A 121,896-nucleotide genomic window follows, 5' to 3' on the forward strand; every position below is an offset into this window, starting at 1 on the left:
TATTCTATATGTGCATAAAAAAAATTAATTCTATAACAGATTTTAAAAATTAAAAAAAAACTTATTTAAATGGTTTTGAAAGGCAGTTCGATTAATGATTACGGTTTGCTAAAAAAATTCATATAATAACATATCATACATACATACATATATATATATATATATATGTGGAACCAAACCTTTTTAGAAAATATAAGCTAACTTATACTTTACTAGATACTTTAGATTATAATTTTTTTTATGAAACTTTAGATTATAATTTTATTCTATATGTGCATAAAAAAAATTTAATTCTATAACAGATTTAAAAAAAAAAAAACTTATTTAAATGGTTTTGAAAGGCAGTTCGATTAATGATTACGGTTTGCTAAAAAAATTCATATAATAACATATCATATTTTAAAAAGTTTAATTTTGCCTATATAATTCATAAAAAAATAAATAAAATTGTCTATATAATAATCACAAATAAATTATTATTACAAATGACAACCGGAGATGAAGTACATGGGGAAACTTGGAACCGGAGGAGGGGGCAAAATCCTAGGCTAGGAATGTGCTGCACATCAATTTTTTCTTTATTTATTTATATTTAGAATATTGTAGTTTTTGTTATGCTTATGCTCATGATTTGATACGCAAAGTGTTAGATATCACATGATTAATTGTACTCGCATGATTATGGTTGTCCTCACACCCACTCTTACACGAGGATTCCACGCTCCGAAACTTCGTGTGTGGGGTTTTTGGCGTGTAAAGCCAAAGGTTAGCAGGTGCATTCGGGTTTCGCTTTCGCCACGCCCCTTTTGTTTCTACTTCTACTTTTCTAGCTTGTAAAAATTGTGATGTTCCTGGAGAAACAGCACAGCTTAGGAAAGAGGGATTTGATTTGAGACTGAGACACTGAGGCCCCGTTTGGTTGGGTGGAAAACAGGAAAGATGAAAAAGAAGGAGAAGAAAATAGAGTAAAAAATGAAATTTTCTCTTGTTTGGTTTAGGAGAAAAATCAAGAGAGAAAGAAAATAGTGTAGAAAATAATCTTTCCAGGCCCACATAATTTTGTCCTACTAATTGGGAGAAAAACTAAAGAGAAAGATGATGTATGTAATAAATTATACAACTATCCTCACATTTATTACACTCACCTACTTTTCACTTTTCCATCTCTTCACATAATAGTCAATTCAAATAAACTACATTTTTCATCCTTTCACTTTTCTCTCCAACCAAACAAAAGAGTTTTTCACTCTCTAACTTTTCCACTATTCCAACTAAACACACATGAAGAAAAACCAAAACTTTTCTATCTTCTCAATTTTTCATTTTCTCAATTTTTCATTTTCTCACTTTTTTACTTTTCTACTTGTCCAACCAAACAATGCTTGAGAGAGAGAGAGCTCAATCAAGCAACTGTCCCCATCTCATCTGGGTGGTGTCTAGTCATCTATACCTACCGGCTGATCAAACTTTAACCTCTTCTGTCCTTTACATTGACAATATTGGTCTAAATAAATGTTGGATATGTTGTTTAAGATTAAGATATAAAAAAAAGATTTAGAATATTTGAACTAACATGCTTTTATTTCTCTCTATGCCAAAGGCTACATTGTTTAACTAGTTAGTACCTCCTAGTATTTTCAAGATATCAAAAGTTTAAATCCATTATCTCTGTTGTAAACTATCAAATTATCAATTATATTTTTCTTAAAAATATTAAATAAAAATTAAAGGAAATGAAGGAGGCCATATGATAGGAAATACATATTTTAATTATCTTCGTTTATAAAAAATAAAAATAAAAATAAAAATCATATTTTACTTATCTTCTCTTATCTTGACCTCTCTCAATTTGAAGTCAATTTAACACAAATATTGATTTTTGATAAAAGTGAAAATTGATTTAATCTTCCAACTTTTAATCATTGTATGGAATTTTCTATTAAGAAAATATGGACAAAATTTCATGGGAAGGAAAAAAGATAAATAAAGAATACTTTTGATAACAGTGCAACACACACATTATCAAAATTGGACATATTCACCACCGCACACCCTTGATGCGATAGTCATTTCATAAGTATAAGTACTTGTGGGGTGTGAGATGTGAGGGGCAAGGGCCGGGGTTCAAATCTCTTGAAGGGAGTTTCGTATACATATTCATTTATATTAGACTAGAATAGAATTTTTACCTTGTGTCAAAAAAAAATTGGACATATTCATCTTTTAACCATCATAAATTGAAAAGATTCATTAATTTCATTTTTAATCTGAATAAGCATTGTTTTTTTTTTTAATTTAGTATTTGAAATAGGAGATTTGAACCTAGATGAGTAGATTCCCTTTAGGGAATTTTATTTTTATTTTTAATTTTAGAATACTAAGTATTTTTAACACACACAGGGAAATGGGAGAAACTAACAATGGTATATATCCAAAATGGTCTAACTCTTGGATGCACAATACAAGCTTTAAACTTCTTTAACTCACACTCATTTTCCAATCTAGGATTAACCCACTATTTTTTCTTTTAAGAAGGGAGAAGGGAGAAGGCTTTTAGGGAAAAGTTAACTGATGCAATTAAGGGTATTTTTTAGTGAACCATTTTAGGAAAAAATTTATGAGAAAAGAAAGAAAGTAATTAATATTTTGAAATTTTTTTCTATTTTTCATAAAAGTTGAATTAAAATTTTACGATCAATTACCCAAAGGACACCCATTAACATGACTCCCCTCATTACAAAAAGAGTATGCAATACAACTAAATTACTTATGGTACGTTTGGTACATTGAATGAGGATTACAACAAAAATTGTAATATTTATTACTAGGAATAAAATGTGTTGTAATATAATAACTAAACTTATTCATCAGTTTGGTTGTGAGTTATAACATTAGAATGAAACTTAACATTTATTTTAGGAAATTTCTTACTCATACAATTATATCTCGTTAAAAATTGTTATTTTTAAATTTAAGAAGGATATGTGTTATTTTTTATGATTTTTTATTTTTATAATTGTTTTTTATTTTTTTTATTTTTTTGATACAAGATAGAATTTCTACTCTAGCCTAATCTAATTGTATATGTGTGTGAAGCTCTCTCTTGGAGACTTGAATCCCGGCCCTTGCCTCCCACACCCCACAAACACTTATACTTGTGGAGTGACCAGCGCACCAAGGGTGTGTGGTGGTTATTTTTATAATTATTAGATGTATATGGAAAGTTTGTTTATTTGGAAATATATTAAGTTTTGAAATTATTGCATTTACTAAGGAATAACTAATATAACCTTTTAAAGAGGAATAATTATTCATAAGGAATGATTATTCATTGTAATAAAAATATAATCAAACTAAAGAATAACTAAACCATAGGAATAACTATTACATTACAACGTCTATTACAGTCTACTAAACATGCCCTTAGTATTATTTTGAGAATACTAAGGTTTGGTAATAATTTTTGTTTTCTATTTTCAAAAACTTGTTTTTGAGAATATAAAGAAAAAACAGTTTTCTTGTATTTTTGAAATCAAAAACATGTTTGGTTAGTTGAAATTAAAAAAATATTTTTTTGAAGAAAAAAATAGAAAATACTAAAATATGTTGTTATTATGATTTGAACATTAATGCTAACTCATTAAATGAAACATATTCATTAAATTAAATTCGTATTTTAATTAACTTTTAAAAATTAGAAACTGAAAATAGCATTTTACATATTTTCAATTTCCTTCACAAATTAAGTTTTGAGAACAGTTTTTATTTTCTATCAATTTTAGGTTGCCAAACAAGTTTTTAGTTTCAAAAATAGAAATTTTTTTTTAAAAACAGAAAATAAGGGGAAAAAACAGTTACCAAACATATCCTAAGTATTTTTAACACACACAGAGGAAGAAGGGAGAAGGCTTTTAGGAAAAAGTTAACTGATGCAATTAAGGACATTTTGTAGTGAACTATTTTAAAAAAAATTTTATGAGAAAAGAAAAAAGTAATTAATGTTTTGAAAGTTTTTTCTATTTTTCATAAAAGTTGTATTAAAATTTTATAATTAATTACCTAAAGGGCACCCGTTAACATGACTATTCTCATTACAAAAAGAGTATGTAATACTATCAAATTAGAAGACTCTTAACATTCTAAATAATCATTGGTATGCAATTGTTTTTGTATTTACCTTTCTCGTGCATAAGTGGGCACTATATAATGGTTTCGTATTTTAAAGTTTTTAACATGTTTTAACGTATATTTAGGAAAACACTAAAAACTAAAAACTTGCAACTATACGTGGGAGTAGAGACATGGTGGAGACTTGAATTACCCGAGCGAGGAAATCAAGGAAATTAAAAATAATTATAATTATAAAGTTTTATAAAAACTGAGTTGACAAGTTTATTTATTTATAACAAAAAATGAGAGAAGAGGACCAAAGAGTCACAAAACTCTTAATGACTTTTCATAAAAAAAAAAAAAAAAAAAATCTTAATGACTTGGCACATTATATTTGATAAGTGTGATAAAAACTAGAAAGAAAAAAGTTTTCCTTTGGTAAATCACTTGTAATATTGCATCAATGACAACTTGATGTGTTTTCCTATTTAGAAAATTCTTAGATATTTTTAGATTGTGAAAGAAAAAGTTATTATCTATGTTGTCCTAAATACTAATAATTAGTAATTACAAATTCAAATTAAATTTTAGCCTATTATAAATCTCTTCTTTGATAATAATAATAATTGATACTTGATAGGTTCAAATCCCCTATTGCATCTTTTCAAGAAAAAAAAAGTCTCTTCTATTTTTTTTTTTTTTTTGCTTGAGAATCTTATCTCTTTTTATCAAACAATTGGGTTTTTTTTTTTTTTAGGCGAAGATCAAACTCCAGATATTTTATTTGATGATAAAAGACTTTACTAGTTGAACTAACTGGAACCTACACAAATAGTAGATTAGTAGAGTATTTGGTACCACAACAAATTGTAGATTAGTAGATTAGTAAACATGAAAAAAATTTGGTACCACAACAAATTATATAACTTCTTTGTTACAACTGTGATGTGATAGAGTGTGATTAGTGGGAAAAAAAATTGTGGGTTAATATGTTAGTAATAGGCAACCACGCGCAAAATTGTTATTAAAAATTGTGAAATAATTTATGATCCTAGAAGGCTAGAAGGCTAGAAGCCTAGAACCACTCATTAAACATTACTGTTTTTATATTCACCCTATAATTGAATAAACTCATTATTGCTCACCCTTAGTGCAGTGGTCACTCTACAAGTATAAATGTTTGTGGGGGTGTGAAGGCAATAGCCGGAATTCAAGTCTTAAGGAGGGAGCTTCACACGTATATACAATTAGATTAGGTTAGAGTAAACATTTTATCTTGTATATAAAAAAATAAAAAAATAATAAAAAAAAACTCAATTTGTTTTTTCTTAACCTAGGGTTCGGTTTAATTTTAATTTAATTTATAAGAGTTGTAAGTTGTAACAATGTAGCCCACTTTTGGGCTAAAATTGGCTCTTGAAACAAATTTTGATACGGCCTTCGGTTTTTCCACCGGTAGTCAACGTGTTGGGCCTGTTGGCAGCCACCTGTTGACCGTTGAAGCTATAAACACACTGTTCTGTAAACGTGTTTGGTACTATAAGAAAAAGTGATTAATTAAAAAAAAAAAATTCTAAATTTTTTATACAAAAATATTAAGGGTAAATTACAAAGTTAGTTTCTATCATTTACATTAGATATTAATTTAGTCCTTAATATTTCTATTGTGTCAATTTAGTTCATAATTTTTGTTAATCTCGTGTCAATTTAGTTATGTAGTTATTCCTGGATCGAAAATACGAAGTCTTTAATAGAATAGTAAAAAATTATTTTTCTTGCCACAATGCCACAATATCTGCCAACTGTACTTTTTTTTTTTTTTTTTGAAAGCCCTGCCAACTGTACATTCATGTCAGATTAAAAATATATATAAATATTAAAAGGAGACTAAATTCACATTCATGTCATAATTTACCCAAATATTAATTATATGGACGCAGGAGCCGGTGAGTATTGAATAAATGTACGGCTGACATGACGTTTGATGCATCTCAGGCATAGCATGAGTGCATAAACCGCCCGTTAAGTTCGCTCACTGGTCTCTTTTATCTAACTGAAGGCTTATTTTAGCTACCAGTCTTACTCTTTACAACAACCAAACCATTTTTTTTTTTATTATCTTTTTGGGTGGAAAGTTGGAAACCCAATCTTGATCATCATGCAATATCAATATCAATGTCTAGCCAAAAAGAGTTCTAGATGATATATCAATATCATGATATAAGATTTCCAGTTCCAGTTGTTTACAATATGAGCACACTTTTTTCTTTTTCTTTTTTTTGGGGTTTTTTGAACAGATATAAAGTTAGCCCCAAAAAAGAATAGTTAATTTAGCATCTAATTCAACTAATAATTGTGTTATACCAAGAGTGATTTGTAAGTCCAAGGCATATCTTCCTGCTCAAAGATAAGAATCATGACATATAGTTTATGGTAGGACATATACTTTTCCAAATATAAAATAAGGTCCCATGATCAAATGTTTTACTCATGAGATAGATCATTCATCGAAGTTTAAATGCCAAGACTCCAAAAGCAAATCGTGGATTTGTTGTGATTTAAAATGTGTACAAAAAGAAGTAAATCATCATTTAAATATGTCACATATACTCATACTGTTCTCTAAGCAAAAGGGGCTTGTTGATCACAATAAGTTACAGTTGATCTCTTCCTCAAGAAGGGAGGCTTCTGTTTAGGACTTAAAAAAAAAAAAAAAAAAAAAAAATCTAAAAGCACATCAAAAGAGAAGAAAAAGTGTATGTCAAATACTCATAGAAGCAACTGACTCCAAATCATAGAGCCAACTTTTCCTATAATGACCCTTAATCATAGAAGCAACTTGCACTTACATTCAGTAAGAAGCCAGTGACTGTGAAGGACAACTTTGCCTAATTGTTCATTGCTGTCACATTGATTGGGGCTGAGAATCACACTATTCTAGGTAGGGGAACTTTGTTCGGATTTGATCATAGGAAACATTTATTAAAGTTGCCAGGATTATTGAAAGTTGAGTGCAAAGAATTTCCCCCCCCCCCCCCCCCCTCCTTTGCATGCATAAACCATGCCTTCCTCTTTTGATATTCTATTTATATTAGCAGATAAGTTCATAATTCATACAATACATTGGTGTTTTTCTATTCTATTTATGTTTAAATATCAAATCATATATGACCAAGACTTTTGTAGTTCAATAAGTTAGCCTTGTGTTTTCAATAAAGATATCAAGAATTTAAACTTCAATGGGCAGGCAATAGACTCACTTCATTGTTACCAAAAAAAAAAAAGAGAAAAAAAAATCATCATTAAGAAAAAAGGAATGAATTTATTTATTTATTTTCGAGGAATAATAAATTTTTGCATAATAGGAGTTGTGGGGGTGATAGGTCTAGGAGTATATATTGGGCCAAAGGCCCAATCCAAGAACATTAAGTGCTTTGAGGACGAACAAATATCTTCCTAAGAATCCGTGTTGGTAAGTTAAGAAATAGTTTGATCATGATTGTCCAAGAAGGTAGTTTGAGGAGGAATACTTCCTCGGCTGAGCAAAACCGTTATCAGAAGGTACGGCCTGCCACCCAGAAGTAACGTTCTAGGAGATCTTGCAGGTGAGGATATACATCGTAAGAGCACAGAACAAAGAAAGACTATGAAATATCTAGGATAAAGCTGCCACCACTGCATTGAATGCTCTGCAGCTAACTCTCTGACCGCATTAATGAGTAGGTGATGCCTGTGCATCAGCGTGCAGCCTTACAGCTACTCCCAAAAGTTTCAGGGAGGTGTTGATGGGACAAGAATCTATGCTAACGATCTGATCCATACGTGAAGAGTAGAGAGAGAATGAAGGATGGTATAAAAGGCAAAAGAAACCCCCAGAATAGAGGATCAGAGAAAAAAGGAAAGGAAACACTGTACAGTCAAGAACAATCTGTAATTTGTCCTTAAGGGTGTGTTTGGTTGAGGTGAAAACAGGGGAGATAAAAAATAAGGAGAGGAAAATATGGTGGAAAATAACATTTTTCACTGTTTGGTTGAAAGGAGGAGGGGGAGAGAAAAGTGGTGGGGTCCACAAGTTTTCTCTCCTCCCCCTTCAAAATACAATCTCTCCAAATTGAAGTGAAAAGTAAGAAACTTTTTTTGACAAAATTGCACCCACTTTTTGGTTTTTTTTTTTAAAAATTTTTTTAACGTGTGAAAAATATTTTAACTTTTCCATGGTTGGTTTTTTTTTTTTTTTTTTCACGTGGTTTTTTTGCTTTTTTTTTTCTCTCTCTTTTGACTTTTTCACTGTAACGTTGGTTTTTTTGTTTTTTTTTTTTTTTTCTTTTGTTTGGTTAGGTGGTGGATTCTTCTTTTCTTTCTTTTTTTCTCTTAATTTTTATTTTTATTATTTTTTTAAAAAACACTTTTGGATGATTTCTTATGTTATTTTTTTGAAATGTCCACTTTCATCTATACACAATTTTTTTTTTAAAGTATAATGTATTACTTTCTCTTTTATTTAAGAAGGACATGATGATAAATTTATACAAATCTTATTTTCAACCAAACCAAAAAGTTTTCCATCCCTCTACTTTTCCACTCTCTCAACCAAACACAACTGAGGAAAACCAAAAACTTTTTTATCCTCCCACTTTTCCATCCTCCTTCTATTTTCTATCTTCTCATTTTTCTATCCTCCCAACCAAACGGACCCTAAGAGAAAGAAATAGAAGAATCAACCTCCTCGGCTTGAGTCCGAGGACAATTTTCACTATACAAACTATTTCATCTTCAGCATACTGTGACCTTGACCCACTGTAATTATTATCTAAATTCATTAAAACCTAGATTTCTAACTCACTCTCTACAAATTTATTGTATTGAGCTCTTTGAGTCTGTTCCCTTCTTATTTTGGGCTTAGGTGCAAAACGGATCCCTACAGGTGTAAAAGGACAGTTAAAAATAGATCATACTGACGGTTAAAAATAGGGGTAAAAGGACTACAACTTTTGGAGGTTAATTAAAACAAATGCCTATGGTGATAATAATTAATAAGATCATGAGATGAGACATAAAAAGTTTGAACTTCTTAGGAAGTAATATAAAAGGCATGGGACACGCATTTTCTGACGCTGGAACCAGCTAAAAGTCATAGATATAATAGGTCTTTTTCAGATTTACTTTCACAGGGCCATCTCCATCTGTCTCTGCCAAAAAGTTAACGACCAAAGCATCTTGCAGACTTGCACTCTTGCCCACCTCAATTTAACGGATCCATGTTTGATGATTTAGCTAAGCAATGGCATCACATTTTGGATTAGTTGTTTTCCTACTTTTCTCAAGTACTTCAATCATGGTTGTCCAGATCCATGTAAAGAGAAAAAGTACCGAACCTCCTCATGCCCACTTTTCTTAAGTGGTAAGAGTGAAGACTTTCTTTGCTTGTTTATCTCTTCTCCAAAAAGGAATTTAAGAAATATATAAAAAGATGCCTGAAGGTCACTCAAAGACTGTGACATAGTATATAAGTGGTACAGAACCGTTTATCATCTCACGCTAAAAAGAATATTTAAGATAACTTAAGAGTAGGACAAGGGATACAACATATTTCACATTGTGCAATATGGATTTCTTATAGATTAATTATTTATGGATCAAATTCAAAACCTCCCACTCTGATACTATATTAAATTACTAATTGTCTCAAAAACTTAAATTTCTGAGATATAGTAAACTTAATCTTATTTAACCACATACTTCTAACAATGAACAACTTTGTATCCCTAAACTTAGAACGAGGATTTGTAAAATATAGGTAAGATCAAATGAGAGTTTACCAGAACACAAGATTGAAATATTGTGTATCACGTTAGGGAAACATATTGAGATACAGTACAAGTGACTAAGTACTGTTGACAAGAGCACGTCCAAAGGAACCAATGCATTTTTTTTTTTGTGGAGAAATGTCATGATTTTTGTAGGCCTATTTGTTTTTTCCTTCTTTCGGCCTATTTGTTTTTTTATATGGGCTTTCATTTATATTATGGGTTTCAATCATGAGGGCCTGAACAATATTAGTCCAGTAAAACCCAAAAGCGGAGCGATTGAATATGACTCCAGGCTCGTTTTAATTATGTTCAACATTGTCTCACTGACTGGACTGGCAGACTGGCCCTGGACCATTATCCGTCTCACTTCATTTTCCCAAAAGATAAACCAAGCCCGTGATCCCAAGTTAGGGTTTGAGGAGCCTGATTTTGTGGTCCATTCAGTTTGGACCCTATCCAATTTGAGAGCATTATGTTTTTAAATGAGTTTTTTTTAGAGCATTCCCGTTGGAACTGCCAGATAGGATTTAGCATTAAAACCCAAAAACCACCCAACATTGGAACTTACAAAATCTTATAATTGTAAAAAATTTTGCAATTGTAGCACTTAAGTAAAAATTATAATATATTTTAATTGATAAAGTGGAAGAGAGATGGGAGATAAGAAAGAGAGAGAGTTGTACTGGAATATATTATATTATTATAGTGGGTAATATATATTATTTTAATGAATAGAATAGGAAAATAAAAGTTGAGATGTTGGATATATTGTAAAATGGTATGATATAATTGATAAAGTAGCTTCTTGGAATGGTAAAATAGGATAAGATGACATTTTCCATTGTGAATATTCTAATAGAGCACTAGGCGGGCTATGCCAAATACTATTTTATCACACTAAAACTTACTTTTTAAATTTTAGCACAACATTTTATAATAAGCTATATATCACACCTTCTATTTTAATATTACGCCACATTAAAATGATAATAAAAGCACTCAACTATATTAAAAAATTAATAAAAACAAAAACCAAACCAATACAAGCACCACCATCCATCACCCCCACCCCCCCCCCCCGCCCCCCACAACCCTCCACCACTACCATTGGAACCCACCACCTAAGACACCAAAACCACCACAAAACCCATCCCAAAACCAAAACACAAACACCATAAGGCAAACAAGAATAGAAAAAGGAAAAAAAAAAGAGAAGAGAAATAGATAAAAGAGGGAGAGGTCGGTGGCCATTGGTGGTGGCTTCGTCAGTGTGCAGGAGAGGGAAATCGTTGCAAAAAGCCATCAATCTCAGCTCCACCACCGCTAGAAACACTGGTCTCAATAAAAACAAAAAAAAGGCTTTTCTACAAGTGTGAGAGAAGAGAGAAGGAAAATATAAGAGGGAGAAGAGAATTCCAATCTCAACCCAGAAGAGAGAGGAGAGAAGAAAAAAAAGAAAAAAATAGATGGCCTAGTGAATCTGTCCATGTGAGAGAAGAGAGAGAAAAAAAAGGGAGGAGAGAGAAGAGAATAAAAAATTATTATTTGATTTTACAACATGCTATAGTACCATTCTACTAATAGAATGGTACTGCAACATGTTGTAAAAAAAATTGGATTTTGACACATCTGATGAGGAGTGTTTTTTTGATGTTTGGTGTACTAAATGCCAAAGTTTTAGCATTTGGCACAAATGATGCCAAAGCTTTAAGCTGCCTCTATATTATTCTTTTTGATGTAATAAAAATTGTTGCAACTCTGTAAAAAAAGCACTAATCATATTTCCGATGGAGCAACATTTTTTAGATGGAGCAATATCTCTTTCATATAGATTAATTACTTACATCACTTTTATTATACACTACACATAACAAACCTCACAAGAAAAAAGTTGTGACCAATTTTTGTGTTGTGTGATTATTCTTTGCGTGTTCTTCTCTATTTTTGCTTCTTTGAGAATTAGAGTCAACTACCTTCACCAACTTGGTTTGAATCTAAACATCCACTTAAGAAATGATGATAGAAAGATGGAATAATAAGTTGTAACGGTTAAATATGAAATCTAGACAAACTAGATGTATTCATTGAAAACATCGTGATGTGTTATTTGAGTTACAAAACTTTTGATAAATTGCAACTTACCGACAAGGCATTGGAGAATGTTCATTCATTGATAGAAGAAAAAACACCTAAAATAGGTGCATTCAATTATATATCAATTAGATAGGGTTTGTTTTATCAAAAAAAGGTAACAGAAAAATGGCTGTTAATCACATCATTTACATTCTAAAAGTCTTAGCATATTCAAAATCAATTTGAAGAATTAACTGTAATCATAGTTTGTTGTCATCAACTTAAGCATAATTACCAAAAAATCATCAATTCAACTTGATTTTCACATGATTGTTTCATTCGTATCTTTCAAATTATGACTCTTATACCATCTTGAGTAAAATGTTGAAGCCGGGAATTCAAATGCAAGAATTATTTATCACCAAAATTCAAAATTGATCTCAAGCACCAATCAATATGTAAATTTCTGTGACTCCGTTGCTCTCTAACTTCAAAGCTTTTGTTTTATCCCCCCAAAAAAATATCATAATATATAGCTTTAAAGTTTAAACTATTTAATATGTAAATTATTTTTTTGTTACTAAGCACAAATATGGAGATTCGATCCTAGAGTTAAACATAAACAGAATAAGAGGAAGGCAAAGGGATTTAAACCAGTAGTGGATTTATAACATGTGAATTCTTTTAATTGTCTTCTATTCCTGTTTGATCCAGCGTACATATTGGGCTCCCAATTTGGGCTTGGAGATGAGATTACAGGAGGTACATGTGGAACTTCATCACGGTGATTTTGTGAATTCAGTATCGTACCGAGGCTTCTCTTTTTCGAAGTTTGTGAATTCAGATCATGTAAATTTGTTAATTTAGAATTAGCTCATTTCATGCTTGTAGTGTCTTTTATTATTATTAACTGTTTGGATGTCTCTCCACCAGTTCTCACCCAGTTTATAATCCCAACTCCCAAGTATATACGGTTTTGAAGCAATAATATCTATATCATACTGACTTATATTTGGGTCTATTATTGATATAGCTTTCTAACTTTTGATAAATTAACAACCCTGTTAGATCGACAATTGTAGAACATTTTGTGAATCTTATCTAGTTAAGTGGGAAAAAAAAAGTTTTTAAAAAGTTAAAACGGGCAATAATTCGCAATTATTTTTATTTTTATTTTATCGTTTCTTGTGTTGATTACCTTTAGACTAATTCGCATGCCTACCCTTGCATGGCGTCAAAATCCAATTCCCAACCTTTCTTAAAAAGAAAAAAGAAAAAAAAATCAATCAAATCAAATCCTCAACCTCTAAACCTAACGGTCCTAACTCCTAGCTCAAAAAACTAAAAAAATAAAAAACCATTTATATCACATCTTAAAATAAGATTTAGTATGAGTATTTTTTTTTCTTTTTTAGTTTGTCCTCGTCTACAACACGTCACTTGATGATAATACTAACATATATCATGAGCGACTTGATTTTTTTGCTAAAAATCATGAGAGATTTGATAAAATTATTGTTATAAATACAATATATTTGTTGAAGTGCCACGCGGTAATCCACTCAACTCCTATCAAGTATAATATGAAATAATACGAAAACTCCAACCGCTAAAGCATTTTAGTTGATGTTGCCGACACATTACATCAAGCCTAAACCTAAAAGTGGGCTCAAATTAGGTAGTGGTAGTGATAGAACCTCACCTGGTAACCTATAAAGTCTATATTTCTTCAAAACTCAAATTCAAAAATCAAATCCAACCCAATACAATGACCTCACTTGTTAAAATTCCCTTGGGACTTGGCCACCTAAAATTTTACAAGTCGACATCCAAAAATTTGGCCATATGTATGTGTCCAAATTTTGTTTTGTTTCGTTTTTATTTTAAAATTAAAAGAAAGCCCCCCTTTTATTGATTTAATTTTTGAATATATTATGTCGGCAAACACGGTCTGGACACAATTAAAAAGCTGGAAAAAAGTGGACCCAAAAGGAAAAATTAAAAAAAAAAAGAAAAGAAAAAGAATAAAGGAAAGGTTCACAGCGTTTTTTCCGCCCAACAAATCTAGAAAGATCAATAACAAGAAGGACGTTGAGAAATCCAAAATCGGCGTTAATATCTGTATCTCATCTCATCTCATCCTCAGTCAGACTCATCGAACTCCTACTACTACTGCTTCTTCATTTCAAACCCAAAATTCAAACAAACAGAAAGCAAAAAGATGGGTTTCTTTACGGGGCTGATACTAGGAATAGTAGTGGGGCTGGCGATGATCGTGGGACTAGTGAAGTCCGAGAATGCCCGGTCTAAGCGACGGTCGGAGCTTGCTACTATCATAGCTGCTTTTTCTAAGATGACAGTCGAAGATTCTAGAAAGATTTTCACTCCTGATTACTACCCTTCTTGGCTTGTCTTCTCTCAGCGCCAGAAGTTGAGTCTATTTTCATTTTTCACTCTCTCTAACAATGGTCGTATAGATTATATAATAAAAGAGACTGATATACTTTTTTTTTTTGTTACAGTTGAATTGGCTTAATGTTCATCTTACAAAGATCTGGCCCTATGTTAATGAGGTATTTTTGCTTAATTTTCTTCATTTTGAGTTAGTGAATGGTGATGAGAGTGAGTTAATTGGTGTCGTAGGCAGCGTCTGAGCTGATTAAGGCATCGGTGGAGCCAGTGCTGGAACAATATAGACCCATGATATTGTCTTCCCTCAAATTTTCCAAGTTCACTCTTGGTACTGTTGCACCTCAATTTACAGGTGATTTTGTTATCTGGGTTCGTTTCTTTCGGTCAATGTGAGTTACTAATAGTGATTTTAGGATAATGTTCTCCTTTCAACTAATTGCATGGCGGTTTATCTGGCTATTTATGTGTGTGTTTTTTATCATGCCATCATTATGTCATCATCTAAATTGGTTGTGTGATTATTAAATGCAAAATTTGGCTACAATTCTTATTGATATTGTTTTATTGGATGTGAATTTTTACAAATTCACCATTGGATTACATTTTCTTTTTATATCATCATGCTTGCAAAATTTTCATCAACCAAATGATTAAATTTCAAATTTTTGTAATCTTAAATTATGCATAAAAAATATTCGAATGGTAAATAACATCTCATTGGCACAAAATTTGACATATATATTAAGAACATAAAGAGCATGCAATTCAATGATTAGATTTTCAAAATATGTAATAATGTTAATTTTTTTAGGGGGAGTTCTAGCCATTGGCTACAAACTTGGTTGTAGCGTAAGGTTACAACTAATTATACGAAGATGACATGTGCTCCTTTTATGTGCACACTTAAGTGATTGTATACAAAATATACAATCATCTTAAGTGAGTCATGCTCAATGCACATGATAGGAACGCATGTTGTCTTCCTGTTGGTTGTCCACTTTGGCTACAACAAGTTTGTAGCCAAACTTTGTCCTAAGTTTAATATGGGCAAATTCGCCACATCTTTACTTGCTGTTTTGCCCTCTTCTTCTTATTTTTTGGGAGAGGGGGGGGGGGGTTCAATTAAAATATTTGACGGCCCATTTGAGGTTTAAATATATATATACACACACACACATTCATGCCTATTGCCTTTAATTTTGCTTAGGTAATATTGTGATTGAAAGTTATGTATTACTGATTGAAAGTTATCTTGAGGTTCTTACTGATTGATGTTATTCTTTAGGAGTTTCTATTATTGAAAATGGAGAAAATGGTATCACCATGGAGTTGGAAATGAACTGGGATGGGAATCCCAGTATGGTACTTGATATTAAGACTAGAGTTGGTTTAGCACTTCCAGTGCAGGTAATGTAAACGTTACTGCCTACTTGCTTTTTCTCACTTGTAACCGACTGATTGACTTTGAGTAGTCCAATGAATGTCTCATATTGTCTATGATTGTATTCCTGAATCCGAATGTTACTGATTGTTAAGCTTAAAGATCATTCTGGGATTTGATCTTCATATCACTACTATCAGATCTCTGCCTTTCCTATCCAACTGAAGGACTGTTATACCTATAGTTTAGCCCATTGTACGAGAATTTTGTCATACTCATGCTTACCTGGCCAATCACATCTTTATCATGTGAATGGTGACCAAGCAAAGCTTTTCAAGACCATTTGAGTTGTTCCTGCCCACAATTTAATTATTTGCCTAAATTTGTTTTTGGGTTCTTTTTATATATTCTTGTTGTTTTGAAGATAACTCAATTGAACTGATATAACTTAAACCATAATATTCAGATGCAGAATGATTTCAATATCTACTGTATCCTGTAAGGGTTTTTTTTTTTTTTTTTTTGTCTGTCAAATGTTTTGCTAAATTCTTGTTGCGTTGAAATCTGCATCTTTTCATTTGGTTACTCATGTAAGCAACAAATAATCTCTTTACAGGTCTGTGTTTTTTTTTGGGAGGTTTTTTTTTTTTTTTTTTTTGTGGGGGGGGGGGGGTGGGTGGTGGGGGGGAAGCTGTTGGGGATGAGCTTCAGCATGTATTTTACAACCTTTTTGTTTTTAATGTAGGTTGAGATATCTCCAATTTGAACATGGTGAGAAAGTGCAAAATATTGTTGCTCTATTTCGTGCAGCTTCCACCACATTTGTTTTTGCAAAGTTCATTAGAAACTTTTATCTTTTCTGGGAAGCATGACTTTCTCTGAAAAATTCCCATTTGACCCAATGGGTAACCATAAGAATGATTTTTTGCCCTCTTTCATGTGTGAATCTCAAAGAGATTAAGTGGGATTCTTGTCAATAAATGCTCTTTGTAATGTTTTGGACGGTTTACTTATTGGAGTACACCAATAATGTTTATATTGAGCTTCCTTCCTCTTTGAATGCTTTAATTTGATTTTTAATAATTTTTCCTCTGCTTAGGTCAAAGATATTGGATTTACTGGGGTTTTCAGGTTGATTTTTAAGCCACTGGTTGATGAGTTTCCATGCTTTGGAGCTGTTTGTTGTTCTCTAAGACAAAAGGTACTGTATCTTCTTTTAAATCCATCCTTGATATTGGAAATAGGGAATTTATATAATCACATCTATCACATCAAAAGAGATTTTGATGGAAATGCAGATGTACACTAGTGTAACTGTGTATGCACATGCGTGCCTCTAGCCTACACAAACACACACACACATGTAAGATCTTTAATGATGGAAGTGAGCAGGTATCCTGTCAGTGGGTTATATATTTAACTGATTGCAATTCAACTATTATATCCACTCTCTATAATTCGCTAAATCAACTCAACAGTTTATCATTTGGATTTTTTTTTTCTCATTTTTTGGGGGGGAGGGGCTTGGGGGATAGTCTTTGGCAGTGTTTTAATTAGCTATTACAGGCTCAAGGAAATATTCATCTTTCTCTTCTTCCCCAAACTCACAGAAGTGTATGCACATACACCCACAAGCAACACATATGATTTGTGAACATTTAATTTTTCTTGTGCAGAAAAATATGGACTTTACACTTAAACTTATTGGGGGCGACATATCAACAATTCCTGGGCTTTATGGTGCAATAGAGGTTTGAGCAAATTCCATCACATGTCACTGTTCTTTAAATTTTTCTTGATTTTAATTTTGTTATTGGACACTAAAGATCTTATCTGAATGGTATGAGTTTTGAACCTTAGTTTTAGGCCTGTCATCTTTATGTCTGGCTGGTCCAATTAGACACCAAAATTTGTAAGCAAATTTTTTTAAAGAGAAAAAAAAAAGCTGTTATGGTGACTTAAAAATTGAGGTGCCTTGATCTCAAAATTAGGTTTTTGAAATTTTGATAATGTTAATTTGTACATGACATGCCTGGGTCGCACTATGAAACTTTGAGAGAAGGTGATTGGATATAGGTTTAGATATGAACCAACAATATTGGATAATCAATTTAGTTTTATGCCAGATAGGTCTACCATGGATGCAATTTTCTTACTTATATGTCTAATGGGAAAATATAGAGAAGCCTGTAAAGATTTGTGCATGGTTTCTGTTGATTTAGAATAACATATGATAGAATACATAGATAGGTTATGTGATGGGTTTTAGAAAAGAAAGGAGTTTAGTAAGGATACGTGCGATAGAGTTGTAACTAATATGAGAACAAGTGGAGGCATCATAAGTGAGTTTTCTACTACAATAGGTTTGCATTAAGGATCAATTTTTAAGTCCATATCTCTTTGCATTGGTTATGGATGAACTCACTAGATTAATTCAAGATTAAGTCACTTTGTGTATGCTTTTGCTACGTGGATAGTTTTAGTGTATGAATCTAGACTGAAAGCCAAGATAGAAATCTAAAGGGATGCTTTAGATTAAGTAGGTCTGAAACAGAATATATATAGTTTTAGTTTAGTATAAAGAGAAATAAAGATGAAGGGTTTTAAAACTTGATTTTCATAAGAAAATGCTTTTTTCTTTTTTTGATAAGTACCAACGAGTGTATGCTTTTGATATCTTGGATCAATAATTAATAAGGATGGAGAGATTGAAGAGGATGTGAATTATAGTAAAAGAGTGGGGTGGATAAAGTGGAGAAGTGCATTAGGAGTATTTTGCAATCACTTTGTGATTGTAGAATACATAAGTTAAAGGAAAAGTTTTACAAGAATTTTGTAAGACCATCTGAAGATGTAGGAGTTGCTTAAGATGGTTTGGCCATGTGCAACGAAAGGTAATTAACGCACCAATGAGAAGAGTGATTTGATTCAAGTTGAGAGAATGCAAATAAGCAGAGGAAGACCTAAAATAACATTAGTAGAAGTAATAAAAATGACATTTTAGTTAACGAGATAACAAAAAGTATGGTTTTGGATAGGATAAAATGGTGGATAAGATTCCATGTTGTAGACATTGATTGATTTGTTGAGGATCCATAGCTAGCCCTAAAGTTTTGGGACAGTTTTGTTCTTCTTGTTGTTACACAAAACACACCTTATGAGTTTTGAACCCACAACCTCACTCTCCACCAATTCTTGTGTTCTGACATGTGAATATTAGGCTTTGTTCAATACATACTTGCAAGTAGAGTCCTGCAATAAGAAAATGTGTATGGTCTCAAATTGGTGATTCATAAAAATGATAGTATATTTCATACTCTACTTGACTATATGTACTCAAGCTTAATGTGGTTTGGGATTTATTCAGTTGGTCGCAGAAAATTCAGAAAGATATTTAGGCGGGCTCTCCTAGCGTTATGTTTTAAAAGTCTGGGCTGAGTTTCATATGTCAGATGACATGTGAGCAAAAGCTCAGCTCTTGTTTATTGGGTTAATATTGAAGTGTCAAATTTACGAATATTTGAACTTTTTTGTTCCATGGGAGGAATTAGTTGATGAAATGATTATCATATTTTATTTGTTTAGTATATGTATGCATTTAAATGTTTTCTGGTGCCAATTAATGTTTCTCGGCATTGCTTGGTCTCCTTTATAATGAGAACCAAGGTTCAAATCCCCCCTCCCCCACTTGTTGTAACAGATGAATTATAAAAGAAAAAGAAATCATGGTTGGCATGGTACATTCTTTTTGCAAAATTAATACAACATGCTCAGTTTTAGTCTTTCTGCACAATGAGTAGGTGTATCCTATTTTTAATGTTGTCACGATTTGCATTATTATAAATCCCCTGTATAACTCTGAGGTATAAATGTCTATACAGGGTACAATACGAGATGCTATAGAAGATTCTATTATGTGGCCTGCACGGAAAGTTGTACCTATTTTGCCTGGGGATTATAGGTACACCTGCATATAGAGAACGATATGAACTAAACTTTAGAAAATTGCTATTATTTTTTTAACTCGATCCAAAAAAAAAAAAAATGCTATTATTCTAGTTGTTACCATCGGCATCATTGTGCATACCAAATGCATGAAAAGGCACGCTGATTGCTGATGCCTTCCAATGGCTTAATCTTTACACACACATGGGATGCTGTTGGTGGCCTTTGCTCATTGATGATCATTATCATAATTAATCAGCAGCATTTCATACTTGCCATGAGTGACTAGATGAAGCTGTTGAGAGAGAGAGAGATGTAGTGTTCTTTGCTAATTAATTTGTATTGTGATTTCATTTGGTTTAATTGTTGGTGTTTATTGTTGTTTAGTGACCTGGAATTAAAGCCTGTCGGGATGTTAGAGGTGAAGCTTGTGCAAGCAAAGGAACTAACAAATAAAGATATCATTGGAAAGTCAGATCCCTTTGCTGTGTTATATGTTCGGCCTTTACCTGACAGAATGAAAACCAGCAAAACAATTGTAAGTTCTTCTTTTGCCTTATTTCTGGGTTTCTTTTTTCACTTGGGTTTGAAAGAAATCCTATATTGTTTCTTCAGAACAATGATCTAAATCCAATCTGGAATGAACACTTCGAATTTATTGTTGAAGATGCATCCACTCAACATTTGGTGGTAAAAGTTTATGATAATGAGGGACTTCAGGAATCTGAACTCATTGGGTGTGCTCATGTGCTGCTGCATGATCTTCAGCCTGGTAAAGTTAAGGATGTGTGGTTGAAGCTTGTTAAAGATTTGGAAGTCCAGAGAGATAATAAATATAGGGGGCAGGTGAGAGTGCAAAGTCCTTCCTTTGGATTATTTATTATTGTGATTGATTATGGGTAATTCTACCCTTTTTTTTTTTTCAGTTGGAAAATCTTAACTATACTTATTTTTGAGAGTTTGCAACCTGTACCAAAGTGAAATGTGCTATAATACCTAACCTCTACAATCCTAACTTTACTTATTCTAGTACTAGCTGTACCTGCTTGAAGAACCCATGACTTGTAAATGTTGAAACACAGCTGAAAGGACACCTTCTTGGTTGCCTTGAAAGTGGATCCATTCATAAGAGAGTGACTAACACTCTTTTATCGGGCTTGGGACCGACTGTGAACAAAATATATGACACTAGGCATAGATATAGGTGGAGTTGTGGAATTGCCTTGAGGGTGTGAATTCTAAAATGAACTTGTTGGGATCTCTTCTATCGCTCAAGTCCTTTTTATATTATGCTCTTATACAATTGGAATGTCATGTCTTTTGATTGAATCTTATGTTGATTTCTTTGCCTCTATTAAGAACTGGGGTACTCTATGAATTGACAATGACTGACTTAATATCTAGAAAATATTTGGAGCTGCTTTATAGTTTCAAGACGTTTTTTAATGGTGCTTGTGGAATTGGATCCACAACTTGGATGACCGTGGTACCCCAATGCTACCAGGGCTACTGGTTTATATGAGTTGGCACTGATGAGATTTATAAGACCTAATATTGACTTATCTATATTAATGGCTACATTGTCAAAACAGCCATTTTCTCCCCAACCCTTTCTCTACCTCTTTTATCTGGTAGTGAACAATCTGCTGATAATAATTTAAAGATTTATTTTTTGCCTTCAAAATGTTTTGGTGAATCATTTATTTAAAGCTTAAGATATAATGTTTCGTATCAATTAGACTTGCAAAGAAGTATTTATTTAAACTTAAATCTATATTCAATTGAGAGGTATTATTTCTGGAAAAAATTTAGTTTGAAAGAAAAGAAGCCAATTATAGATTGACCAACAAGCCACACCGGTGAAATTTTAAAGAACAGGCTTCTTATCTCAAGAGGATATTTGTATACTCTCTCTGTCTCTCCTTTAAAGAGAGCCCCAGTTAGAAATTATAGAAACTGACCTTCACAACCCCATACATTTGACTATTATGCGGACAACTTTTGGTCTGTAGTTGAGTGAGTTGGGCAATTTTGCTGGAGAGTAATTAATTAAGAATATACAGAGCTCATAATGCTTAAATAATTTTTTGAGAATGATTTTTATGGGATATGAATCTAGAACAGTAGATCTCAAACTAGATTGAAACTAGCACTATTTTGTAAGTTTACCCATTGTTAACTTGGCATTCTTTTTTTTCTTCTTCTGCAATATGGATATTAAGCATATTAACTTTATTTCTTCTTTGTACTTTAGGTGCAATTGGAGCTTTTGTACTGTCCTTTAGGCATGGAGAATGGATTTACCAACCCTTTTACCCAGGATTTTTCAATGACCTCCTTGGAGAAGGTTATCAAAAGTGGGGTGAATGGATTAGAATCTCTTGAAAATGAGAAAGCTGCCATACAGAAGAAAAGGGAGGTTATTATTAGAGGAGTACTTTCTGTTACTGTGATCTCTGCTGAAGACTTGCCTGCTGTGGATCTCATGGGGAAGTCTGATCCCTATGTTGTACTCACCATGAAGAAATCAGATATTAGAAACAAAACTAGGGTAACATCTTGGTTGCTTAAATTTATCTCACAGATTGGAAATCCTTAGGAAGCCCTGTTTGTAGATCAAACTGCATGCCTTCTTTCTTCTTTCTCCCTTCATTTGTTGTCTTTTGTGTGTGGGGGTTGGGGAGATACCTTGCCCCTTGCATGTCCAGTAGTTACTCTTAGATTCTTGTGGGTGGAGTGCAGTCATCTCTAACTAGACAGTTTATAAATTCACTTGATCCTTAAATGATTTTTTTTTCTTTTGTCACGCAGGTTGTGAATGAGTCCTTAAATCCTGTTTGGAATCAAACTTTCGACTTTGTTGTTGAGGATGGATTACATGATATGTTAATCCTTGAAGTCTGGGACCATGACACATTTGGAAAGGTATAAAGTGTTTTGCAATTTATTTCTTCAATAATTTTTGTATGTTTCATATAGATGTTCTTCTGATTACTTTAAGTGCAACGCATGCTTATTGACTCTGGCTCTTGTATGGGGCCTGTGGATTGGAAATTCTAACTAAACACGTGGGCAGCTTTTGAAGGGGCTATCTTTCTGATGTTGAACATTCCCTCAGAGTGAGATTTGGGTTTAAACGATATATTGAAGTGACTGTCTATACTTGTTTATTTAGGATCATGTGATTTGATCTTTTTTAAACGTTGGCAGCATCTAAACTGGATCAGAAGACCTAATTATGCTGATTGATGAGTTTTGTGTCAAGCACTTTAGTTTAATGGTACCTATTTGAATATTATGAAGAATAGAAATCATTTGACAACTGTACATATGCATGCATATGTTTCAGTATCCTACCCAAAAAAAAAAAAAAAAAGTAGAAGAAAGTTTATATGTATGCATGTCTGTGTATTTATATGATTGGAATTGCTTGGATATATTTCTAGGCTATATAAACCATTAAAACGGTTGTTTAAAATTAGAACTTCCCATTGATTTCTGGTTTTGAAGTTGTGAAAACATGAATGCATTCAAACATAGCTAGTGTGAAAATTTGCAGCTTGCAATGTTTAATCCAGGATGCGTTTATAATTTAAGTGTATTAACACCTATTTTTAAATCATGCAGGATTATATGGGGAGATGCATCTTGACTCTAACAAGGGTTATTTTGGAAGGGGAATACAAAGAATGCTTCCAGCTAGACGAAGCAAAATCAGGAAAATTGAATTTGCACCTCAAATGGATGCCACAGCCAATTTACCGTGATACTTGAGTGTTTTTTGTTCTGCTGCTGACAGTAACTCTTTAAACCAAGAACATTGCGACCTGCGAAATTTATACAAGAACATTGCCGACACTGACACAAATTAATTAATTAATAAACCTTGCACCATGTATTTTCAAGTAAAAAGTAGAAAAATGTACATAATTGTTTCATAACTTAAGGCTAAATGTAAGTAGTGAAGTTTTGAAGAAAATACACCTTTGTGTGGGTTGAAAGAAAGGAGCTAAAATTGTTGCATGAGATTTTTACATGCTGAACATTCAGTCTGCCTAGCACTAGCGGTATTTGATTTGCGACCTTTTGTTTCACTCACACCTGATATTTGCTGATTGGTTCTTTGACGTTGGTGGTTGGTACCTGAAATTTTCATCCTATTAAGGCTGTACCTCAGTTGGATGTGGATTGGTTTAGAAGCTACAAAAAAATGCTGTACATCTTTCTTTGAAATCCCTTTACAATATCGTGACAGGCCTCGAGGGGACTGGCTTAGCCATCTGATTTTATGAATAATTTCCCAGTAGTATCATTATGTTTCTAGTTCAATAGGAATGACCTATTTAGCTGAAATACTATTTTGGATGCATTGTTTGATGACTTGATCTACTGTTGTACTCCATTTTGTGTTGATATTTGAATTTATATATTCCAGAGATTTTTCCTTAAAATCTTCTAAAGCCATGAGGTATTTCTCAACAGTTTACAAGGTATTCGAGCACCAGTCACAGTTTCCACTCATATTACTCTTCTCCAGTAAATATAAAGTTCCTTGGATTTCTTAATGGCAATATGGGATCCAATATTAGATAACAGACAGTTCTTTGTGAAATGGTGGGAAAATCTCAACAACACAGATTTATTGACCAAGTTTAAAAAGAATTTCCACGCCAAGGACCTCGGTCACAAGGCCACTCGCACAGTCATCTTCCACCACTCTATCAGATGAAGGAAAGACACCTACTGAACTCAAAAGACATGGCAAGACAATTATTTTCCCGGGCTTCCCAAATGGGACAGCTAGAACGTGCTTCACCCACATCATTTGAAGCATCTACTTCCAGTCAAAGGACGAATCCCTACGCCAGTTCTCTTTTCCAAGATTCCCAAGATTCCCAAGATTCCTTAGCAGATCTTGCAGAGCATTAGAGGGAACAACCCCAATCAAAACTCACCAATGCCCATTTAAAAATTGGGAAACAGTAATCCTAAACTGTATTTGCTGACATAACACGACAATAATAGAACATCATTTCAGCGATAATGCATCTTGCAAAATAGTATATCCCACTATGCACATTCCATCATCCAACGTGGTGTATCATACAGCTATGCAATATTCCATCGCTTCACACATTCCACCAAACAAAAGAAGACAAGACATCACTCCATCCTATCAGGCAAAAAGAAATCCCATAACATTCCATTATCAAGGACACTCCTGTATTAGACAAAAGGACATCCATTATTCAAAAAGAAGAGTCTCCAGTCTCACCGGATCCAAGAACATCTCTAGCATTATAAATAGAAGGTGAAGCCTTTAAGAAAGTCAATCCAATTGCAGCGCAAATTTTTAGACATGAAATACCCAGAGCTTTCTTCCATAAACTTGTATCTTTTCCAACTTACATTTTTGAAATCCATCTCATCCAAGAATACGTATTTTAGTTATAAGTTTTCATTTATAGTGATTTCATTACAAGTATTTCAAGTGTAACTAGTCTAACTACATTTGCAAATACTTTTAGTTTCTTCAATAAAATCTTTCAGTTCAGTAAAGATATATATATATTTTAAATACAATTGAAGATAATTGATCTTTGTAGCCCTGGTCCTGCTTTCCACAAATTATACATTACTTAGGGGTGCAAGAATGCTGGATTTCCAGGTGGAATGTAAACTGCGTAGCAAATAGAAATTGGGCCCCAATGAGCCCCTTTTCACCACTTAATTTATTCTTGCCACCTAGAAAAGAAAGGGTTACATATTTCCAGATGAGAACCATATGATGCAAACCCTATCATATAACAGTTCTAAATAGGCTTGCGGGTTCAATTTAAATAATGCATGTATAAATCGTGAATTTTCACCTGGATACATGTAAATTTGTCTATATATATATATATGTATGTATGTATGTATGTATGTATATGTATGTATGTATAACCTGCACAATTTCGTTCTATCAAGCTGTTGAAACACTGATCATATGGAATAATGGTATCTTATTCAACAATTAGAATTGGAAGTTCCACAATGAAGATGCACAATATTCCCTTTCAGGAGGGATGCAATCATTAGCTAAGAAATGCCAGATTATCTTTCTTTTTCTTTTCTTTTTTTTTTGTTGACAAGAAAATGCCAGATTATCTTTCTACAGAAAGCAAATAATACATCCTCAGTCAAATAAATCTTTCTCAGCAAATTCATTTCCCTCTGAAACTATATAAAGGCAGCTTATTTGAGGTGGTTGGACTCTTATCAATAATAGGTAATCGGGTCAACAAAACTCCTTAGGTAATGCTTCTTCAGTTTTCTCCTTCTCATTTTGCTTCCCCTGTATTACCAGACATCAAGCATGTTTTAAATAAACAAAAACAAAAACAACAGGAAAAAAAAGAAAAAAAGAAGAAGAAGTTGAGTTTAACAGTAGGTGAAAGTTGTAGCACATTAGTGCAGGCTATTATTGTCGAGACCAACAAAAAGTTAGATACCCCCACACTTGTTTAGTACATGCATCACTATGCTCTGCCTAATAGGAACTAAAATGCTAGCTACTTCTCTTCATGATACAAAGCAAACAAAGCTGAGAGCAATTAATCCTCTTCATCTTGACTATTTTTACCATTAAATAGTTATGATGTCCTTACAACCCATAACTCTGGTTCACCAAATCAAGTATGACAACTTTTTGGTTTGTGCTTTTTTCAACTATGTCTCATTTAAAGCAGAGCATGAATGTTTGATCTCAGAACCATTCATAGCTCTCACCAACCGAAGAGAAGCAATGGACAACTAAGTTATTGGACCTTTGTGGTTCAACAAGGCAGACAGGTCATGTATTGGGAAGCTGGCATTTCTTGCTACATAGTTGATTAAAACCATTCAATATGGGTGCATAGGAAGTTATGGTTGATTCCTATACTTACCGGGTGTGTGAACTTAACATGCATCTTTTGCTCACGTCCTAATAGCTAAAGCTTGAAGTGATGTTTTTTAACATGGTATCAGAATCTGTGAGGTCCTTGGTTTAAGTCTTGGTGGTCCCAAAGTAGGAGTTATGGTTTTCACTTTTCAGTAGCAGATGAAAGCAAGGAATGCTTTACTCACCAGTATTGATTGTGTAATATGAATGAGTCAGTTGCCACTTTTTTCCCATCATCATTACGGTTCCAATGGTAGAATGCATGTGTCCTATTTTTAATCTCCAATGTAGAATGTCCGTAACTGGCTTCCCGGAATGCAGAATAATTTGGTTGTGGATCTATAAACCTGCATGACCAACAATTGTTATGCACAACAGGAAAAGATTTGAAATTTCTCATACAAGTGGAACTTGACTCTTTTATTGGTCGTGATTAATTTAAGAAATTAATTAAGGAAAATAAGTTTATTAAATCATGCAGCTCAACTCACCTTCCCGCAAGACCTTCCTGATTTCCTCCATCTCCAACTGTAATGTAAACAGGCGCTGATTTGTCTGGTACAGGGTACCGCTCACCACTTGTTACATTGTAGTGTATATTTGAGATTCGATACTGAAAATAAAAAAGAAATATCCTGCGTCAATATCCTTCCAATACTGCAACTCCTTTGAAGCAGAAACTAAAATTAACTACTGCATATTTAAGTCAAAATTCAACGTAAAATTTTGGGCAATGCATAACGATCTCAACCCAGAGTCTAAAGCCTTAATATGTATTTGAATGCACCAATATTACAAGTTCTTATATACTTGCACCAAAAGTCTTGGATGTTTAAAGTATCATAGACTCAATGAAATCTAGATACAGCAATGATAATAATATGCATTTAAAGAGATGGACAGACCCCAAAAAACAACTAAAATCTGAAAACCATAAAATTAAATAAACCACATCACTTCATATAGTGCAACACAACATGAAAATATAGAGGTGAAGAACCATACAGATCTTTCATAAGCATGGACATGGCCAGCGAAGACTACATCGACTTTGTAATGGACAAACCAACTCTCAAATTCTGCTCGCATACTTTCACCCTCCATGTAGTGCGCTTCATTGCTATTGTAGATGGGAGCGTGCATAAGAACAATGAGCCAAGGGGTCTCCTCCCTGTCAACCTTTTTAAATTCTTGATAGAGCCACACCCATTGAGGTGTGTACTTCACTGTGTAAAAAATATCCATCAATCTTGATGTAAAGTATACAGTATACAGACACACAAGAAAGGTAGTCTCTGCCTTCTAAAGACAAAATAAAGATAACATATACTCTTTAAATGATAACCAAAAGTTTGAAGTAATCACAGACAACTGTATGGGTCCCAGAAGGCATTCTTTGTTCAGCTATTTTGGACATCATGCTGCAGAACCCATCTGAGAATTCATCTCTCTTTTGTGAAGATATTTTTCCTCATGGGTCCAGATCATTTTAATGCAATAACTAGAGTCGATAGAACTTATAATTGCTTCAGTTATTTAACATTCCATTTCAGTAATAATCGATATTCTGTGTGAAATCTAGCATTCCAGCAAAATGCATTTAGTACAAGCCAATGCCTGATAACCAGTATGTGAAGCTTTCACTATAAATGGAGACAAAAATATTTACAATTAGGGAAATATAATACATTGATACTGTGTTGCAAGACAACCAGATTACTCATAATTTCGTTTTCAAGTGGGATTAATAATCTAAACCAATAGCAGGTCTATCTCTCTTTTTCTGCATTACAGAGTGGTCCTTTAATGCTCTGTGACGTAAAAAACCAGATGATTCAAGCAGGAAAGAGTGTAAAACTTAATGCTAAGAAGACTTTGAGCTGGTTATCTTTTTCTCCTACATTAATGGTGTCAGCATGTGCATATAGGGTTGGCAATTCGTGTTTGCGGGGTCGGGTTCATGTCGTGTCGAGCCATGAGTATTCAGTTATATGGGTTGACTCAAACCCGACTCATTCCATGATAACTTTTAAGGGAGGGTGAGACAGACTATACTACACAGAACACACTTTTAAGGAAATGCTTATTCTGGCCATAAAATAAGAATAGGTACGGTACTCAAGTGGAAGTGGAGCGAAATTCTTACTCTTGAAAGAAGCACAAGTGAAACAATACCTAGATCTGTCTGGGAAACTACAATGTTGCTTAAAGATTTCCCTAGTAATTCTAGGGTCACTGGCCTGAAAATACAGCATGGCTTTTATACTTGAACTCTAGGCAAAAGTTTGTTATAATTTCATAAAGTTATAATCCACTATATCATGACTCTCACTTATCTTACCAGTGCCTAAATTTTTCTTTTTCCATTTTCTTTTAAGGCAAGGTCTTTAATCACACTGGTTGGCTTTATATGATATCAGTATTATTGGAACTATAACATTAAGAATGTAGAATATTAAATTGAAACGAAAGCAGAGGAACAAGTAAATTCATGTTCTACACTCAAATTACTTCATATTAAAGAAAAAAAAATCTCATGAAGTCGTTAATAGTCTAGAGAAGATTTTCCTTCATTGGATTTATTATTACAGAAGTGATTGACTAATATCAATTTATAAAATTAACAATAGACAAGGAAATGAAAGATTACCAAATGATGAATAGCTGGATAGCACGATTATATGAGCAGATGCACGTCTGATGGCATACCAAAGAGGATTGCTGCTGTTAGAGGCCAAATAAGGTGTAGTATATCGATGGAGATAGGATTTGAAAGGAAGAACTTCTCCCTAAGCATAAGTATTTAATAAAGAAAAGAAAAGAAAAGGTCAAATATCATACAAAATTTTTTTGTAGGTTATGCTGCTAAGAATATGAAAATTTTCAGCATAGATGACCATGTATAACTCAATTATATAGTAGAAAGAAAATGAATTTAAAAAGAAAAAAGAATCATAGGTTAAAATGTTGGAGCAATTTCAAAACCATACATATGATCAGAACTATACATACATACATACATACATACATACGTACATATATATGTGTGTGTGTGTGTGTGTGTGTGTGTGTGTGTGTGTGTGTGTGTGTGTGTGTGTGTGTGTGTGTGTGTGTGTGTGTGTGTGTGTGTGTGTGTGTGTGTGTGTGTGTGTGTGTGTGTGTGTGTGTGTGTGTGTGTGTGTGTGTTACATGCATCTAGTCGATCTTGAACTCACAACTTCAACATCTACCTTTCTCTTACAAGGAGGGGAGGTACCATTTGAACCAGGCACGCCAAGCAATTGTAAAGCTATGGACATCACTACAAGTCTCTATATGTGCCTGGTAATCTAGATATACATATATATTAAAAAAATTATTGCAGAGCTCACTTGGGCAAATGTGCTCATAAAGAACGAGCAGTGACCTGCCATGAACTGAGATCTAGCCATGTCAAGGGGCTGCTGTTAAAACGAGAGTGAATTCCATTTGCTTTAAAGACCACTGGCTATGAGGGCTCATCAAATGGAAATGAATTCTATATAACTGACCAATGGATGTCTATTTGTTGAGTCTGATAATTGGCTAAAACATTCCCATAGGTAGGAACATCACATCAGGATGATACCCGCCTGCCTTGCAATTTAGCCAGACTATGCTTTTGCCTGACTTTAATTCAATGAGTCAACAAATAAAAGTTGTTCAAGATGAAAAACTAAAAGAGGAGACAGGGCACTATCCAATGCAACACAATGGTTTCTTAATGTTCCTGAGGTTATTCACTATTTCATTCTGTAGATGATTTTATGCAATGGACTAACAACATGCATCATTGAGAGAGGTTCAGGGTATCAAAGTAACTCAACAATGACTGTATGTGTTTCACTTTACCATATAAGGCATGTACTCTATTTCGTGATTTCCAGCAGACCAAATCCATGGCTGATATGCTGTGCTTCTTTCAACAAATCGACCCCATGTGTCCCACCGTAAACCAACATCATTGTACTCATATCTATCAGCATAAGAAAGATCTCCAACAAATAAGACAGTCTGTCCTCCACTCTGCATGTAATGCTCAAGAGTAGAAAGAGAATTGTATGTTTGTCCCAAATCGCCTGCAACATAAAAAATAAAGGTGCATTAATAAAATCATAGAATTGAGAATGCTGGATAAACATGCCAGTGAGAACTCTCACAAACAACTGTATCCAGCAAAAGCAGAATGAAAGAAAATGAATTTATAGAAGCTAGAGGTGGCAACAATTGAGGATAAATTTAAGTAAAGATGGTTGATCATGTGCAACAAAGACCAAGGAATTCATCATTATGAAGGATTTTCACGAAACCAAAATTCTGCTAGGATACCCTGGATAGAAAGAAAACAACTCACCAATGATCCCAAATTTGTAAGAAGCATCTGGATGAATCTTTGGAGGTGTCTGAAACCAAAATTCACGAGAAGAATCACCTTGCCCTATCTTGTAATAGTACTTGGTGTCATACTGAAAACAAGAAACCATTAAACCAGTAAAGGAAATAGGTAACAAAACAAAAAGTGAGAAAAGTCTAAATACGCAGCTAGAAAGCACACAAGTGGTTTAATTTTTTGGGATACCCAGCAGTGTGTTTCAGGCATTACACACAATTATTAATTCCTTTAAGTTAAGCATGATTGGACCCAAAACTATACAATTTTCTGTTAGGAACCCGGTAATTCCTAATGGGGATGAATAGGAATTATAGGGAAATTGATGGGAATTGTAGGGAAATTGACTTAATTCGAGGTAATCACCCTTCATAGAGAAAGAGAGAGATTAAGAGAGAGAGAGAGATGCCCTAATGCACTAAGAAATTGGTTTATTCTTCCATTCATATCTAATGTTGAATTACAATCATGCATTTATAGGAGACTAGCTCTAATCTCATTGGTCCACATGGCTCAAGATAATTGGTTAGTTAATTCAACATGTGCTCTATGAATTAAGCAATGTGTTAAATGAGCTACAAGCGCTCAAATCTTGACTAACTCATCCTAATCCTAATCTCAACCAACTAGCTAACTACCTAACTACAAGGATTAGACCAACTATATCATATTCCTAACATTTTCATTACTTTCAAGAAGTCCAGTATATTACATAACACAAATGTACATTTGTGTAATATGTGATCATGCAGTAAATGCAACCATATAGTAATTTTTTATCTGGGACCTGCAGAAACTGATGAAATTCATCCTAGAGAAAAATTACGCCATGGCAATAATACCAATTCCACAATAATAGTATTTACCTGGAGTCCATCAATGAGACAATGATGGATGTAGCCTGACTTATATTTGTAAAAGGTGTAGTTTGTTGTCGACCCCTTGGCAGTTAAATCATATTTATTTTCTGATGTACCATATTGTACTTTACTGGGCCCTGGTTCATCAGTTGTCACCCATGAGATGATTACAGCCTTTCCATCATAGTCACCTTGGGTGATACGCACCTAAAATTGAATAATAGAAGTAGAAACAGACATTATGAACCATTTAAAAAAAATAAAAGAGGATACAGAGAGAAATGGATTATGGAGTTATTTGAACAAAAGGGAACACAATATAATCATAGAAAGATTGTAAGTCATCTCATTACAAGTACTTCAACCATCTTAAAATAAAAGGCATTCTTTGCCATTGAGTCTACTTCAAATGGCATTTCCTCCTATAATAATGTGATGGATGGTGGGGTCATTAGTTTAAGACCTACTGGGTTTGGCTATTAATCCTCAACACACTAATTGAAGTTGACCACATATAATCTTCTTCGCTATTCAATCCCATCCAAAATCGTACTCTTTGTTACCTCATTAATTAACATGCCTTTGTTTACTACTTCAATAAGTGTTATTTTAGGTTTTCCTCAACCTCTCTTTGTTCCACAACTTTTGAATCAAACTACTGTTTTTCACTGGTGCATCCACATGATCAAAACATCTCAAGCAACTCTTCCTCATTTTCTCATTGATAGAAGTCACTCCTATCTTTAAACAAATTTCTTCATTTTAGTTTGGTAATAAATGGTTGTACAAAGTGCACAAAAGTCTGAACTTTTGCGGGGTTTGGAAGAGGTGATTGGTAGGTAGTCTGAGCCCTCTTTTAAGAGGCTGATTCCCAACCTCAAACCCGTGACATGTCCCTTTTGGTGGAAGGCGATTCCCCTTGCACCAAGGCCCGATCTCTAAGGGAACTGTAATATCTCATGGGATTAATACATCAATCAGTAGAATACAAGCCTTATGTTCAAAATGCTACAAATTTTGTTAGTTCAAAAATTGTTTCCCACATGATTTTTATTATTATTATTTTTTTTATAGTAACAAGTTACAATAATGGGAGGGGGATTTGAACCCACTTGATTAATGGCACCTCCAATTTGCCCTGGGAAAGGAATCCTGATAGTGGCATATACTCAATTGCAACAGAAGTCCTTGCCCAGTGGGAGAGCATTCTATATCCATGGGTGCAGTGTAACTCATGAGTTAGAGAATGAGATGAAAAACATGAAGAATCAAATACACAGTTCTCTCTTTTTATTATTTTTCGTTTTCTAGCAGAAGCATATGGTTCTCCCATATGTCATTAAATGGCCACTGTGGATTCACAAAAGAAATGCAAAATGCAAGTTTCGATCTTTCCTATTTCCAGGAATTAACAGAGCTTTCTATTGCAATAATTAAAAAGTATGAATGCTTACCTGTTGTGGTGCATTATAACCCTTTGGAACTACAAATGCTTCATTGTCTAGAGGAATGTCAACAGATGGCCATTCTGAACGAATGAAAGTGCTAGTGATCCCTGCATTCCCAGTATTCACAAAGCTCAAAAAGACAAAGAAAGTTAAAGCGAGTTGGAGTAACAAGGACTGGGGCCTAGAAAACTCTGGCATGATTGTTGATCAATCACCCCTACAAAAGTATAATCAACTGCATCATGAGCAAATTTACCCATTTAAGCGATAAGTAAATGACCAAAAAATTAATATCATTTCATATTTTTGATACATATGTTTTGGTTCAAACTCCAAATCTTGCCCAACAAATAGTGTCTCTCTCTGATAAAATTTTTAAGTACTAAATAGTAAATATAAAAAGAATTTAAAAAAAAAAAAAAGATCAACGCACAAGTACAAATAATAATTAATCTAAAAAGATAGAGGATTCCTCATTGGCATTAAGGGGAGATTAACAAGCAAGTTCAGATTATTAATTTGCATCAACTCTCATTAAGATTTGTACTTTCCCTTTCCGAGACTTCAACCCAGATGTCCCACCATAACTGCGCTTCCTATGACCCAGATTTTACAATAATAGCTAAACCCATTTCCATCTCAAACCCTCTCAAACTCAAAGCTCAGTCCCAGAACTGCATAGTCCAATCAGAACGAAACCACATAAACATGACCAACACCCATTTATTCATATAACACCAAAAAAAAAAAAAAAAAAATCCAGATAATTCTAGTAAAACCCATCATTATTTTAATGAAACAGCACGTGAAAAAACATTCATCTTGTTCCCAAGCACAGTTCTTAAGCTTCAAATTCAATCAAAATAAAATCTTTGATCATGTGATACCAACAAATATGAAATAACTAACACTCCTCTTAAAAACTATTTCAGACTTCTACACATGTTAAACCAAATCATGGGACTGAATTCATAGTTTCACCAATACAAGCTATCTAATTAACATCAAAACAACATGTCCGAATGAAAAAAGAAAAAGAAAAAAAAAAGATTAAAAGTATTTAAGAAATCAATTGCAACAGAAGTAGAAGCAGAAAACTTGAGCACAAACCATCATAGGAAAAATGAAATCAGTATTATGAAGAAAGACAGAGAGAAAGAGAAAACCTTTATAGCATTTGAAGTGGAGATACAGAGCTACGAAGATGGTAGAGCTTAAAAATAAGAATAATGGAGGGGGGAGGCGCACGTTAGCACCTGTGATAGAAAGGTGGCGTGGCATGGTGTAAAATAGACAAATGCATACAGTTTTGTCGCGTGGCTCATTTTTGGCTTTATAAAAGAATAACCCATTTTTAAATGGAAATAAATTAGTCAGATTTTGCATACCAAATTTGTTTTGCTTACCAAGTGGATAGATCTGCTCTCTCAACAAATAAAAATACATATTATTTGTGGATATGTCAAAATTCACTGCTAATAAAAAGATATTGAGTAAGGTTATAGTTTTAGATTACGACCAATTTTGTAATTAAATTTTATCTAAAAATTAATTTATACAAAAAATTGAAACATATTATTATTAAGTGAAACACAAAAAATATAATTTAAATTTTTATAATATTGATTCACAAAAAATAAAAAAAACATTAAAAACATTTATTAACAGGTTTGTTTATGCATCAATTAAAAAAGAATGAGTATATGTAGGATTATAAATTATTCTACAACTTTTTTACAATAATTTTTATGTAACATATTGTAAGTGGTTAGTTATCACTTACACATAAATCCACTGTTTTTTCTTCACTCATCACACTTAATCTTCTCACAATTTGACAAAAAATTATAAGAAAACAATATGTGATCCTATAATTTTTTTTAAATGAATTTAATAAACTCGACATTTTTTTTAACTTTAACTCGACTATTCAACAAAAATAAATAAACAAATTCTTATAAATCTCTTCATCCAGTTTTTATTTCTCATTAGTTTATTGATATTTCATATGCGTTGGCTATATGTTATTGGTGTATTTTTATGTCAGGGGGCCCACAAAATGGTCCATGTCAGATCAGACAAAACAATCACGTGAGATTCAAAAATTATTGTCTACTCTCAGAGTACTATAAATGCGTATTTTCTCCTCTCATGTGTACAGTGAATTCCAATAATTAAATATTTAGTGAGTTTTAGACAAGAGAGAGTTTATAGTTCTCCTGATTAATAATATTTATTCCATCTCAAAGAGAACCATGCTGGCTACTGCTGACAATTACTCTTCCCAAGGGCCAAGCATATTTGTCACTGGATAGTCTGGATTGACAAGCTTTCACCGATGGAGGACCAGAATTAAAGGTACCTGTTACTAATTGATATTTTTTGCTCACTATTTTTTAAGATGGATCTACTATTTTATTACTTCAATTTATTGTGAAATTAGGAGTGTGTATTCTTTAATATTAATATACTAGTCGTTAACTCGTACGATGCACGGATTAGTTGAACAAAAATTTTAAATTTTAAATTAGTTTAAAGTTAGGAAAAATTACACTTTATCCAAAAACACTTTACTTACTTGTGGTTTAAAAATTGACACTTTACCCACCTAAGGTAAGCTCTGTTTCTCTCCCGTTGCCCACCTCTGTTAAAAACAGGAGTAAATTTGTATTTTTGCTATCTTTTATGTCTCTCTCTTCTCAAAACATAAAAAACTAAAAAAAAAAAAAAAAAAAATCTAAAAGCTAGGTTTTTGTAAAAATTAAAACCTAAATTTTAATTTAGATCAGAAAAGATGGCCCATAATTACAAGAATATTGAAGCTGATGAAGACCTTGTTGTGGGGAGCAGCACTAAATCGTTGCCTAGATGTCTTGAATATTCAAGACTTGTAGATGCAAATGTAAAGGATTCTTCAATAATAAATTCAGTTCAGTTCCATCGAAATGCACTTTTTGTCGGTTTCAGAAATATCTTGCAGGTTATAGAGAATCTAGAGATGTTTATGCTAAAGTCCATTGGATTTCGCAACGAGAAAATGGTCGTGATATGGAGCTTGCTTTCCAATTGAGAGTGAAAATGTTCGCGGTGGTTCCGTTGGTATTGGAGGTGATGGTAACAGACATGACATTTGTGTTTGTTTGATGAAGGTCTATAGTTGAGGTGGTGGAAAATAGCAAACGCTATTGGCACCTCAGTTCCAATTTTCCTCAAAAAAAAAAAAGGGGGGGGGGGGGGGGGGGAATTCCAATTAAAGTCTTTTTATGAGAGAGACTGAACAGTACGTAGCAAGCCACAAGTCCTTCAAAGTGAAATTGCTAATTACTATGAAGTTACCATAACCTGGGATTGTGAATGTTTACAACAGACAGGAGTTCTTAGGGGGCAAGAGAAAGCCTATCAAGACTGTAGAAAATCTAACCACCAAAGTGGATTTTCTGAAATTTAACAATGATGCTCAAATATTAGCTATTTCATCTAGCATGAAGAAGAACAGTTTAAAGTTAATACATGAAAAGAAGGTTTAAAAGTTAGGTTTTAATTTTTACAAAACTTAGCTTTTAGATCTTCTTATTCATTGATTTTTTTGGTTTTTTATGTTTTTAGAGAAGAGAGACATAAAAAGGTAGCAAAAATACAAATTTACCTCTGTTTTTAATAGAGGTGGGTAACGGGAGAGAAACAGAGCTTATCTCAAGTGGGTAAAGTGCCAATTTTTAAACCACAGGTAGGCAAAATGTTTTTTAGGCAAATCACAGGTGGGTAAAGTGTAATTTCCCCTTAAAGTTATAATCACTTGAAAATACTAGATTTTTTCTTGCCATATAAAATGCAACCAAAAAACCCAAAAATAAGAAAATAAAAACTATAGAAGTTTTTATATAGAAAACAGTAATTATTTACGCTTAGAAATGACACTAACACTCAAAAAGAGTCATTAGAGCAATAGGTTTTGGAAAAGATTTTTTTTTTTTTTTTTTGAGAATTGGAAAAGCTAATTTAGTGTTATAGGCAATAGTTATAATATTTTAAAATGTAAAAGAACAACATCAAAAAGGAGTATCAGATGAATAAATTGACTTTATTAGAGAATGAAGACAAATAAATGCATTGGTAAGAATAGATTTCAGAATATATGAATGTAAAAAGAAGAAGAAGGATGTACCAGTTGAAAGACTATAGAGTTTTAATCGAGATAGAAGATGACCAATCTAAGAAGCACTTGGAATGCTCCTAATATTAGAAAAAATAAAAGAGAAAAATAGGTTACCTCAAAAGAACAATGCATGACTATAGCAATTGAAATTTGTCAAGACAATTAATATATTGCAAAACATGAACCCAAAATTTAGATGTTAAAACTTCTAAAAAGCCAAAAGAAAGAGTAAAGAATCAGTGCAAAAATACCATCTTGATTTCTTTTGCCACACCATACAAAAAAGTAAAAGCTAAGAAAAACACCATAAGAAAGTGCAAAAATAAAGTAACCTTATATTCAAGCGTGGTAGATATGAACTTTATTGATTATTCCATACCATCTTGACAAATCCGTAGAACGTTTTGTTTCATATTACAATGCATTGATAGCTATTTTCATGTTGTTTGTGCAATGCCTCGAAAAGCTGCAAATAAAAACAAAAGTAAAAAGTAAAAAAATATGACTACATAATAGAAAAAATTGACAATTCTTATTAACAAAAACACTTCTTAGCAATCATAAATTCATAGTTCTAAATATCTAATCGATTACTGATTGTAGATTAAAGTTTGAACTTCATAAAGTCAATTGATTTTTGTTTTGACAATTTTACTCACAACATCAATTGTCCATTAGATTTAACAAAACAAACAATTTTTTTTAAAATAAAATTTTGTATCAACACAGAATCATCACTCTAACAATCACGTCATGTGGAAATCAAACGAAAGAGTAAAGGCTTATCGGCGCACCACTATGAAATCAAGCAGAAAAGAAACACCGAAACAAATCTAGCCCACAATACTCAAAAGGATTGATAGCATGCATATCCAATCACATATGATATGAATATTTAGAACAAACTCATATAAAAAAAATAGCAGTGCCTCCAGATTAGGATTGTTCTAAAACATAAATTAACACCAAAGTAAAAATAGAGGAGAACACGGCAGCAGATCATATATCTCATATATTACGACACACATATTCATGTCAGCATGATACCACTGATGTGATCTAGTGACTGTGGTTTGGTTTGGCGACTGACAAGTTGAGGAGTGAGCGTGAGTCTATAGTGTGGACTGTTTGGTAGTATTCAATTTAATTCTTAATAAACCCTAATAGTGATGTAGTGACCAAAGAATTAGAGAAGGAGATAAGGAAGAGTCCAAAACAAAATAGAAAACTATATGAGAGAGGAGGTGTTTGCCTTTGAATACATCTTAAAAGTCTTAAATTAAATTAAAAAATATAAATAAAAAATGCTGATGTGGAAAATTGTGGGAGCTTCAGAGGCTTCGGTTTTATATATATAGATTATTAGGGGGGAAAATTATTAGGTACTCTTGGAGTACCATAAATGAGTAATCCTCCCTCTCACATAAATGGTGGGTTCCACCATGAATTTAATTAGTGGGACCCACCATTCATGTGAGAGGAAGGAGTACACATTTATGGTACTCCAAGAGTACACAATAATTTCTCTATTAGGAGAAGGACTCGTGAGTAACATTTCTATAATTGGTGGAGGCGTTTCTCGAGATCAATTAGTTCAAGGTTTATTGTTAATTATTTACACCCATGGAAACCAGATTGTTTAATTAAATTCAAACCAAGTTGTTACTTAGTTCAATTAATCAAATTTAGGTTAAATAGTTAACAATCATATCACTAAAAGTGGAAAAGTAAAGAACAAGAGATATGATGACCTAGGAAAATCAATGAAACTGTCCAGTTTTAAGGTAAAAAATTTGGGGTGGATTTGACCTAAGCAATTCACAAGGAACAAATTCACTAAATAGAATGAAAGTATTCACAATAGATTTAACCCTAAATCTAATGTTACCTCTTATAGTACTTACTCACGTGGCCACACACAACTCCAAATCCACAGACTCTTCTATTATGAATTTGTTGCACACAAACGCTCATGTTTGTGACTTTGAGATTCTACTCAAATGTTTAAATTATCAACAGTAGTTGATCTTGTTGCAACAACTTATCTCCACTAGTACTTGTGTTTGAATTAATCTTCTTTCCGGTAAATGCTTGTTGAGTTAGAAGGTTACAGAACCTTGCAAATCTCATATGAGTAACTCACAATACTTGAAAAACATGTATTAGGGTTTTGCTTTTATACCTAGCAGTGTTGGACTCAAACCTTAAACATTTTGCGAGCTTTCGGGCCTGATTTATAATTTGCAGAAATCGTAGTTCGATTGGTCGAGCCAGGCAGATTCACAATTCTTCTTTCTGTAGCTTGAATGTTATTGAATCTTGACTTATATCAACTTGAGTAATGTCTAACACTATTATAAGACATAAATATCTTATACTAGAGATGTTATTGTACTCGGTTTGCCAACATAAGTTTCTAAATATTTAGAACCTAACAGTTATGTTAACATGTGTCTATATAAGATAATCGTTAATAAACAGTTTTAAGAAAGTTTTGACATTATTTTTATGAAAATGTAAAAAAAAAAAATTGTCAAAAAATTAATTACTTCTTTTCCCATAAAAAGTATTTAAAAATATTTACTGAATTGATGCTCTAGCTTAGAATATCTGTTAATTTTATTTCTTGGTTTAATCAAGTGGTATTGCTTAATTATAGGCTTTGAATGAACTTACCCTTACTATGGTGTGTGGTGCTGCAAATTTGCATATTGAGATGGATGCTAAGATTGTAGTAAACTTGCAGCATAGAGACATTAGCAACTTTGTTGATGGAAACCTATCTTTCTTATTACAAGAACATTGTTTGCAAGGTGGATAATGTGTATTGTGGGGCAAATCAATGTGTAGATACCTCACTAAGATGGGTGCAAAATAATGTTAGGGCACCCGAACTTCTGTTTTGATTTTGGATTATAGGAAGCTATTCGGCCAAAAATAGACTATCCTTCCATGCCATGTCTTTTGTGAAGCAAATGATGTGATAGGTGAACTAGCAAAGAGGAGACAGGAGCACCAATGCAGTGTCAAAGGATACAATGAATGTCCAAATTTTGTTTATGTAAAATATGTGTGATATTTTGCAACTAGGCACTCCTGTGAATGTCCAATGAACAATACTTATAACAGTGCTCCTTAGTTAATAAATAAATACTTATAACAGTGCCTTTATCATTTTCTATTCACCTTCTCATTCATAAGTCTGCACCTGTTGCACCTGAATAGAATCACCACTTTATTTATTAAGAAATTTCCATCATCAATTGCAACCATCCATTCCCCTTAATTTTTCTAGTCTCATTCCATTTTTGATTGATGTCACCTTAATATGCATTCCAAATCCCTTTATCAGGGCATCCCATGCATCCCACTGATATTCATTTTTACCATCTGGAATATTTGTTTGGCTCAAAATAAGTTTATTTCCTAGCAAAATGACATGCGTATAGCCATACAAATTGTAAACTCTTCTATTCAGCATGCTTTTGAATTCTTTTGTTATGTATATTGTAATAATTTATGTCCAGTTAAAACCCTATGATGGATCTCATGAATTCCATGTTGGAAAATATGGCTAAATAAACAAGTTTTGATTCAAGAATACAAACCCTAAAAATTTAGCAATGGCAAAAATAAATAGATAGAGTTAGAAAGATCTTACAAACTATAGAATCACGCAATATGCGTTGTCTTTAAAGGTTGATTCATGCCACCCGGAGTAGAACTCGGTGTGAATGGCTCTCTTGGCCGAACAACCCCCCAAGATTAGACTATAGTAATTTTTTCAAGCTGATCATACACTCAATCAAGAAGAACTAGGAACAACCTTACTGGCCTCATTCCTTTTCTTTCCTTTTGCCTTAGCCCAATTTGATTCTGCCCGTTGGGCATTAAATTTGCAGCCCTTTGGGGCATTTAATGTGCAGCCCGTTGGCATGCACAGTAGCCATTGGTGCATAGCCTAACAACCCTCACATCATTAGCTTAAAACCCTAAAAATCATACTATTCAACACTCATATTTTCTCTCTTCTTCTCTAGCCGTATCCCTCTGTTTTTTTTTCTTTGCTGCACAAAAATTTCAGCACAGAAATTTCAGCTTCTTATTTTTTTTAAGAAAAGGAAAGGCAAGTAAGGTTGTTCCTAGTTCTTCTTGATTGAGTGTGTGATCAACTTGAAGAAATTACTATAGTCTAATCTTGGGGGGTTGTTCAGCCAAGAGAGCCATTCACACCAAGTTCTACTTCGGGTGGCACGAATCAACCTTTAAAGACAACGCATTTTGCGTAATTCTATAGTTTGTGAGATCTTTCTAACTCTATCTATTTATTTTTGCCATTGCTAAATTTTTAGGGTTTGTATTGTTGAATCAAAACTTGTTTATTTAGCCATATTTTCCAACATTCCATCCTTGCTGGGTTGTACTAATATAAAACCCTAGCCTTAATACTGGCATTAGGGCTGTCCACGGGTCGGGCTGGGTCGGTTTTCGACCCAGCCCGGACCCGACCCGCCTGCGTCGGTTGGAAGGCGGAGGGACCCGAAACCGACCGCCGGCGTCAATCGGTTGAGTCGGTTTCGGGTTCGGGTAGTTTTCGGTCGGTTCGGTTGGTTCAGAGGATTGCCGGATTCTGCAAACGTCGCCGGAATCTTCAAAACACTCGCCGGAATTTGCAAAAACTCAGTTCATTTGCACCGAAAATCGCCGAAATAAGCTTGGATCGCCTCGAATCTCGCCGGATCTCACCAAATATGGTCGAGATCTCACCGAAATCAGCTTGGATCTCCTCGAATCTCGCCGTAAATCAACTTGGATCTCCTCGAATCTCGTCAGAAAGCTAGAGAATTCGCAGAACGTTCATGCTCTTTGGGCGGGTCGGGTTTCGCGGGTTTTGAAGAAGAGGACTCGAAACTGACCCGCCGGCGTCGGTTTTTGGAGAACGGGACCCGTGTCCAACCACCGGAGTAGTCGAATCGGGTGGAAGCGGGTCGGGTACGGGCGGTTTGGGCGGATTGGGCGGGTGGCCGGGTGGGTTGGACAGCCCTAACTGGCATCAAGGTTCAAAGGATAAGAGGTATCTCTAGAGAGTAGAGACCATTATTTAAGCAACTGGTTAGTTTGCTATTCTATGAAAATTGTTTACACATCCAGTTGCATGGCAGAGTTATGGATTGTCAGAGGGCCTACAACTTGCTTGATATTTGGGATATTCATCTATTATTATAGAAGTTGATTCTGTTGTTTTCATATTTCTAATCACACATTGTAGACATTAACTCTATTCTGTACCAAGCTATACCATTTATGTCCTTGACCCTAATGAAATAATGGTAACCTATTTTTTGGAATGGAAAAATCATTCTTGGTGAAACTAGAATAACCATGACTCATGAGAACTAAATTTAAAAATTAGAAAATAAAAAATAATAAAAAAGAAGGTGGTAACTATGTATGCATGACCGATGGTGAATATATACGCAACTAGTGGTGAAAACCCTAAAAGCCATTTTTCAAAATAAAAATTGCAAGGCCACAATCATGGTTTGGACACAGCTTGTACATGGTTTTTAGGGGTGCGTTGCAGTGGCAGTTCTAGAAAATTTTTTTAGAGTGGTCACTAAAAAATTTAAATTATACAAAATTTAATAAAAAAAATTGAATATATTGACATTACAAAATATGCATGCAAATACATAAAATTTTATAATTTCATTCTACGAATTTTTACATTTGGAATTCGTTACGTAATGGTTTCATTACCAATACTATAAGTTATATCTCATTAATATGCATAACTAAGCAATTATTCATCTAATGTTGTGCTTGTAGAATTACTCAATTAAAATGAAAATTCAACTCAACTTTAATTTTTGTTGTTGCATTATTTTTGTTGTATGCATATCATTACAAAATCTTTCTTAATACTTTAATTTTGTTTGTGTAACTAGTGTTACTCTATTAACAATTTAATGTGTAAAAGCTGTAAATACATTGCCTCACCCCAATGATTAATTGTAGTATAAAATAAATATGGAGTAATTTGATATGAGTTATTTTGAAAAATGTTTGTATAAAATAAAAATGATACATTCTTATGTTAAAATAGACAAAAAAAATTGCACATTAATGTGAATATCACAATAATTCAATAAGTAATATGACTTATAATTTAAATTTTAAGCTTTAAAGCCTTCTACACGAAACCCAAGGTCCCATAGAAAGAGTGAAGTTAGTAACTAGTTTTGTCACTTTATTCTCTAATATATAGTAGTCTACTATCTAGTAGTCTACCATCTATTGAAATTTCAAACTCTAATAACTTCATTCACGTGGGGGTAAAGGGCCAGACAATAGCAAGAGAGACAAAAAAAAAAAAAAAGGGAAAAAAAGGAATTGAAGAATACAAAGCGCTAGAACTGAGCAAGAAGATTCTGACGAAGAATTGAAGAAGAAGCCGACCAAATTTTGTCTAAAGGTTTCTTTTTTCTTTTTTTCTTTTATTCCCCAGGGTGGTCACTCTTTTTCTTTAAGGTATACAAATCATAAAATTTTAAATATATTATATATAATTTTTTTTAAAAGAAAATTCAGGCCAGGGTGGTCTTATGACCACCCTGCCTTCAACGTGGCGTTACCACTGGTGTGTTGGGGAAATGACACCCTTTTGAGAGTGAAAATACTCTTTTTTTTCTTTTTTACTTCTCTCTTATTTATTTTTAAATCCATTTCTTTAATATAAAGCTTTCAAAAGAATCCATAAATAATATGTTATTAGAGAAGAAAAGTAATACCGAGTTCAATCCGTCTTCACTCTATTTCTCATTTAAAATACTAAAAATCTCATGTCTGTTTTTACAATACCCCTCTAAACCTCTGATGCTTTCTTGGCTTTATCTCCCTTAAGCCAGCCACTTGTTCTCCCATATTTTACATTTTTAATGAATCTGTTAATAATATAAAGTGAGAGAAAAGGACTGAATAGTCTGTATATAGATGTGTGTATAACAATGTATAATAGAGAGCCTTATATAGGCTAGGTATGTGTGCAGTACAAGTAATATGAGTGAACTACAAGTACAGTATACTGGGCTAAGCCCAATGGGCTAAACTAGTCTAAGCTATACACTAACATCCCCCCTCAAACTCGAGGTGGCAAGGAAGAAGTCAACTGGAGTTTGGATATAAGATCTCGAAGATGACTTGGAGGGTGAGTCTTGGTAAAGATACCAGCTGGCTGGTCAGCAGAGGAGATGGAGAACAACTTGAGATTTCCTTTCTTGAGATGCTGGTGAGTGATGTGGCAGTCGATCTCAATGTGCTTGGTGTGTTCATGGAAGACATCATTATGAGCAATGTAGATAGCACTACGATTGTCACAATAAAGAGGAGTGACAGTGGGCTGTGGTGCATCCATGTCAACCAAGAGCCATCGAAGCCAGACAAGCTCGCAGGTGGTGTCAGCAAGGGCACGGTACTCAGCCTCAGTACTGGAATGGGAAACCACATCTTGCTTCTTGCTACGCCATGAGACAAGAGAAGTACCCAACAAGAAACAGAAACCTGTGATAAAGCATTGATCAGTCAGATCACTTGCCCAGTCTGCATCTGAATAAGCATGAAGCTCGAGAGAAGACTGAGAGGAGTAGTGAAGGCCATGATAAAGTGTGCCCTTGACATATCAGAGAACCTGAAGAACTGCAGCATAGTGGACAGAACGAGGGGTATCCATGAACTTACTAACCATACCAATGGCATGTGAGATATTTGGACGAGTGACAGTGAGATAGATCAGACTACCAACCAACTGACGATAGCGAGTAGCATCAGATATAGGTTCACCATCCAAGGGTGTGAGCTTTGCATTGTATTCCAAGGGAGTGGAAACAGTCTTGTTGTCAGTGATACCGACTTTGGAGAGCAGATCAGAAGCATATTTAGCTTGTAAAAGATAGTATCCATTAGAGGAGGAGGTAACCTCAAACCCAAGAAAATAACTGAGAGTGCCCAGGTCTTTCATCTTAAAATGTTGACTAAGGAAGTGCTGCAGAGAGCGGATACCTGCAGAATCATCTCTAGTAATAATCATATCATCAACATAAAGAAGAATAAGAGTGATATCAGTAGAGGATTTTCGGACAAAGAGAGCAGTGTCATGAGGACTCGAAGTGAAACCTTGTTGAGCAACAACTGAGCTAAACTTTTCAAACCAAGCTCGAGGAGCTTGCTTGAGGCCATAAAGAGCGCAGCGAAGGTGACAAACTTGACTGTCTAAGTGTGGATAGCAAGGGGTGGTTGCACGTACACTTCTTCTTGAAGGTCTCCATTGAGGAAAGCATTCTTCATATCCATTTGCTAAAGAGGCCAATGACGAATAGCAACCATAGCAATGAGACATCTGACAGATGTAAGGCAAGCAACAGAAGCAAAGGTTTCCTTATAGTCAATACTATACTCCTGAGTAAAGCCCTTGGCAATGAGGCGAGCCTTGTATCGTTCAACAAATCCATCAGCCTTAGTCTTGATCTTGTAAACCCACCTATGACCTACTACAAATTAACCATGAGGCAAATCAACCATATCTCAAGTATGATTCTTATGAAGGGCATCTAGTTCTTCGTTCATAGTTTGCTGCTAAAGAGGGTCAGTATGTGCCTCACGATAGGTGTGCGGTTCATAGAGGGTGGCAAGAGCAAAAGAGCAGTGATAATCAGTGAGATAAGGAGGGGGAATGCTTACTCAAGTGGAACGACGAAGTTCAGGACCAACAGGAGACTCAGGAGAGGGTGGTGCCAAAGGATCCAAGACAGGCGAGTCATATGCCGGGGACGGAACCGGAGCTGAGTCATCTGGAAAGGCAGCCAATGTCGAAGAATCCTCCACAAGTTCAGGATAGAGAGGGAGGAAAAGATCAGTAAAAATGGGAGACTCTGAGGAAGAGGATGCTAAAACTGCTGAAGACTCGTGAAATGACGATGTTCCCAAAACTCAACATGACAGGAGACATGAAGGCGATGAGAAATAGGATCATAGTAGCAAAACCCCTTTTGAGATACACCATAACCAAGGAAACAACAGAGACGAGCACGAGGCTGGAGCTTTGTTCGTTCATGAAGAGGAAGAGAGACAAAGCAAGCACAACCAAAAACTCGAAGAGAGGAGTAGTCAGGAGTTTGACCATAGAGAAGCTCGAATGGTGATTTGTTGTGTGTAGTTGGTGAAGGAATACGATTAATGGTGTACACAACAGTGAGTGCGGCCTCACCCTAAAAGCGCTCAGGAAGAGAGGTAGAAATGAGAAGGGTGCAGACAATTTCAGGAATGTGACGATGTTTTCGTTCTGCACGACCATTTTGTTGAAAGGTGTAAGGAAAAGATGGGTGAGGAAGGGTATCTTGACTGTCTAAAAAGGATAGGAAAGATTTAGCATGATATTCTTGAGCATTATCTGATCGAAAGACTTTGACGGTGCAATTGAACTGTGTTTCAATCATTTTATGAAATGTTTGGTAAATAGACACAAGTTCAGACCTATGGTGAAGCAAATAAATCCAAGTATATCGAGAAAAATCATCCACAAATATGACAAAATATTTTGATCCCCCCTCAGTGGGAATAGGTGCAGGACCCCAAATATTAGAATGGATAAGATCAAAAAGTGCAGAAGAAAATGAGTCACTATTATTAAATGGAAATTTTGTTTGTTTGCCAAAATGACAAGAAGTATAATCAAATTTTTGAAACTGAACTGAACCTAAACGACCTTGAGAAGCTAACAACTGAAGACGAGATAAGGATAGATGACCAAGACGAGATAAGGATAGATGACCAAGATGAGCATGCCATAGATCAAGTGAGGGGGTGGCAGTGGTAGCAGCTGCAGAAACAACTTGTGAAGGAATCTTCAAGTCATGAACCTCAAACATGCGACCAACCTTACGGCCTGTCTCAAGCACTTGACCCGTCCGGGGATCCCGCACACCCACACCATGATTAGTAAATAGAAGATCTACGGCTAATTCACAAAGTTGACCAACAGAAAGTAAATTGAGGGATAACTTTGGGATATGAAAAGTGTCATTAAGGGATAAATAGGGAGAAGAGATTGTTCATTTATGACTAACATGCATAGGAGTTCCATCAGCAGTGTAAATGGTGATTGGATGTGCTAAAGGTGTCTTATCAAAAAATTGGGATTCATCAGGAGTCATATGGTTACAACATGCAGTATCAAAAAACCAATGTTGTTTACCTGAGGTGATAGAAAGAGCAGTGGAAGTGCGGGATAAAACTTGTTGAACAACTGCCTCAATATCAGCCGTAGTAAGTGAGGAAGCTAAAGATGGACCTGTAGGAACTGATGGATCTGAAGGACATACAACAGCTGCCCAAGAAAGAGAAGCCTTATTCTGCCTTTGCACAAATTTCTGCAATTTGCGACAAACTGAGATGTCATAGCCTTTGGCACGGCAAAACTCGTAGCGAGTACCTTTGGAAGACTGAGAGGTGGGACGCCCAGAGTTTATTCGTGGAGGAGCAGTGAATGCAGCAATGGGAGGCTGTGGAGATGGTGTAGCCAATACATGATCAGATGATGACATGTGATGAGTAGGCCGACGGTTCTCCTCAGAAATGAGCTCCTTGACTGCAGCATCAAGAGAAAGAGTAGGAGACTGGCTAAGCAGAGAAGCCCTAGTAGGCTCAAAATCCTCACGTAATCCCATCGTGAAGTGCATAAATTTACGGCGATCCCGATATTTGACAAAGAGATCAATGTCCTTAGAACACACTAGTGGAGGATCTGCAGCAGAAAGTTGTTCCCACATAGTAGAAGTCTGAGAATAATAATCAGAAATAGACTGACCTGTCTCTTGGCGCATTTGATAAAGCTTTGATTCAATGTGGAACTCCAAGCTTGAATCATTAGTACAATTATAGCGATCGGCCAAAAATTTCAAGCACCTCAGCAATCTCAAGACGAGGAAGAAGATTATGAATGGAGGGAATAGAGGTATTGATAAACCAAGACAAGATCTTACTCTGAATACTCTCCCATTCCTCTAGGCGTTCTTCATAATCATCCGTTGCAACAGCAGCCTTGGAGGCATCTTTAGCAGCTATGGCTTTGGACTTAGGGTTTGGTATTGGCTTAGGAATTGAACTAGTCACATATCTCCACAGTTTACGACCCTTGAGGAAGATAGTCATATTCTGAGACCATGCATGATAGCTAGTGGGACCATCCAACATAACGGTGATAGGACGTATGATATCTCGATCATTTTATTGAGCCATAATGAGGAAAATGACCAAAAAATGGGATTTAGAGACCTCAAATACAAAAACGGAGCCCAAAATCGGAATCTGCGCAAAAAACTGAGCAAGACAGGTCCGGTTGAAAATTTTTAACTTTGGTCAAAGTCAACAGTCAACGGTCTGGTCAAAGTCAACAGATGTGTGCTGACGTGGCAGTGTGACGTCACCCTAGTGCTGACGTGGTAGTTTGTGAAACGGAGTAGGCGCGTGGGGTGTGTGGAGGCACGTGACGGCACCGTCCTAGCGCGTGAGGAACGTGAGAGAGGCTGACAGAGCGTGGCGGCAAGTGGTGGCGCGTGGAGCGCGTGCTCGTGAGGTAGAAATTTGCCGGCGCGTGTGGGCGCGTGGAAGGTGGTTTCTGGCGACGCTTTGTTGGGTTTTGCTCGGGATCGAAAGATCTGTCAATCTATGCCTTGAATTTAGCAGTTTGATTAACAAAACCGACGAAAACCGAGTGTTCTAGGGGCTGTAGGCGTGACGACGATGACTCGCTTCTGACAGTGACCACTGGATGAAGGCGAGGGCAGCAGAAGAACGCCGGAGATGTCCACAGGAACCAGAAAGTCAGAGAAATGACTTTGATACCATGTTAATAATATAGAGTTAGAGAAAAGGACTGAATAGTCTGTATATAGATGTGTGTATAATAATGTACAATAGAGAGCCTTATATAGGCTAGGTATGTGTGCAGTACAAGTAATATGAGTGAACTACAAGTACAGTATATTGGGCTAAGCCCAATGGGCTAAACTAGTCTAAGCTATACACTAACAGAATCCATGCATAAAGATCACTAGTTTGAAGCTATTTCCCCCCAAGCTTGGTTTACATAGCAAAATTCAAGTCCCTGAACCGCCAGAAACCCATCTCCCATTCAGCTTTGGTTGATATAGAGGAATTCCCAAGCTTTCCAAGCCTTGAATCTATCTACCTTCCTTCTTCATTGGACACCACCAAGATCGCCTTGTTAACACATAATTGTTGTGGGATCATAAAAAGTGGACGCAGTATCTTTAGGCATCACCATTACAACTGGTTTTTTAATTGCGGATCTGCTAGCCCAAGAGAAGCTTTTTGCTCTCCATCCAGTTAATTTAGCTTCTAATTTTTCCATGAAAAAGTCATCCATATTCTTCTAGAGATAGGAACATAGGGTTGCCAAGGTATTTAGCATATGTTGGCATGCATTTCTCCTAAGCCCCATTCTACTTTTAATCTAGGAGATAGAGTTGTGATGAGCCAATTTTGAGACAAAGAATCCATACTTATTCTCAATAACCAATTGACTAGACCGGGAACAATATTTTCTCAAACATCCCATCATTGCTTCGGTACGGTATCCAGCCTTAGGCCTACTTCCCTTAGGCCCAGGTTCAAACAGCCCATGGAAGGTATCCGGCCTTAGGCCCATTACCCTTGTGCTCGGGTTTGAACGGCCCATGGACACCAGCCCGTCGCTTAGGAGTCCGATGCAAGGCATGACGGCCCAGGTCTGTCATGGCCTCGGTGCCTTCACTGCTCAGTTGTATTTTGAAACATTGATAGTGCCTTAGGGAATGTTGATGAGGAGCACTATTCGGCGTCTAGCGCTAGTTCCAACATCCAAGCTCCTATTCCCAAAGCAGGGTCTATTCTTGTCAGGAATAATCAAAATAGGCCCCACCCACACGAGTGGCGTCATAAAGTAATCATCATTGACCCACTATAGCAAGGCAATAAATAAGCAAAGAGAAAGGGAAAATGAGGTGGGATGGATGAGTGTAAACGATTAGAGAGTGGAAATAGCAAGTGAGGAAAATTAGGGGTGAGAGTGCTTAGCAAGGAAGAGAAACTACCTTTGGGGAATTAAATTTGTCTTGAGGGACTAACCATTGTAGGAAATCCATAAACCCACAATAATAAGTAAATTGTGAGCCCCACTGAGCAACTGGTACTTTAGGCGAGGTTTGGACACGCATAGCTTCAATTTCCTAGTTCATGCCTCTACAGAATAGGATGAGATCATCAACAATTTTTATAACAAAAAATCTTATTACGCACTCCATATTGCACACTCCGTATACACTCTCTTTTGAAATTGTGTTTTTAAAATACTATATTAGTCCTTATAGCAGTGTGTGTATGATTAGTGTATAATACCATGTAAATGACTATCACTAGTTTTTTTTATAATTGTAAAAAAATAAAAAATGTTAGTTGGAGTTACATCATATTCACATAAATCACTCTTAGTGATGCGTTTATTAGCAGCATTTGCATCAGTGTGGCTATTTTAATATTTCAACAAATATATAGCTAAAGACCCACAAAAAATACATGCATCAATCTCATCAAACTAGTCCAAAAATCTTAATAATGAATAGTACCATGCCACAAGTAGCATGGTACTACTTCTCACCAATGATAAAAAAAAATATCATATTTTATTTCTTTTTCACTCAACTCTCTCTCTCACTTCTAGTCTTTTGTCCTCTCCCTCATAGCAACCCATGGATCGGAACAGATCAAAGCAAATTCGCTAGGTTATAGCTATCAGGGGTGGTCTGAGATCAGAGAGTGACGGTGTTGGGGCTTCCGACGTCAAATGGAAACTCGACTGATGTGGGTTTTCTTAATTATATGAGTTTTGTAGTTGTGATGGGGGTTTTTGACGTGGGTTTTGTTGGGTTTCTAATGGTGGTGTGGTGGTGGTGGTGTTGTGTAGTTGAGTTTAGGTTTCTTTGGTTTTCCTATTGAGTTTTTGTGTGTGTGTGTGTGTGTGGTTTTGATGTGGGTTTTGTTGGCTTTGGGTTTGTAGGGTTTTTTATGGTGATGCCATGGTGGTTGTTCTGTGGTGCTTGGGTTTGGGTTTGTTCAATTTTCTTATGGAATTTTTTTATGTGGGTTTTGTGATTGTGATGGGGTTTTTGATGTGGGTTTTGTTGGGTTTCTGATGATGGTGTTATGGTGACGATAGTATACTACCATACTGGTATATGCCGAGAGGAAAGAGAGAGAATAAATATTTAAATGAAGTAAAAAATAGAGTATTGAGTCTAATGTTCTCTATGAAAAAATATAAATAGCTAAACTAGAAAATGTAAATTTTATGGATTAGTTTAACTATAAATCTGAGAAGGCTAATGTAAATGCTTTTATGTGTTAGTCATAACAATAAACAAAGCTATATTGACCATTCTGAAAAAAAATTTGTATCACTTAATTTATTGATTTAAATCCTCTCTCTCTCTCTCTCTCTCTCTCTCTCTATGTTTTAGATTTGTATGTAATCTTTTCAAAAAATCAATCAACCTATATCTATATCAATATTAATATCAATCTATATATATATATAAGCAGAGAGACTACATATAAGAACATTAGGTTTTGTCACGTGATTTTCTTTATTTAGACTTACACTTCAACCAAGTTTGCATTTATATCAAATTATTAATTTATTGAATTAGCCAATGGAGTAAATGCATATATTAATTATCTTTATTTGTGTATTGATTATTTATATTAAAGGAATTTATATGATTATTTTTATAAGTTTTATGTAAGATATTATTTTCAAAAACAACAACAACAATAATAATGATTTAGAATTTAAAATTAGTCGTCATGTTTAGTTGTTTTGACAACAATAGGCCATCAAAAATTAAATATTTGTGAATTCACTAAAATTAGTTTTAACCATTTAAATTTCTTAATTTTTTTTAGTGACATGTAATATATATATATATATATATATATATATATATATATTCTATGTAATTAAAAAGATTACTAATAATAGGATAGATACATTTATTTTGTTATATTAATTATTTAAGTATAATGAATTTTTTCTGTAAAAAAAAAGTATAATGAAATTTTGATGTCATTTTTTTAAAGATTTATATGAGAAAATATTTATTTGAAATATAATATTCTTGCTCATATTTAGTTACTATTGCAACATTTGAAACAAAGTCCAAAAAAAATAAAATAAATAAATAACAACCAATCAGGAATTAAAAATAAAATTGAAGGATATTTGCATTTTTATTTTATTAGAACGGTATTTGCGTTCTTTGGTAGGAATAGGCATATTAGTATACTATTTATATCAATCACTATATCATACAATTTTCAAATTTGTAAACAACTATTATATGACTAAATCACTACTCTTATTGTTATGCTATTTTAATTTTTATCTATAAAATAGAATATTAAGAATTACATTTTTTTATAAAGAAAATTATTAAAATATTGGAAGAAACTACAAAATACACAACAATCTTTAGTGACCAAAGGTTATTTCACTTGGCTTCTTCTTTTGAAAGAGATTTAAAATGCTCTTATCTTAGCATTCCATTTAGCTTTACTTGAGAATTTTATTTTAAATAATGCCTTTATTATTTTGAGTGCTTTAAATTAATATCAATCATTTGGATGGGTAGGTAAACTCTTCAACTTTCTAAATAAGAACTAACTAATTAAAGCAAAACTACACAAGTCATCTTCAATGAATTGGATAATCAGACTATTTGTCTCCACGCATTTGTCTTATTTATATATTTATCTTCAATCAACCATTGTTGTCATTAAAAGCCAAAACTCCAACATTATATATACATATATATATATATATATATGTATGTATGTATGTATGTATGTATGTATTCTTAAGTCATTGCTTTTCTGAAAATTCGCCCCCATGATATTTCTTCCTTTTCTTAGCTTACTGCTAAAGAGGATTGTAAGGGCACAAAATTTGGCGACCCAAGTCCACTTAGAATAGTGAAATTGGTATTACCTGACTAGGCTCAAACCAATAAATATATGTAAAGAGAATGGGATGAAACAAGTTGGGCTTCACCCGAGGATACAGATAAAGAAGGAACAAGCAAAAGTTAAAGACTATGTATATTAATAGTTCTTCACAAGCTTGCCCGATGACAATTTTCTTGTGTAAATGTATACACTGTTCTCTCTCTTTTCTCTCTGTCACTGTTCTAGCTCTAATATTTTTCCCTTGATTTTTCCGGATCCCTCTTCTCTAGAAGTTATTTTCCTTTATATACTCTTAAGCTCCGTTTGTTTCGACAGTAAATCACTTCCGGAAAATATTTTCAGCATTTGTGGGTGTTTGGCAACACCTGAAAATTTGGTCAAACGGAAAATGAAATCAGTTGACCGGAAAATAAACCCTCCCCACCCGGAAAACGTTTTCCATGTCTATTTTACCTTCAAATTGAAATTTTCCAGAAAATTATCACACAGAGCACGAAGAGAGAGAGAGAGAGCACGAAGAGAGAGAGAGACAGAGCACGAAGAGAGAGAGAGAGCACCCAGACCGCGCCGGCGAGATCGCGCCTTCGCCTTCGCCATCGCCATCGCCATCGCCATCGCCATCGCCGCACCGGCGCGATCTCCCCTTCGCCATCGCCATCGCCGGGCCGCGCGATCTCGCCTTCGCCATCGCCAGTTGCCGCGCCGCGCGATCTCGCCTTCGCCATCGCCGCACCGCGCCGGCGCGATCTCGCCTTTGCCATCGCCGCACCACGCCGGCGCGAACTCCCCTTCGCCATCGCCAGTCGCCTCTCTCTCTCTCTCTGTCTTCGTTCTATCTGACCGGATTTGGTTTTTGATGATGAGCTTTTTTTTATTTTTGGGTTTTGTTGTGCTTCATTGAGAAAATTTGATGAGTTTTTTTTTTTGGGTTTTGTTGTTCTAGATCAGGAAATGATATTTGTTTGGAAGTTGAGAAAATGTGAGAAAATGTGAGCAACAAATACAAAATGTATTTTCTATAATATTTTCAAGATGACAACCAAACACCTGAAAATATTTTTCAAAGTATTTTTTCAAATGTTACCAAACACCTAAAAATATTTTCTTTTCCGAAAAATATTTTCAGCTGAAATCATTTTACATCTGGAAACCATTTACTGCCGAACCAAACGCAGCCTTAAGCTCCTTGCATCCTAGCCCTCCACCTGCAATCCTCTAAACTCTCATTAGGACACTTGTCCCATTAGACTTCTAATGAAGGTGGCAGAAGGAGTTGCTTAACTGTGGATCTGCTGTTCAGGTCACTTCCTCATCAATGAAGCTGATAAAGCTATTGCCAGTCATTTAATGCGGAGGAGGTAGGTGAAACTTTACATGGGATTTCCAAAAAATATCTTGTTTCTCCCTTGAAACGCCCCTCTCACCTCTTATACTTCTAGAAGACGTTCTGTCTCTTCCCATCCTCTCCTTGGGCAACCTCATTCCTCAGGTTATAAATGCTTCTATATGAGTAATGACTGAAGGCTACAGTTGTGCTATCCTTCCTTGGTCCTCGGGCACCCACAAGGATATATAAAATTTAAATGTAGTATGGGGTTGTTATGTCACTCTTAATATGCGCATAGAACCTCTTAGTGGTTAATGAATTTTTTTGTTTAAGTTGGATCAAAGTAAATTGTTAATTTAGTTATATGTGTCTTTTTCTTTTTGGTTTGTTGTCTAAGTAGACTAAGTTACATTTATATCTAAGGCTCGGGGAAAGTGGACATTTGCCATAATTTACAAACTATGCAGTAAAATGCCTATATTTTGAAACTATTTAGTAAAATTCCTATTTTTTAAACTCGACTTTAATAAAATCCAATTTTGTGTAAAACTCAATATCTCCAAAATCGAGTTTTATGTATATTTTTAAGTGAAACTCGACATGAGCAATGTCGAGTTCCATTTAAACTTTCAAAAAAATTTAAGTGGCAAAATATGCATAGAACTCAACATTGCAAATGTCGAGTTCCACCTATAACTCAATTTTATTAAAATTGAGTTTCAAAAACAGGAGCATTTTGTTAAATAGTTTCAAAACATAAGCATTTTTTTTGCATAGTTTGTAAATTAGGAGAAAATGCCAATTTTCCCCTCTAAGGCTCTTGCAAACTCAACAGAAACAAAAGAGCCGCAATTTTGAAGTATTGTTGGTTTTTTACAACATGCATATTGGTATTGGATAGGAGTAGAAGCATTTGTGTTACTAGTGAACATCTATTACACACTAGCTTTTACTTACCTTAATTATTACACACGGGTAATTATAAACGAACATACGCTAGAATAACCTAAATTTTTGTGATTTATCACTCTAATTTGAAGAAAATTTTAATACTCTTTATTTAGTGCTTGGGTAAATTGCAAATTACACCTTTGAAGTTTGGGGTTGACTGGATTTTATATCCCAAAGTTTCAAAAACTTGATTTTACACCCTGAAGTTTGGTTCCGTTAGCAATTCACCCCCCCACGGTTAAGTTTTGCTGTTAAGTGACACATCATCATGCTGATGTATTTTATTTTTGCCAAATAAGCATCAAAACTACGTCATTTCAGCCTAAAGTTAAAACACTAGCATCTAACTTAAATGACACCGTGAAGACCTAACTCTAAAATCCAAAATAGAACCCACGAACCCAGCTCCTTTGCTCTGCAACTTTTACCGTGAGTCAGTCTGTTGAAGGCTTCTCTTTAGTTCGATGAGCCCCACACGGCCAGACCTCCCCTAGCTCTGATTGCACTTGTGAACCCAGACAGACTGAACCCAATCCCCATGAACATCGGCTCTTGTGAACCCAAGCGACGGCAGCGGCCCCAGGCAGCCTCAGCGGCCATGGCAATGGCTTCAGGCAGCCTCGGTGGTGACTTCTAGACTTCCCCAGCTCTGTGAGCTGCTCTTCTCATGTGTCTCTTTTCGGATTTGGCATTTGTAAGTCTTATATTTTTGGGGGGTTTTTGTTGATTGGGATTGATGGGGTTTTTGTACAAAAATTTGGGTGATTGATTTGTTGCTGGAACTGTCTAATATGTGTATGATTTAAACTCACTATACAACTTGCTTCTCTATTGAAATTGTGTGTTTATGGCGAAATTTAATAGGATTATCTTTAACTTTCCCCATGCAGGGTTCCATGGAAAGGAAGATAATGCACACGCGGTTAAGGAAGTTTGTATTTTGTAATTTGTATTGATTTTGTCTCCTAATATCCTTGTCCCTTCCTGAATGATATAATTATTGATACGGAAACCTCATGGGTTGGAATTGAATGAGCAATGTTGTTTTATTATATATACCTACACATTGTGCTTGTTATTTGCATATTGCTAGTATTTGGTCATTGAGTTTGTTGTGCATACATGCATACCATATGATCCAATGTGTCTATTATTACAGGTCTCAACCTAAACAAGTGTCTCTAGAAGTAGTGAAGTTGGTAGATATGGCCAAACAAGTGTCGCTAGAAGTAGTGAAGTTGGTATATATGAAAATGGAAATGGAACTGTTGCAGGAGGAAGAGCTGGAAATGGAGCAGGAAAAGGATGAGGGGCAACAACAATACTAGTTTGTAGGACCTTTTATATGTTAGGACATTTAATTGTTAGAACCTTTTGTGGTTACTGTTTTGTAAAGCTATCCATAAGCTTATTTGATGATGTTAATGGAGAAAAGTAACTTATTTTGTGTTAGTCTTAGGTAGGACCTTTGGTTTGACAAACATTATTAGTCACTGTTTTGTAAAGTTTTCCATATGCTTATATAATGGTGATACTGGACATAAGTATCCTAATTTGTGTTAGTCAATAGTTTACAAAACCTTTATGTGAACAACTGAATATTATGGAAATGTCTACTAAATTTATTTATTTTACGTGATGTTTATGTGTATGGTATCTGATTAAGTTATATTCAGTTGGTAAAGATTTAAAGAATTGCATATAATTGCACTCTACAGGTCTAATGAATTGCAATTTGGATTTATGGATGGCTATTTCAATTATAATGAATAATAGTCCAATAAGAGACAAAACTAAGTGTCAATTTCCATTGCAAAAAATGAATTTGAATTTCCATTACAACATAATAAAATGAGTGGCCATTACAGTTGTCATTACATTAAACAAGATAAGAAACTGACTACTCTTTCAAAACAATTGTCACTACAACCTTTCTGTTAGGAACCTAGAGGTTCTTAATGGGGATGAGTATGAATTGTAGGGGGATCGGTGGAAATTGTATGAAAATTAACTTAATTCGAGATAGTCACCCTCCATAAAGAAATAGAGAGATTTAAAGAGAGAGAGAGAGATGCACTAATGCACTAAGAAATTAGTTTATTCTTCATTTGATATCTCATATTGAATTACAATAATGTATTTATAGGAGACTAGCTCTAATCTCATTGGCCCACATGGCCTTATCCTATTGGTTCTATTATTTCTCATGTGCATTAATAATTTCAACATGTGCTAAATGTGATTAACATGCTTGGAATTGTATCTAATTAACTAACTACCTAATTAACTAAATCTTAATACAACAATTATTATCCATATGCTTATAGCATTCCTAACATTCTTTCTAGGAACTTAGAGGTTCCTAATGGGGATGGGTATGAATTGTAGGGTGATTGGTGGAAATTGTAGGAAAATTAACTTAATTCGAGGTAATCACCCTCTATAAAGAAATAGAGAGATTAAAAGAGAGAGAGAGAGAGAGAGATGCACTAATGCACTAAGAAATTAGTTTATTCTTCATTTGATATCTAATATTGAATTACAATCATGTATTTATAGGAGACAAGCTCTAATATCATTGGCCCACATGACTCAATATAATTGGCTAATTAATTCAACATGTGCTCTATGAATTAAACCATGTGTTAAATGAGCTACATATGCTCAAATCCGAACTAACTCATCGTAATTCTAATCTCAACCAACTAGCTAACTACCTAACTAAAGGGATTACAACAATTATTTCATATTCCTAACATTTCTCTTCCCCTTGAAACACCTTGCCCACAAGGTGTTGTTGTGAAATGTTCATTAAAGGAGATCTTCCCACGGACCAATACTTTAGTGACATTTTGATCATCATATTCATGCATTTCTCTTTGACAAGCGGTCCCGTGCACATGAAGGTTTCTTCTTTGTATATCTTCAAACTTTGCTTGAATTCTTGAGCCTTTAATGGTTCTTCAATCCTCAAGGTCTCATTAGTTCTTTGAATCTTGGAATGTTCTTGTATCCTCAAGACCTCATTTGATTTTAAAACCATTAAAATTGTTGGCACTTGCATCTTGGATTCTTGGATCACCGATACTTCAATTGCCAATTCTTGAATCATAGACTCTTGAATGGAAGCCTCCATTGGTGCATCAAGAATTGGTTCTTGGAAAATCATCGTCTCCTTCTTTGTTAGTTCTTTGGACTGAACTTCAAGGGCTACGTCTTCATGTATATCATCATCCACTTTGGCACAAAAATCAACATCCCAGCTTGCAACAATAGCAGTAGATTCTTGGAACTTGATCTGTTCTTCGAATTCCATTGAATCAAGAGATTGTAACTCCTCTTCTGTCATGTTCTCAAGATCCTCTTGCAATCTTGAGAGCTCTTCTTTCATGGCCTATATAGATTCAGCCAAGGCCTTAACCATCTTTGAAATATCCTTGACATCCTCTGAAACTTTGTTCAACATTTGCAGTACTTCTTTCCAAAGTTTTTTTCGGTCACAATCACTTGTCTTAAGATCGACGGCTTTGATACCACTTGTTAGGAACCTAGAGGTTCCTAATGGGGATGGGTATGAATTGTAGGGAGATTGGTGAAAATTGTAGGAAAATTGACTTAATTTGAGGTAGTCACCCTCCATAAAGAAATAGAGAGATTAAAAGAGAGAGAGAGAGAGATGCATTAATGCACTTAGAAATTAGTTTATTCTTCATTTGATATCTAATGTTGAATTACAATCATGTATTTATAGGAGACTAGCTCTAATATCATTGGCCCACATGGTTCAAGATAATTGGCTAGTTAATTCAACATGTGCTCTATGAATTAAGCCATGTGTTAAATGAGCTACATGTGCTCAAATCCTTACTAACGTATTCTAATCCTAATCTCAACCAACTAGCTAACTACCTAACTAAAGAGATTACAACAATTATTTCATATTTCTAACACTTTCACAGTGACTAAACTAGAATTCACCTATTCTAAATACAAGTTCTTTCCTTGGCCTTTTTTTCTTTCACATTGCCAAACTAATTAGCCTTCTCTAACTGCAAAACTGTAGCTTCCAACTTGTTAGCCTTTCGTACTAATCTAGGGATAATTTGCGAAGCTCTGATACATATTTCTCCATCAATCCATTTACACTTGTTTGCAATCTTAAAATATGCAGACAATTATCCAAGTTTGATAATCTGACCACAATTTGAAAATCTTACCAAAATATGGCCAAATTTGATAATCTGACCAAAACTGGGCAACCAACAAGCATTCTATCCTTAGCAGGCACACCTTATCAGCCATCACTTATCTTTGTGCCCTTATCAACATTATTAATACGCACTCTATCAGCATTAGCAACCTGCACTCTTTGCAACTTTGGACAAGCTTGTGTCATATTAGAGCCAATGTAGAATACAAAAAATGTTTTTATGTATAGTTTAAATTTTCCAAGAGTTGAAAAGAAAATGAAAAACTTGTCACTTAAATATGTTAGTTGCATTAACATTTGGGGGTGTGTGGGGGGGGGGGGGGGGGAATTGGGAGTAACAATGAGCTCCATACTTGTTATTTAAGTTCCTTTTTGCCCGGAGTTGACTGAGTTTGTCTCTCCACTGAGTTGCAGGAAGAGCATCAAAAACATGAGAAGTGATGACTGGATATTTTGATTAATTGAAGAATACCATACACAAAATGACTAGTTCCCATCCAAGTGATGGCACCTAATGGTCAGAAAATCAAGCTCTTACAAATAAGACTCATAGCCTGAAGACCCTGAATCGTGCCAAAATTGAGAATTAACACTGTTTGCCAAACAATTTAATTAGTAGGCACAATTTTCAAACTATATTTCATACTAGCATCTCGAGTCTAAAAGACTCGATTTAAGGCCTATAAATCGAGTCTTTGAGACTCGATTTTCATGTTCTGATCGGATCTGAGCTGGCCCTTTGCTAGGTAGGGTCTACTTGGAAATAGAGACTCGACTTCTATCTCGACCCTTTAAATGCTTGATTTATGTTCATACTAGCATCCCACGTGGATTCCAGCTGGATATTGAGCCTTATAGACTCGGTTTTTAAAAAGATAAATCGAGTCTTAGAGACTCGATTTTTAATCTTTGGTCCACAACCTTCCACGTGGTTAGGGCAGCTACTACCTTAGTCCTCATAAACCCAACAGCTTCGTTTTTTCCTCCAAAAAACCCAGTAGCTCTCTTCCTCTCTCTCTCTCTCTCTCTCTCTCTCTCTCACACACACACACACACACACACACACACACACAAAACTCACCCCCTTTACAAAACTTCAAATCAAACTCACCCTCTATTTTTTCACATCCTCATGTCAGGCAAGGTTTCTCACTCTCTCTAGTTGTTAGTTACATATATATGTATTGTTAGGTTTTTTTATGGGTATGTATATCATGGCTATTTTTTTTTGTTTGGTTTGATATTGTTCTTTATATTTTTGATAGAATGATTTGAAGGTTTGTAATGGGGTGAGTTGTGTGTTTAGTTTTTTTTTTTTTTTTTGAGTATGATTAATGATTTTTTTTATTTTATTTTAGAAACAAATATAATGATTGAGTGTGTTTGTATGTGATTGGGTAAGTATATGCAAATATGGGGTTTGTATATGCATATGGAGTAACAAGTTCGTGTATATATTTGCTAGGCTTTTATAAAAAGTAAAAATATTGTAGATATATTTGTATTGTTAGGCTTTTTATCATGACTATTTTTTATGTAACTTATCCAAAAAAAAAAAAATCATGACTATTTTTGTTGTTGTTTGGTTTGATATTTTTCTTTATATTTTTGTTAGAATGATTTGAAATTTTGTAATGGGGTGAGTTTTGTCTTTAGATTTTTTTTGTTTGAGTATGAAATGATAATGATTGAGTGTGTTCGTATGTGATGTGGGGTGAGTATGCAAATGTGGGGTGTCTGTATATGCATATGATGTAAGAAGTTGTAATTTTTGTACTTTGAGTAGATAGAAAAGGTTTTGTAATTGATGTTAAATGAAAGAGATAAAATATGTCACTAACATATTACACTTGCCTCTAATAGGTTCACAATCTCTGAAAAATATTGATATAAATGTATACTACGGTAGAGCCCTTGTCAATCTTGAAGAGATTGACAGATTCCCATTTCAAGGGCCGAGTATCGAATGCTATTACATGATGATACATCATAAGTTGAAGATGTTGAATGATTTAAAGATGAAAATAATGGAAGAATTGAGTTTGAACCTTGCTTGTTATGACATAAATATTATTTATCGTTACCCACAAGAAGTCCTTCATGAATGGATAAATTATAGGTATATGGCGATCAAAAAAGACAAACATGTAAAGATCATGTTTAATAGGATCCATATAATGTCCCAAGTAAATGCTGCTGAGTTGTATGTAAGTTCGAAGCCATTTGCAGAAGTTGATATTGAGGAGGTGCAACAAACAACTACATCTTTACAATTTACAGCCCTAGATGATGGATGCACTACAATGGGAGGCTATACAATGGAAGGTTATACACTCTCATCTCAAGATCATGCTGCCAATACTAGTGAAACACTCCAACCTCAAGAGACACATTTAGGGGAGGAAGACGAAGACAAAGACAAAGATCATGCTGCGAATAATGGTGAAAATCTTGATGATATGGATGAGTACGAAGAAAGGAATAAGCGAGGCGACTTTGACAGGGATGTGGATGTTGATACCTCATTTTGCAACCAGCATTTAACCTCACCTAGAGGGTAAAAGAGTAATTACTCCTTGAAAATATGCATCTTGATTCTGGTCATTAGATCCTTAATCTCATTTCATTAAAATGATCTTGATGTTGTAACGATCAAATCGACTGGTCATAAGCCCTAATCGGACCACCAGATTGAAAGTTATCATCAAATCAAGTTTTAAAGACTGAGATGCACTATCATAAATTGAGTCCGACCATATGTGATTATGAACAATTAATTCCAATTAGTTATATGTATAATCAATTTGAGATCAATGATGTGTTATAATTTGATTGGTTAGGACTATATTTTATGGTAGGGTTGCACGCACCTAATTAACTAGATAGTTAAACATTAATCATTCAATGAGTAATTTGTGCAATTATCTTTTAATTAGGGTAAATTTGGAACTAATTAGGTCTGAAATGAGAGTTATTGGAGTCTATTAATGTTAATTGGAAACTAATTTGAGACCTATAAATGTTAATTGTGCTGAAACCATTTTCTAACAAATGACCTCTGCTTATTATTTCATTGATATATCTCAGAATATTTTGAATCAGTAAATGAGGTTAATTTTCCCAGAAACTAGACATCTGGGGCTTCAATTTGAGCACAAAAACGAGACAATTCCAATTAGAATTGAGTCAGGTATGATTTTTCGAAAGTTGGCTTTACAGGCTGTTACAACAGCTATGGGAAAACCGAATTTTGGCTTGCTCCTCACTCCCACCAATCTCTACATTTAATACTCCAGATTTCTCCCAAGGCTAAAATGAGGTCTAGGTTCATGATTCTTTGTCAACCCTCATTAATGGCCTTCCATTCATATTTCCTCCACCACTACTATATAAACCCCCCCTCTCCTTCATTCCAAGACACAAAAAACCTCCTCTCTTCTCCTCTCTTGAGTTCTAGGAAGTTGAGTAGTCTTGTCATATCTTGATCTTCTTGAGACTCACTCTTCCTCTCCTAACTCTTCTTTTTCTCCACCCTTAGGACCTCTCTCAAGAGTCTCCTCATCCACCATATGGATCTTGCATGAAGGTATAATTCATTTCCCTAATTGTTTTTTTGTGTTGCCATGATGAGAGTTTAAGATTAAAGCATGATAATAATCATTTAAATTCCTTTGAATATGTTTGAATGTTCTTAATTGTTCTTAATTGTTCTTATATGTTCATCACATGTTCTTGGTTGTTCATCACATGTTCATGCATAACACTAGTTTTGATCTTAAATCCACATAAAAACATGAAAAAATGTTTGTTTGATAATTCTTTTAAATTCTTGAATCTAGGATATCACCATCCACACACATTTACTAGAATTTATTTTTCAATCCAATTGAAATGTTTAATAAATTGAATTAGGGTTTATCACATGCACACACTTTAAATTCAACATGCAAATTGATTGATAATATATTGGATGATGTGATATAAATGTTAGCCACCATAGTTTAGAAGACCGGTTTCACCAGACAAGGTGGGTGCCTAACACCTTCCCACCTTGTAATATAGCCTCTGAATTTAGATCAAGGGTTGATAGATCAATGTTTATCCTTATAATTTTCAATTTTTATATTGTAACTAGGAAGCAAAACTATGTACTTTATCTTAGATTGTATCTAGGACCAAAGCCATGTAATTTTCCTATGATCAATGTAATTTTAATTGAAAATTAATAAAATGAGGAATTTTTCAATTTTAGTTTTCTTATTTATCCCAATAATTAAATAAGTGGCAACTCCATTGTAAAACCCTTAATCTAAAGGGGCAAATATAATTAGTCGAATCTCCATTTTGAGAGGCAATAACATGACTCCACCCATTCAAGTGGGCTTGGCCCAACACCATTAAAATGGGTCAGGGGCGCAGTCTCTCACAGTGGATGACCATGAACTTGTTCTCAATTTTGAAGAGGAAAATATGAAGTACCATAATGAAGGTGATGCAGACGATGATATTGGCGTCCAGCATGATACAAATACAACCACTGCCTACACAACTCCTGCCGAGTCACTCTACGCAAATACTTGGAAAAATATGGTTGATCCTTCACGTCTTCAGATACCATTTGTTTCTACTTGGGAAGATGAGATGCATTTTAGTAAAGGGTTGACTTTTGCAAATAAAGAGGATGTGAAGTGTGTATTGATAATATACGTAGCAAAGGAGAACAGAAATTTTACGATCCAGAGGTCAACCAAAACTAAATTGTGCGCCGCATGCATTGATAACAATTGCAAGTGGTACGTTGGGGCATTCATGAAGGCTAAACTTAATGATCTATGGATGGTTACGTCTTATGTGGGTCCATATAGTTGTATACCCTTTAGCCTGCGAAGAGACGGTAAAATGATAGATTCTAATTTTGTTGCATCAGAAATTGTGGGAAAATTGTGACAGGATCACACTGCTCGTATTGATCAGCTTTGGGAGATCATACATACTAAGTATGATCATGACTTTTCTTACTATAAGGTATGGGATGTGAAACAAAAGGCAATTGCTAAGATATTTGGGGATTGGGTACAGTCTTACCAAATGTTGCAAAAGTTGTTGGCATACTTGGATCAGGATCCGGGCACCTAGTACAATTATTACACCATACCTAGAAACGTATCTGATACTATGTTACTACACTATGTATTTTGGGCATTCGCTCCATGCATTGCTGTATTCAGATATTGCAGGCCAGTGATCAATATTGATGGGACTCATTTGTATGGTAAATATTGAGGGGTGTTGATGATTGCAATGACAACTGATGTTAACCAAAAGGTTTTGCCTCTCGCCTTTGCTGTTGTGGACAAGGAGTCAGGGCCTAGTTGGGGGTGGTTTTTAGAGTGTCTCAGGATGTCAATGGGCATGTGATACATGATAAGGGCATTTGCATTAATTCTGACCGACATAAAGGTATCAAATGTGCCATTGCAGAGTGGCCTAGAGGTGATGACAGAAGCTTACAGGTATTTCACTGATATTGCCTTCGACATGTTGCTAGCAACTTCAATACACACTTTAATGACCCGACTCTAAAGGCATTGGCCTTGAAAGCTGGATATGCGACTCATGAAGCTAAATTTGAGTCTATAATGCAAACCATTAAGGACGTCAAGATTAATGCACTAAGGAGGTTAGACCTTGATGATGACCACCTTGATCGCTATATGCCATACACATATCTAATAAGTGAGGATCTGGACAAATGGACCCAATCACATGATGGTGGAAGACGTTATGGGGCAATGACAACCAATATCTTTGAGTGCTTTAATGGGGTACTTAAAGGTGCCCGCAGTTTGCCCATTGCTGCAATAGTTGAGTTCACTTGGTGCAAACTTGTTGCATATTTCCATGATCGACATAAATAAATTACTTTTGATCTCTCTCGAGATAAGGTGTGGAGTGATTATGCAATGGAGATTTATACCAAAAATGTGCAGAAAACTTTAGGACACACTTTGAGGGCATTTAATCATGAAACTGGTGTATATCAAATGGTTACCCCGTACAATGACCATAGAGGTAGAGGGGGAAACCAAAGTCATGAAAGGCACGCATTTACTAGAACATGTGGTTGTGGAAAGTGGCAAAACATTAAGATTCCTTGTTCACATGCAATTAAAGTTCTTCAGCATCTGCACCTCGATGCGACCAGCTATATTGACCTATGTTATAGTTTGGACAATGCCATTCATACATATGCACATCAATTTGTGGTGTCAAAGTCAGAGTCATTGTGGAGGGACATTCGCGAACCACGGTGGGTGACTGACCCAACTCTGTTGCGGGCCAAAGGTCATCCTGTGAAGTCAAGAATAAGGAATGAAATGGATGGGGTACGACGAGAATGGGGAAGCCAGAGGGAAGATTCGGACTTGAGAGAGATTTAACCGAGGTAGCGATGCGAAGTGTGTCATGAAGAGGGGCATAACCGCAGAAGATGTCCCAATTCCCATGGGGCTTCGACAAGCAGTAGTGCTACAAACAAGGCAAGTGTTGTCGCTGTTTTTATATAATATGCTGAGAATTTCATTTGCTTTTTGTTCTTCACATTTGGGAATTAACTACCGTATTTTAATGTTTGTTAGGCCAGCAGAGACTTGATTTTGGAATGTCATTGTACGTGGGAGTTGTGGTTATCTTTGGTATGGACAAGTGCTAGGCGACTATGTAGACTATGTTGTATTGACTCAATTGTTATTTTGTTTATTGCTAAATGTTGTTGTAATTGAACTATTCTCTATCCATTGTACTTGTTACATTAGTTGTGTTGTGCAGCTTTTGCCTATAATGTCAGCAATGATATTACTTTGGCATTAGTAGCTAGTACTTTGGCAAGTTCAACCACATAGGGCTTATTTGAAGCAATGATAGGTAGTAATGTTTTTTGTGTGCCTCATGTAGTGGTTAAATCTATCTGGTTTGTAGCTAAGAGGGCAACTATAATGCCCATGAACAATAACTGTTTTAATCCAGTTTTTTGCATCTGATGTACTCTCCCTTTGATTGGTATCATATGCTTGCATCTAGTTGTTTACTACTGCGCTACAGGGGAAGAAAAAAAAATTTGGTCTACTGCTGCAGGTGGGGGAAGGAAAAAAAAAATCCCAGCGAAAATCGAGTCTTTGAAACTCGATTTCCATTTAGGTGGCATATTCGTAAATAACCTACCAGTATTTTAATAAATAAAAAAACTGCCAATACAAATCGAGTTTCAAAGGCTCGATTTATATGTAAATCAAGTTTCAGAGACTCGATTTCCACTGGGAATTTTTCCAATGGCAGTTGGCCGTAAATAGATTTGAACTCTTGGCCTGGCATACTCGCTGTTGGTGAACTCGAGTACTGAATGGAAATCGAGTTTCAAATACTCGAGTTCCACTAGATTTTATTTTATTATTATTTTTTATTATTATTTTCTCAGAACTCTATTTGAAACTAACAAAACTATGAAATAAACTTGTACCTATCTATCTTAAACTTCAATGTTTAATTTGAAACTTCTGGAATTAAATAGTTTAGTTTAAAAATTTTAAAATTGTAAGATTTATTTTGACTTGTTACCACGAGAGCAGTTTTCCATTCCACGAGATGCCTACAGGCCAAGGCAACTATGCATATTAATGTGCCATTTGGCTTTTCTCTGAGTAAAGGGGCAGCTAAAATAATGTGAATAATGTGAAAGGTTTAGCTGCTGGTATGTGCATACATAGGTTATACCTCCAAGACAATCAGGGAAGAGAAGTAAGCCCAACCATGATTTTAGGGTCTAGCTGTTTAGAATGACTGGACAAATTATGTCACACCAAATCCCATATGGAAATAGGCACTAACAGGAGAAAGATTAATAATATACTTGACAACCACAATAAGCAGAAAACAAATTTTTATTAAATTAGTCAATTAGAGCCACTACATTTTTCAAGCTCCATACCTAACTTACATAAGCACATGGGGGTGGTGGCAGCCATTCTACAATAACTCACCGCTCACACAACACAACACCCCATCACCGCTCACCAGCGAATATAAAGGGCGAAGTTGCATACCTCTTAAATCTTGGTGATAAATATTGCCACATCATATTTAGCAGGTCACTTCCTTCAATAGAGATTGTATATGTACCTGAAATGACATTTTGCCAAATATCTTGGAGACATTCAGAATATCTGAACCAATGAAGACAGTAAAAAAAATAAAAATGATGACTCAGGAAAGAAAAACTGCCATATCTTGTATATCGTTATAATGTACAAATACAACTGCTAGAGGGCTTTCTAGTAGTGGATGATAGAAAGATTGCCGAAATCTTCACAAATACTAAATTACAACAGGGAAAAGGGAACTCAGTAACCATGTGGTTCCCCCGTCACAAACTATAATAGGATCAAAAAATTATTGGCTTTATAGGGTGCAAGTCTGCTGACCAAAAACTATTAGCCCTCAACCAGAAGACTTGGAAAGTTGAAACACTTTTCCAGAACACATTCCGAAGCAATACAATCAGAAAGCATCCAATATACGCCTTGAATATGAATTCAACTGACCCCTCTGAAAGAAAGGATGTGAGTAGAAACTAGGGAGACTCATATTTAGATATGCTGGTGCAGGATTAAAGAAGGAACATCCCTTGAGCAACTGAGAATGAAAGGTCACCGTGATCACCAATCTCACCACCATCAGATGTTTATGAAGCGCTAGGAATCTGATCCCTGGTTTTTGCCAACTTCGCCTGTATTAGTTCGTCCAAAATGGGGGGCTCCAAAGGAATTGGGTCAAGACAACGCTCTGAAGCACCAACAATCACCTGCACAACAAATCAAGCCCAAGCCTATGAATTGTCTAACTTAAGCTCTGAGCTCACACACACACACAGAGCAATGCCTTCTTTCATCTCTCTTGAATAATATTCAAACAAAAAAAAACCACACTAAGAAAGAAAAAGTTATTGTTCAGAATCCAGATTCAAGGCTATTTTTCTTGTACCTCATCAAGCAGAAAGTCAACAGCAGCTTCATCTTCAACAGTTTCCTTTAATGGAGTCCTAAGGAACTGAATATCCAACTGAATTTGCTGGAATCCACTCCAATTGAAAGTCTGGAGTCGGACAAATTCTTGCAAACTTTTAAGGGACAGTTTTACTATTGTTGATACCACAGACTCCTGCAGTTTACAAGCAACCTCAGTTCATGTTGTTCATATACCACAACGAAAACTTTTTCCCACCAACCCTAAGGGAATTCATTACCTGTGTGTACTTTTGTGAAAATTTCAACTTTTTGCTTGAACAACTTTGCTAGATGGGTTTCCAAAAGGGGGCTCCTGGCCCTTTGGGTATTGGACTGAGGCAGTGCTTCCATTGCTGTTATTGCGACGATGCCTTCGCAGCCCTTGAGGCAAAATCTGCTTTACTTCACGTCCTATTGCTCCAAGCTAGTAAAGGAATCAAAGTTAAAGGTGCGTCTTTATTTTGCTCTCAATTAATTGGTATGAACAGGTTCATGCAATTCAAATACAAGTGGAAATAATTAGTGTTTGTAGGATAGTAACATTTAACAGAAACTGGTGATAAAAGTCTACCAATACATGCTCAGATATCTTAATATTTAATTGGAAAGATATGAACCACAGATGAATAGATGATAAAAGTCTACCAATGTACTGACCTCTTGGAGAAATAAATCAACATATGAACCTCTATGGGCTCCTTATGCTGTGCAAATCATACAAATATCAGATAGTTCTTATGCTGGTTATTTTCTATAAAATTAATACATAGCAAAAAACAAACACACCTTGATCCAATTTGGTGTTGTAAACCTCTTTTTCAGGAGAAGTGATATCCTCTGAGTTCTCATTTTTATATACTGAAAAGAGAAAATAAGATTATATATTGCACAAGCATTTTGGGTAACTGGATATAATATTCAAAACAAACCAAAAACTGACATCACAAGGGAAACATTCTTTGCAAACTCTTATCAACCCAATTGGAGATAAAGACACATTTACAGTTCCAAAGTGGATTTGCACAGAGGCATTATATTAGTTATTTGATTTTGAATTGAACATATTTCTAGAACCTGTTTGGATTTCAAGAAAACGAAGGAAAATGAAAAAAATAATCCAGGTTCTTTGAATTTGGAGAAAGATCCAATTTTAGTGAGTTTGATGTGTTGAAGACTCATATTATTTGGGTTTACTCGGTTCCATGTTTATAATACGTCGTATAATTTTTTAATAACACATAGGTTGCCACATCATTTAAAACATGCCACATCATTGTTTCATTAGACACATAGACAAACAAACTAATGGAAGTTAACAGATAGACTAATAACACTCATATTTAAAACTTCAGGGACTAATAATACTCGCTTGAAACTCTAGGGACCAGAAGTGCTCAGCAAGTAAACTTTAGGGACTAGCATTGTAGTTTCCCCAAAATAAAACATTCAAATCAAGTGGAGAACTTACTAGACAAGAAGATATGCATGTCTCTTTCGTGCTCAACAAAAGCTTCCTTGTCCCATGGTTCCCCTTCTAATCACTGTAATATTTGGGTTATGGATCTGAATTTTTAAATAGACAATCAAAACAAAATGACCCCAAATTTTATTGGTGCAATTTGCAATTCAATAATAACGGACGTTAAAAATTAGCTAAATTATTTTTAGATGTTTCCTCAATTAAATTCAATCACATGATTTTTTTGACTAACGAGCACAGACAATGTTACATTCTTCCAAAAATAATAATTTCAATATGTAATTCGTTGGTCAATGCAACCACATGGTTAAATTTAAAATTTAATTAGGGAACTTAAGATACAACACCTAAAGAACATTATTTAAATTTTGCCCAAAAAAAAAGTTTGGAGGAATGTAAATTCTTTTCTTCTTTTTGTTTTTGTTTTTCCTCCTGTGAAAGCCATGTAAGAGTACCAAGTTTTACACTTGCTTCCACCTCTTTCATGTCCAATTACCTATTTAACATCTTTACTCAACCTTCACCGACTTCAATAACAGAAGCAAAATTCCCTCCCCGCCCATTCTCCCTCTCAATTTTGATTGTTTTACATGTATTTCCAATTTTCCTTGCAATAGTATATAACATTCATATGGAAAAGGCATTCACAAAGAATCTTATCCGAAGAGAAAAAAGCTCTTCCAACTTCCATAACACAGTCTTACTCTCAATTTATTTTCAGCTTTGGTTATCAATTCTCTCATTAACTTCCTATCCAGAAGCTTCCATGTTGCTTTCCTTCCCAAATCCTAGTTCTGACATGTCTTGCTTTGCCATCAAGTTCCTGCAATATGCCAATGAAAGAGCATGTAACAACTCTTACATAGAAAGAGATCTGACAAAGTCCATACTCAACATCCATGATGGCATGACATGAGTGGAAAAAATGATATATAATACTTACCTAATTTCCACTACGGCACTATCCATCAGATTCTTTTATAACCTTTTCTTCATCATTTACTTTTTTTGGTTGGTAAGTTACACATGCATCTAGCGGGTCTTGAACCCATGATCTCATCCCCCCCTTGCTCGTAAGGGGAGGAGTCTTTTTTTTTTATTTAACCTGCAACCTTTTACCATATACTCAGGAATCACCAAATGGTGGACCCATTGATTAGACACAATTTTGGAGAGGTCAGTTTTCTGGTTTTCCAACTAAATCCGATTTATTTGGTCAAGTTGACTTGTAGGTTTCATGTGAGACTCTACTACATCTTGCATGGGTGTAACTATTGAACTTATGTGCCATGTAGATAATAACCTCTAATTCCCAAGCATGCACACCCCTAAAGAAGCTCACATCCCAAAAGAGGACACCATTGGAGGACTTCATAAGCTCAGCCACACAAGCCTCCTTATTCCTGCAAAATCTGAACAAGTCAGGAAAGTTAACATCAAGAGATGTCTCTCCACACCAACGGTCTTGCCAAAACTTCACTCTAGACCCAACACCAATGTCGTACAGAATATGGCCTGAGAAAGGCCATCCCTGACTGATGTTTTTCCATAAATCAACACCATAAGGACCATTTGCAAATCTAGTACACCAGCCCCCCCGCGCCCCCCCCCCCCCCCCAACACACATCCATATGTTATCTCTATCACTTGTCTCCAAAGGGCTTCCTTCTCAATCCCAAATCTCCAAAGCCACTTCCCAAGTAAAGCTTCATTGAAAAGTCTTATCTTCTTTATCCCTAAGCCACCCAAAGAAATAGGAGCACAAATAGTAGCCCATTTAACCATATGAAGTTTAGGTTCATCACCAAAACCGCCCTATAAGAAATTCCGCAGAAGCCTCTGCATTCGGTTAGCCACACTAGCAGGTATAGGGAATAAAGATAGAAAATAAGTGGGTCATTATTATTTTTGATTGGTGAATCTAATGGGGCATCAAATTACCATTTTTTCTTCATTGTGAGATGACCCCAAATTTTGGGACTAAGGCTTTGTTGATGTTGTTTTAAGCCTGCTAGAGACTTACAGTTGTTCAGCGTAAGTTGGTCAGCCAAAGTATGTGATGAAATTTTTAACTTGTTGGAAATAACATTAAATCTGGAATATGGAAGGTTATCCCATTACGCTTAATATGGATTATTTGGAGGGAGAGGAACATGCCCACATTTGAAGGAATTGAGCTCTCAGTATTACATTTGAAGTACTTGTTTTTACTTTTTACAGACTCTATGCACATGGGACCAGGCTGCCAGTCCTCTTATTCCAACTGTTTTTTTGAAATTTTTTAAAGCTATTTTTTTTTTCTGGGTTGGCCTTTGTATACTTCCCGTGTATTAGGTTGTCACGCTTTTTGTGCTTTTCTAATATATTTTATTCAGTTATAAAAAAGAATCCCTAACAGACACTGGAACTGTAATTGGCTACTGGAAGCTGAAGTATGTAAAATCACTAGTCCACCCAGGAGTCAGGACTACTTTCTAGAAAATAAGCACAAACACAGCAACATATTAACTATAACAATACTGCAGCATACAATTTTCATTATTCTTTTCAAAATAAGAATTAATTTTTAACTTTTACATATTGCCAATGAGAAGCTCCTTAAAGGCAGTATCTAAGTGAGTAGTCTGTTAGTCTGTTAACAGCTTTGATAACCCTAACAAAGATGATATTACCCTAATGCAGCTAATGCTAGGCTAAGTAGCAACAGCTGAGGCTTGGGAGGGGAAATCTTTGCCTTCAATAATCTATGAACCATAAACCATTTATGCTCTATATCCATTAAGAGATCTTGAACCACATTTCATTTCTGTATTAACCTTGGCAAAGAAAAATTAAAGCGAGAGTGTATATTCTAATACAGAACTATACGATCTTTCATTAAATTGTATTATATATTTGGAACCTCCATATTTCTACCTCTGCAAGAAATGTACTGATTTTCAGAAGGCATGCAAACTATAAAACTGGACTGCCATTTGGACAAAAACAAGTACAATCTATAATAAAGAAAATAAAAAACTCACTTTTCCATACGACATTGCAGATACTTCTTTGACAAGTGCCTACATTTTTCAGAAGTATGGCCAGAAGATTTTAGACAGCTGAGGTATTCTTTCTTTTCCTGAAATAAAAGCCCATCTATAAAATAAGAAAATTAAAATTAAAATTAAAAACCAAGAGAGGAGAAGCTCAGAATTATCACATGGACATTCTCAAACATGTAAACCTTATAAGAGCTTAATTCTTCAACACAAAAACAGATCAAGAGTCAGTTTGGTAATGGAAACCACCCTACCAGGTCACATAAATGCATGTGGTCCAAAGTGAAGATTCCTTTTTCTGGAGGTACTGGTCTCAGTCCCCTATTGCTGCCAAATGCTCCACCTGCAAAAAATCTCAAACTTTTAAAGAAAAATTAAAAGAACACATATCCTACAGCAGTTACTGGGAGGCTTTTCACAGGTTAGGCCTCACCAAGTGTCAGTAATTTCTAGAAATAAAAATCCTTTGTACTTCAATCCAGAATGCAATAGTATATTACATTGAAATCAATTATAATCTTCTAATTTTTAACCCAACTATCTATCAGATTCAAAAGAAAGAAGTTGAGTAATGCATAATGAAAATAAATGTACTTCAGTAGACACACGGTATTTACTTTATCAGTTATCAGTTAGGATGGAAGAAGTTTACCTGCTTTAATAATTGTTATTATAAGTTTGGAAATCCCCATCAGATCAAACTTGTCATCAATAGAGCATTCTCACTGCCATGATAACCATGCCAGTAAGAAGCCAAGTTTGATATTAACCATATCCCAGCTACAAATAATCACTGACGCAAGGCTACAATCACAACGATACTCAATGTGTTTATCACTGTTTAGAATTATTTATCTGCTTTATTATTTTCACACACACATGTATAATGTGATTTATTTTCATATTTTGGCAAATTGATGCAACCAACACAGCATTACGTGTTTTTTGAACACATAAACAAAATTGTTTTGCATAACAGCTAATCAGTAATTGTTTTTATAAGAGTCAAGAGATGTGCAAGAAGTGCTACCAAATTGGATAAATTCAAAACCTTCTCTAGGAACTCAATCAAGAATGAAGAACAAACAAGGAAAAGATGGATTATCATAACATTCATCTCAAGGACTTCAAATGCTCCCATAAGTTAGCATTCAAAGAAATTGAAACTTCTTTTGTCCAGATTGGTAACAAAGGTGCATGTTTTCTAACACTATGAAACTTTATTCTCTGAAACACAAAAAGAATTAGAGACAAATATGAAGATAAGAAAGAGTAATTTTCCATTCCGATAAATTAATGGTTAGAGCACCTTTGCCAGGTCCACTAATTACTAGAACAAACCTACCACAATGAAACCAAAAAGCTCATATAAGTAGGAAATGCAATGGCCAAAACCTCCTGCAACCATCCAACCATGAAGAGTAGCAGAACCGCCCACAATAATCATAGCAAAAACCTCAATCTTATCCTCCATCACATTATTATTATTAATTTGATAAGTACCGAGTTTCTACTAAAAATCAAATATACATTGTGTTCACGATGATGAACACAAAATGTCAAAAATAAAGTACAAAAATACTCTTTTCCAGCCAGAAAGCCAAAAAAAAAAAAATTCCAATCCAAATGAGGATCAACGCCACAAAGTCTAGGCAAACACATAATAAATCTTAATATATCCAAAAGTTTCATTCTTTTTTCCCATCAAAATCCCACAATATCAGCCAATATAAGCAATATCTCAGAGAACCCATTTTTTTCACCTCCTAATCCCATTAGAAACACACAAATCATTGAAATTTTTCATTTTTTTTTCCCACTCAGCTGAACTTATTACGAGTGTTTACAATATACTGTAATGAGCTCTTAAATTTCCTTCTTCTTTTTTTTAATGTGAGAATTAAGAAATAAAGGTGTAGACTGTAAAGTTGAATATTTCATGTTCTTTTGTTTTTCCTTAACCTTCATTTTGCTAAGCAACCAAAGCGCAATACATTGAAGTGAAATCCTGAGTTTATCAAAAGAGAACAAGATACTTAATTTTTTTTTTTTTTCTAGAGAAAAGAGAACATTACATTGATACGTAGAGTTTCTCCTCCAGAAGTATCTACTACAAGTGTTGTGTCAGTTGCAGCATGTAGATACAATCCTGTAACAAGCAGAAAATGCATGTTGAGGCACAATAAAAGGCATAGTTACAGCGTGTAACCTCTTTTTTGGTGGGGGTGTGGGTAATTATGGAATTTTATTGACAGAAAGAAACAATTTGTGTTCATTATGATGAACACAAAGTAATTGAAGATTACACACAATTAGATAGAAAACCCTAATGAGTTTGGAAACCAATAATAGAATTATAAAATGTATAACCCCATGTCTGAAGCGAATCAAGCAAGGTACAAATCAACAAATGCATACACTAAAGGGTGAATGAATAAAATGCATAAAAGAAAACAGTAGCAACAAGCATTATACCTAAACATGTCAAAATGACTTCAGAACTTGTGCACTCAACTTGTGGTTCAAATTAAGATACTTAAAAACAAAAGAACCATAGATAACAACAAACACATGAATATCTACCTCCAAGATAACAGCAGCAACAATATCCTTGTTGGAATATCTACCTCCAACTAATGTCCTTATTTGTATCATTCACCTAGTTCCAATAATGTACGTTAAAACCATATTGAAAATAAAAATATCACGAAGTATTGAACACCAGATTGAAATATGAAAAAAGGAATACCACTGGGAATAAAGTATGTTGTTTCACATTAAGCTTTGTATGTTGTTTCACTAGAATTTTTTAATTATTATTATTGGTAAGTTATTCATGCAACCGTGCAACCAGTGGATGTTAAACCCACAACCTCACCCTCCACTTCACTCTTACAAAGGAATAAGGTATCATTTGAGTTACCTTTTTTGAACCTTACGCTGTCTCGTATAATGAGGAGGAGGTCTTGCATGTCCTTCGTCAAATGCCTCGGGCCCAGCTTTGTGTCCATGTTTGTGCCCCCCTTTCCCATAAGGAGGTGCCTTTGATATGCGTTTCGGCCGACCTTCTACCACTGCAGGTAACCCAACAGCCTGCTTAGTCTGAACATGGGGTGGGTCGATGCTCGAAGAAGGGCCAGTAGACGTACTGTGGGAGGGTGGCTCTTGTTGCTGGCTGTCAGGAGGGGTTGGATCAGACAGCTCAGGAAATGACCATGAGGTGGGTGGAGGGATGGTGGGGCTAGGAGATGGATGTGTGGTGGATGGAGAGGGATCGGGGGTAGGGACAACTCGAGGGGTAGCAACAGGCGGACGAGAGCTACGTCCGGCAGGAGCTTTGCTCGTGCTTGGCCTCTCAGTAGTGCTTAGGCTCTGAATAGCCGCTACCGCAGGAGTAGCTGCCTCCTCATTCGAGGCCTCAGGGATAGGAGGTTGTACACGGCCAATCTCCTGCACTGCCTTCAACACATCAGTAATGTCATTGTGGTCCTCCGTGCCCACTGGGTGACGCCTCAACAAACGGACATATCCTTCAATCTGCACATGGAAAAACCAGGTATATTAGTAATGCAATACAAAATCAACAATGTCAATCGATAATAAAATAAATGTTGGTTCTGAATTGGTTTTGCTAGTAATAATTGCAAATTGTACGGAGACCAAGTGTTACCTTTGACTAAATTGAAATTATCTTTTCTATTAAAGATGTAGCTAGCGGATAGAGTAGACAAAAATGCTAATTAAAAATTCAAATGAATAGAAAATTAAAAATAATAAAAATGGAAAGAAGAATGTATACCATAACTCTAATAGGAAATAGGAAATATGACCTTAGAGCATCTCCAATTAGATATTTAAATCAACAAAGTTCTCTATAAGATAAATCAACAAACTTCTCTATAAGGTAAATGAACAAAGTTCTCTATAAGGAATCTTAAGCAAACGACAGCTTTAAAAGGGAGGTTTGATGCTAAGAAGACATTGGACCACATATATGTTCTCTAAACAGTGATTTCATGCTAAGAAGTACGGTAAAATGTAGAACACATGGAGAAGTTACCATTAGAATCAATCTAGCACCGGGGATATCGATGAACCTTCGAGTTACCCTTTTGAACCAGTCGAAGTACTCGTGCTGTGGAGGCATATCACCAAGCATTGCTTCACAACACTGTTGAAGGCGATTACCCCATTCCCTGATATGCCCAGCATGTTTCTGCATCCAATCAACACCAACCTTCCCCCTCAAATCAATGGCATGAAGCACTGTATCAGTGTTAACATCACAGGGAACTTCTTGGATCATCCCGAATTGACGAATGACACGATTCGGTGTATGTTTCTCTACTAGGTGGAAACATACAAGCGGCACCGTTGCCGTCCACACAGCCCTCCCTGCAACGCACCACAGCGGAAGGTCCTCTAATTCAGCTTCATACGGCTGCCACACCACCTATAACAGCCAAAAAACAAGTACGCAACACATTAGGCAACAATGTTTATATTTCAAAGTTCACCAAACATATATCTTGTTCCTAAACATGTTAAACAAGGCATTTTCATACCTGGCCAGGCAACATTGAAGCTATTTGCTCACGATACCTGTCCAGGAAGACGTGGGCGGGCCCGTTTTTCTTGTTTGGGACCCACAACCACCTACAATAAAAAACAAGGGATCATTAACTTTATACAACTTTTCCACTGAGAAAATCATATGATTAAAACTATAATGTAATCAATCTATGGATGGTCAAGTTGATGTAATGAAGTTGTAGGAAACAATTTGCATATAGACTCTCTATAACATGTTATTGGGTAGAGCTTGGTTAATGTACACACAAACATACTTTGTTATGCTGCATTTAGAGTATGTTTTCTAATAAAATAGTTAACCTAGTAAACTGAAGCTTGGTTAACTAAGCAGCTTTTATATACTTATAAAATAATAAAAAACTAAAAATTAAGAATAAGTAGCATATATATTAACCTAATCATATAATTTAGGAAATTTGACACAAAATTAGAGTATATTGACCTAATCATATATATTGAACCTCTGTTTAAAATTGTTTAACATTGACTTAAATAATTCCTAGAAGCTTTTAAAATAAATAAATAAATTCAAGTTACATGACGTGTATGAGGTAGAGACTTACTTCAAGGACAGTGGACCACGCACTAGAGGACCATAAGCACCCACTGGCGGGCCATGCTCAACTGTCGGGCACAAATATGGAAACCTAGCCCATGCCCAATACTGGACCAACAGCAAGCACCCACCAATCTGACTAGCTTTCTTATCGCTTGCCCTGCATAACTCTCGGTACAACCATGCAAGGCAAGCACTTCCCCAACTGTACCTTCGTGGGTTACGAAGGTCTTCCAACTGCTACACCCACATTAAATGCACCCTATCTTCGGATTTGTCCATGAAGATTGTGTCCCCCAGTAGTGCTAGGATGTAGCATCGTGCGTACTTATGTAGCTGATCCTCTTCAACATTAGGTGGCAATGGATCAGCAACTTGCTTTAAAAGCCATTTAATGAAAATCCTCTGGCCATTAAGTTGCTTTCTCTCATCATTTACGGGTCGGAAGCCAAGGAAGTCTCGGCACACATTCTCATATTCTTTCTGCATGCTCCCTGTTATGGCCTCGCCATCAACAGAAAGCCCGAGAAGAACCTCCACATCTTGCAATGTGATGGTGATCTCACCATGTGGCATGTGGAAGGTGTGAGTCTCGGGCCGCCATCGCTCCACTAAGGCCGTTATCAAGCCATGGTCAATCTTTCTACCCGGGGTCCTGAGGAGTCCCTCCAAACCAAGTGCCTTAATGATGTCAACGACTCGATCGTCCACCATTGGCTCTCGATTGGAGAACTCTTCACTACGGGTACGGCATTTAAGGGACCCTGGATCCTGCACAGAACAAAACCATGAATTCATATATGACAGCAAGTGTGTGTACATTGTATGAATTAAATGCGTGTATATTCGTTAAATCTTTAGCGTTGTCTTTTACCCGCCCATTCCAAATAGCTTCTGACCGATGATTGGCCTGCAACGTCAACACCGACTGGTCAATGGGGCCAGGCTGTGCATGGTCAATCTGTCCAGCATTTGCAGCAGCCATACTACACAAGAATGATAAGCAATTAGCACGTAATAGACATTATTGAAAACAAAAACAAAAACAATCTCAGAAAGATTCTCAAAAAACAAAAATTCAACAAAGTGGCAGTCTCGCAGTATACAACAAATTGAAACCACGTTTACATTTAAATCATGCCTTAATCTAAATCAATCAAGCTTTAACCTATAAATTAAAAACAATATTTTCTGTTAGTTAACATTTAGACCAGTCTGCATATTTTTCTAAGCTTTTCATGCATTCCAATTAAACACAACCAGGAAAAATTCTATATAAATTTTTATTATTATGGGTAAGTTACGCACCAAAACCTCTAAACTGCAAGGTTTCCATCTTAATACATTGATTGTCAACTTTGTTTAGGCTCACTTAATGGTATGAAGGTAAAGACAGTGATTTGCTAAAGAAAACATCCATTAACCCAGAAAGCATGGATGTTATCAAATAACAGTGTCAATTGTACGGACTACACGAAACAACTTAAACAAAAAAAAAATCAAATCAAATCAAGTTCTGACTACAATCTCAGCACAAAATGGAAAAATTTTCTCACATTTTCTTGGGAACCAAACAAAGTAACACGAAAAAATCACAAACCACAAACCCACATGAAAAAATCAATCATAATTTCCGAACAAAAACCACAAACCCACATGAAAAATTTACACAATAAGAAAATCATACCTGAGAGAACTGAGTGAGAGTGGAGAGGGTGCTTAAGAGTGGAGAGGGTGAGTGAGAGAGAGAGAGGCGCGAGCGTGAGAGGGTGTCTGTGTGAGGGTGTAGAGGCGTGAGAGTGAGAGAGGTGCAAGTGTGATAGGGTGTCTGTGTGAGGGTGGAGAGGCGTGAGAGTGAGAGAAGTGCGAGCGTGACAGGGTGTCTGTGTGAGGGAGGACAGGGTGATTGAGAGAGGCGTGAGAGTGGGTCAGTGAGTTAGAGAAGCGTAAGAGTCTGCTCTGGTCTGTGTGAGAGTGAAAGGGTGAGTGAGAGTGGAGAGGCGTTAGAGACAGAATGTCATATCAATATCAAATGCTATTGTTCAAAATTGCAGTAAATTGCCATTAATAAGTCACATAACCAAATTCCTCACAATCCATGCTACTAAGTTTCAAAATCAACCACATTGTGGAAGTATCCATGCTACTTTTAGTCTCAAACTCCATGCCAACCAAAAGTTACCTAATCAACCACAGTATCCATGCCCTGAGAGGAATTTTTGACATCCTATTAAAATAACATCAAAACAAAAAGGTAAGCTTAAGTTTTATATAAAGCAAAAGACTATGACTAACAAATTCAAAAATGTACAAAACAAGCCTAGAAATATACAATCAAGTTTAGGAATAAGCATAGCAAACCTAGAAATATACATAACAAGCCTAGACTCAGGACAAAAACACTGCTAAGAATAGACATTATAATCAGAATAGGAAAAAAAAAAACAAGTTTTTTTCTTTTTAATACACTTGAGTTCAGATATATACAGGACAAACTGGGAAAATAGGACAAAAACACTACTAAGAACAAACATATCATCAAAATAGAAGAAATCAAGTTTCTTCTTTTCAATGCACATGAGTTCAGAAATATTCAGAACAAACCTAGAAAGTAACAAATTGCCTACAATAAGAAATTGGTTCAAAGCAAGGTGCTAAGAGAGGTTATACAATCCTCCAAAGGTCAGAAGTACCACAATAAGACTGGTTAAAAGCTACAATATGGACTCTTCAAGATCCAAGAGACTCGCCTGAGAAAGGGCTAGCTGAATTCATCCAATCAACATACATAAATAATAAACTGATATAATGCAACTAATTTAACAATAAATTCACAAATATGGCTTCAAAAATAAAAGTAAAAATTCTTCCAGTCGAAGATGACTAATAACCGTTGCTTTGGCCGTCGCCGTGGCCGCCGCATTCGGCCTCATCTGGCTGGGTTGATGGGCTCACACGAGTGGAGGAGCTGGGTTCGTGGTTAGGGAAGGTCTGGCCGCGTGGGCTCACTGAGCTGAACAGAAGCCTTCGACAGACTGACTCACGGTAGAAGTTGCAGAGCAGAAGAGCTGGGTTCGTGGTTCTGTTTTGGATTTTAGAGTTAGGTCTACACGGTGCCGTTTAAGCTAGATGTTAGTGTTTTAACTTTAGGCTGATACGACGTATAGTTTTGATTTGTGTCGGCTCTTCTCTTCATCATAGCTGAAACACGTAGTTTTAACACTTATTTGGCAAAAATAAAACACATCAGTATGATAAAGAGTCCGTTTGGATAGAACTTATTGCTGAAAACTGAAAACTGAAAATACTGTACAAAAATAATTTTTTAATGTGTAAAAATTACTGTTCATCCCAAAAAGTACTGTTCATTGGCCTAAAATCACTGTTCATGGCCAATGAACAGTGACACATGCGCGTGAAAAAAAAAAAAAAAAAAAAAAAGCCAGACGTGGACGCAGCCCTCCTATCCAAACGCATTCAAAGTGTCACTTAACAGCAGAACTTAATCGTGGGGTGAATTGCTAACGGAACTAAATTTCAAGGTGTAAAATCAAGTTTTTGAAATTTTGAGATGTAAAATCAAGTCAACCCCAAATTTCAGAGGTGTAATTTTTAATTTACCTTTAGTGCTTCCACTTTAATATGGTATATGTTTATTCAAAAAAAAAATTCAATATGGTATAATCTCAATAATTCATAATATGAACTTAAATAAATAATGTTTATATTCTTTTTTATTGAAAAAATATTTTTAATTATATGTAATATAATTAAAATTAATTCCTCAAAAACTAAACCACAGTAGCACAACAAGTAGTGTACATAGATAATTTTCTACCAAATATTTTTAAATAAATCTATAGTATATTTGTGGATTACAGTACATCAACTAGTTTAAATAAAGACACATTCATAATAAAGATTTGGAGCCTGCCAAAGCTGCTAGCTTGGGCTTGGCTACTGCAACAAAGCTGGTTTATGCAATTTGAGAGCCGTGGGACCTCCATGTATCTTACAGAACAAGATTTAAAAGAAAACTTTTTGTGTAAGTCTGAGTCACCAAATTGTAGTATAATTAAATTGAACGGTCCAATTGGGATCATAAGTATATTAGAGGTCAATATGAATGATAGGGAATCCAAAAACGAAGAGGGATAAGAGTTACAAGATATTACTGATGAGCACCAAACATTTTTAGATGAGTTACCCACAGGAGTTGTTGTACAAATTCTACAATTTCTTCCAATCAAAGAGAGAATTAGAACTAGTGTATTTTCGAAGGAATGAAAATATTTGTGGACCTATAATCCAAATAGAGCATTTTATGAATTTCGTGAATTGGGTTTTATTAATAGTGGGGCATGCAGCACAATCAAATTTACCCTAGCCTATCTTGTTCTTTCGAGTTTGATGCGGATAGATTTAATTATTTCATGGAATTCCGTGGCAATTAGGTGAAATGTAGAAGACCTGTGTATACTTTGATGGATATGTGCCTTCTAGGTTATTCTACTGCAAGACATTGAGGGTCCGTTTGGATAGAATTTATTGCTGAAAATTGAAAACTGAAAACTAAAAACACTGTAGCAAAATAATTTTTAAATATGTGAATAGTGATGTGAGACCCATTTTTAATAAAAAATGTTGAAAAGTGAAGTTTGTGGGTCCTGTGAACAGTACACGGGACCCACTTATACACAAAAAAGTGGCTGAAAAGTTTACTTTTATGGCTATTGTTCATGCACTGAACAGTAGCCTTTGTCCCTTAAAAGCTGCGCAAAAAAAAAAAAAAAAAAAAAAAATTGAAACGTGAACTGAAAATGTAGACGCAGATAAGCTGGATCCAAATGACACCTGAGAAGACTATATCTTGTTTTCCCTTATCTTCGATCATCAATTTCCAAACTCTCAAAACATTGGCTTTTAGAGGCCTGTCGGATTTGATGATGATGAGTCAATGAACAAGCTTTCTGCTGGATTGACAGACCACCTTTGAGAAGTTGAATTTACTCCAATGCAACTTAATGCATCTACAGAAGGTGGAAATTTCTCCTCCCAAGCTCCTTTCACTAGTCTCTAAAAAATTTCTTATTCCGGTGATTTGTTCGATTGATATACATTATAAAACTTAGATTCACTTATGGAAGTACGGATTGATGTTAGTCACTCTTAAAAAAACTTCTTTGGACATTTTTCACCGTAAAGAAGCTCATTTTGTCAAGAATTAGTGTTCAAGTATTCTTACTTTTCTTTATATAATTTTCCATTTGAATTAGAATTTTAATGTATGAAGATAATAGAGGTATTCTAAAAGATTTATTTGAGACTCTCTATAATGATTTTGATACTCTTCATAGATCTTGAATTGAATGTGGATTTAATGGATTTTGCTCGTGGAGCACCACTGTTGAGCATACTCCGAAATCACCTTTTGTGTTTGGTGTTCATACAACTATGATCATGGTGGATTATACAAATAATCAAAACAAAGTTCTTCAGATCTTTGATGCCACCACCTTTTGGGCTTTGTGGAGCCTAGTTATATTTGATCCGGTTGATAACCCGACCCGAATAATATTGCGTGGTTTTTAATAGGAGATTTTCTGAGGCTTAGTCCATGGAACGGAGGCTTGGGCCAACAGGCCCAAGTTAGAGCACTCATTTTTGGCCTGTTTTGTAGCCCATTGTGAATTATGTGCGTAGGATGTAAAAAACGCTGTTTTGTGATTAGGGTTTGGTGGTTGTCATTTTTTAGAGAGAAAAATGATTGTAGCCACACTTTGTATTTTTTCCTGATAATAGTGAAATCCTTGCAACTTCTTTGACGTAGGCAAATTGCCGAACCACGTAAATACTGTCTTATGCGTGTGATTATATTTTTTTTGGCTTGTGTTTTTCTCTATATTTTTTGTTTCTCACAGGTTGAGAATTTCGTGGTAATTCCCTACAACTAGTATCAGAGCTTAGGGTTAGGTTTGAGTGGGAGCAATGGCAGAGGAAGCAAGAAAGGCGTCTGGAGCGGTAAAGAGGTAAAGTTTTCCCATTTAAAAGTTTTTGGTTATGTTTCTTATGTTCATGTTGATTTTGATGCTCATAGTAAACTTGATGCAAAGTCTAAAATATGTTTTTTCATTGGCTATGGTGATGAGAAATTTGACTATAGGTTTTGGGATGAACAAAATAGGAAAATCATCAGAAGTAGAAATGTGATATTTAATGAATAGGTTATGTATAAGGACAGGTCAACTGTAGTGCCAGATGTTACAGGGATAGATCAAGATAAATCTGAGTTTGTCAACTTAGATGAATTGACTAAAAGTACTGTCTAGAAAATGGGTGAAGAAGATAAGGAGAATGTAGATTCACAGATAGAGCAGAGTACACCTGTAGCTGAAGTCTGCAGATCTTCCAGGACCATTAGACCTCCACAGCGTTATTCACCCGCTTTAAATTATCTCCTGTTGACTGAGGGTGGTGAGCTAGAATGTTATGATGAAGCCTTGCAAGATGAGAATTCAAGCAAGTGGAAGTTAGCCATGAAGGATGAGATGGATTCCTTATTGGGGAATCAGACATGGGAATTAACTGAATTGCCAGTAGGAAAGAAGGCTTTGCACAACAAGTGGGTATACAGAATAAAGAATAAGCATGATGGTAGCAAATGTTACAAGGCCAGATTAGTTGTTAAAGGGTTCCAGCAGAAGGAGGGCATTGATTACACAGAGATATTTTCTCCAGTTGTGAAGATGTCAACAATTAGACTGGTACTGGGAATAGTGGCTGCAGAAAATTTACATCTTGAGCAATTAGATGTGAAGACAGAATTCCTTCATGGTGACTTGGAGGAAGACATTTACATGATTCAGCCAGAAGGGTTCATTGTTCAGGAACAAAAGAATCTAGTTTGCAAACTAAGAAAGAGCTTGTATGGCCTAAAACAAGCTCCTAGACAATGGTACAAGAAATTTGACAGTTTTATGCATGGAATTTGGTTTAAGAGATGTGAAGCTGATCACTGTTGCTATGTTAAATTTTTTGACAATTCTTACATCATTTTACTGTTGTATGTAGATGATATGCTCATTGTAGGGTCTAGCATTGAGGAGATTAATAATCTGAAGAAGCAATTGTCAAAACAGTTTGCAATGAAGGATTTGGGAGCTGCAAAGCAAATCCTTGGTATGAGAATCATTAGAGACAAGGCTAATGGTACATTGAAGCTTTCATAGTCAAAGTATGTGAAGAAAGTTCTCAGCAGATTTAGCATGAATGAAGCTAAGCCAGTGAGCACACCCTTGGGTAGTCATTTCAAACTAAGCAAAGAATAGTCACCGAAGACAGAAGAAGAAAGGGACTATATGAGCAAGGTGTCCTATGCCTCAACTATTGGCAGCTTAATGTATGCTATGGTGTGTACAAGACTAGACATTGCACATGCAGTGGGAGTTGTGAGCAGATTCATGAGTAGGCCAGGAAAGCAGCATTGGGAGGCAGTTAAGTAGATTTTGAGATATCTGAGGGGTTCATTAGATACATGTCTTTGCTTCACAGGTGCAAATTTGAAATTGCAGGATTATGTAGATGCTAATTTTGCTAGTGATATTGATAGCAGAAAGAGTACTACTGGGTTTGTATTTACTCTGGGTGGTATAGCTATATCTTGGGCTTCAAATTTACAAAAGATTGTTACTCTATCTACTACAGAAGCTGAGTATGTTGTAGCAACTGAAGCTGGAAATGAGATGATTTGGATACATGGCTTCTTAAATGAATTGGGTAAGAAGCAAGAGATGGGCATTCTACATAGTGACAGTCAGAGTGCAATTTTTCTTGCTAAAAATTCAGCTTTTCATTCAAAGTCAAAGCATATACAAACAAAATACCACTTTATCTGGTACCTTGTTGAAGATAAGTTGGTAATACTTGAGAAAATTTGTGGATCTAAGAACCCGGCAGACATGTTAACTAAGGGTGTTGCTATTGAGAAGCTGAAGCTGTGTGCAATTTCAATTAGCCTTCTAGCTTAAGGACAGGAGGATGAGTTGCAGGGATGAGGGATTGTTTTAGGAAGATAGCAGTTGATGTTGGTGATTAAACTAGTCTCCAAGTGGGAGATTTGCTGGGCTTTGTGGAGCCTAGTTGTATTTGATCCGGTTGACGACCCAACCTGAATAATGTTGCGTGGTTTTTAATGAGAGATTTTCTGAGACTTAGTCCATGGAGCGGAGGCTTGGGCCGATAGGCCCAAGTCGGAGCGCTCATGGAAAAGTCTCCTGGGGGTCTGGGGGCATTGGCCCCAAGAAAAAATTTTTGGCCCATTTTGTAGCCCATTGTGAATCTTGTGCTCAGGATATAAAAAACGCTGTTTTGTGATTAGGGTTTGTTATTGTCATTTTTTAGTGAGAAAAAGGACTGTAGCTGCACTTTGTATTTTTCCATGATAATAGTGAAATCCCTGCAACTTCGTGGACGTAGGCAAATTGCCAAATCATGTAAATACTATTTTGTGCATGTGATTATTTTTCTTTGGCGTGTGTTTTTCTTTATATTTTGTTTCTCACAGGTTGGAAATTTCGTGGTAATTCCCTTCAACTGGTATCTGCTTCTTTTGGGGACAAAACCTGCGACTATGAAGGAAAATGAATAAGCTCTTCTTGACAAACAGGTACTAGGAGTTATCAGGTTAACGCTATTTAGGTTTGTTGCACACAATGTTGTGAAGGAGAAGACCACTGTAGATCTGATGAAGGCTTTGTCTGGTATGTATGAAAATCCGTCAGCAAACAACAAGGTGCATCTAATGAAGAAACTATTCAATCTAAAGATGACAGATAACGCATCAGTAGCACAACATTTGAATGAATTTAACACTATCACAAATCAATTGTCGTCTGTAAAAATTGATTTTGATGATGAGATCCGTGCACTGATCGTTTTAGCTTCTTTGCCAAACAGTTAGGAGGCAATGAGGATGGCAGTAAGTAATTTTAGAGGAAAAGAAAAGTTGAAGTACAACGACATACGAGATTTAATTCTGGCTAAGAAGGTTCGCAGAATAAATGCAGGTGAAACCTCAAGATCTAGTACTGCCCTAAACCTTGAGACAAGAGGCAAAGGTAATGATAGAAATTCAAACCGGGGCAGATCAAAATCCAGAAATTCTAACTGGAACAGAAGTAAATCTAGATCAGGCCAACAAGTACAATGCTAGAACTGTGGGAAAACAGGTCACTTTAGGAGGCAATGCGCAAAAATCCTAAGAAGAAGAATGAAGATGACTCTGCTAATGCTGTAATAGAAGAGGTACAGGATGCATTACTTCTTGCAGTAGAAAGTCCACTTGATGATTGGGTTCTGGACTCAAGAGCTTCATTTCATACCACTCCACATTGAGAAATTTCATACAAAATTATGTTGTAGGTGATTTTGGTAAGGTGTATTTGGCTAATGGTTCAGTCTTGGATGTTGTGGGTATGGGAGACGTCCGGATATTATTGCCTAATGGGTCTGTTTGGTTACTGGAGAAAGTTCGACATATTCCTGACCTAAGGAGGAATTTGATTTCTGTTGGACAACTTGGTGATGAAGGGCATGCAATACTATTTGTTGGTGGTACTTGGAAGGTTATAAAGGGAGCTAGAGTATTGGCTCGTGGAAAGAAGACTGGTACTCTCTATATGACCTCAAGTTCAAGAGACATAGTTGCAGTTACTGAAGCAAGCACTGATACAAGCCTATGGCACTGCAGACTTGGTCACATGAGTGAGAAAGCGATGAAGATGCTGTTGTCAAAAGGAAAACTACCAGAATTGAAGTCCATTGATTTTAACATGTGTGAAAGCTGCATCTTAGGAAAGCAGAAAAATGTGAGCTTCTTGAAAACTGGCAGGACACCGAAGGCTGAGAAATTGGAGTTAGTACACACTGATTTGTGGGGGCCTTCTCCGGTTGCATCCCTTGGAGGTTCAAGGTACTATATCACTTTCATTAATTACTCAAGCAAAAAGGTATGAGTTTATTTTCTGAAAAATAAATCTGATGTATTTAAAACTTTTAAGAAGTGGAAGGCTATGGTTGAGACAGAAACGGGTTTGAAAGTAAAATGTTTGAGGTCAGATAATGGAGGAGAGTACATAGATGGAGGGTTCAGTGAATATTATGCTGCACAAGGAATTAGGATGGAGAAGAGTATTCCTGGGACACCACAACAGAATGGTGTGGCTAAGCGCATGAACAGAACTTTCAATGAGCGTGCTAAGAGTATGAGGTTGCATGCTGGACTACCAAAAACTTTTTAGGCTGATGCTGTTAACATTGCAGCTTACTTAATAAACCGAGAACCATCAGTTCCTATGGAGTTCAAACTTCCTGAAGAGGTTTGGAGCAGTAAAGAGGTAAAGTTTTCCCATTTGAAAGTTTTTGGTTGTGTTTCTTATGTTCATATTGATTCTGATGCTCGTAGTAAACTTGATGCAAAGTCTAAAATATGTTTTTTCATTGGCTATGGTGATGAGAAATTTGGCTATAGGTTTTGGGATGAACTAAACAGGAAAATCATCAGAAGTAAAAATGTGATATTTAATGAACAGATTATGTATAAGGACAAGTCAACTATAGTGCCAGATGTTACAAGGATAGATAAAGATAAATCTGAGTTTGTCAACTTAGATGAATTGACTGAAAGCAATGTCCAGAAAATGGGTGAAGAAGATAAAGAGAATGTAGATTCACAGGTAGATCAGAGTACACCTGTAGCTGAAGTCCGCAGATCTTTCAGGACCATTAGACCTCCACAGGGTTATTCACCTGCTCTAAATTATCTCATGTTGATTGATGGTGGTGAGCCAAAATGCTATGATAAAGCCTTGCAAGATGAGAATTTAAGCAAGTGGGAGTTAGCCATGAAGGATGAGATGGATTTCTTGTTGGAGAATCAGACATGGGAACTGACTGAATTGCTAACAGGAAAGAAGGCTTTGCACAACAAGTGGGTATACAGAATAAAGAATGAGCATGATGGTAGCAAACTTTACAAAGCTAGATTAGTTGTTAAAGGGTTCCAGCAGAAAAAGGGCATTGATTACATAGAAATATTTTCTCCAGTTGTGAAGATGTCAACAATTAGATTCGTACTGGGAATAGTGGCTGTAGAAAATTTACATCTTGAGCAATTAGATGTAAAGACAGCATTCCTTCATGGTGACTTGGAGGAAGACATTTACATGATTTAGCTAGAAGGGTTCATTGTTCAGGGATAAGAGAATCTAGTTTGCAAACTGAGAAAGAGCTTGTACGGCCTAAAACAAGCTCCTAGACAGTGATACAAGAAGTTTAACAGTTTTATGCATAGAATTGGGTTCAAGAGATGTGAAGCTAATCACTGTTATTATGTTAAATTTTTTGACAATTCTTACATCATTTTGCTGTTGTATGTGGATGATATGCTCATTGCAAGATCTAGCATTAAGGAGATTAATAATCTGAAGAAGCAATTGTCAAAACAGTTTGCAATGAAGGATTTGGGAGCTACAAAGCAAATCATTGGTATGAGAATCATTAGAGACAAGGCTAATGGTATATTGAAGCTTTTACAGTCAGAATATGTGAAGAAAGTTCTCAGTAGATTCAACATGAATAAAGTTAAGCCAATGGGCACACCCTTGGGTAGTCATTTCAAACTAAGCAAAGAACAGTTACCGAAGATAGAAGAAGAAAGGGACTATACGAGCAAGGTGCCCTATGCCTTAGCTATCGGCAGCTTGATGTATGCTATGGTGTGTACAAAGCCAGACATTGCACATGCAATGGGAGTTATGAGCAGATTCATGAGTAGGTCAGGAAAGCAGCATTGGGAGGCAGTCAAGTGGATTTTGAGATATCTGAGGGGTTCATCAGATACATGTCTTTGCTTCACAGGTGCAAGTTTAAAACTGCAGGGTTATGTAGATGCTGATTTTGCTGGTGATATTGATAGTAGAAAGAGTACTACTGGGTTTGTATTTACTCTGGGTGGTATAGCTATATCTTGGGCCTCAAATTTGCAAAAGATTGTTACTTTGTCTACTACAGAAGCTGAGTATGTTGCAGCAACTGAAGTTGGAAAGGAGATGATTTGACTACATGGCTTCTTAGATGAATTAGGTAAGAAGCAAGAGATGGGCATTCTACATAGTGACAGTCAGAGTGCAATTTTTCTTGCTAAAAATTTAGCTTTTCATTCAAAGTCAAAGCATATACAGACAAAATACTACTTTATCCGATACCTTGTTGAAGATAAGTTGGTAATACTTGAGAAGATTTGTGGATCTAAGAACCCGGCAGACATGTTGACTAAGGGTGTCACTATTGAGAAGCTGAAGTTGTGTGCAGCTTCAGTTGGCTTTCTAGCTTGAGGACAAGAGGATGAGTTGCAGGAATGAGGGATTGTTTTTTGGAAGATAGTGGCTGATGGTGGTGATTGAACTAGTCTCCAAGTGGGAGATTTGTTGGGCTTTGTGGAGCTTAGTTATGTTTGATCCGGTTGACGACCCGACCTAACCCAAATAATGTTGCGTGATTTTTAATGGGAGATTTTCTGAGGCTTAGTCCATGGGGCGGAGACTTGGGCCGATAGGCCTAAGCTGGAGTGCTCATTTTTGGCCCATTTTGTAGCCCATTGTGAATCCTGTGCACAGGATGTAGAAAATGTTGTTTTGTAATTAGGATTTGGTGGTTGTCGTTTTTTAGGGAGAAAAAAGACTGTAGCCGCACTTTGTATTTTTCCCTGATAATAGTGAAATCTCTACAACTCCGTAGACGTAGGCAAATTGCCGAATCACGTAAATACTGTCTTGTGCGTGTGATTATTTTTTCTTTGGCGTGTATTTTTCTCTATATTTTTTGTTTCTCATAGGTTGGGAATTTTGTGGTAATTCCCTACACCACCAACTTGTGGAATATTCAAAATTTTCAATTGAATCTTCATGGTTTTCTAATTATTTTCAACTTAAGGGCTTTAGACATCGTCATCAGTCATACATAGACATCTTGTATCAATGTCATACATTGAAATTTTTGGTTATTTTTGTCTTGAATAAAAAGTGTGAATTAAAAGAAATGACGTGGAAATTGTTGAGTAGAAACATCTTTCGAGAGACAACACTAACAATTTTTTTATTCATGAGAAACTGGGTCAAGAAAATAACTCAATAAGTTATAGATTGTCTAATTGCCCAAATTTAGAGAGAAGCTATTATGTGTAAATGTGATATGTGTAATCTCTTTCACAGTTATATAAACTAGCTTATAACTCTATGGATATACTTAAAAGATAGACATTAAGATGTATAGTATAATTTTTACATATATAATTTAAATATTATTGATAACCATTTTTTTTTAACTCTTTAAAAAGTCTTGTAAGAATATTATTAAGTAAAAAATGTAAATTATCCATTTTAAAAATTTTTTATATTAATTAATTCTAGACTCTTTGGTTTTTGTAGGCAATAATTCATTTAGATGGATATTTATGATGTGGTTTCACATTTGACTCCAAAATTAAAAAATAAAACCTCTTAAAAATAAATAATTTAGAACACATGACGCAAAGTTGGATTTCAATTGTAGAATTTAATTAGATTTTCTCTAAATTTTATCTATTAATATATAGAGATAAGGGTTATGTTAACACGTGCTCTTAAGGCCATTGTTAATAAACTATATTAAGAAAGTTTTGACATCACTTTTATAGAAAATCAAAAGCTGTCAACAAAATTAATAGTTTTATCATTTTCCCATAAAATATAGCTAAAAATAGTTCATAAACCAACACCCTTAGAGCATTCTTTAACATTTCCCTATAAATAAAACTATAGTAAAAGAATTTAAAAAATTAATAAATAATAAATGATAAAATTTAGTTACAAAATTAATTGTAACTTTAGACTACAACCTTACTCAATCTTTTTATTGGAGGTGAACTTTAACAAATCCACTATTGGATGACATCTTCTTTTTATATTTTTCATTCTTGCAAAATTTTTAGAAAATTAAATATCAATAGCTATGTCATCATTAAATTGTTCAAATTGCAGGTTTTGGTAGTTTAAAATTATGCATAAAATGTAAGCATATAGACCATATAATAAATAATATTTAATTGACACAAAATTTTGACATGAATATTAAGAGTATAAAGAAAATGTAGTTAAACAATTAAAATTTTAAAATATGTAGTAATGTTTATTTTATTTAGTAAAATTGTAGTTTTAAACTATAACTAATTTTGTAGCTAAAATTTCTCCAATAATAAAACACATTGAGTATGTGGGGGCTAAGTTTTAGCCTGTCCTACGCAAATTATTATCCTGTGCTTTCACGATGGGTTCGTCCAACCCCACATGAGAAGAAGTATGTCATAGAATTAGAACCTTTTAAGTACCAAGTCCCATTTGTATACTCAAAACGTTTTGGTGACTATATAATATTCCATAGCCTGGATGCTTTATGCTTAGATCCGGATATGCTTACTTCCAATAATAATATTCGATCATGCAATTTGCTGATTCTCATTGGTTACGTGGTCAACTTTTTTATGAGTTTGCTGAATGATAATAGTTTAGTCACCTACAAAGGTTGGTGACTTGGGAGTCATTGAATACTTTCCGGGAAAGGAAGTTCAGCCGCCAATGTCGAATGAATTTACCTAAACACTTTTTTTTTTTGGTTGTATTTGTTAGCAGATATATTTAAATTAATACCATTCTAAGCTGTTTCTCAAAAAAAAAAAAAAAATACCATTCTAAGCTTGTCGCATGTTTATCACGGCAACAAGTAGGTTTTGTTTTTTCTAGATAAATTTTGAGTTGCTGTCATGCATTTCACGGCAACAAGTAAGTTTTGTTTTTTCTAGATAAATTTTGAGTGGCTGTCATGCATTAACCTTTTTTTTTTTTTTGGTTGAAGTATGTTAAGTTACGATCTATGTGCATTGAATCTAGTCCTAACATTATATGTAAAAGATAAATAAACTCCATTGTTCTAAAAAAAAAAGGGAAAAAATATATATAATCCACACTCTATAAAAATTAGTGTTTACATTCAAGAGGTGTTTGGTTTGCTATGATGATATGCTCTGCATATTACGATAATGTGACATTAAGATTTTTGGTTTATTTTATTTTTTCTAACATTACTATAATCTAAAATTACAAAATATATCATATCACCTTAATTTCATCACATTCCTAAACAATGTAATATTGTATTCTTGTATTGAAATTACATTAATGCAAGATTACAATAATATGATATTACAGTGTAATATAACATTAGAGCATCCATAGCAGATGTTGCAAAAAAAATGTCATTTTGCAACACCAAAACCCTACTTTATTATTTTACCACATCATTTTACAACATCCCATTTATCAGATGTTCTATTATTCAATTCTATACATTAAAATAATATTTACTACACATTAAAATAATATATTATCTACTCCCTGTTATCATCGTCACCAACATCAACAACAACAACAACAACAACGGCACATCGACTACTGCCGCAACAACAGCCACCAACAACCACTGCCGTAACAACACCGACCAGCCACCGCCGGCACAACCACCACTTCGCCACCACGCATGCCCAGCAAGGTAGCAACCACCACCACACACCCCAGCAAGGCAGCAACCACCAACAAAACAAGGGAAAAAAAAACCCAGCAAATACCAATCACCAAGCTCAACCACCACCCAAATGCCAAACCACCACCGATTCAACACTGATTCAAACAAACAAATAACCACCGATTCAAACAGACAAACACCAACAGCACCAACAACAATAGCAATAGCCACCGATTCATCATTTCATCAAACAAACACCAACAACAACCTTCACCGATCTAGCCACTGTTTCAAACAGACAAACACCAACAACAACCATCACCGATCCAGCCACCAAGAAACCACAAACCCACAAACCACAAACCCACAAACCCATCAAAACCCACTCACCTCTGCCGTGAGTCCATGACCCACCTCCTCACTGCGACCCACCACGCCGCCGTACCCACGACCCACACCATCACTTGACCCACGCCGGAGCCCACGCTAGAATATACCCACATCGGAATCCATCCTTCACTAAAGAGAGGGCGATTAGACAGAGAGGGAGGAGAGAAAGCAGAATCCGGAGAAGTGATGGAGTGGCTCAGAGCGGGATGAGAGAGAATGAATAAAAAACTTTTTTTTTTTACCATTCTCGTTCGTACTGTTGCAAAAAGTGCAATGGTACTGTTCACATGTGGCAAAAATTATGGGATTTGGAACATCTGATAAAAGGGAGTTTTTAATGTTTGGTGTGCCAAATATTTGGCATTTGACACATTTACCACATTTAGTGTGGACGCTCTTACAGAAAACCAAACACTCTATAAGAGTGTTTATAAATCCAGTTCAGGTGGATTTTTGTTCTACTTACCCAAAGGGTTCGGTTTCATAAATAGCCAACTTCTTGTTAACCATTGACACACTGTTCAAGTAGCTAGTACCCTTTGATGAGTGGTTTGGTTTCTTGGGTGTGACATGGTAGCGATAAGGAGTAGACTGGCATCACAATGATTGGGGGTGAATAGAGATTTAGAAATCGTCATTCCCCTTCACCATCAATAGGTGGCTAATCGAGTGATTTATTAGATGGGTCAGTGTGTCGACTGATAAAATTAAGCTTCGAAGTTTTCAACTCACTATTAATCACTGCAAGTGTCAAAATCAGTTGAAACTCGACAAATCAACCTGGGTCGAGCTGATAGGACTATTTAAGTAGGTGTTTGAATATTTCTAGTTCGCATGATCAAATTAGAGATACATCTTGTACAAATAATGGGGAATTATTTGATCTTTCTGTGCAATTTAGTTGACAGCAGACCACCATCACTAATTTGACCTGGCGTTAACTTAGGATCATGTTCCAAAATCACACATAAATCATCCAATAAACCACCAATTATCATTTTCTTCTACAGCATTCAAATAATTTACTCAAGCACTCACATATATCCAACACACTTCCAGAAAAATAGCAACAATTGATTGAAAAAAGAGTGACAAAAGGAGTCTATCATACGTATTCCACCAAGTCAAATCCATGTGCTTACAGCTTACTATTCTGCATTCAGCAATAACACCATCAAATTTGCAGACAATTCCTCATCAAATTCCAACTAGAACCTACACCTCAGTCCCACAATTGTCGCTATGCAGACTCTAGTGCATTCCTTTAAACACATGCCATAATATGACATATATAATGGACACAAACATTTTTTATATATATATATATATAATTTTTTCCCAATTTTTAAAATGGAAAACTGTAATTGAATTTTACATGTTTCCTACTCTATTGCTTATGATTATTGAATTTTACATGAATTTTAAAAATTCGAATAAAACAGGTATATATACTTTTGTCTTAGGCAAATCATGATTCATTCCATTCATTAAAAACAAACAAGTTCAAAAGCCACTAGTGTCTTTCTTTTTTTATGATCCACAAGTGTCTTTCTTGAGAGAAAGGTTGCTTGGTATTACATATATTTGCTTTAGACACACAACGACTGGCCGTTGAGTTCATTTCCTAGTAGAACTCTCTCAACAAAATCAGACGCATACACACTCTCTCTCTCTCTCCCTCTCTCTCAAACTCTATCAACCATGGAAGATTCATCATCAAAAGACGACAGCCCACGAGTTCTCAGAGTGCTAGAAGCTCTAAAACAAGCCTCGCACGAGTTACAAGCCCACCCGAGCCCCAACTCGGACGAGCTCAACTCGTCCTCCGCCATTAACGCTCTCCTGGAGCTTGAAACCGAGTCCGACGCACTTCTCTCCAGAGACCCAAATCTCTCTACCCTCTCTCAACACCTTTCCAACCTCAAAGCCCTCCTCGAGACCCTCAAGAATTCACGCCGCCACCACAGCATCCAATCGTTCTTGACTCGCCGAGTCTCGACTCACTCCATCTCCCGAGTCGCGGCTTCCATTGAGTCCGAAATCCAAGCCTGGATCGACCGCGAGAGCATCGAGACCTTGACGCGTGGACTACGCGAGCAACCAAAATTCAACAACGAGGACGAGTTGATCAAGCTCTTGACTCAGCTCGAGAACCGAGTCTCCGAAGGTTTCAACCGCGAGTTACAAGATTTAGTCCTAAAGTCCAAGCTTTTCTCGGACCTCGAAACAATTCTATGTGACCCAAATTGCTCAAAGCGAATACGAGAACATTGCGCTTTCGCTATAGGCGCATTGATAAGGTTTAACAAAGATGTGTTCGTGGGACAAGTACTTATGGGTCCAACAATTGGTTCCTTAGTGACAATGGGTTCCTCGGCTTCAATAAAAGTACTATGTTCTTTGATAAGGTCTATAAAATCTCCACTCGTGGACGAAACTGAATCACTTGGGAACATACCCAAAATCATAATGTTTTTAGATTCTCAAGACTTGGAAATAAAAGTTTTAGGCATGGATTGTGTGTTAGAAATTGGATATTTTGGGCGCAAAGAAGCGATTGAAGCAATGCTTAAAGAGGGTTTGATAAAGAAGCTAGTGGAGCTACAAAGGTCAGAATTGGGTGGGGACTTGATTGATATGGGGAGGAATGGTGGGAATAATGATAATGTGAAATTTGAGAATAACGAAGGGGTTGGGGTTGGTGATGGGGTTGAGGGGAAAAGGGAGAGCAGGGAAAAGAGGTTCTTGGAAATGCATCCATTTGCAAGCTGTGTGGCAAGATTTGCAGTGCAGTTGGAAGTAGGAGAGGGGCTGAGGCAACGAGAAAGAAGAGCTTTTAAGCAGGAGATATTGGTGAGAGTGAAAGAAGCTTGTGTGTCTGATGCTGAAGCTGCTACCATTGTTGCTGAGGTTTTGTGGGGGTCTTCCCCTTAGAAACTTTTGATTCAATTTGTTTATAGTAGTTTCTATTTTTTTTTTTTTACTTGTAATTATGTAAGTGTTTTTTTAAGGTTGTAAAGAAATTGATGATTAAGTTGAATTGTTGATATAATTATGCCCCGCTATGTTGAAATATCATGTGTGTGTGTTTGGAGGGGTTTAATGGATTAGATTAGATTAGATGGTAGTGAGTGTTTGTGTTTCGTTTGTTGGGAGGTTATAGGCAGAGTTCGGTCGATGGGGACAACCACGGGCATTTTGGGTAACTGGATTATTATATATAAATATTAAAATGCTACTATATAATTTTTTTTTCTTTTCCGGGAAGGTTTTCTAGCAAATAATAACATACGTAATTTGGGAAGGGAGAAAAGTTGAAATATATATATATATATATATATATATATATATATATATATATATATATATGTATATGTATGTGGCGACTGAGGATTTTTATTTAGGGGGGAATCTTTTCTTGGTATATGCTGTTGGGCTAGAGAATATGATAATGATATATTGATAAATATGGTATGACTTTTTTTTGGATTACCAATATTATGGCATGACCAAAGTCACCAAACGAGAGAGAGAGAGAGAGAGAGAGAGAGAGAGAGAGAGGCCCAAGCAATCATAAGACTTAAATAACGGAGTTCTTACTTTGGAATACAAGAGAGGATTGGGCCACTAATAAAGAAATGGAATATAAGAGAGGATTGGGCCACTAATAAAAAAAAAAGTCGATGCTGCAACAAATTTGACATTTGTTGTTATATCATTATAAACTTGTTATATCAGTCGATGTCAAAAAATGTTATCAAACTTTTTGTGTATGTAGCATTGCTCACTAAAAAAAATGTGAATATTTTAAAAATGACAACTTCGTATAAATAATTTTCAAATAACATTTTGTTTGAGAGAAAAGAGTTTACATTTTAGGAAAATTAATTAACATTCTAGAGGCAAATCTAACTTATTATAAATCTAATTGTGTTAGTCCTGTTCTTCAAATACTAAATAATTATTTCAAAATCTGGCACTTCATTGCAACTTGCAGTTTCAAACCAAATAAAGAGACAGATTAAATAGCCGAGAGAATAAAGAGATGTTAAGAGTGATTTTTTTTAAGGCAAAGGAAGAAAATAACAAAAATTAATTTAAGAAAAAAGTTAACAAATGCCTTAAGGGTAATATTTTTAGAAACACTATGAAAAAAAAAAGTAGCTTATTTTTTTGAAGTCCGAATTTAGGAAAGATGGGGTGTAAAAACTATGTTTTACACCATTTAATAAGAAATTTTCACATTAGCATTTTACTTAAAATTCAATATATCATGTTACACCTAATAACGTTTCAATAAACTCCTAATTTGGTTGGATTTATATGTGGATATTAGAATTTTTTTTATATGCAAAATAGAAATTATACTCTAACTTAATCTAAGTGTATATGTGTGTGAAGCTTCCTCTTAGAGATTTGAACTCCAGCCCTTGCTCTCACACCCCACAAACACTTGTACCTGTGGAGTGACTATCGCATCAAGGGTACGCGGTGGTATATAGATATTACAATTAATTGGGTGTAATTGTGTTTATTCTTAAACATGTAATAAGATGATGTGACATATTAAAATTAGAGGGATAAACATGAGCTTTATACCCCATGCTTACATAATTTAATCTCACATTTTTTAACCTTTTTTTTTAATTAGAGGGCAGCGAATTTACAATAGAAGGCACAACTAGCAATATATCGATTGAGCAAGAGAATTAATGAATTTCACCATATGAGACACTTTCCAAAAAGAAAGAGTGTGAAACAAAACAAATCAAAACAAAAATATAGTAAACTATAGGAGCAATAGACAAGTGTGGAACTTCTAAAGAAAAACTAATCGAATCCCGTGGGTGGAGAAGTCCAGACATCCAGGCTCTTATAATTATACTTACAACTTCCCAAGCAATTTTATGTACCGAGTAGACTTAATGAATATCTGTAACGGGTCAATGGTTTATTTGATTTTCGATTTTCCGATGTACTACTGCTCCTTAGTCAGTCACTATCATCCATTTTTGGCATTAGGGCCACAGGCATCCACTTTTGGCAAACGTTCCTAGTAATTACAATCTATGAAAATGAGATTCAAGTAATTACAATTTTAAGTTTTCCCCACGTTAAAATTTGGTTAATTTTCACATATCAGATCTTTACCTATATAGCACAAGCGTGGTCCATAAAGTATTGTACATTTTTTTTCCAATCCATACCAAAAAACAAACTCGGAAAAGAAGCAAAAGACAGAATTATGGTGATGTGGAAACATAGAACCTTGCCAACCAACCAATTCTAAAGCTAATATTTGTTGTTGGGCTGGTCTCCCTCATGATGTTTACAACTTTACGTTGGTTTGGTGACCTACGCAATCATGATTAGGTTGGAATTTATTTAGGCATACTAGGAGGGTGGCTTACACAAGTTAAAGTGTGTGATCGTCTTTGACAAGTTAAGAGCGAGAGACCAAAAGAGAGACTGAGACATTATCATGATGGAGCTTGATTGGAATAGTTTTCATGACCAGCCAACTAGGGCCTAGGGGCCTAGATTAGAGACGTATCTCCATCTAAAAAATTACTAAAATGATTGCTTATTCAATGTTATTCACTTGCGGGTTTAATTAATGGTCCATAAAGGCCACGACCGATAAAAGCTACACAAACAAGAGATTCTCCTTTCTCCTGTCCATAAGGCCACAATTCCTCTCAATTGATGAAGACATGGAAAAGGTCTTTGTTCCAAGTTTCCAGTTCCAACTTAGTGAGAGTGATGTGAAGTGAACAAGCAAGTGAAGTAGAGTCACTGCATATAAACTTGCTCAGGTTTTTATCAAAAAAAAAAAAAAGACCTTACTCAAGTTTGATGGTGAAGGATTCTCTCTTTATTGTTAAAAACAATAACAAATACCAGAAAAATAAATCCTGTTCTAATCATACCTCAGTAGAATGTGGTCAATTTTATATGGAGCTTTATTGTTCCTTCCCTTTTGATTAGTGCACAAAGTTTAGAAAGTACAAATGCCAAATGCAACGCTTGAAAAGCTGGAACATGGCATATGGCAAAGACGTCCTGAAAACCGGTGACTATAAGTTAGTTATTTGAAGCCATGCTCAGATTCCAACTATTGCACGTTAGGTTATAGAACTTCTGAAATCCATTTCACTGCACTAATACAAAAGTTAATAAGAATTAAGAGCAAGCATAGCTTCCATCCCTAGCCCTGGCTAATTAATACTAACATAGTAGATTCATAGTCAAAGGCTTCCACCCCTATCCCTGGCTAATTAATACTAACATCATAGTCGAAGATGGATAGAGAAAAAGTCTTGAATTATTGAAAATGATCATTAGGTTTGGTAAACATAACTAACAAAGCATCATGAAGCTCAACAACATTTATTTCTAATTTTTTGAATTAGAAAAAAAAAACATATATATATTGGTTACTTTTTTCTTCTTTTTTTGGGGGTGGGGGAGGGGGTGGGGGTGGGGGTGGGGGGAGGAGGGAGGGGGTAGGTTTTGAATCCCGAACATCCATTAGAAATTTCAGGATGTGCCAGTCGGTCTAATTTAAGAATTACCAGAAAGAAAAAAGATAAGGGGAGAAAAACCCTCATCTTCTATGATTTTCTGTACAGTTATTACCTCTTGACTTAAAACCTGTGTGGCCAAGGCTCTCAGCTTGACTGGAAACTTGCAGTGATATGAAATTGAGAACCCTGGTTTGATGGCATAATAGTTACAGCTTGCTAGATTTCCTTGCCATACTTCCATTGTATTCATCTTACACACAAGGAATAATATCAAATAGCCACTTAAAAATGTCCACGACTTTCTTTCCTCCTCAAAGCAAAAGGTCCATGCCTTAGTTCCGCATATAGATTGATTTGCCGCTACAGAATCCTCTCAAGACCAAAACTATCTAGCAGCAAAACAGCATCAGCTACTTATCCACTCTCTAATGTTTCCCTACTTCTACTCTCAATTGCCTTTCTGCGTAGTAGAGCCTTGAAAATTGTGAAGGCTGCAACCAGAGCAATCTGCAAATGCTCAGAGCTACTTGTTTTTATGCAAACCTGTCCCATTTTGCGACTATTTAAATTGGCATTAACTGATACTCTCAAGCCTCTGCTCAGCCGGAATTCAGACTGTATGCTTCCACCTAAAACCATTTCCTTGTTGAAGGAGAGGATTGTCATTGTCAGACTGACATTATCATTTCTCACTGGGTAGTCACTCCCTCTTAAAATAGCTTCAATATTCCCACCATATGCCACTTGTCCAGAACCCCCCATTCGCCCAGCATTCACCATAAACTTCAACCTATTCCCCACTGTTATGGTATCTTCAAGCTTGGCACCAACATAGCAATTGTTCCCAAAAGATGTCAAAGAAAGTCCACAATCAGCAACGCTGTGCTTCAGGTTCCTCAACTTTGTGTTGCTATGAACTGTATATATCATATCCTTACCAGAAGATTGAACATCAAGACCAACAGAATAAGTAGGCCCTTTGGGATCTGTGTAAGCTGCACCACACTCTGACTGGATACTGAAATCCTGCTTGTCCTTGCTCATCTGTCCTGTGACTGAGGCAAAGGCATTCCTATTTAGTTCCAAAGCTGATTCAAGGCTTATTCCATCAAAGCCCACATCGTGATCCCACCCTTGGGGATCAAGAACAGGTCTCACAAGCCACTGATCACCTGTGACAAGGCAACGATATCTATGTACAAGGCAATCTGAGTCAAAACTTGGGGGAACTGCCATATCTGGTAACAAAACGGCCTCTGGAGACACCTGCTGGCTATTGGAATTATCATCATTCGCCAAATTTTCCTCTTTGGAAAGCCTATTCTCCCTTCGCCTCTGATACTCTTCCTTCAACTGTTTCTTCAGATAAAGGATTTCCCGGTAATCCAGCTCATCGAGATAGTCTTTTTTCTGTGAGTTCGTCAATCTCTCAAACTGAGATTTTTTCAGGATTCGGATTGAAGGTAATTGATCATATTCATCTTCTTCCTGCGTGTCTAAAAGTGAATTCTCATCAATTTCGTCATCCATTCCAATTGGACTTGATATAGAGCGATGTCGTAGAAGAGATGAGAGAAGATGGGGCAGAGAGGGCAGCCGGGCAGTACTTAATGGTCCCAGTTCAATGCTGTCTTGAAACTTCAAGAGGGAATTGACATCGCTCAGAACTTTAGTACAAATGCATAATAACAAGAATTGAGATTTCCAAACCTGTCCATTTGGAAGTACTTTTTCCCCCATAATGTTTTTCTTACATTGAGGATGGTTCTCTACCAAAAGGACAGGGTTTTCAAGTCTTGAGTCAGACACTGCCTGGTGTATATAGTGCTGCACCAAATCTGTACATTGGGTCACATATGACTCATAGTTGACAGGATAACCATTGGGACCTTCGGGCAGATCTGAGGAAGAGTGGGTCATTACAAGGATGGTGTTGAACCAAATTGCAGTACCAAAAACTTCAGTTATAAGCCTCAAAATAGGGAAATCAGTATAGCCAATGTTGATGACGTCAAGGCGTTCAAAGTACAAAACAATATCTGGCGGTGATTTTTTTATGAATCTCTTCACAGATAACAAAATCTTCTTATTTCTTCTCACATTACTGGAAGAAGAAGGCAACAGACCAGGGGTATCGATCACAGTAATTTTAATCCCATTAACAGTTCCTGCAACCTCTTGGATGCGATCAGTGGCTGGTTGAAATGCATCAGTCACAGTTTTCATTTCTTCAAATAAAGAATTTATGGTAGCACTCTTGCCAACCCCTGTTTTGCCTAGAACAAGTATTCTAAATGAGAAATCCAATTCATGCAGGCCAGCTGCCTCTTGTTCTGCTGCAACTGCTTTCGCTCTATTGCTTCCAAGGTTAACTCTTTTCACATCTGATTCCCCAGCTTGTATCAAGGATGCTAGGTGTATCCGATATAAAACTTTTGCAACCAGAAGATTTTCCTGTGACAGCCCAAGCCTTCGGAGAAGGCGCAAAAACTTTACTTGGAGATCCTCAATCTTTGCCAATGGATCCATCTTTTTTTTATTAGAGCCATGAGGGTAGGAGTCTTGAATAGAATCCTGCTGCAGGGAAGGATTATGCTGATGTTCATGATTACCATAAGAAGCATGTGATCCATCAGGAAGTACTGGTGATGCAACCAAACTGGCTGTGTGAGCTGAACCTAACAAGTGACAAGACAATAAGAGATCTCTCTGATAAAATGCAACAAGATAAGACAAGTTCAAATCTAAGATTGGGAATTGGTTTCTAGCATTGGAAGCAAGTATTCATCAATCTTGCAACTAAATAGTCAACATTTCATCGCCTGGAGATCTGAGACCTGGATATACAATAATGATTTTAGTTTTGCAGAGAATAATAATAGACCCAATTCAGTCAAACAATTTACTACAACTCACCTAAAACCCCAATCTATATCAAAATTAATCTTACTTAGCAATTAATCATTGCAACAAGTTGACATAGTGATTCTTATAGTGATCTCGACTATATATACTGACAGGAGTCCATTTGATCAATACAAAGGGACCAAATTGAACCAAAAATGGCCAGAGATTGTTTAACACAGTATTTATGACATTTACTTCACCACTTAGCGCTAAACTGATATAGTCGAAGAAAAAATTTAAACAATATGGAGCTGGATTATTAAGTAACTATCCTTTCCCATTACAGTTCTTCACCTTTCCTTCAACAGGTTTCAGACAACCAAAGGCTAAGCCTCCTGTCATGTTGTTAAGTCCCTTTAAAAAATATAATGTCAATGAATAAACTTTTGCAACCTTCATTCCCCCATTATTTAAAATGATCAGTTCTCTCATGATAAACTCCAAGAAAATCTAACGATCTCCTTAGCAAATTTTACCACTATCATCTCTAAAAGTTGATCTTTACTTTCTCCATCCTTGCCATCACAAATAAAGTGTATCTACAATTCCAAGTTCAAATCAAAGAAGCTTCTGCAAACATGAAAAAGTGAGAAATGGGGAGGCTTTCTATGTAAGGGATTGGTCTTTCTTCTTTTCAAAATTTTTCTTCTCTCCTATAATAACTAAGAAGTAGACTGGAAAACATGAATTGTGTGTGTATCTATAATTATTCTAACTAAAAAATCAATGCTTGAACATACACAAAAAGGGATATAATAGGGCAAGGTAATACCTTGGTCATCAAGTTCTTCATCAACATGTCCCTCGTTAAAAAAACTGTCACTGCCCGATAATGGTCTAGATGAGACCAATGACATGGATACTAAATGAGAAAAAACCCAATCCCTAATACTCTTCATCCTGCACAAATTACAACCAATTATCATCATCATCATCTGAATCGCTGTTAACAAGAGACCAAAAGAAGCTCAAGCATATCTAAAACGCACTCCAAAACATAAAACCACGACGGAGCAAGTTTTTAAGAACTAATAACAAGAAGTTTTATAAATTCAATGGCAACATTTCATGACAGATACATTATAAACCATAAATCAAACTGCACCCACGGTTCATCCAATCAAACAAATAACAAATGCATTATGATTCAGTTTCAGTATGAACGAAAAAATCATCCAATATCTACTCAAAACTTCTTCTTTTTTGTTTTGTTTTCCTCCCCAACCGAAAAATAGAAAAACTTAAACCCCGAATTCCCTTTTACATTACTTTCCTTGGAAAAGCATTTCCACCCCTATTGTGATCCATTCATCAAGAGCTGTCTGCATGCAAAGTTACATACTCAATTAATACAAAACCCCATTCTCCAAATTACAGTTCTATACTAAATTCCCAATTAGTAAATTTTTCCATCTACAATTTTCTGAAACCGAAACTTAAACATCAAATTTATAAAGCTAGCTAGCTCCTAGTAATGCTGCTAAGACAAAAACTAAATTGGTACTATAAAATCAGTCCCACAATTCAAAATCAAAATCAAACAAACTATTAGAAAAGAAAATGGAGTACCTGAAATGTAAAGAAATTTTCGAAGTCAAAAAGGCTGAATGGGATAGTAGGAGCACCGGCGAGAAAGAAAAAAAAAAAACTATACTGGAGCTGTGAAACCCTAATTGGAGACCCACGAAGGCATTTGGGTACCCGATTCAGGATCCAAAACGAGGGAAGCCCACGTGTGCGGTGGTGAAAACGAGGAGCGGGAGGTTGAGGTCGAGGTTGAAGAACAAGAACGATGAGATAAGACAGAGAGAGACGGACTTTTGTTTGTGTGTTTATCGGTCTCTGTGTTTGTGTTTTGTGCTTTGTGTGGTAATTTTGTTTGGTGAGCTTTCGTTGCGTCCTAGATGCTAGGGATAAGACAAAAAGAAACCCGGGGTTTTGTCAAATGACACGGAGGGAGAGAGGAATTGTGTATGTTTAGAACCACTTTGGAGTTTGGTTATGATCTTGCCAAATAAGAGTGGTCATATCATACGCCTAGTTTATGGATTGAGATTCAGTACAACTGATGCAATTGTAATCAATAGCTAAAATTGAATGTTGAAAAAACAACTTTCAATCTTAATCATTAAATAAAATATATTATAAAGAAAAATATACAATCCAATACGATACAAATACAAATACAAATACAAATACAATTCAAACAATCCAATAGGAAAGAAAAGAAAAAGAAAAAAAAAACTACACCAATCATAATATAATACAAAAATAGGAGGAACAATGACAAGATTAAGTTGTGGATAGAGAGTCAAAACCTTCTAGTAGTGAAAATAAATGACGAAAAAGTGATTTAATAGAGCAATTGAGAACGAGACAATAATTATTTTTTGGCTAAAAATGGCAAGGGACAAATGGGTTGACAACTTGGCGAATAACAGACAGAGAGAGAGAGAGAGAGAGAGAGAGAGAGAGAGATTACTTGAAAAAGAAAAGGCAATCAACAAATTAATCTAAAGGGGAAGGATGGATATAATTTGTATTTAAAGAAGTACAGGGGGGTTTCTCTGTAGCAACTAAAGTTGGCTTTTGACTTCTCTTGCTCAGTAGAATTTTTGTCCCTTCTCTAAGAAGGTTTGTTAGTCTCCTTGGAGTAACTAGGTTATTCCTCGGCTAGTGGGTTTTTTTCAAGGGATTTGGGAAACAATAGAGTGTATAGTGACAGATATCTATTCATCCATAGAAGACCTTACTCAGAACTGGAGCTAGCTTACTCTGTCTGAAAGAGAGGGGTTTGGATGTAGTCTTACCAAAGATGATAGTGCAAATGAGTTTCCCAAAGCAGCAAAGTTCCTTACTAAAAGAGCGCTAAACATTGATGTAATTGCAAGAGCTTTTAATCCTTTGTGGAGGGCTTATAATGGTTTCAAGATTAAGAATTTTGGCGATCACACAATTCTTTTTTCCTTCGACAACAAGGCTGATGTTGATAGAATTCTTTTGAGTGAAACATGGAGTTTCGATAAGTATCTCATGGCAATGCAGCGATATGAAAAAGACACCCTTGTATGTGACCTCAATTTTGACAAAGCAAGCTTTCGGGTCCCAATTCCATGACATACCTTTATGGTATATGACACTGGATGTGATTATAAAAATAGGTGTTGTGATTGGAGAAGTGTCTCGACCAAAAGATTTCAAGGATGCAGATGGTGGGAATTTCCTATGTTATAAGGTTACCATTATCTCTTCCTCTATGCTATGGACGCCTTATTTCCTTAGAGAATGGTAAACAAATTTGGGTTAGTTTCAAATACGAAAGACTCTCGAATCTTTGCTACTGGTGTGGTCGCCTTACCCATGATGACAAGGATTATGAGATTTGGATTGGAAGTGAGGGGACTTTACAATTCGAGGAAAGAAAATTCATACTAGGGCTACGTGCTCCTGCTTTTGTTCCGTCGAGGAGGAATGGATTGGTCATACCAGGTTTCTACTTGGCAAGGAAAAAACTCAATAACAAAACAACCAATCATCCATGGAACACAACATCCCAAACTCTCCCTCAATGAATCACAATGAAGTAGAATCGTCAGGTGGTCGGAAAATTAATGAGGGAAACATTACAATAAATTTAGGAAGTAACAGCACGAGGTGTAATGGTGGGATTGCAGATAAGCATCATAAAGATACAGCCCCTAATGTTACGCAAGGAAATAATCTTGTGACAAATATGGCCTTTACTCAAAGAGAGGTGCTACGTCCACAACATTTTTACAATATTTTTACAACAAATCATAGGTGGTTAGTTGTTATTGGTTCAAATTTGAACCTAACACTAAGATTACTTTTTTGCCCCAACAATAACAACCAGTAACATTCTGCCATTTAGGATTTGTTGTAAAAATGTTGTGGACATATCATTTCTCTTACTCAAAAAGCCATTTCGGAACAAAAACAGAAAGAGATTGATATACAATTAAATGAGATTGACGCTGAGCTGTCCAAGTTTGAAAATTCGGGATCGACGAATATTATTCCATTTAGCCCTGAGTCACATGCCTCATTAATCTCTCCAAACCCATCTCAACCTTCTGACTCACGACAATCAACCCACGACTAGGTTTCCTCCTCAACCTTCCCTTCTCCGCATACTCCCAACTTGGACTCACAAAGTTAGGCCTATTAGTTTTATTGAAAGTCCTTGCGTTGAACAAACCACAGGGAAGAAAAGGGAGGTTGCAACAATCGAGAATCATGCAGTCTTACTGTCCAAGAGGGCAGAGGTTATGCGAGGTGACAATGGTGAATTTTTTGAAGTGGTGGAGGCTGGTAGTCAGCCCCACCAAGCCTTATGAATTGCCTTAGTTGGAACTGCCATGGATTGGGACAATCATGGGCAGTTCTAGAACTCACCGAGTTGGTGAAAAAATACTCCCCTTCAATTATATTCCTTATGGAAACCAGTTCAAAGGATTGTTACTTGAAAAAGCTCTGTTCAAAGTTCCACCTTGAAAATATGTTTGTTGTGCCACGAGTTAATATTGGAGGAGGTTTGGCGCTCTACTGAAAGAATGGTATTGATCTTGATGTTATGACCTCCTCACCAACTCATATTGATGCTATAGTTAACTCAGGAATGGATGACGCCTGGCAGTTAACGGGTTTCTAAGGAAATCTGGTAACGGCTAATCGGGAACATTCTTGGGCACTACTAAATCATTTATGTCTTCAAATGGCTATTACTTGGTTGTGTTTGGGGGATTTTAACAAAATTGTCAAGGCTGAAGAAAAGATGAGAGGTGCAGTCCGATGGGAAAGACAGATGATGGATTTTAGGGAGGCTTTGGATTTTTGTGGATTCAAAGACTTGGGGTATGTGGGATCACCCTTTACCTGGTGTAACAATCAGTTCAAAGGGGATGTGACTGGATCCGGTTGGATAGAGGGGTTGCTACTCCCTCATGGACACAAATGTTTCCTACAGTTTGTGTGCACCATGTGACCATGGTTTTGAAATCCGAACCGGACCGTATGGTCTGACCCGGTTAACCGTGAACCCCTCTTCTTTGTGGTTCTTTTAGCCTTAAGAATCTCTCTATGCAAGAAAGCATAGACCCATGCGAACCGCGGTAGAACCGCACGGTTCTTAAAACCGTAAACGGTTCTCATGGTTCCTTTTTTTTCAGCAAATACTGGTTGAAATTAAAGATTTGGCCGGCATGCACTTTGGACTTTTTTTTTCACATCTGAAAAAAGAAAACAAACTAAGAAGAAGAAGAAGATGACAAAGTAGGGGTTGTGCGAAGTTGAAGCAGCAAGCTAGCAACCCAGCACAGATCTCCAGTCACGGCCTTCATCTTCGTCTTCTACTTCTATTTCTTCTTCTTACTTCTTTTTCTCCTTCTTCTCTTTCTTCTTTCCGTCTCCACTGTTGTGGTTCCGTTTCTCACCTTCCCTCTGCTTGTGTTTGTGTTGATTCTTTTGATTTCTTTTTTATGTTTCCAAAGCCCTTCACGTGACTTGCATTGGGAAAGAAGAAATTTTTTGATTTTTGAACTAAAGATGGAAAAATATTTCAGCCATTAGATTGATTTTTTTGAATTCTTTTTTATGTTTCCAAAGCCCCTTCGCGTGACTTGCATTGGGAAAGAAGATTACTTTTGAATTTTGAATTAAAGATGGCAAAATATTTTAGCCATTAGATTTCTGCAACTGAGCCGGTGATGTGGCTATTGATAGATTGATATGTAACAAATAAAATATTTTAAGTACTTTTAATTAATATTTACAAATTTTTTAAACGAGAAAATCTAATGTTATAAAATATTTCACAACTTTTTTGTCACAATTATGATGCAGCAAAGTTTGAATGGTAGGGAAAAAATAGTGAGTCAACAGATACAATTAAGTATATAATAATTATTACATAATTATTTTAATTTAAAATTACTAAGTTTCCTTCTCATTCCTATATTATTACAATATTACTATCACGTGTTTAACTAATCAACATATAAATAAAGAAATATTATATCTATGTATGCTTAGGATATGATATTTCTTATTTTTGTTCCGTGAAAGTTATGATATGAAAAAATAGATTTGAAAGATAGAGTTCTATATTTAATTGGGTCATTTAATTTAATTTTTCTGTTTATCCTAATTTAATATATTTATTTATATTTAAATAATTATTAAACTAATTATGACGTCATCACGGTTCGACTCCGGTTCAACTTCGGTTCGACCTTAAAAACCTTGAATCTCTCCCTTTTACAGTTCAATGAACGGTCCGGGTCTAAAAATCATGCACGTGACAGGAACTTTATCAGATCACTACCCCTTATGGTTATGTTCAAACGATGAAAATGTTAGATTTTATAAAAAGAACAGGTCTTTTCGTTTTGATTTTAAAGTTGTTTGGCTGAAAGATGACCAATGTGAAGGGGTTATCAAAAATGCATGGGAAGGGTACAATTATGGTGATCCTATGAACAGGGTGATTTCTAAAGTCGAAGCATGTCGCACAAAGTTACAAAGTTGGAGGAGATTATCTTTTGGTATCATCCACTGCTTCTTAGTTCAAAAAAAGAAGCAGCTAGCTCAAGCCGAAGCCTTGTTCATGGCTGGTGTGAATCATGAGCAGGTTCGAGTTCTCAAAGGTAAAGTTTATGAGCTAATGGTCAAAGAGGACTGCTTGTGGCAACAGAGAACTCGAGTTGAATGGTTAAAAAGTGGGGATCTTAATACTAGCTGTAAGTGCACAATTTGTACCCGGTCCAATTACTAGATGGACTCAGGCCCAAATAGCCTTATACAATGAAATTTGTAGAGTATGAGCTTGAAACCTAGGTTTATAGATACTAGACAAATGGTAAACTGGCTAGATTGCCGCTATCTACGCTGTCAATGGATGAATATAACTAAAAAACTCTCCTCAAACGTAAGTTGAGGACCACTTATATTGTTTTTCTTTCTTTAAGCAAGAGATTACAAATGAAGTTTCCAAAGTCCCCCCTTCTCTCTTCCTCTCTCGTCTTCTTATATCCCTCTTCTTCTTCCCTCTTTCATCCACATGTAGCACAGATCTTCCAAATAGATACTTGTCCAATCCATCACATTCTTAAAGTCTTCAAACAATAGCTGGAAGACTGAATATTACTGTTCAGAGGTCATTTCTCCATTAATGCGGCCAAGGAGGTAGGTGCAGGGTCTTTAATGCAGTGGTAGCAGCTTTTCCCTTGATCAGCCTCTTATATTCTTCTTTCCTGTAACCATATGGTACATATCTTTACCTACTAAACCTTCCAGAATTCTCTCACCAAACACCATGACATGTCATACAATTTTTACTGGACTCCGCCGAGGAGATGCCCCTCCTTGAACAACACCACCAACTTTTCCAGCAAAAGCTAGCTTGTGGCCCCCAAAGGCTCTTCTCGGACAAGCTTACACCACCAAATCAAGCCCAAGGCCCAAATGCATATTTTGACCATTTTACCCCCACAATAGCCCCTCAAAACTTCATTTTTCTCCCAATTCAAGGAGAGAAATGGAGTTTTGAAATAACCCCACAACCTCCACACGCTTTGTGAATCGCCACATGTGTAAGGGTCACTTCGCTTCTTTAAATCGCCCCTGACGCTTCGAAATCTGTAACGCCCTCATTAATGGCTGTAAGTTACACATTGTCCTCCACATTCAACGGTGAGATGCGCATCTAACGGTCTAGATTCTTCCTCAAATTTGGGTGTGATAACTCTCATTCAATGCCGCCTCCCACATGCTAAAACACCTAGGAAACCGAAATTCGACCTCTCACTTCAGAAATCAATCAGATCTCAAAATTTCCTAACCTCTTTCCTCTCAAGAAGCTCGCGAAGAAATATCCGCCTCTTTACTGTAAGTTCTCAATTATTTTAACTTATTTCTCCTCGGCCATTAATTATATCCTTCCCTTCACTAAATTTTTGATCTTGCCTTCAACAAATGGGTAGATTCAAGTGTTTGGTAGATACTGATGCTGGGACGGAGGGTTTTAGGGCCAAATACCGTATTCCCCAAGATGTAGGTTTGAGATATTGTTCCCTTGAAGCCATAGCCAATGATAGGAAAGAAGGAGAAGTCGTCATTCCCATCATTGTCTTTTTGGAGGGTAGGATGACACTTCCCATGAAAAACGTAACCAGTGAATACCTCCGTAACCAAAGGATATACCCAGATCAATGCACACCCAACGTATTTAGGGTCTTAGGCTGTGTCGATGCTCTAAATGAGCAAATGGGCCTAAATCTCACATGGCACAACGTCGTCTACATGTATGAGTGTCATAAACTTAAAGATGTAGGATACTACCTGAAACCTAAGTCTAGCGTTGTGAGACTCATATCTTGCCTTCCCAAATCCAATAAAGGCATGAAGGACGACTACCTTATTGCTTCCGGAATGTGGTATGACGGTCCTCATTGCCCAGTCGAATGGGGAGACCCAGGTGTGATTCCATAGGAGTTAGATTCCCTAACCTGTGACTTGGTTCTATTAACTTTAATCGTTTCTAGTTACATAGGCTGTTATTGCTACTTTATTTGGTATTCTTCACTGATCTAACCATGCTTGCATTCTCGGATATTTTTGCAGACAAACAACACGTACGGCCCCGTCTTAGCCTTTGTAGCGTAGCAGACCTCAATCGCGTTCTTCGATCTGAGGTGTTCGTGAGCGAAGACCTGCAAGTGAGGGCAGCCCACCTCATACTGGGATACGATCCTTTATCAGAGGACTTTCAAGATATCGGCAACGCAATCACTGCGGGCGACCAGAGGTGTAGAAGGATAAATATTTCGAGACCGGGCTTCCTCGATAAACACGAGCTACCGGATGATCCTTCTATTATCTTATACACACGCCTCATCCTAGCAATCCCTCTTTCGGTACACTCTCAAGCATCAGACATCCGAGAAGAACTAACATCCTCGTAAAAATCACTCGAAGAGGAAGTAGATCAGTTTCGACATGAGGAAGCTGAGAGACCTCTAGAAAGCCACATTGTCACTATCTCGGACGAAGAAAACGAATCCTCAGAGGATTCCGGTATAAAAGGCTTAGTAATAGCACGAGTTGATACTAGCGACGAAAAAGAAGATATGGCAAATTTGAGGACACTAATGTCCAAGAGGGGTACACAAGCTCCCAAAAAGGGCGTAGTTGGATCTTAACCTCCTCCCAAGCTTCCACCACCTCCTCCTCTTTCTGACCCCAAAATTCCAGCCTCCGACCCTAAAAAGAAAAGGAAGAACGAGGCCGAGGAGGCAGAGATGGCGAAACAAAAGAAACTTAAGCAACAGCAACAACAACAAAACGTTGCCAAGGGTAGAACGCGTGCCCCTTCTGTCGAGAGTAGGGAGAGCCATGATATGGCTGAGGTGCGCCAAACGCAAGCCAATTGTTCTCCTACGCTGGAACTAGATGGGGCTCCCATTTCTAGCCAGTCCAGCATCAGAGCATTCCAGCAAGGACATGTTCACCACCTCGCGAACGCCCTGGAACAGCCTCTTCTTCTACCAAGGGATATGGAGGCTTTGGACAAGATGAGCCAACCATACCTTTTCCTCTCCCTAAAAAGGGATTTAGCTCTGGTAAGTGCCCTTCAACTACTTCTATCTCGCTACTTCATTATCTTTCTGTATAATATCTTTCATATATGTTTCTATATTGTTTCTGTCATTATGTGCTTGTTTACTATTTCAATGCAGGCCATCCAAGAAGTCTTTGCTACAAAGAAATTGGTGGAAGACTCCCGAAAAAAGGCTACAGCCGAACTCCAGGTTAGAGTCGAGACCAAGAAGGCTTTAGGCCGCGCCATGGCAGACAACGAGGATCTGACCAAGAAGTTGGTAGATGAGAAGAGAGAAAGAAGTGGCGCCGAGGCTAGCCTCAAAACAACCAAGACTCAAGTGGAGGGGCAACGTAAGCTGCTGCGCCAAAAGGACGAAGACCTATCCAAAGCTCAGCAAGAAAATTCAAGGTTAAAGGAAGAGTTTGCTAGAGCGAAAGAAGAGGTTCGCACCCTCAAGGAGACCATGGAGGATGTCAAGAAGGCTTCTTACAAGGAAGGGGTCGAGGTGACAGAAACCCGACTGATAGAGGAATCGGCAGAGTTATGTAAGGAGTATTGCCAACAAGTGTGGGCAGAAGCCCTAAATGTGGCAGGAATCTCCACAACTTCTGAATTGAGGAAACCTAAGAACATTTGGATTCCCCAGGACATCCAAGTGTTCGAAGAACTTCCTTTTGTCACACCTACCCCCGAGACAGTGCCTTCAACATAGCCATCCACCATTCAAGAACCCATTCCAACTCCTAAAGAACTTGCTAGTTCCGACAAAGAGAAAGGACAAGGTGACGAAGTCGAGAAGCATCTAAGCAAGGATGCCGAGCCAAATGTTCCTCCACCAGTGGCAAAAGACAAAGGAAAACAAGTCCAAATCTCGTTCAAAGCGAAGCTTAAGCAAACTGAGGAGGAGGACAAAATAAAAAAAGCTGCCAGCAAGTCCAAGCAGGATCCCCCCACCAAAGCTTAAGGCATAGGCCAGTTAGGACCCTTTTCTTTATGTAATAATTTTTTGTATTTGGACTTTTATCTTGATCTTTTTGTTTCAGAGTTTCATTTCCAATGTACCCCTTGATAGAATTAATGAGAAATTTGAAAGATTGCTCTTTAACTCATTGCCAATCTTTGATAGTGAAATACTAATTTCCTTCACCTTAATGTAAATTACATGCATGGAACAATTAACTCAATATTCCAATGTACGGTGAAGCCTTTACAACGCCTCAGTCATCAATAACCCCACATAAAAGTACATTCACTTTATCAATTTTAATCATCAGCAGATAAATTATGTATCGAAACTGTAATATATGAAGTACAACAACACACAGTCAAGTATGAATGAATATTTCTACATTTAAACAAGAGAAACACAATCTAAGACTTAATTTGGTATTTAGTTTGAGACATAAAATAAACCGTCAAACTTACCATGGTTTAGCAATACGTCAATTTCCACGAGGCATGTAATCCGAGGAGCCACCCATAACCAAGTTTCTGTTTGATACTTAGAATTATGAATCGAAATATTAATTTCCCTATGAATCGAAATATTAATTTCCCTAAAGTAGAAGGTTCAAGGATCCGACGTAACTAAGGTTCTGTTTAACATTTAATAAGATATCAATTTCCACGAGGTATGTGGTCCGAGGACCATACATGACCAAGTTTCTGTTTGATACTCAGAATAATGAATCGAAATGTTAATTTTTTCAAAGTAGAAGGTCCAAGGACCCGACGTAACTAAGGTTCTGTTTAACATTTAATAAGATATCAATTTCCACGAGGTGTGTAGTCCGAGGACCATGCATGGCCAAGTTTCTGTTTGATACTCAGAATAATGAATCGAAATGTTAATTTTCCCAAAGTAGAAGGTCCGAGGACCCAATATAACTAATGTTCTATTTAACATTTAATAAGATATCAATTTCTACGAGGTATGTGGTCCGAGGACCATGCATGAGCAAGTTTCTGTTTGATACTCAGAATAATGAATCGAAATGTTAATTTTTTCAAAGTAGAAGGTCCAAGGACCCGACGTAACTAAGGTTCTGTTTAACATTTAATAAGATATCAATTTTCACGAGGTATGTAGTCCGAGGACCATGCATGACCAAGTTTCTGTTTAATACTCAGAATAATGAATTGAAATGTTAATTTTCCCAAATTAGAAGGTCCGAGGACCCGACATAACTAAGGTTCTGTTTAACATTTAATAAGATATCAATTTCCACGAGGTATGTGGTCCGAGGACCATGCATGATCAAGTTTCTATTTGATACCTAGAATTATGAATTGAAATATTAATTTTCCCAAAGTAGAAGGTCCGAGGACGTGACATAACTAAGGTTCCGTTTAACATTTAATAAGATATCAATTTCCACGAGGTATGTGGTCCGAGGACCATGCATGACCAAGTTTCTGTTTGATACCTAGAATTATGAATCGAAATGTTAATTTTCCCAAAGTAGAAGGTCCGAGGACCCGACGTAACTAAGGTTCCGTTTAACATTTAATAAGATATCAATTTCCACGAGGTATGTGATCCGAGGACCATGCATGACCAAGTTTCTGTTTGATACCTAGAATTATAAATCGAAATGTTAATTTTCCCAAAGTAGAAGGTCCAAGGATCCGACGTAACTAAGGTTCTATTGAACATTTAATAAGATATCAATTTCCACGAGGTATGTGGTCCGAGGACCATGCATGACCAAGTTTATGTTTGATACCTAGAATTATGAATCGAAATGTTAATTTTCTCAAAGTAGAAGATCCAAGGACCCGACGTAACTAAGGGTTTAACATTTAATAAGATATCAATTTCCACGAGGTATGTGGTTTGAGAACCATGCATGACCAAGTTTCTGTTTGATACCTAGAATTATGAATCGAAATGTTAACTTTCCCAAAGTAGAAGGTCCAAGTACCCAATGTAACTAAGGTTAACATTTAATGAGATATCAATTTCCACGAGGTATGTGGTCCAAGGACCATGCATGACTAAATTTTTATTTGATACTCAGAATAATGAATCGAAATGTTAATTTTTCCAAAGTAGAAGGTCCGAGGACTCGACGTAACTAAGGTTCTGTTTAACATTTAATAAGATATCAATTTCCATGAGGTATGTGGTTCGAGAACCATGCATGCTTAGAATAATGAATCAAAATACAACATAATGATAATTGAACAAAAATGACAAAAGTGTCTTTCATTAATAGTAATACCTTCGTAGGTTATTTACATTCCAAGGACGTTGTACAATTTTTTCATCTAAGTCTGCTAAGCGATATGACCCTATACCCGCCACAGAAGTGATTCGGTATAGTCCTTCCCAAGTAGGTGCTAGCTTTCCCCACGCTGGATTCTTAGAGGTACCCATGACTTTCCTCAAGACCAAATCTCCAGGCGCAAGTGGCCTTAGTTTCACGTGAGCATCATATCCTCGTTTGAGCTTCTGCTGATAATAAGCCAGTTGAACCATGGCGGCCTCTCACCGTTCCTCAACCAGATCCAGGCTTTTCTCTAACAAATCGTCGTTATTTTCTAGGCTAAAAGAGCTTGTCCTCAATGTTGGAAACCCAAATTCCAAAGGGATCACAGCTTCGGCCCCATTGGTCATGGAGAAGGGCGTTTCTCCTGTGGACCTTCATGGTGTAGTCCGATACGTTCACAGAACATGTGGTAATTCTTCCACCCACCTTTCTTTTGCACCATCCAGGCTCTTTTTCAGTCCATTTACTATCACCATGTTAACAGCCTCGGCTTGCCCATTTTTCTGAGGATAAGCTGGAGTGGAGTATCTATTCGTGATACCCATATCACCACAGTATTTTCTGAAAGCTTTGCTATCAAACTGCAAGCCATTATCTGAAATAAGTGTATTGGGTACTCCAAACCTTGTGACGATGTTCTTCCATACAAACTTCTTTGCATCCACATCCCTAATGTTTAACAAAGGCTCTGCTTCAACCCATTTGGTAAAGTAATCGGTCCCTACGAGTAAGCATCTTTTATTCCCCACACCCTTTGGGAATGGCCCCACTATATCCAATCCCCATTGCGCGAACGACCACAGACTAGATAAAGGGTTAAGTACACCACCGGGTTGGTGGATGTTAGGAGCAAATCTCTGGCATTGGTCACATTTTCTGGCGTAATCCTGAGCTTCTCTCTGCATATTGGGCCACTAATATCCTTGGGTCAGAGCTCTATGAGCTAAAGACCTCCCTCCTGTATGACTTCCACAAATCCCTTCATGCAATTCCTCCAACAGTGACTCCATGGCTTCAAGGTGTACACACAACAAGTATGGCCCAGAAAAGGAGCGTTTATATAACTTCTGATCCTCGGACAACCAGAACCGGGACGCCTTTCTACGAACTTTATCTGCCTCAGATCTATCCTCGGGCAAGACATCGCTCTTGAGAAAGGATGTTATGGGGTCCATCCAACTAGGGCCGAGCCTAACTTGATGAATACGGACAGCATCAACAGACGTCCGAGCAGGTTTCAACAAGTCTTCCACAAGGATGACCCTAGGCAGACCTTGAGTCGAGGATGTTGCAAGCGTGGCTAATGAATTCGCATGCGTGTTAGCACTCCTAGAAACGTGCGTTAGGATAAAAGAATCAAACTTGGATCGTAAGTATCCAACCTTGGTCAGATATTCTTGCATTCTTGAATCTCTTGCCTTTAGTGTCCCTATCACTTGGCCCACGACTAACTGAGAGTCCGAGAATATTTGAACTGATTTTTCACCCATTTTCTGAACCATACCTAGCCCAACTAAAACAGCTTTATATTCAGCCTCATTATTAGTGGCCGGGAACCCCAATCTCAGCGATTTCTTGAAAGTAAGCCCCTCTGGAGACACAAGCACAAGTCCAACACCTGACCCTCTCTGGTTCGCTGCCCCATCAACGTACACTTTCCAAATAGGGAGCTCTTTGCACATGATCATGCCAACTGATTTTCCATCCATATGCAACTCCTTTACACTTTCTTTTAATGTGGGCTCAGCAAATTCTGCCACCAAATCAGCAAGGACCTAGCCCTTCACAGAGGTGTGAGGCATATACCTGATATCAAAAGTCCCTAGGATAGTTCTCCATTTTGCTATCCTACCTGAGTAATCAGCACTTCGCAGCACCGACTTAAGAGGGAGCTGAGTCAATACAACAACCGTGTGGGATTGGAAATAGTGAGGATGCTTACGCTTAGCATGTACTATGGCCAAAATTGCCTTCTCCAATGGCAAATATCGCACCTCAGCTTCATGCAAAGATTTGCTCACATAATAAACAGGTCTCTGTATACCATCATCATCCCGTATCAAAACCAAACTGACAGCATGGATGGCCACAGCTATATACTGAAATAGGACTTTATCGACCTCTGGCCGAGACATAATGGGTGGTCGAGAAAGATACTCTTTAAGTTGTTGAAAAGCCAAAGCACACTCCTCAGTCCATTCGAATCCCTTCCACCTATTCAGCAACTGGAAGAAAGGTCTGCACCTATCAGCGGATTGAGCGATGAACCTGCTTAGAGCAACAGTCATCCCAGTCAATTTCTAAACTTCCTTTGGATTCCGAGGTGGTTGTAGGCCGTGGATTGCCCTGACTTGCGCCGGATTTAATTCTATTCCTCTATGAGTCATTATGAAGCCTAGGAATTTACTAGAGCCCACCCCAAAAGAGCACTTAGAGGCATTAAGGCGTAACTTGTACTTCCTAAGCGTTTGAAAGGTGTCATCCAAATCTTTTATGTGCCTAGGTACCGTCTTTCTTTTCACTATCATGTCATCCACATATACCTCAATAGTCTTTTCGAGCTGAGACTCGAATATCCTGGTCATCATCCTTTGATAGGTAGCCCCCGCGTTTTTCAAACCAAACGGTGTCACCTTATAGTGATAATTTCCCGTAGGAGTAATGAAGGCTGTCTTCTCCTAGTCCTCCGGTGCCAAAGGTATTTGGTGACAGCCTTGGAAAACGTCTAGAAAACTCATCCGATGATGTCCAACTGTAGCATCCACTAACTGATCTATGCGAGGCATTGGAAACGAGTCTTTGGGATAGACTTTGTTGAGGTCTGTGAAGTCCACACATACTCTCCACTTCCCGTTCTTCTTTTTTACTACAACTGTGTGCGCTAGCCATTCTGGGTAGAAAACTTCTTTAATAGCCCCAGCCCTTTTGAGCTTGAGCACCTCTTCTTTGACAGCCACTGCATGCTCCCTATAAGAATGCCGAGGTGGCTGCCTCCTCGGAACAATGGCAGGATTGACATTCAAATTATGGCAAATGAAGCTTGGATAAACCCCCAGGGCCTCATAAGGATCCCATGCAAATACGTCGATATTGTTTTTCAAAACATGACTAATTCCATCTTCTCCTGATGTGGCAGCTGGACACCCACTTGAAAGAACATTTCAGGATCATCACCTATAAGAAATTTCTCCAGCTCTTCGCATGTTGCCTCCTCTGCTATCACCGCACTGGGCGCATCCAGAGGCGTTAATTGCTATAAGTCCTCGGTAGCTGAGGATCTAGATTTAGCCTGATGCAATATCGCAGCTAATATACATTGTCTAGCCACTGATTGACTTCTGAGAATTTCTTCGATCTGTTCCCCTGAACGGAACTTCACTTTGACATGCAACATTGAAGATACAACACCCAAAGCAAGCAGCCAAGGCCTTGCTACGATGGCCGTGTATGGGGAATAAGCGTCAACTACAATAAAATCCACATCCATCGTTTCTGGGCTTGATTGCACAGGTAGACGAATTTGTCCTTTTGGTATGACAACCTTTCCTTCAAAACTTATCAGCGGCGAGTCATAAGTGAGATCCTCCAGCTTTAGATTAAGCCCCTTAAACAAATCAGGGTACATAATATCCGCACCACTACCCTGATCAACCATAACTCTCCTCACATCATAACCCCCTATCCTTAGTGTAACCACCAGGGCATCGTCATGCGGTTGAATCGTCCCAACCTTATCTTCGTTTGAGAAGCCCAAAATAGGTGGAGCATTCCCTTTAATCCTCTTCGGCCTCGAGCCAGACTCCTCGGCGAGGACATGTGACACAGACATCACCCTAGTAGGACATGAGCCGGTTCTTCCAAGAGCAGCGAAGATGACATTAATCGTCCCCAAGGGAGGCCAGGACGAATTGTTCCTTTGATTGTTTGAACCTGAATGGCTTCCTTATCCATTGGGTTGATACAAATATTGCTTCAATTTTCCTTCACTAACCAACTGCTCCAAATGGTTCCACAGTGTCCGGCAGTTCTTGGTGGTATGACCCACGTCCTGGTGGTATTGGCAAAGGAGGTTTTGATTCTGTTTTGTAGGATCTCCGGTCATCTTGGTTGGCCATTTAAAGTACGGTTCCTTCCGGATCTTCTCCAGCAACTGATGTACCAGTTCTCGGAATACGGTGCTGATTACCTGAGGGATGGCTGAACCAGACTGCCCAGCGAAATCTCTCCTCGACCTGCTATTATTGTACCTATCCGACTTGAAATCCCTCCTCTTCTGAGAGATAACCTTCGCATTTCCCTTACTCTGTTGTTGATCTTTCTCGACTCGTTTGTACTCGTCAATACGATCCATGAGCCGACGTACGCTCCGTACAGGCTTTTTGGTCAAAGATTTCCTTAAGTCGTGATCAGTTGGGAGGCCCACTTTGAAAGTGTTAGTCGCCACTTCATCAAAATCGCCATCAATTTCATTAAACATCTCCTAGTATCTATTAGAATACGTTTTCAAGGTCTCTCCCTCCCTCATAGCCATGGATAGCAACGAGTCTAAAGGCTGAGGAACTCTACTGCATGTAATGAATCGAGACCCAAATGCCCTGGTAAGCTCCATGAAGGAATCGATAGAACTTGCCTTGAGGCCATTAAACCATCTCATCGCAACTGGTTCCAAGCTAGAGGGGAAGATCTTGCACATTAAGGTTTCGTTCTTAGAGTGTACTGTCATTCTCTGATTGAAATGACTCACGTGTTC

At 36.2% G+C, this 121,896-nt stretch overlaps 7 protein-coding genes across 20 annotated transcripts; 1 reads left to right on the forward strand and 6 right to left on the reverse strand.

Annotated features, from left to right (window-relative positions):
• Window positions 1-14,068: 14,068 nt before the first annotated feature.
• LOC142614001 (synaptotagmin-5-like) lies at window positions 14,069-23,829 on the forward strand. The gene is made up of 12 exons (XM_075786530.1): window positions 14,069-14,422; window positions 14,514-14,566; window positions 14,637-14,757; window positions 15,691-15,812; window positions 16,886-16,987; window positions 17,463-17,537; window positions 19,668-19,747; window positions 20,119-20,269; window positions 20,347-20,577; window positions 21,986-22,282; window positions 22,543-22,656; window positions 23,359-23,829. Exons 1-12 carry the CDS (start codon window positions 14,215-14,217, stop codon window positions 23,503-23,505), a joined length of 1,701 nt encoding a protein of 566 aa, XP_075642645.1. The 5' UTR covers window positions 14,069-14,214; the 3' UTR covers window positions 23,506-23,829.
• Window positions 23,830-25,719: 1,890 nt separating this feature from the next.
• Window positions 25,720-34,665, reverse strand: LOC142614011 (bifunctional purple acid phosphatase 26-like). 2 transcript variants are annotated; one of them, XM_075786540.1, is made up of 10 exons: window positions 34,539-34,665; window positions 33,379-33,589; window positions 31,931-32,131; window positions 31,029-31,140; window positions 30,527-30,753; window positions 29,307-29,445; window positions 27,662-27,882; window positions 27,148-27,269; window positions 26,842-27,003; window positions 25,720-26,068 (listed from the first exon to the last, which is right to left on the reverse strand). In XM_075786540.1, the coding sequence occupies exons 2-10, from the start codon at window positions 33,568-33,570 to the stop codon at window positions 25,993-25,995; spliced, it is 1,452 nt and encodes a 483-aa protein (XP_075642655.1). In that variant the 5' UTR covers window positions 33,571-33,589; window positions 34,539-34,665; the 3' UTR covers window positions 25,720-25,992. The 2 variants fall into 2 exon arrangements, with proteins under 2 accessions (XP_075642655.1, XP_075642659.1); XM_075786544.1 differs by having other exon boundaries at window positions 34,483-34,544.
• A 33,666-nt stretch (window positions 34,666-68,331) lies between these two features.
• On the reverse strand, window positions 68,332-79,110 carry LOC142620618 (uncharacterized). Of its 10 annotated transcripts, XR_012841643.1 has the most exons (15): window positions 78,827-79,110; window positions 78,236-78,326; window positions 77,731-78,123; window positions 76,594-77,207; window positions 76,254-76,329; window positions 75,746-75,819; window positions 73,925-74,013; window positions 73,653-73,767; window positions 71,334-71,452; window positions 70,618-70,712; window positions 69,936-70,007; window positions 69,807-69,853; window positions 69,389-69,573; window positions 69,127-69,303; window positions 68,332-68,947 (listed from the first exon to the last, which is right to left on the reverse strand). XR_012841643.1 is itself a non-coding variant. In XM_075793976.1 (6 exons), exons 2-5 carry the CDS (start codon window positions 78,248-78,250, stop codon window positions 75,795-75,797), a joined length of 1,047 nt encoding a protein of 348 aa, XP_075650091.1. In that variant the 5' UTR covers window positions 78,251-78,326; window positions 78,827-79,110; the 3' UTR covers window positions 73,924-74,013; window positions 75,746-75,794. The 10 variants fall into 10 exon arrangements, 1 of the variants encoding a protein (XP_075650091.1); XR_012841637.1 differs by lacking the exon at window positions 76,254-76,329; XR_012841644.1 differs by lacking the exons at window positions 76,254-76,329; window positions 78,236-78,326.
• Window positions 78,264-81,991, reverse strand: LOC142635046 (serine/threonine-protein phosphatase 7 long form homolog). Its single transcript, XM_075809264.1, has 6 exons — window positions 81,711-81,991; window positions 81,002-81,046; window positions 79,694-79,805; window positions 79,070-79,590; window positions 78,850-78,979; window positions 78,264-78,326 (listed from the first exon to the last, which is right to left on the reverse strand). Exons 1-6 carry the CDS (start codon window positions 81,740-81,742, stop codon window positions 78,264-78,266), a joined length of 903 nt encoding a protein of 300 aa, XP_075665379.1. The 5' UTR covers window positions 81,743-81,991.
• An 18,596-nt stretch (window positions 81,992-100,587) lies between these two features.
• LOC142621619 (translocase of chloroplast 90, chloroplastic) lies at window positions 100,588-106,267 on the reverse strand. 4 transcript variants are annotated; one of them, XR_012841817.1, is made up of 4 exons: window positions 105,825-106,267; window positions 105,028-105,155; window positions 101,461-104,020; window positions 100,588-100,884 (listed from the first exon to the last, which is right to left on the reverse strand). XR_012841817.1 is itself a non-coding variant. In XM_075794916.1 (3 exons), exons 2-3 carry the CDS (start codon window positions 105,152-105,154, stop codon window positions 101,763-101,765), a joined length of 2,391 nt encoding a protein of 796 aa, XP_075651031.1. In that variant the 5' UTR covers window position 105,155; window positions 105,825-106,266; the 3' UTR covers window positions 101,132-101,762. The 4 variants fall into 4 exon arrangements, 1 of the variants encoding a protein (XP_075651031.1); XR_012841815.1 differs by having other exon boundaries at window positions 101,461-104,026; window positions 105,825-106,266; XR_012841816.1 differs by having other exon boundaries at window positions 100,588-100,977; window positions 101,461-104,026; window positions 105,825-106,266.
• Window positions 106,268-115,137: 8,870 nt separating this feature from the next.
• On the reverse strand, window positions 115,138-119,281 carry LOC142635071 (uncharacterized). The gene is made up of 3 exons (XM_075809286.1): window positions 118,999-119,281; window positions 118,651-118,899; window positions 115,138-115,169 (listed from the first exon to the last, which is right to left on the reverse strand). The coding sequence occupies exons 1-3, from the start codon at window positions 119,279-119,281 to the stop codon at window positions 115,138-115,140; spliced, it is 564 nt and encodes a 187-aa protein (XP_075665401.1).
• A 1,118-nt stretch (window positions 119,282-120,399) lies between these two features.
• Window positions 120,400-120,975, reverse strand: LOC142635075 (uncharacterized). Its single transcript, XM_075809291.1, has one exon. The coding sequence runs from the start codon at window positions 120,973-120,975 to the stop codon at window positions 120,400-120,402; it is 576 nt and encodes a 191-aa protein (XP_075665406.1).
• Between the last annotated feature and the right edge of the window lie 921 nt (window positions 120,976-121,896).

Source organism: Castanea sativa, chromosome 1 (assembly GCF_040712315.1).
Source record: "Castanea sativa cultivar Marrone di Chiusa Pesio chromosome 1, ASM4071231v1".
In the NCBI taxonomy this organism is placed as follows: domain Eukaryota; kingdom Viridiplantae; phylum Streptophyta; class Magnoliopsida; order Fagales; family Fagaceae; genus Castanea; species Castanea sativa.

Coding starts and splice junctions, on each gene's coding strand:
- LOC142621619 (XM_075794916.1), bottom strand. CDS start 105,154: ATGAAGAGTATTAGGGATTGGGTTTTTTCTCATTTAGTATCCATGTCA. Junction 104,027..105,027: donor TGAAGAACTTGATGACCAAG/GTATTACCTTGC, acceptor GTCACTTGTTAG/GTTCAGCTCACACAGCCAGT.
- LOC142620618 (XM_075793976.1), bottom strand. Junction 77,208..77,730: donor GTGCTAGATTGATTCTAATG/GTAACTTCTCCA, acceptor TTCCATGTGCAG/ATTGAAGGATATGTCCGTTT. Junction 75,820..76,593: donor CAGCGTAAGGTTCAAAAAAG/GTAACTCAAATG, acceptor TGCTTGTTACAG/GATTGTATCTACATGCTGCA.
- LOC142614011 (XM_075786540.1), bottom strand. CDS start 33,570: ATGCCAGAGTTTTCTAGGCCCCAGTCCTTGTTACTCCAACTCGCTTTA. Junction 30,754..31,028: donor TTACAAATTTGGGATCATTG/GTGAGTTGTTTT, acceptor TTTATGTTGCAG/GCGATTTGGGACAAACATAC. Junction 27,883..29,306: donor ATCCAGCTATTCATCATTTG/GTAATCTTTCAT, acceptor TTTTTTACACAG/TGAAGTACACACCTCAATGG.
- LOC142635046 (XM_075809264.1), bottom strand. CDS start 81,742: ATGCGGCGGCCACGGCGACGGCCAAAGCAACG. Junction 81,047..81,710: donor CGGCGACGGCCAAAGCAACG/GTTATTAGTCAT, acceptor TTATTTTAATAG/GATGTCAAAAATTCCTCTCA. Junction 78,327..78,849: donor TGGGTGCTTATGGTCCTCTA/GTGCGTGGTCCA, acceptor TTTTTATTGTAG/GTGGTTGTGGGTCCCAAACA.
- LOC142614001 (XM_075786530.1), top strand. CDS start 14,215: ATGGGTTTCTTTACGGGGCTGATACTAGGAATAGTAGTGGGGCTGGCG. Junction 22,283..22,542: donor ATATTAGAAACAAAACTAGG/GTAACATCTTGG, acceptor TTTGTCACGCAG/GTTGTGAATGAGTCCTTAAA. Junction 22,657..23,358: donor ACCATGACACATTTGGAAAG/GTATAAAGTGTT, acceptor TAAATCATGCAG/GATTATATGGGGAGATGCAT.
- LOC142635071 (XM_075809286.1), bottom strand. CDS start 119,281: ATGTCTCGGCCAGAGGTCGATAAAGTCCTATTTCAGTATATAGCTGTG. Junction 118,900..118,998: donor GCGAAGTGCTGATTACTCAG/GTAGGATAGCAA, acceptor ATTTGGTGGCAG/AATTTGCTGAGCCCACATTA. Junction 115,170..118,650: donor AGCTGTTTTAGTTGGGCTAG/GTATGGTTCAGA, acceptor CATATATTACAG/TTTCGATACATAATTTATCT.
- LOC142635075 (XM_075809291.1), bottom strand. CDS start 120,975: ATGTCTGTGTCACATGTCCTCGCCGAGGAGTCTGGCTCGAGGCCGAAG.